This window comes from Drosophila persimilis, unplaced genomic scaffold, assembly GCF_003286085.1.
Source record: "Drosophila persimilis strain 14011-0111.01,24,50 unplaced genomic scaffold, DperRS2 tig00000977-arrow-arrow-pilon, whole genome shotgun sequence".
Lineage (NCBI taxonomy): Eukaryota > Metazoa > Arthropoda > Insecta > Diptera > Drosophilidae > Drosophila > Drosophila persimilis.
Window position 1 is genome coordinate 522,090 of NW_020825387.1, and position 123,805 is coordinate 645,894.

Below are 123,805 nucleotides of genomic sequence, written 5' to 3' on the forward strand. Positions count from 1 at the left end.
TTAAATAGTTTCAGCTTTCGTAGGAGTTAAATAATCGACTTTACCTAGATGAACCGGGACTAGCCAACAATGCTCGCTATACTTACTTGTAAAACCTATACCTATACCTAAACCTATACCTAAACAGTTACACCCACACCCACACAGACACTGACACCTACACCCACCCCCTAGACACTGACACAGACTCTCTGAACACAGTTTAAACAAAACACTAACCGACATGCATAACCATACGATTTTATGGCTAATATGTAGCGTATATAACCTATTATATCCCAAAGAAAGCTTATCCACTCTTAAATTAATATACACAAGAATAACAAAGCGAAACGATACGATACGAAACGAAAAGAAACGAAGCGAAGCGAAGCGAAAGAATCACGGATTCCACTATGGAAAGATATACGGGAGTACGCATATGACAAAGAATAAACGCCACACGAGTAAAAAAAAAACCACACCCAGAGTCCCCAAAAGATTCAAACCAAACAAACAAGAAATGTATGACACGACACGGATATACTATTGAAGATGGTATATAAATTAGATACATAGTTATAAAAGCTACACCCACACACTAGTGCAGCCATGTAACTATTTTTAGAGCCTCGGAAATAAACATACATAATATACATATAAATATTAAATAAACGACAGAGAAAACAGAGCGATTGCAAGATTTTTTTTTTTCCTTCCCTCTTTTTGGAATTTGAAATACGAAATAAAGTAAGTATTTTTAGTGGATTTTCATTATGTGTACGTACATGTATGTGTATTCAGGCCTGCACTGAATCCTAACCAGCTTTCCTGGTCTTATTTCTACTATTGGCCAACTCAGATGGAACGGGATCCCATTATTATCGGGGCAGAGTCCACTCTGCTCTACGATTGACCATTCCTGATGGATTCAATCAACTCAATTGGGATTAAACGCGATAGTTGCCTAAAATTGGTCGGTAAAAGTGCACTTAAATGCTGCCATCGACAAATGTTTTACACTTTCCGCCCTCGGCCGAGTGGCGGCCACTCGTTGTTTTGGGGGCAAGTTACTCCACAACTAATAAACTATGCATCGCTGCTTTAATTCGATTGGGGCTCAGGCAGAATGGGGCACACAGGCACACAGACACACAGGCACACAGGCACAGGCAAATATGAAGCTTAGTCAACAATCCGCCGTCAGCAGTTGGGGCACCTACAATACATACAATACATTATCGAAATTTGTATGGGGGCCAAGTACATACAGATAGAGTCGTGCTCGTACGAGTATTCACAGACAAGTGCCTGGGCATGTGGAGTGTGTTTAAATGAAATTGCTTGATTCGGCATAAACATATTTACTCTGTTGAATATTTGCTCAACAATTTGATTCGCTGTTGAATCCGCTGTTGTAGGGCCCTGCCCTTACATGTACTCGCACTCGCCCTCGCCCTCACCCTCGCACTCGCACAAAATCCCAAAATCAAAATGGAACTGTATCAAGGACGCGCTCCAAACGGAACAATCGAAGCAGGCAAACAAGTTCAGGCCTGCTCTACTCGTACCCATACCCAATACCCATTCCCAAACCCATTTCCGTTTCCCTGCCAAGGCTCCCCGCCACTTGCATTCAATAGTAGCAAGTAATCGTAGTCAGATACATAGATGTACTGGTACACTCGTGCTCGTACTTCCTCGTTATATGCCGCATTCTGACGGTGCACCCACCCGCGGCATTCATCTACAGATGTCAGCAATTTCTCGATTTGAATACTCAACAAAAACGAAAGTGGGCAAACAATTCCAGCGAGCGAGAGAGAGATGCGTGGGGTGGGGAGTGAAAAAAAGACGAGCCGTCGCAAATGGCTTCTCTAACGACCCAATTAATTTGAAACAAGAAAAAAAAGCATGTTTGAATTTGGAGAGCAGCAGCAAAGGAAGTGGCAGAAGTTGCAAGGGTGGTGGAACGCCGCAGGCCACTAAATGTTAGGTTAGAACCCACGCCCACGCCCACGCCCCCACGCCCGGCCCCGCTCACCCCACGGAACCTGGCAATTGCCGCTGCTCCAAAAGCTTTTTATGCCCCGCCACAGCTTGAAAAGTTCGCCGCCACCGCCGACAGCTTCATTACCAGCCATCATCGGAGCCATCATCATTCTGGCTCTTACTCTGACTCTGCCTCTGCCTCTGCCTCTCACGCTGCCTCTCACTCTCACTCTGCTCACTCTGTTCCCACGATTCTGATGCTGCCCCTGAAGCTTTAGCTGCCTCTGCTGATGCTACCCATGAGTAATTTGCCAAGCAAAAGTTGATTGCGGCTGGAGTCGAGTCGGATTTAAGCCCAGCTGCTGACCGATCTATCTTGAGTCGAGAGTCTGGAGTCACGTTGATCGCATGCCAAATACACAGCCGCAAAGAGTCAACAAAAGCTAGCCATGGCCAAGAACACCCATATCGCTGCAGCTGTCGCACTGCTACTGCTGGCCCTCTGCAGTTTCATTCAGGGTAAGTAAACGCAAGCTCAATGCATTTGGACAATATATTAGCACTAAATGTGATTAAACAGATTTATGGGACATCTGTTTTGAGAATCACATTTCTATTGTTTGTGGGGCGAGTCGAAACAGGTTTTCGATGACTTACCGTCCCCCCCAGAAAGCGTAAGAATCGGCTGTGGCTCAGGGGCGTAGTTTGCGCAGGGATCGGGTAACACTCTTAGGTTTGCTGAGACCCCACAGAGCTCTCGGCTCGTTAGTCATAATTACGCTTTGCCGTGATTCAAGGCTTCCGGGTGTATGTCATAGCCAAGGCAAGAGATTAGCCAACTGATAAAAAGACCAGCAACAGCGACAGGCAAAAGCGAAATAATTTAATGTGTAATTTAATTGTAATTAAATTTTTCGTAGCGGCGCCCTATCAGGAGCTGGAGCCCCGCAAAGGTCATGTGCCCGTCTACATTCGCCACGGTAATGAACCTTTGAGCGAAATCCATCCCGGTCTGGCCGAGGCCTTTAAGGAGGGTCAGTCCAAGGCACTCGTGGCCGAGGTAAGATACAACCATACCTCTTTATCATGATTTACTCAATGACGGCCTAAAACCCTCCACTCAGAGCCTGGTCACCGAGATCCCCGAAGCGGAAACTTCACGCCCAGCAAGCGGTGAAGCCCCATCCACAACACTTGCGCCTTCCAATGAGAGGAGCACCACAGAGTCGGATATAGCCAGCTTTAAGACCATCAAAGCAACGGAACCGGCAATGGAGTAATGCAATTGAATAAATACAAAATTGTTGCTAAACTTCTTTAGTTTACAAGTTAATTCCATCAAATAAAACCCCATAGACAAGGCGAAGTTCTAGGCCTAGTGCCGAAAGCAGTGCCAAGAAAGCTGAACAAATACTCTGACAAAAGTGGACGCATAATGAGAAAACATCTTTCAATCCTAGATGGATCCAGAATCGAAGTAAGTCCGTTGATATGTTTACTATATAGAGAATCTGCATCTGAGCTTCTGGCAGAGTTTGTGCCGAGGTTTTCAGCACTATTCCCTCCCAGTGTGGGTGCCGTGTTTAAATGAATTTCCGACTCGAAGTCGAGTCGAGTCCCAAGCTCGTTAAGAGCTGCACAAGTTTCACACATTCAATGGAAATTATTTCGGTCCCTTCGCCTCCGTCTCCAATTCCGTCGCCGAAATCGCCTTAGAGCTTTGTGTGTGATTTACTTGTTGGGCCCATTAGGGAGCGGACAGGGTCAGACGGGGGCCCAATGGACAGGAGCGGACAGGAGCGGACAGGAAGTGGATGCTGGATGCTGGATGCTGGATGCTAGATGCTGGGAGCTGTGGCGCAAACGTTTGTAATTAATATAATGGCAACGGCTGTGTGGCAATGACGATGGCAAAGTAAAACTCCAAAATGGCCTACACACGTTGCGGTCTCCGTCTCTGTCTCCGTGTCCCCGCAGATGTGGTAGCTGGAAGATGGGAGGATGGGGGGCAGATGGGTTGGTTTGGTGCTAGGGGCTGGTTACGAGGCGGACTGGGTGATTGGGGGCGATCACAAATTGTTGTTTCATTGTCTCTGTGTCGGCGCGGAGGCTGTCTAACGAGCAATAAAACTAAATACATACACATAAAGTTAATTATAAAAGGGCAACGGAAATGGGAGCACCCAGACTATTGAGCTGTGGATGCAAGTGATGGATTAACCAAGATGGAGCTGCCCCAGCAGTCCGGAGGAGTCCGGAGCAGTCTGGAGCAGTCCGGAGCACTCCGGAGCGGACTATCTTCAGACGAAATCAGCGCAAAAGAGACCCCAACGAGGGCTGCAATCAAGGGGGCATTAAAACCAAAATGGAAGCGAAATGGAAAAAGAAGAGCAGCAGAAAAAAACGATGGAAACTATGCGTAGTAAAAGCGAGTTTTATGGGGCATCCTCGTTTAAGGAACTGCTGCTGAATTTAAATTTTCCTTTGCGCTTGCTGCACTCCCACACAGACACACACACGCACAAGTAAGGATACGGACACACATATACGCAGACGTACACGTACACGTACACGTACACCGACATAAAGAGAAAGACGGTTAAAGGACGGACAGAAGGACAGAAGGATGCCAGGTCCGTGTGCTTGTATCATTGTGTGCGTTCGAGCGCATTCAACCTCAAAATGAATAATTGCATATGCTTCAATGATTTGCGACTTTATTCGAACGCCAGCAAGCTCCACCTACAAGCTGCTCGCTCGCTGCCAATACTTTAAAGACCACTAGAGTCGGTGGTCTCGGCTGCCTCGCCTTCGGTTAAAGGCCAAGAGTTCAATTGCAGAAAATAGACAGAAAGAGGACAGGACAGGACAGGACAGAACAGGACAGGGGACCGTTCCATCCCCATCCTGGCTAATTTGAAAATTGCTCGCTTAATTGCGATGCTGCTCAAACGAGCGCTTAAACAATAATCGAGTTAACGATTATGTGAACGATTATCGCCATTTTTACACCAATGCCAATACTAAGGATTATTGGCTGGCCATTAACAGGAGCTCCAATTCCAATCCCAATTCCAATCCCAATCCCAAACCCACTCGCAATACCCCAAACACCCACAACTCCCAATGATACTCGGGGGTCGTCCGACTGAGCTGGGTTCCACTTTATTGGGTATAATGTGCACACATTTCCAGCTGCTTGTGGTATCAACCCAGCAAACTGCCCAATATGCCGCCACCGGTGCCGCCTCCGGTGCCGCCGCCGGTGAGTCCGGGCAGGGAAATGAGATTGCCCAGCAAGGGGTTTCCATTCAAGTTGAGGAGGCAGCTGTCAAAGCATTGCAACGTATAGTACATGAGCGAATGCCACTAGCCAGGGACTGGCGGCAGAACGGATGTTACCACTTACCGCAGATCCAGCCGAATGACGTACTGACAGGCCCACTCTCGGAGGCACTAGAAATGCCCACAGCAAACTCGATTTAAGCTCGATTCACCAATGGATTGGGTTAATCTGCACTTACCCGTAGAGTTTCAGGAGATGGCTTGGGGCAAGTGCCTCCGCCACCACCACCACCACCGCCTCCGACACCACCGCCTCCGACACCACCTCCGCCACCGCCACCGCCACCTCCACTACCATGTTCCGGAGTTTGTACGGGAACAGGAACTGGTACAGGCACAGGTACAGGTACAGGAACTGGTACCTTCTGGATTGGAGCCGAAGGCTGCTCCCAGGGATTCTAATTATTCAGATATTACTGGTTCGAAGATAACGCTGCGTTCTGTTGTTCGACAGATTTCACTTACCGTGTGAGCCGATGCCAGGGCGATGAAGCCCAGGACAGCCAAGGAAAGCAGGAATTTCCTCATATCAGCTTATACAGGAACGAATAGGAACTATCCACTGATATCGATGCCATGCCTGCCAGCCCATTATATAGTAGTAGTCGACATCCCACAGTCCCATCCCACAGGTGTTTCGATGACCCACATGCGACAGATACACTCGCGACAGAGAACCATTGTTGGAGCTATCAATACAACATTGGTTTCACGACCTATATCTGAATGACTCAAGAATGACTACAGAAAAAATAAAAGGGTTTTTGCTTTAGTTAATACTCGTATACAATACATTTATTTTTGGTGAATACTCTTCGGCTGAACGATATTAATGAAGAACATTTGCTAAATCTACTTAATCTACTGGCCATAAAGCAGTCTGGTTCTGATAAATACGAAGACGAAGGCGAAGGCGGCATAGGATCTTCCACCAGATCCTTGGGCTTGATGAAGTCCTCGTTGGCGACCAATGCTCCTTATCACGGCATTGGCCGTGTCCCTGTCGTAGATATTATTTCAAATCTTGTCATAGTCCAAGGATCCTTGAAGGGGATGACAGTACCGCCAGTAATCTCAACTTCATCCTTACTGAAGTCCCCGATTATTTGAACAGAATCACGGTCGCCGAAAGCACTGTCAAGCACGACCGCCAAACGACAAATTTGATGATCTCTACGCAGCCATTGCTACAGCTAAGACAATATTCCAATCAGAAATCAAAACCCAACAAAATAAGACACAGGCAAGTTTAATTGATTTTCTATATATTTCAATTAATTTGATAATCATAAATATTTTATTTATTCGTAATGCAAACCATGTACAATTACATAAATAGGTAGGTTCATTTCAATTTCAATTTCAATTGTTCTGTGTGGTTTTTTGTGGTTTGTTTGGCAACTAGTTATACAATATATATGGCATGTATACACATGCACATTACAATAACTAATTGTACAATAATTCATCTAATAATACCATTGTGTATAAGAGTAATATGAACGATCGGTTGCTATTTGATTACGAGTAGTAGTACAATGTCAATATAAATATCAATATCTTTATCAGTATCAATATCAATATCAATGTCAATATAAATTTAAATATGAATATCAATGGTGTAATTGATCTGCAATTGATGCAGCGAAGGAGGAGAAACGCACATCCATAATCGTAACTCTTAATTCTGAACTCTGAACTCTGAATTCCGTTTACGTTTCTATTTCCGTTTCCGTTGTACAGGTAGGTGATTCTAATCATGCTATTACACTTGAACTTGAACTTGACTTCACTTTTGAGCCGTGTATACATATACACATATTGATATATGCATTATTTTAGTATATATTACTATATAGTTGTGTATATATTGTATGCGGTTGTATCGGGGTACTTGCAAGAGACAAAATACTCGCTAAGAATCAATCTTGAAAGTGCTCTTCTATCAGTGCAGATGGGCGGCCACCTTCTTGCAGTTGCATAGCCATTTGATGATCCGCGCGTTCCGCTCCACGATCGAGGGCGGTTCCGAGGGGCGATAGGTCTGTGTGGTCTGCGGCTGGGTCTCGGTGCTGTCGGGCAGTCGCATCGAGTCCACGGTGCTCACGTCCGAAAAAAACACCGTGCTGGAGTCGTCGGAGTCGGTCTCCGGATTGTGCTGCCTGCGCGGCTGGCTATAGATCTCGTGGAAGGCCTCGTCATTGAGACCGAGCCGATCGAAGAACTTCTCCAGCTCCGAGATGCTGGCATTCAGAGCCTCACGCTCCATCTCCATGCTGTGAGCGCTGGCATAGCTGGCATCTGCCGAGAAACCTTTGGGGAAGAACACATTGTCGTGATCCACGCTTCCCCGGTGCTGCTTGTAGGCAGCCAATACACCGGCACTAGGTCCTCCACCACCTCCCATCTCCACGCCGCTGCTGTTGATGGGCGATGTACGCGGCTGGGGCTGCACCGGCAGTCGGTTGCGGTTCTTGAAGCGGATGCAGCGCTGCCGCTTGAACTGTATGGGCGGTGGACTAATGTCGTCCACGGAGGGTGCCGACCCGGGACTCTGCACCAAGGAGCTCTGCGAGTGATTGATGCTCGTGTAGCCCTGCGAGCTAGTGTGCAGCTGCTGGCTGGAGGAGCTCGAGTACCGTGGCGTCTGCGTCTTCATCCTTGGTGACGGTGGCGTGGGCGTGTAGTCATCCTGGAAGGCCTCCGGCACCTCTGGCGTAGGCGTGAAGTTGAGCAAATAGTCAGAGGCCGCCGCATTGTCATAGCCGCTCAAAGCAGCCGTATCCTGCTTGCAACGACAGTCGATGCAGTCGGTATTGCGCCCGTTCAGCGACGGATAGTCCGCGCCCGGCGTCACATATCCGCAGTAGGAGTTTGCACTGTGCTGGGTCGAGGAGCCGCTATCCCGTCTCGTGGCCGCCACCAGGGTGCAGCAGTTCTTGATGGTGCCACTCGCTGTGCCCACATTGGGCTCCCGCTGCCGCTCGCGCTTGTAGCAGGGCTCGCTGCGGTGCGTGTAGTGGCCGGAACTGCCTCCTGAATCGCGATTAATGGAGGACTCGCCGGCAGACTTGATGGAGCGGTTGCCGCGGCTGCAGCAGCTCAGGATCTCGCTGTGCGGCGAGTGCCGACTGATCTGGGTGTGCAGATCCGGCAGTGACTTGTGGCTGTTGATGTTGAAGTCCCCGCCAGCGTACGGAGTCCGCTCCTCCGGCGCATGGGGCACCTCGTGCGAGTGCGAGTAGGAACGCTGGTAGTTGTACCTGAGAAGAGAGCAGATCTCAATCCCAATTCAATATATATGATGGCTGACGACTCACCTGTAGCGATCATTGTTGGCCTGTCCCGACTTGGCGGCATACTCGGCCGGCGGACTGATTGGTCTGTAGTTCTCGGTTAGCACGAGCGGCTCCTCGCCGCCGCTGTTGTAGGCGGAGGAGTCCCTTCCATAACCATGCGATGGCATGTAGAGGGGTGGGGGGATCCTCAGGGCTCCACCTGGGCCGGCTCCCCCCTCGTCCTCCCCATAGTCTGTAGGCAGCAGTTCGGAACTGCCGTCGTTCAGTTCGTGGCGCCGCAAGGTACCGCCATTCCTCTCCTTGACGGCCTCCGAGCCGAGCAACATGCGCAACTTCTGCTGCAGCAGATTGTTGTTGACAGCGGCGCCCCCAGCACGACCTTGGGCTTGGCCATGACCGTGTCCGTGCCGATGCTGGTGGTGCTGATGCGGATGATGGTTGTGCATGTACTGCTGGGCCTGCTGGAGCTGCTGCTGCTGGTGCTGCTGCTGTCGGGACAAGCTCATGTAGCGGCGATCCTCCAGATCATCGTAACCCTGGGAGTTGTAGTGACCGCTGCCGCCATGGCCGTGACCGGCATGGCCACCGTGTGCCTCCTCCGGGCGTCGACCCCGCTTAGAGCCGGCTCCATTGTTGCCACCGTTCCGATAGCCCGACTGCTGCAGCCGCTCGAAAACCGCATCCGACTTGATGTAGAACGGCTTGGACTCGGCCAACAGTTCCACCGCAGACTTGCGCTTGCTGTAGTGCCTGCCGCCGTGGTAGAAGGCGGCATGATGGCCCCAATAGCTCCGACTCGCCGCTGCCGTCTCCGGCAGAGCAGATGCTGACAGCGGACGCTGACCGGATGACATGTAGATCGGCCCGTTGCCATACGCACCGTCGCTGGGCATGCTTACACCCATGCCGCTGCCAAATATCTGCTGGCTGGTCGCGTAAAGCGTCTGGCTGGCCGTCCGCGAATACTTAGGCATGGTGGTGTACATAGCAGGCCCCGACGAGGGCGTGGACCCGTGATGGGCGCCCGGCGAGCTACTGCCATTGCAGGAGCGCTGTCGCGGACTGCTGCAGCCATGAACCACGGCGGCCATTCCCAGCAAACGGAGCAATCCGAGTGGCCTCCACTGGCAGCCTTGAGGTTTCACAAGGTGTCACTGTTGCTGTCACCTGCTGCTGTCTCTTCTTCAGCTTCTGCTTTTGCTTCTGCTGCGTCTCGGCCTCGACTGGGTTGAGACTCCGACGGGGGCTGGGGCATGCGCAGTTGTAGGCGTGATGCGTATACTGAAATTACAATACATTAATTTTCAGCTCTGCCCTAGACTTGCACTGCTCTCAGACACAACCAGACCAAGCCAAAATGAGGACTCGGCATGCACTTGGAGACAAGGGCTGGCTGTCTATCTACCTGGCGTGACTTGGTCTATTTACCTTCGGGGTATTTATAGATATCCCAGATGCCGTTTTATCCTTAGCAGACTTTTCCTTCTGCAAAGCAATTCGAAGGGTTTTAGGTGCCACCAATCTCACAAAAGTCACATTTAACCCACACTTTATCAACACTCTATTAAGCTAAGCTTCGAATTCTTCAAAGAAAACGCGAAAAACTCACCAGACAATACAAAAATTCCTTCAGTCTCGGCCGCGACGGTTGCAAGGTCTACTAAATTGTGCCTCTTTGAATAACAGATGTTGTACCACTTCCATTCGTTCCGTTTCCGCAGCTAAAGCTCAATCATGCGCCCCAGCGACAGAACAGAAGCTTATGATTGAAGCTAGTTCATGTGGTAAGCTTCTTTCTATGCGGTATTCGTAGGGTAAATGGAGACATTATGTTCCTTTGGATGTACATATCTAACAGGCAGAAGAAAGCGTTTCCGAGGAGTCCTGCGTATCAAAAGCTGAGATATAGCCGTCGCTACGAACTCTGCAATTTCAGAAGTTAAGGCCACACGATTTTACATTAAATTGTAAATTGTAAATTTTAGTGAAAAAACACTTACATACTTACTTTTACTTAAATTTGCAGAAATCCGAATTGCGATAATCGTATGGCGAGTCGCTGTAAAAGCATACCTGTTGAAAATATAATGAGACAGTTCTTTAATAGCCGTTAAAAAGCTTATTCAAAGCTACCTGGTGCTTTTGAAAGCCCAAGAGCTTTCGCCAAAACTTTTTCAACTTAAGCACGAACACGTTCGTTCTAAAGCAAGATGTGGAAGCAATCATTCCGATTCTAACGCTGCTTCCGAAATGTCTGCTGGAAAAATCCCGTACGTTAAGCACAACAACGGCACCCAGATCCAAGCAATTGGACTGGGAACCTACACGGTAAGTGGAAACGACAGCCCAGCCCACGTCAACGGATCACGTCTCGCTATCGATCAGGGCAATAATTATGCTTATCGGTCGAAAGGCGGCTCAAATGCCAGACGCGTACAGTTGTTGTTGTATATCTCACTTTAAAATTACTTTCCAATTGTCCGGCAGTCGTTGGGAGGCGATTGCGAGCGGGCTACGCTGCATGCCATAGATGTGGGCTACCGACACATAGACACCGCCTTCTTCTATGAGAACGAGAATGAGGTGGGCGCGGCCGTCAGCAAGAAGATAGCCGAGGGGGTCATCAAGCGCGAGGACATACACATCACCACAAAAGTAGGTATCCTTTGCATATGGTGGGTGCAGTGCAGTGATGCAAACTGACGCTGACGTTTTCTCTAGCTGTGGTGCCACTTCCATGAGCCGAAGAGGGTGGAGTATGCTTGCCGCAAGACTCTGCAGAACTTTGGGCTGGAGTACGTGGACCTGTACCTGATGCACTGGCCCTACTCCTACGTCTACCGCGGCGACAGCGAAATGATGCCCACAGATGCCAAGGGCGAGGTCGAACTCAAGTGAGATATCGTTATCAGATGTAGTCCAGAGGTAGGCACTTATCTGGAGTTTTCTTATTACAGCGACATTGATTATCTGGACACCTGGCGTGCCATGGAAAAGCTGGTCGAGCTGGGCCTCACCAAAAGTATCGGCGTTTCCAATTTCAATTCCGAGCAGCTGACGCGCCTGCTGGCCAATTGCAAAATCAAGCCAATCCACAATCAGGTGAGTCGATTGCGGTTGGGCGTTGGATAACACTTGCATCAACACATATGTACTCCTGGACAGATCGAATGTCACCCCGCACTGAACCAGAAGAAACTGATTGCCTTGTGCAAGCAGCACGACATTGTGGTCACCGCCTACTGTCCGCTGGGCAGGCCCGATCCGGCCAAGAAGACGCCCAACTACATCTACGACGCCAAGGTGCAGGCCATTGGGGACAAGTACAAGAAGTCAACTGCCCAGGTGGTGCTCCGCTATCTGGTACGTACTGTTGTAGCCAGCAGTGTCACAGTTGATTCTGACTCTTTGCCTTCCACAGATTGAAATTGGAGCTGTGCCGCTGCCCAAGTCCTCTAATCCGAAGCGCATTGAGGAGAACTTCAAGGTCTTCGATTTCAAATTGGATGCCGCTGACCATGCCATCCTGGACACGTACAACACTGGCGAGCGTCTCATTCCCATGGAGCATGCCATTAAGAACAAGAATTATCCCTTCAATATTGAGTTTTAAGCTTGAATATTGAATGAATATTGTTGATATTAAAATTTTTAAAGATTGATATAATAACCAATATACTTACATACATATATACACACGCTATAGTCTTATCATTTTAAAATGATCTTTTTAAACTTGCGAGAGAGAGATAGAGAGAGAGCTTTTCTCATACCACACTACTTTATTACTCTGGAAATAAACCAAAACGGAATGGAAAATTCCGTTCTATCAGACACACTGGCACATGTCCACACACATGCTTGCATTCATTTTAGAGCAGGAAATCTGATTGGTTTGGTGAATAACAAATACACCGCACCAGCATCTTGATTATGTATTCTATTTTGGCAAAACATTTCTGGTTTAATTTTCACATGCTTGGCGCCTGCAATCAGCTGATGTGCTACCATTCATCAGTCGGTGGTTCTCACAGCGCTGCCAGACTGGTGGATAAAGGTAAAAGCAGCTGTTCGAAACAACAAGCAACAACAATTCAAAACCTAAAGAAAACAACAGAAAAAGCCATTTTTAATCGGCTATAAAAAGTGGTATGGACAACAGGAAGAAACAGCCAAGGCAAGTTGCAGTGCTCGTACGCACCTCACCTCGCAGTGTTTTTTGAAGACTTTGTCTTCAAGCTATATATATTTGGCTAATTAGTCATTACTCCAATGGATTCCATTTAAATCCTTGTCGCTCATTCACTTTCAAACAATGTCGATTTGGCGCTCAAGTTTGGTGGGACTTGGTCTCTTTTTTTCACTGATTGCCATTTTCCTCGCTACAATGTCGCCTTTTTCAGCCCAACAATGTCACTACATTCTATACTCACCTACGTTTTCTTACGTTTTATTAGTTTGACCTTTTTGGCTAAAACCTTTTTTTAGACAAAATCCAATAAAAGCCAGTCAAGTAGAAAATTGATTCATTAATCGAACGAAATTATGTGTGTGGGGCTAAACGTTCTATCCAGCTAATAATGTTCGACGGAATATCAAAATTGAGGAATATGTATAAATTCGTCAGTATATTTACGGTATATTTTTAAAATGAGATGGTATATTTTGGTATATTTCTGAGGGTCGGACTGTATATTTGATCGATAAATCCGATAAATAAATCAATAGGGCCAGGCAAGAGGTAAACACGATTTTTGGACGGTTTTGGTAACTGCTGGCCTGCTTGGCAAAATAAAATGGCATTTGTACGCGATTTCGTTTGCTGACTGATGACTGCTGTACTTGGTCCTTGCCAAACACCAGACACGCGGCGGACAAAAAGAAAGTCCTGTGCAGCGGGGAACCGCTGGCTCTGACGTGCTCACATTCAACCAGGAGACGAGAAGCGTCTACTGGATGGCAAGAAGCGACAGATACTGATTGTACTGGAGAGACTGGAACACCGGGCACATAGATCAAGACGGCGGGTCAGAGCCGCAGCCTCGTTCGGGCACTCGTGCGTACATTCGCTGCTGGTGCTCTAGATCGAAAGCAGAAGTCACAGCATCAAGCGTTCGCGGGCAAATGACACAAAGGTGAGCCTCTTGGCCAACTCTGGACAGCCATAGCGTAGCCATTGACACAGCGGGGAGGGTAGGCGGAGAGTAGTGACATGAAAAAAGGCTGTATATTGTTTCTCAGTGGACAGGCAGATAGTCATTTATTTATTTATTTATTATTATTAATTAATTATTATTTATTAATTATTATGACGCTTTTAAGGTAAATCTAATGTAATCGAAAAACATCGATGTTCCAGAAAAAATACTTGTAGACAGAGCCTTCCATTCAATCCGTCCAACAGCCTCCTCCCAAAAACGCAAAATCAAAGTAGAGCAACGACTCCCGGCTGCGGCTACAACAGAAACAACTCCAAAAATCGATGCCCCACTGCCACATAATGGTCTATATGCGAATTGTGCTGACAACCTTGGTGACCGTAACGTGCCTGTTGGGGGACAACTTCGTGGAGCTTACGCAGCATCCGCTGCTGAAGGCCCTGGCGGACAATGCTACGCACGCCGCCATCGGCGCCCTCACCGGCATCGCCTTTTCGATGCAATTCTACGAGCGAACCACGCAACTATTTGGCTGGATATTGATTTTCACATGTTTCGTAGTGTCATCGTTCATTGACTTGGATCACTTTGTGGAGGCCCGTTCGCTGTACCTGGAGGTGAGTAGCCGTTCGAAGGGGATACTCTTTGATTGATTGATTGTCTATGTTCATTGCAGGATGCCACCAATCTGTCGCGTCGTCCGTTCCTGCACTGTTCCAGCATCATCCTGGTCATGTTGCTGTTCTACATATGCACCGCGTGCCTGAACTACTTCCGCACCAGCCTACTGCTGGGCGCCCTGCTCTGTGCCTTCATCACACATCACACGCGTGACGCTGTGCGTCGCGGCTACTGGTTGTGTCCCATGGGACACACGGATCGCGTGCCGCAGCTTGCCTACATCATAATCACGATCATGACGCCTCATCTGTTGGGCTGTCTGCACGCCCTCTGTCGCAGTGTCCTGGTGCTAAACTTTTTGGGGCAATACGTGAAATTAAGCGAATGCAATTACCGCGGTGGATCCGGGTCAGGGTCAGGGTCGGTCTGTTTGAACGCAAACTATCGTTATATGCAGGTGTAAGGGGATTAACGATTTACCTTGTGATACGAGAACGTACTGCAAAATCATCAAATGGTGAATGCAAATGCTTTTTAGGCTTCAAGCGCATTAGATTAGCTTTAACATTGGATCAGCTAGAAACCAATTACTTCCACACTACAGGACACAATTTTAGATACTACAATTAGTTTTATTCGAGTACCTTTTGGGAACTGTGATTCCCGTCCAATCGATATGATAGTTTTGTCCATTAACTAGCGTAGGTTTTTACTAGACTCTAAATACAGATAATATCCGAATTGTGATATGTAGTTGATAGTGAAACTAGTGTAACGAGCATAGCGCACAACAAATCAGTTTTTCAACTTCCAACTTTGACTCAATATCGTAGGCAGGCCTTACTTATAGTAAATAGTATTATGTATTAAGCCATTTTAATCTATCCTAGCCGAAAGTATAATAAATCCAAATAATTGCCTTAAACTGAAGTGCTGTCTCAACAGCCTTCGAATCACGGCCAACATGCCAGCATACAAATACAATCTACCATTAATCCTATTGATTTCTGCTCACCTCATAGTTTTTTCTTTTTTGTTTCTCGCGGGCCAAATTAGTTGCCATTTACAAATTGGCCCGTGCCCAGTGCAAAAGGTCTAATGGATGGCCTTCTCTCCCAAGGAATACCATCATAAATAGCACTGATTTAATTTTTCCTAAAACTGCTGGGAATCAACTGCGTTGATTCTTCCACATCGCGGTGGCTATTTTTAAAAAGTTTCATTTTAAATGTTCTCCATTCCAAATAAGTCACAATTCGATTGAAAAACTTCCCATTAGGCATACAAAAGAGGGGGGTTTTCGAAATATTCCTCCGCCGTTCAGTATAAAACATGGGCGATAAATAAGTGATTAAATTGACATGACATGTGTGTACGCGTGTACATTAAGACAATGACCAGAGCGGATGCACGGCACTGCCAGACCCGAATCCCACGCAACTGTAATTTCGGAATATCAGTGGCAATAGCAGTAGCAGAAACAATAGAATTCTGGCACCCACATCACAGATTTGTTTGACATGCAAATCATCTCGTTTAGGATCGTGTCGTTTGTGGACTTTTATTTATGTGCTTTGGCGTGGCGTGGCGTGGTGTGGCGTGGCGTTCATATGAACATATATGATGGAGAGAGACAAGCCGAAGAGACAACCGCAAATCTGTGAGCAGTACAAAAAGTGTCTGCGAGGCGGCAACACACGGGAAAAGCTCAGAAAAGGGGTCGCGTGTCTAGCTGTCCCTCTCTCAAACTCGAGCTCTCAATCTCCCTTTCTCGCTCTACCTCGTGCGTGGACTGTGCGTTGGTCAAAATTGCGGAACAAGAGGATAACAGTGCAAATCCGCTCGCTGTAAGTGTGCGTTACTGTAGGAGTAGACTGCAGATATAGCCATCAGCCATTGCCAGAACCGTTATAGCCCCTATGTATATTGCTTTGTTATACCGCAACGCTCCTCCAGCTGCCTTTTGACCTTGAATGCTTTTCATGCTTCGTTTGGCAGCAACAGCGATTCGTTTGAATTTCGTACATCTCTCTATGGGGCTGCTCCGGTGATATCACTACCCCGCCATTAAGGCCAGAATAAAGTGTGACATTTCCAGCTTGCTAAACATCGCTCAAGCGTTCCCAGAGCCATTAACAGCCCGTTAAATCTCAAAATCAATGTAATGGTTCCCAGGAAAATCACGAGTTCTATTGGATCTGAAATATTGCGTTTGTGAACTGGCAAAGTTTCATAATACTTATCTGGCACGATCATAGCTTGTACGGGGTATAGAAAGATATACATACCTACATATGTATACGATATATGGTTTAAAAATAAACACTGTAAATATTTACATTGGAAATCTAAAGAGCAAAACGATTTCTCATCATAATTTGCTTGCTTCATTTTTATGCGGGAAATTCACTTTCCTCTGATCAACGCGTGGCAAATTTAATACACATAGTACATACATACATATATGCTCGTATTTGCCGAAAAATGTTTATTAAATAAATAAGCTATTCGAAAATCCTGCAATGAGTTCTGCCCGATGATTTGATGAACTGATAATGGGATGTTAAACCCTCTAACCGAATCGGGTTCTGGTTTTCTCCGGTTAGATGCCATCGAAACTGCTATTGCAACTGGAGGAAGTGTCATTCCATTGAGGGAAAGTCATTCACTGATAGCCCCAATGATCGATAACGAACAATATTTTGTAGCCGAACAAAAGCCCAGAAAAATACAGCATACAAAAATAAATCACCAATGAAACACGGAGGGGTGGGCTCCTCATGATTGATGCTGGTTTGGCTCTTAACATCACACAAAGGCCTGGCATTCGCGCCGATTGAGCTGTACTTCATGGTGTTGGAGGTCCCTGCAATTTCAGCTTCAATGCAAGAGAAGAACCCCACCAGCCCCAACCCTGCGTGTGAGCAATGTCTAATTTTTAGACGCCTTACCTGCATCGCCTGAACGGTCCACGACAGCTGCCTAATTAAAATTATCAAAGATTCTCTGGGACTGTGTTGCCGATGCCAAGTTTCTTGGGGAGGCAGCCTACATGCCCACACACCACCATACCCCCACCGGGCGGAGTGTGTGTCAATCGTTAAAAATAACACATACGCAGTGTGGCACACTAACGCACTTGCAATTCTGCTGCCTCTGTTCTGTGCAACCGGGTTGAATGACTCGAGTCTGTGCGTCTGACTAAATATAAACTTTGTCGTCTGCCTGCCTACTTGCCTCCTGCCTTCCCCGTTTATAAAATGCTCTCGTGAGTGCTATCAAAATGCCGATGATTTTCAATATACATAACTAGATTTCTGCTCGCCAAATTCTGCTCCATGGAAAAAATATAAGTAAACATGTTTGCCAATACATTTTTTAGAAATCTGCAATATCTGATGGAACATGTATTTCTTTAGATTCACAAACGAACAAAAAATTCGCCTCGTCACAAGATCTAAATGCGATGCCGGCTAAGCTTGTTGACAAAGAGCGAGAACAGGCTAAGAAATCGGCGAAAATAAATCAAAAAATTAAAATTAACAAAATGGCAATGCCAGAACGAGGCGAGATTTCTTAATTCCTGTGCCGTAAGATCTCCGAGAGAGGCAGAGAGATCTCCGGCTCTCTCCAAACTGCTGTTTCGACAACATTTTGGTTTTCACTGTTCACTTTTTGGCAGCTTTTCGAGCAAACTGTTCAATATTGTTTGTGATTCCGCGGCGAGACGATCGTCGACAGATCGCGCGCGCACCGAAACCGAAAAATTCTATAGCGACAATATCCATTTATTGAGCAAAAAACAAACCATAAATAATAGAAAAAGAATTTAATTTATCTACTATTATTCATACTATAAATGCTCCAGTTATCAGACATTCTTGGGATTCAGTTGCAAAGTAAATCAGAATACGTAAAAAAGTGTAAAAGTGCCGCCAATCGAACATATACATACAATATTTAAAGTCCATTTAAGTGTTTGTAAATATAGCGATAAATAACCAACACAGAAACTAGGCCAAAAGCGGCCCCCTTTCTACCCCACCGGCACCAAGCAATCACTTGTTGAGGCATCTCCTCATTTGCTGTACGCTTTGCTTATCCTCATCTCCGGTATCATCAATATTGAATACTAAATGAGCCCAATGAGTGGACTACGTCATCAGCTGAAGGTGAGTGCTGCACCCAGGGAGAGATAGACCCTTGAACCTTGGAGACACATTCATTCATTCCGATACTTCACACCACACCACACCGAACCGATCTCCACTCAACCCAATTTGACTCGCATTTGTCTAAATATTTGCTTAATCGCTATTCCATGAAGGCAAAAAACTTTCGCTCTCCGTCTGGTAGGCATTAAATCCGCCTCCTCTGGAATACACAATCTGTTTATTTCTTTTGTTATGGGCAAATATTAATATTTGTTGCTCTCTTCCGGCCGTCGCCAGCATTTTCCAGTGTAGCAGTCAGAATTTTGCTCTGTTTTCATTAATTCGTCTGTGACCTCCTCCTGGAAGTCGACATTTCTCTGTGCTTCTAAATTGGCATTTATGTAACTCCTCTGTTCTTTCTCTTTGTTTCTAAATTGTCTAATAGTTCATCTGCGGCCTTCCTTTTCTAAATTGGCTTTTCATTCTTCTGATCCCACTCCCTCTTTTACACGAATTCCAAGAACCATAGAGTACAAAGTTTCCCCAAAACGATCATAGAATGCGACATACGAGTATTTGCCCATTTGATCAGGAGGGGCGTTCATGGTTTTCATAGCCGGAGTACATATCTTAGTCAATATTTAATCCTTCCTGTTCCACTCTGGGGTCTCCCTCCGTCGTACATGAATAGTCTTCTACGACAAGACTTCGTAATTGGCCAAATGACGGCAATGACGGCATAAATCGCAAATAAGTTTCCGTGGCGACGGAGCCCGTCAATTAACATCCTTAAATTTATACAAAAAAAATGTATATATATAGAATCAAGAGATGAAGGGACTGTGACAGTACTTACCTAATAATTCTACAGTAGCTCTGTCGTAGCTCATGGCGACCATCACAGTACCGCCCACTATGTCACTTGCCAGTTCCCAGGGGTCCCAGTGAAGCTTATAATTCTATTCGTCACCCTCCTCGAAGTAGGAGGAGCAGGAGTATGCCAGCTATGATAAGGTATAATCCAATAATAAATAACCAATCACGGATTGCAGTTTTCTTGGCAACAAAGCACGCACGCACGCTCTACTCTTACTTACATGTTTTCCTGCGATTCTTCACAAGAGCTTAAACGCTGATATACAACCCTTTTATGTAGATATGCTTCTGATATGCTGATGGTCAACTGGTGCAGCACGGACACTAGACTTTGATCTACTTCCAATGACTTCAGCGCTTCTGCATTGTCATCCTTGTCATCTCCTAAACATACTTTGACTTTTTGGAAGATGGCCTATTGCTTCTTGGTAAGCGTAAATCGTTTGCCGAGCTTTAGGGGCACTGTCTTTTCCCTTTGCCAGCCAGACTTTCGAGCTGTCTCCGACTGAGGAGGAGTATCGGCAGTATTCGTTGCACTGGCGCTGGCTGATTCCCTCACCCCCTTCTGAACTGATGGCTGGGAATGACTGGGAAGTTAATTTTATTGCCTTATTTATTTGACAGCCAAATTGGATCTGAAAAGTGTAAAAAACGATCATTTCTCGTGCAGCGCTGTTCCAAGCTTCACCGGAAACCCAAGCTGAAGCAGGTATCCCTCTCGCTCTTACTGTATGCTTTTCCCATAAGACTGTCTCCCTTTTTGCACTTAGTCAGTGAGTAAATCTGTCATAAGGCTATTAAGCGCAGCCAACTTCACATGGTGTGATGCCAATTCAGAGAGCTGCCAGATAGTTCAGGTTATATCAGATTAGTGGTACTCATGTATACTGTCAGAAAATACTAGAAGTAATTGATTAATGTAATTCATTTACGTGTACCAGCTTCAAAAGTCTAAACTAAATAATTAAAGGTTTAACAAAAACCCCAGTTAAGCAATGTCTCCTTAAGGCGAACTTGCGGACTGCCTTGCTACAACTTTCCAGCTTCTGAAATTTTTTCTAAGATACACAGTATTTATAATTGGTTTGCTTCCTTCGTGACTCTTTCTTCCTGGTTCTCTCTCTGCATCTTTTCTGAAATCCCCAGAACGAGGTGAGATTTCTTAGTTCCTGTGCCGTAAGATCTCCGAGAGAGGCAGAGAAATCTCCGGCTCTCTCCAAACTACTGTTTCGACAACATTTTGGTTTTCGCTGTTCACTTTTTGGCAGCTTTTCGAGCAAACTGTTCAATATTGTTTGTGATTCCGCGGCGAGACGATCGTCGACAGATCGTGCGCGCACCGAAACCGAAAAATTCTATAGCGACAATATCCATTTATTGAGCAAAAAACAAACCATAAATAATAGAAAAAGAATTTAATTTATCTACTATTATTCATACTATAAATGCTCCAGTTATCAGACATTCTTGGGATTCAGTTGCAAAGTAAATCAGAATACGTAAAAAAGTGTAAAAGTGCCGCCAATCGAACATATACATACAATATTTAAAGTCCATTTAAGTGTTTGTAAATATAGCGATAAATAACCAACACAGAAACTAGGCCAAAAGCGGCCCCCTTTCTACCCCACCGGCACCAAGCAATCACTTGTTGAGGCATCTCCTCATTTGCTGTACGCTTTGCTTATCCTCATCTCCGGTATCATCAATATTGAATACTAAATGAGCCCAATGAGTGGACTACGTCATCAGCTGAAGGTGAGTGCTGCACCCAGGGAGAGATAGACCCTTGAACCTTGGAGACACATTCATTCATTCCGATACTTCACACCACACCACACCGAACCGATCTCCACTCAACCCAATTTGACTCGCATTTGTCTAAATATTTGCTTAATCGCTATTCCATGAAGGCAACAAACTTTCGTTCTCCGTCTGGCAGGCACTAAAGCTGCCTCCCCTGGCACACACAATCTGTTTATTTCTTTTGTTATGGGCAAATATTAATATTTGTTGCTCTCCCCCCATCACCCAATCTTCGCGATATCTATAAATACATTTTAAAAACAATATTTGTACTACAATTCGTTAATTTGTTTATCAGGGTCATTTGTTATTTTTTGATTGAGTTGCTCATTAAATTATATTTATTATTAAATATGCACTTTAAGTGTGATCTTCAGGTATCTTAGTACCTCTCAGCCCATTCTGGGGACAAAGCTCAAGTTTCAAGCCAACAAAGTTGCACCTTTCTCTGTAATAGTCAATTGTTTTAAATGTGAGCAACCATTAAATGGGGAAAACTAAAATCTTGCCAGCGATAAACGCCGCTCAAGTCGTTCGACAGCATTACAGACCATTTCCCCCAAGGAGGCCGGGCCATAAAACGCGTCTCTGTCGCAGCCAATAACATTGTAGCGAGAACACATCATTAAAGTGCACAGACAGCCATACATCTATGAGATAAACTTGTACGTATATGTCTATATATATATACATATATATATATGAATATATCTACATGTGCCGTTGGCAAATTGGCTTTTCGTGTTCGTGTCGTGGCGGAGTCTAGAGTCCGGGATTCATTATGACATAGAAAATGGCCCATAATTGCTTCTTGATGTGCAAGTCTCTAGGCATCCAAAATGCGTTTCGGTGCTGTTTTGCGGCATTAAAAAGTCCATTGTTTATCGGATTCTATATATGTATATACGTAATCTAAACACTGGCGATTATTAACTTTTCTTTACTCTGGCGATTTGTATATTTGAAATTCATCCAACAAATTATGATGTGCGCACTAAGCGTGGAAATATTTATAAGTAGATATGTATTTTTATTCAGGGCTACCAAGTCTATCAAAATTCCATAATATATTTTGACAAACCAGACGAAAATTTATGCTTTTGGCAAGGCATAATATTCGCATAAAAAAACTGTTTATACTCGCAGAATCGTACATCTTGAATACGATCAAATTAAAGCAGGTACATTTTAGTGAAAAAGTGTCAACGAAAAATGCTATTAAACTTAAGCGAGCATTAAACATGTCAGTCTTTGTGTAAATTTATTAATTTGTTTTCATTTTATGCCACTTGGCACGTGAGCAATGCCTGGATCGGTCTTTGACCAACTGATTGGTCTCTCGGAGATAACTAACCTGGGCCAAGGACTCACAGAACTTCCGTTCGAGCCATGAGAGCATCTGCTGCATTACAATTACCATGTATGTATGTACCATATGTACATATGTTGGTCTGAATTAGATTTATTTAATTATAATAAGGGTATTCTTCTCATTGTTCAGACAATTCAATTTTAATACCGAACGATAAAAGGAAATATTTTCATACCCATAGAGAAATAGCCAAAAATACCACTTACTAATTGATATTTCTGCACCTTAAATTCTCTTGAAATAAACACAAAATAGAAAACAAAATAAAACGTGACACAAAATAAACAAATTCGGACATGATTGAATTAAGCGCTAATCGATTTTCGTCTCATTTCACTGGGGCAAAAAGAAAGGCGAATTTTCAATGTACCGTGGATGAAACTCTTTCATATTTAAATCTGATATTGAATTATATACTTAGTATTTTCGTAAATGTATATGTACATATGTATATTTTTAGCACTCTCGTTGCGCCATTTCGTAATTAATCAAAAATTGCTGAAATACTTTCAACTGACGACGTAATTGTATTTGGTTTTGCGCGAGGAAAAACAATGGAAAATCACAAAAACATTCCCCTCAATTAATTAACTTATAAATATCTAATCCCTTCAAGGAATCTTCGCTTCGAGATTGTTATTTGAGGTGACAATTGACTGCATTTTCATTTCTCTGGGGTCTTCGTTGCCCGAATGCTGGGAATACCTCGATCCCAAATCGAATTAAAATAGAATGGGTGCTAAAATAACAGCGTAATAGACAAAATGTCAAAAATAAAACGTCAGTCGGGCCAGACATTAGTCTATTAAGACATGATGTAAAAGAAAAATACAATTGTGTATCTGCCTTCATCGTCATCTGCCCCATTCCGCACCTCCCCCATCGTCCATCAACGGCGATGCTTCAGCTCAAAAATATGCAATGCTTTTTCTGCACAACCCGACTAACATTTTCTCTTGACTGTATTTTATATGTACCTTGTATGTATATTTAATCTGTATTCTTTTATGTCTATTTTTTCAGATGCTGGGAACAGCTCTGCTGGGCAAACGAGCCACCAAGGTAAATACAACAAAAACCCGAAAATTCTGCTAAATTCAGGTTTTAATCTATTTGATTTTCACCCTCGTTTTGCAGTCTGTCAAAAAGAAACCATTTACAGAGGTGGAAATAACAGGTAAGTCACAAAAATCAACAAAATGAAATATTTGTGTGCAAACAAAGAGAGTAGAGCAGTGACCTCTGTCTGATATTCAGGTGAGCTGTCGAGCAGAATTGAGGTTTAATCAGATTATAATTGATCTGTTCTGTGGATAAATACAGCAAGTGTATGAGTATTATCTGGGAGGAAGCCGTCTTCTGTTCGACCCTCAAGGGGACTACACATTTCGGGATAGGCCCACTCCGCGTATACGCAATCTTCTTAGAGTACATCGGACTGCAATGTTCTGTTCAAATTTAGACTGGCCAAAATGCTGACCGCCTTTTTCATGTTTTGTGTTTTGCTAAAAATATAATTTTAAGTGTGCAGCCAACTAATTTTAGCTGCCGCTCGGACAGGTCCACTGGCACTTTAAGATAGATGGATATTACGAGTATACTGGGGCACTGTTTGAGGTATTTTTATTACTTTTCCGCTTTCAGCAAACAACAAAACAATGACTGTAGAAATGCGGCTATAATCTAATCACGATAGCCATAATCGAGTTGAAATTTAATTAACGCGCCTCCTTCTTTTTGGGCCAGATACGAGTACGAATGGTGGTAGCCACAAATACCAATGAAGGTGGGGCAGAAGGCGAGGCAGAGCAAGAGATAGCTGACACCCACAAATCACGTGCCCAATTAGCGGGGAAATAAAAATCGACTATCATGAATATATGTAGAGAGCAGAGATGCAGATACTTGCCACACAGCCACAACTAACAACATTATGCGAAATGAACCACGCTCTCATGGCTATGGAGATTTACCTCGAAAAGTTTTTGGATCAGATAAGACGCTCTTGATTTCTGGCCAACTGTGGGATCAGCATCAGCCCATCCATCAGCCAAGTGACACATTTCTTGGCTGACAGGCAAATGTGTCTTGAGCAGAACTTATCATATTGAAATCTCTTCGGACACTTTCACATGACATGGCCCTGTCAGACTGTTAATATCCAGCAAATATTTGCGCGAAAGAGGGAGCCGGTGGCTGGAGTGACTCACTGAAGTGCTGGGTCTTATGGGTTTTATTCTATTCAAATCTGAGATATGGTATGGAAACTTAGATTAAAAGTTCTAAGGGCCTTTCTATGCGATTCTCAAAGTACGCAGCTTAGGAGAAGTGGTTTTGCGATTTGGCAATATTTGACAATGGAAATGAGTTCAGCCCCATACTTACTAGTATATACAATGTATCATGTTATCTCTATAAACTCCAGCATAGCCCCTTCATATCCGTTTGGTAGTAAATATTATCACCCGTTCAATAATAATTTTCATTTATCAATCATACTATGAAATGTTTTATTGATATTTTAGTACCCATTGGAAAATTCGAGGGAATCTTTGGGAAGCAAAAGATACAAACATATGTATAGGCAGAATAAATCAGAAGGACTCATCTACTGTCTCCTCTAAAGCCCAAGACAAGCCCATTCAACGCTATTTTTTGAGGCTAAGGCCCCACTCAAAGTGTTGTCTGCCTTTCAACAATCTGACAACACAGAAATCGCGATAAGAACACAAATAAGAACAGTAATAATAATAATAACTGAGAGCAAATAGTGTACATATTAGTGGATTACGCCATATAGAGTTGTACTTAATGAACAGTCAGACAACTGCTTGGCCCATCCCCATCCCCATCCCCATTCCAGAACCCATCCCAGACCCCATCTCAACGAGGCCCCCTGCCCAGATTTGGGTGCTGCCATCAGCTGATAACTGATAACCGAGTTATCTGAAATGAAATATAATACAATATAGTACCACAGACACAGGGGCCAGGCCAACCCACACCCAGATATAAAGAGAGGAGGGAACCCTAGCAAAAGTGGTTCATTTCAGTCATTATCTTGGAGTTTTCGTAGATAAATCGTGCGGCAAGCGGTAAGCGTTGGCGTTCGTGCAGCATTTCGGGCCCTAACAGAATATTCCCAGCCTATGTAGCGGTTAGAAGTGTCCGTTCCGCGTGTCTCACCACTCTCCAGCCTTGATTGATCGCAGCCGTCCCATCCATCAAATCTCCATTGGAAACACGATCACTGAACGCTGCCAAATTAGCGTCTATTGGAAATATGAGCAAAGATGATAAGTGTGAGTATTGGCCAAAAGCATTTCGGGACGTGTGCCGAGGGCCGTGTCCCGTGCCCGTGTCCGGTGTGCCGCATGCCGTAAATCTGAAAGCGAACTTTAGACATGTTATCGGTGGTGTGCTATCGATACCATACCCCCGATTGTGTTGATTACAGCACAGCCGAAAATTGCTAATTTGTCAAAAGAGTGACAACAAATCCACTTTGAGAGACAGAGGCCGTGCCAATTTGTCGACACACTTGTAAAACTAATTAAACGTTTGTCACCAGCCACGTATGTTTCTCTCCCTCTATTGCCCTGGCACTTATCGCTCGACAATCTATCTCTGTTCGCGTGCGTGTTTGTGCGTGTCTGTGCATGTGTGTTTGGCAAGTGGGCGGTGGGCGGTGGGCGTTGGGCGGTGGGCGTTGGGCCTGGCAATTAATTTGTTGCCACTTTCCCCGCTGATGAAAGCTGACAGACAGGAGCCGCTACAATATTCAACTTTTTTTTTATTTCTTTGTATTTTTTATTTTTTTTTGGATGCGACACGCCTGCATCTTGATTTATGGTTGCGCCACGCTGACGGTTTTTTATTCCTATGCCACAAAATTCTCAGCTTGACACTCGAGCGGCGTTATGAACGGCACCGCAATTAGCCGGAAAAAAAAGAGAATGGAGAAGCGGGAAAAACGAAAAAGTGAAAAATGAGACCGTTCAGTGGTTGTAAAGTTTCCATCTCACTTTAAATTTCACGCGTTACCAGGAAACGTGGATCATGCTGTCCCAAGCTTAAAGCTTTCGATCGATCGTGAAGGGGAACACCTTCTCCATAAAAGAGCTTTCGTTCAGCAATTTCCATTAGAAGTTAATTTTGGAATATACGTACACAAATTTAAGGAAAAATGTTTAAACAAGTGGGCTAATTTGGTCACGTAAATGGATTCAATATTAAAACGAAACGAAGCCAGTAATTCCGTTTGAAGTCTGCTTATGAGTGGGTACATGCATACATATGTGCGTGACTATGCAGTACTCCGAATATCCTGGTCCTTTGCAGTCTCGCTCCATTGCACTCCTGCTATATATTGCGTATATTGCAACCAATCCCGCTTTTTTGGCATCGTATATTCCACTCGGCACGTTTTGGACTTGAAATATTTTGATGATGGCAGCGGCGGCCCTCGGATTGATTTCTGAATATTAATGATGGTCCTTGTAGCAGCAGCTGCACTCCCATGAAGTCGAATCTCTCTGTGCACATGGGTAGCGCCGAGGCTCTTGACAGCCCCATAAAAAAATGGTTAAGTGAAAACGCATCTCTAAATGGCCATCGCATCGTAAAAATCAAATTTATGGTGCATTTTTGCACACTTAAAGCCTGAAAATCGAAGAGCAAGGCGAACGATAGAGAGAGTTAAGGATTGTGACTGTTATTAAGCATTAAAATCCGGCAGCCGAACCGATATTAGACTGCTGGCGACCGCCGTGGGTGGCGTGCCCTCTGGTCTCGGCACGTGACCTCATTATTCGGGTGTCGTAGGCGTTCGTGGTGTATGTTTGGTGTGGGAGCCCTCTACCGTACTTTATTCCAAATACGATTTACGCCTTAATCTGGTCTGGGAAAGTTTTTTTGCGTCGTAGTTCGTGTTTGACCCTGAAACAGAGCTTCATATATTGAGAACTCTATGCGGAAATGGTTGATTGTTTGGTTTTTGGCTTGCATTCTCTTGTTCTGTTATGTTCTCAAACTTTAGGCAATTCATTTTCATTAAAAAGTTGGTTTGCATTGGGGATTGGGGTTGAACGAACTAAGGATGCGCTCAATCAAGGATGCAACAAAGACATGGGCGGACAGGAGTCTGTTAACGGATTACAGCTCATTTTTTCCAAAGGGTAGGCAAACTCCAAGCACGTTTCTTTCTGAATCCACCATTGTAGAGACGCACGAGAACTCTTTTAATTAGCCGATAATTGGAATCGAATCCCGCGTAAATCCATTTGGAATCTCGAATTAATTGTGAATTACGTAAAACCCAATGAAATCGTTGCATAAACGACTTACGTATTCGTATTTTGCGCCTTGCTGTCCTCCCTCCCGCTCTTCCGCTCTCCCGCTCTCAGATGCCGCCTCCGATAGCACAACACACAAACACTTACGCCCGGGCAAAGAGCCGTGCCGTTTTTCGTCAATTTGTTTTGTTCCACATATTCGCTGAGCCAAACAAACGGTTTTTATTTCGCCTGTGTGAGGAAGGGAGATAGATGGTAATGCAAGAGAGACTTCAGCGGTCCCAGTCGTTCCAGAGAGAGCTTTGCTTACCCCTCCAACATAGAGAGAGAGAGAGAGAGAGAACGAGAAGGAGAAGGAGAAGGAGAGACGAATCGTGCCTGCTTCCCGTTGCATGCTGCACAAAATGCATTCCTGTTCTTCTTGTTTTTGTTTTTTCTGCCAAGGCTACGTGAAGGCCTTTTCCTTGTAGGATGTTGTGCAAGGGGCTTAACTATGTACAGGGTGTCTGTGGTAGTCTTTTAGAGGCAATGATTTGGGCGATGTGTGTGTGTGTGTGGAAAGGCTTAAAATTTATTTGGATGCAAATAATGTGTACGTTTACAGACAAATGATATATATATATATTTGGAATAATATCCCAAATTTACTTACTTTCTGTTTTCATCACAAAAACCACAATTAATGTGCCTTTGAACACTTATGATACTCGCATTTCATCCACAAAAAGCCCCGAAAAGTCCTTCAGAAATAGCGCGCAAAAAAAACGCCAAAAAATAGGCGAAACTTATCACGTGAATGCGCTTTACTTTCGCACTGGTGTTGCTGTGAGGAGGGGAGGAGGACCTGAGGGGAAAGAGTGCAGTGCAAGAGACTCTCGCTCTCCGTCTCCGTCTGTGTGGCTCTCTTCGTGTGAAGAAGAACGTTATGAAAACAGAAGCAGCAACAAAAACAAAACAGATTTGTTGAATGAAATTGCGACGAAGCCACAAACCGAACTGACCTGAACCGAACTGAACCGAACCCGAAGCCATACGAACACGAGGCGCCATCTAACGGCACCAGAACCGAATGGGGGGCCTATCATGGAGCCAACCACCACCCACCCGAAGCTGCTGCCAATGTTGCCCTGCCTGCCTGCCTGCCTGCCATTCATGAGGTTCCGCTGGGTGCCGTTCAGTTCAGTTTCGAAGTCGACGCGATTGCCAACAGAAGACGCGACGGAAAGTCCGAGTCCCCACTCTGTGGTCTAGTCCCCAACTAACAACCAACCTATCGCTATCTCCACTATCCGGCAATCAGTTCCGAAGTTTAGATTCCGGGCAGTGAACCTCTTGGCAGAGCGGCGTAATTTCACAAGTTATATGGTAATCGGAGAGATAATGTTAGCCAAAGTTTTGATTGGTTTCACACTGTCCTGTGTCTGAATGGGCTTAAAGTCCAAGCCCTACTCTGTGTCTGTGCCAGTGCCTGTGTCTGGGTCTGGGTCTGGTTCGAAAGGACTGCTGCAAGACCCCGGACGGAGTCTGTTATGTCACTTGTGGTAACAATAGTTGCAACTGCAAAATACTTTCCTTTTGCAATTGGCATTCTATTGGGACCTGGACAGATATGAGTCAGGTCAGAGCTATTTGCTTGGAAATTTGATAAGACAAATGAGTTTCCCCATCTGATAAACATTTCAAAGCTGTTAAAGCTGTTTAGCCAAAAGAATGTTGAGCATTCATTCTCACCACCAAACTATAGAATGCTAATATTCCACGCCATATTTATTGGCCTTACGAGAAATTGGAAGCAAGGCAATACACATATCAAGTGCGAGGAAACTCCACAAATGACATTTGATGAAAGCCGTCAAGTGTGTGACGCGGAGAGGTCAAAGAAGGAGAAACCTGACCCTGAGGCCAAACAACACATTGGCATTTGACCTCAATCAGTCATCAGACCTCAGTTGTGTAATTAATTTCAATTAATACTACTACGAGATGGGGGTTTTGATAGGATGATTTCCAAAAAGAAATCCATGCCGAATCGGGTTAATTATAATCGTTTATAGGCTGCTCTGCCAAGATCAACAATAATCATACCCATTATTTGCTATTTTTGAAGTGAAATCTTTGAGAACTTTTGAAAGTGGATAAACAAATCGCGAACATTACTCATACCCTCCATGCCCCATTGAACGGCAGGGAAAAGACACACAACAAAAAGTACACAAACATCCGCAAAAAGTAAAAGTAATAATTGCCAAAGAGCAAAACGAGAGAACATCTTAACAGCCAGATAATCGCACAAATAAACGGGCGTCCAGAGGCACGCTAAATCTATAAATACCATATAGAACTGCTATATAAAACGGAAAGAAGAACCTAGAGCTACAGAAATGGATCACAAAGAAATCGCAAGTCAAGTGCGAGGTGAGCTAAGTATGGACATCCGTTTCGATTCTTTAATACCTACTTCAATATTTGTTATTTGTTAAATGCACACCGTAAATGTTTTATTCCTAAAAATACTTTCACCCTAATTACATTTTAAGATATTTTCACACTTCAAAGTTGTTAAATATTTAAATATTTTTTTGATCGTATGTGTACTTTTATGGGTATTTAAATGCTATACGTGGGGGAGCTCGGTACTTCGCTACTTATCTGTCAGCACAAATCAATAGCACAAGTCTATAATATATAATACGGTGATGCAATCGTCCTGCAGCAGATCGCATATTCCCAGTTTTTGCCCGTTAGCTACTCCAGTTTTTTGCTAATGCAATTATCTCCGGCCGTGTGTTCGCACATTTCTATGGAAGTGCTAACAGAGCACATGATGTCGTGGACATGCCAAAAAATTATCACTGGAAATCTATACTATGTATATGCATGTGCACAATGTTTTAACAAATTGGAGCAGGCGAGCAGACGAGCAGGCGAAGGGTGGGAAACGGAATGGAAATGGAAATGGAAATGGCAACAGGGAGCAGGGCAACAAAGAGTCGTGTGTCATGCCAAATCACCGTCGCCCGTCCGTCCGCCCACACAAACACAATACAATACAAACACAAATACAAAAAAAAACACGAATGGCATTGCCAATCTAATCAACACGATAATTTTGTGTGTTTGTTATTGCGATACGCTTCCAGAAGGTGTTATAATTATGACCTGATGTTAGTAACTTTAAGAATGAAGTATCTTTTGTTACGTACGCTAACTAATTGCTTAATTAATCCTATCGATCCCCATAGCATATACAAATGTTCTTCAAAGCTCTGTACAGTCTGTACTCTCAAGTGCCTTGCTAGAGCTTAATCGTATCTAAACATCAAATCAATCGTCGATCTGCCAGGGTATCAAAGTATTCGACCACCGAAGCTGTACTCTTTTCTTCTTCATATTTGTTTGGTGTTTTTTTTTTTGTGGTGATTTGTTGGGAATTACCATAGAATATCTTATCGCTGGGACACAGCAACCAAGTCTATTATTGTTGTATATGTTCATTACATTTTCTTATGATTCGGCAGGGAGCCCCCTTCTTCATATTTCTCGCGACTGTTGTTCTCCGAGCGGAAGAACACATTAATGATGGCGGTCAGTGCCTGTGTGTCTTCTGTGCCCAACTTTACAATATACTACCCATAGTATGTATATTCCCAACATTCAGGGCTCTGTTCGGCTCTTTAACACCCTCAAGTACACACGCTACCCCATTCTGGAGGAGGGGAATGTTCGCGTGTGTGTGTGCGTGTGTGTGTGACAAATAGAGGCACTCGAACACCTACATATGTACGTCCTCTTCAAATTGACACGTTTGAAGTGTTGGAAAGCGCGCGCGAAATGTTCAAGCATGGCCCTTTGTTTCGAATAATTTAATTCTTGTGCCGACATGAAAGGGGATTAACAGGGTTTACTGTCAGGCAGGGCAGGCTATAAATAGATATGGAAATTCGCAATGCAAGATGAAAATCCAGACCATAAACCAGAGCAAATGTAGGCAAAAAGCAAAAAAGAAAACTTCCGCTTCTGCAGAGATTCAATCAAGGTCACGGCACCACAGTTTGGTAGCACTGAACCAGAAAGATTCCAAAGGTTATTTGGGCTATAATCTGAAAGGTTACATGGCAATAAATTACATATAATATCTGTATGAACCATAACCCTGAACGAATTCCAAGATGAGACCACCATCAGCGGCATTTCCGCCGAATAAACGGCTTTCCAGCCACTATAAGCCACAATTCATGGCCACTCTGGTTTATGCATACAGCCACATACCCATACCCACACCCATACCAGCCCAGCTCTTGGAAAATCGTCTGCCAATATTCGTATGTGTGGGTGGATTGGTAAAGTTTCTGCGAGAACTTTTAACTTTTAAGCGTTATTTACGACTACAGCACAACCAGTGTGCAGTGGAAGGTGCAATTTAGGGTCCCATGTCCTACATGTCGTGTGTGGGCTTGGCTTGTGGAAGTGTTGGCAAGTAAGTTTGTTTTTCCAACTCAATTACACTCCACTCCCCAAATGAGACCCGTGGGAAGCGAATGGGAAACCCCCAAAGAGCCCCCAGAGGGCAATGCAATGCAATTATCAAGTTCATTGACAACGGACAACGGACCGAAAACCCAAACAGACAACAAGGAGCTAGACAAACAAGAAGTGTTTTAAGGACAAAGTTTGATGGCTTAAATGCAGCAGCAAGCAGGGGAAAACGACTCAAATTTCAGTCTCCCAAGGACATCGGGATGCTGGTCCTGGCGCTGTCCCTTCAATTAGTTCCGTGCGACACTTACAGATTGCAAACTTTCTGCCTGAGCGCACTTTCACTTTGCCTTGAAATGAGGGACACGCAGCACAGAGCATGGAGCACGGAGCATGGAGCATGGAGCACGATGCACAGAGCAGGGAGCTCTAAGCGAGAGGAAAGGTCTTTGTCCTAAGCTAATATTGCAATTAAAAACTTTTCTTAATTCTGTGCCAGAATGTAGGATATAGGGATAGGGATAGCTTGACATTTGCTCCACGTTGCCATCACTAATTTGCGATGACATTTTGTTGGCTCAGAAATCGATAAACGCATCACATTCACAAGTGACACAATAGCAAATTCGAATTTATTTGACTACAACTTAACTAGATGTCAATCACATGTGTGCCTCAATATGGGGGCAACGGGCAACCTCAATATGTTCCACTTCTCTGACACCTGTCAGCAGTGCTACCAGACGCAGCAACGTAAAATATTGTGTCAATGTGTCAATATTTGAAGAATAAACACGTGTGCAATTACAAACTATACAAGTGCACACACACACAGGTGCAGGCACCACCACAGACACACCCACCGGCTGCGGCAGGGGTACAGGCACACATCGGACCACTCGACAAAGCCAAGGCAACGGAAGTGCTCCACATTCCGTAAGAGCGAGGAAAAGCGGCGGCAGGTAGGTGGAAGAGACATGGCCCAAAGCAATTTACATGCAATTTTCGCATATCTTCTTCCCTTCTTCTTTCCATGCCACCGGAAGCCGCCAAGGAACGGGTTGGTTGGCAGCTCAGGGTGGTACGAATTTTAAGATGTTTTCCAGTGCCTCAGCCTTAAGCTCTTTTCCTAGTCTTGCGTTTCCCTATCACAATATTCATGACCCAAATTGCATAGTATTTATCCAAATTACGAACCAAATTGCGCAGAAAGTTAAGCGCGATTGGAAAAATTATCAGTTTTAGCTGAACGTCCATATTTATTGGGATTTGCAGCCAGCCAACTGCAAGTTTGATCGATTTGGCATTGGGGCCAAAAGTGAGACGCAGATGGCAGCAGTAGCAAAGGCAGGGGCGCGGAGACAGCAACTTTTTATGGCCGCAAAGCATCGACTAAGCTCTTGTCTTGGCATGCCACAGAGAAGGCCGCGACAAGGCCTTAATTATTGTACAAGGCCCCGCCCAGAATGAGAGTTTAAGCCAGTTCATGGAACGATTATTTCCCCACACACATTTCAAATGGGAGGAGCTGCTCCCCCATTGAGCTACATATGCTTTTCCAACATTTTATGACATTTAACAGCTGCAATAACAAACCAAAAGAGGGTTTCCTCCACAAATCTCTGTTTTCTGTGTCGCATTTCCACAGCAAACACTCTTTTCTGACACATTTCCGTTTCAGGGTAACACTTTCGACGCAATTTGTTGCCCTTTATATATATATTTATATATAAATACTCACTTAAGGCTTGCTTATAGTTTTGTTCGCCCACACGACGCATACGTAATATTGTGCGCGGGAAAAACCGAACTTCCGGCGGCAAAATTTTAATGAAATATTATGAACCACTGCTCAATTGCTGTTTCCGACAAATTCTACGGAAAATTTACATATATTCTATTATTTATTCAATAGTTCTCTAATATGAAATTTCTTTTCAGATCTACGCACAGCATTCGATCTATTAGACAGAAACCGTGACGGACGCGTCACCGCCAACGAGCTTCAGTTTATGCTCAAGAACCTGGGCATAAATGTGCGTGATGAAATCATACACGATCTCATCCGTGAGGCGAGCCATTCAGGTAAGTGCCACTCAACAGCAACAGCAACAGCAAAGAGCAACAGCAACAAAGTGCTTGCTTGCCACTTCAGGCCCTTTTTCTCTGTGACAAAAAGCCCACCTGTGGACACTGAGTGCAACAGTTAGTCCCTTCCTATGAGAGCTGGTAGAGCTGGTCTGCCGGGCTCTTTAATAATTCAAGCTGCGCTGAAAGGCAGTGCGAAGGCGGACTGGAAACCGTAATTAAGACCAGCCGAGCATGTCAAGTGGTTTTGCTGTCATTTAATCAAGTTTAGACTTGGCCGAGCGTCCCTCTGCAGGTGAAATGTGGTTGCTTTTGTTCTCGTGGAACTCTCCAGGTCTGACATTTCCCTTGGGCATCAGGAATATCAAATAAAAGCAAAGTTTAATCTAAGAATAACAGGAAGAAATAACTTTATTGCATGCGGCCCCAATAAGTATGCTAGGAAATATTCGAGTACCCTCTCCTTTTGGCGTACTGTCGTATATTGAGCTTGGGGTAATTTATGTCACAGTTTTAAGATATATTCGGTGTAGGCTATAGCCAAATTCGAGTAATTTGGTTACTGATTCCTTTGATTTGTGTCCGCAAAATTATATCAGAGGGTATCTTTTAGTGGGATAAACTGAACTAAACCGTCTTGTATTATTTGTATATTTCTAGACCGTATAAGTCGCAAGACTTGGTCCATCCGATTTGTTGCAGTGCCACGCCGGTCCGGAAGTTTTCTTATTTTATTTACTTGTTAGAAAAATGCTATTTTCCATGGACATGAATATGAGTAGCACTCTGTGGGAGTGTGGCAGTGTGGCAGTGTGGGTGCTGCTATCTTGTTGCATTCTTGGCCGGCCTGTGGAAAGTGTACCCTATTTACTCTACATGTCAGCTCTTCGTTTTGTTCGTAGCATATGTTTTGCATATTTTTCAATCAAATTAGGGCAACCTGTCAGAAAATTAAATTTGCATTAAAATGCTTGTTTGTTGTCTAGACGAATATGTATTCATGTCAGTTATGGACGCATCCTTATGTACATCAAAATGTATCCTTCCCATATACATATACATATACATATACCAGTATTGGCGAGTGCATGATGAGGGCGTGGCCTTCAGGCTCGTTTGTGTCAAGTGTGTCGGCAGCAAATTGAATTCCATTCAAGCGCCTTTTGGTCCAGGTAACTTCAATATTTGCCCGATGCATTAGGAGCCTTATCGATGGAGACTTTCCAGCAAATTCTGTTAATTTAAAGGAGGTCACGTACACTGATAAGGCGGTGGAGCAGTGGAGCTATGGAGCAGATGTCACGGACATTTATCATATAAAAGCAGGCAACTGTTGCTGACAGCCACTGCCCACACCGAGGCATATATAGCAGCCAGGAAGATAGAGAGAGAGAGAGATAAATCGTGGGGAGAGACCTGTTTTGATGACTGCCACCGGCAGACAAATGTTGCGGCACTAACGCCCCGAGTTTCGTATAGGCACATGTGCCTTGTCTATAGATATCCTGCAAGCTTACAGCAATCCAGAACGCGAACACAGGCATCGACACGTGCGCGACAGACAGTACGGAAAAACGGTTGGAAATCTGTACTGTTGCCTATAATGAAACAACAGAGCTGTGGTGTTAACTGTGTCAAAAGCAGACTTGGCAACACTTTCGCTTGCCATTTCTGATCTGCTTATCAACACTGGTAGCCCTGCTCAACACTGGTTTTTTCTCCTAATGTGCAATAATAATAGAGAATTAGATTTCTAGAAAACTCTGTCAATAGAATGCTATTAGAGAGGCTTATTCTGTTGAGCGAGGATAGCACATTAGAATTCTCTAACAAGTTTCTGTATCGGAAAATGTAAATTTTTTAAAATCGTATTTTAAAACGGCCTTTGAACCGCATCTCATAAGTAACCAAAGAACATAACCGGCTACCAATAACCCGAGAAGTGGCGAAAAAACTGCTCAAGAATGTCCTGAGTTTGGCCCCAAGACAAAGACACACTTGCCTTTGTCTCCCCATGAAGTTTTTTGTTTGTCTTTTTGATTTCGATTAAGGCCAAAAGCTGTTGAATGCGCACTTTACGGCTTCATTAACATTCCTTAGGTTTCTGTGACACCCTACCTATCTCCCTATCTTCCTATCTCCCTACCTCCCGCCCTCAAAGGGCGATAGGCCATGGCCGGCTTGACTGTGATTTGGAAGTTCTGACGCTGCCAAATGGACACCTGGCTGCGGTCCTTATTTATGCGTGTCTTTATGGGGCTGGGTCCGGCCAGGAGCATTCAACAGTTTTCCTTTTTCTGCTTTCTACCCCTGACTGGGGTCGATTGTGGGGTCAGGTCAGGTCAGGTTGGGCAACACCATTGATAATTTATGTGCGCCGTGACTAAGCCTGGACACTGGTCGGCGTTTAAAAGTAATTGTCGATGCTTTCAGGCTACAATGAAATTAATTTCAGGCTCTATTCGAGAGATAGAGGGCCAGCTGATTTTCTCGTGTTGTTGGCACAGATGCGGCAGCGATTTGGTGGTGGACATAAAGCCATAAACGACAGCCGCGAGCCATTAAATTTCCGATTTGCCAGTGGTTAAGTGTCAAAGGCAGGCCCATGGGGAGAGGCCATGTCATGTTAAATTAGTTTGCCCCTGGCCATTGGACAGCAGTGTGTGGAGTGGAGACCGCAGTTCGAAAGCAGAACAGAACGTTTTTCCCATTAGCAACAACTGCCGGGCAACCACCATCAGCCACCCACCACCCACCACCTACCACCTACCACCCGCCACCCTTTCAAGGCCGATTTCATATGGAAATGAAGCTCTAATCGAATCACAATGAAGAGGCCACCGGGAAATCTGCACAAATGGCAGCCCCCAATTGGAGGGCAGCACTTGGAAAGGGCCCAAATTAAATACAGCTTAAAATACCAAGGAAAAGCCGAGAAATTCCCCCAACGTTTGGCCGAATATTGCAGACCAAGTGAAATGGAAATGGGAAATGGCTGCCTCAGTAAAAAAGAAATCCCCCAAAATGGGCAACCGACAGAAAGTGAGTTTTTCCAAACGAAATGCTCGTAAAGAAGGGCTGGGGCCAGAGGGAAAAGAGAGGAGCAGCTTTGGGGCTGCAGCTAAGTTCAAAGTTCAGTTTGAGCCTTGAACTGCATTCCTGGCAGACAGCAGACAGCAGACAGCAGATAGCAGCCAGCAGCAAATCAGAAGGAATTCCTTTCAAAACAAAACATTGCGCATACGCTACGTTGGTCAGGGACAAGTGGACAGAAACATTGGAGAATGCTTTGGGCCAGATTTAATTAATGGCTAAACTGCAAGGTAATTTATTTGCCATCACAGACAGCCATTGGCTTGTCTGGAAATGGGTGTGTGTGTGCCTGTGTGTGTTAGCCAACTTTTATTGCATGTTTTACTACCAGCTCAAATGTGTCCAAATTACACGTACCCGGAGGGTGGAAGGGCCTTCCAATCCACAAAGCAACAGTCAAACAGGAGCCACACACAGACATGCCAACCACCTTCCTAGCCCCCACCCCGCTCCTCTGTGCCGTGCCGTTCTGACTTCCGTTTCCGCTGGCATGAGGTCAGCCGTGGCAAACAGGAATGGGACCAGCAACAGCAAAGCAAAGCCACAGTCACAGCAACAGAAGCATCAGCCAGCCAGCAGCAGGTACATTTTGCCAATAATTGATTACATTTTGGCATGAAGTTGGTGCCACACAACAACACCTGCTCCTACGTGGCACTCCCCTGTGGCATTGATTTGTGCCCCGACGAGATGCACTGCCACAACCGCAGCTGCAAGTTGTCGTTGCCTGGCAGACTCTAAATGGGATGAGATGGGTTGAGAGGTAATGAACAGCAAATGGATCTGTGATTGGCAAAAGGGTAATTGAAAATGAGAGCCAGGACTTAGCTAAGCATACCTACTAATTCTACGAGCCGGAGATGATTTGGCCTGAGATGGCAGTCCTGTAGACAATTAGAGTGTTAGTCGAGTAATGGTGTCGATAAGATACACACTTATCGATCATCTCGAACATATCTAGCTCCTTTTGCAGTTTCCAGCCATCGATCAATGACAAGCTTCTAGAAATATTCGTTTCTCTGCTTAACGACTCAACCAAGCGACGACATCTGAATGCAGAGAAGAGACATGGACACACATGGAAGGATGGGACATTGCTTATGCAGGATACATTTTGGTGGCATTGCCAAGATGTGCCACAGAAATAGTGCCGCTGTTGGAGACGTCCTCGCCCTCACTGGCAATGCCGTAGAATGTCCTTATTGCAGATGGAACGAAAAACGACGACAATGGCGGCAGCATCAGCATCCACACAACAGCGCCATTTTCATTATCCTTGGACTTGTCCTTTTTTGTCCTTTTTTGCAGGCAGTACAGAAAGACACGCAGCCATGAGACACAGAGGCAGACACAGAGGCAGAGATAATGTGCATGGGGCGAACAAACATTTAGTTTTGTATTTAAAAAAAAAAAAAGATACGAGGAAAAGGAAAATATCTCAAGGATAAAGGATAGGCATCTCTGAAAGAAGATGAATCTTCCGCCACGAGCACGAACACGGACACACAGACACACAGATGCAGACTTGATCAAGAATGCGGAACATACCGGCTGGCATACCCGTTTTCCCCTGGCAAATGACAACCAAAGCCTAGGGCTCAGAGGTTGAGGGGTTGTATGCCGGCCGCTAAGCACAAATGAAAATATTTTTCATGCAACCAACACAAAAATGTCACACAGATGTCAGAGGAAACAACAGCAGAAAGACCAGCAGCAGAGCAGCAGACTGAGCACCAGGAAAATGGCAAACAATGAGCTCTGCGAACTAGGACGATGACGGGGATGATGGGGATGATGATGGGGAGCGGGAGCATGGGCTTGAGCCAAGTCATGTACGAGTATGACCATTCATGGCTGTGCGGGTATGTGTATGCCGACATATGAACAAATACTCCAAGCAATCATCATGGCCTGATGGAATAATATTTGTTCCGAGTCCGGAGTTGAGTGGGGACCTCGTTATGTACGTTTCCACGCGCCGAAGGCACTGGCTGTGATGGCACTGCATTGTCTAATTGATGCGAGTGTCCGGGCATCGGGTTTTATGACCTTTAATGCTTTTTTGATGCCAAACCAACAACCAAATGCCACTCAACGGCTCAAAGCCAGCAGTCCGTTTCGTAATTACCCACATTCCAACATTTTCCAGTTTTGGCCTTCATCTGCTCTCCCTCTCTCTTGGTTTTTTCTTCTTTTGTTGGCAAGGCAACGGAGGCAGAGATTGGGTTTTCCTAACAAGCCAAGAAGAACCATGGAGTACAACTGAAAAGTCCCCAAAGAACGGGTGAAAATATAACCAACTGCAGTGTGCTTGAAAAGCATAGAATGGAGGATGGAAATACATGTAATTGGATATCCTTCTGGATGCAGGATACTCTTTGAAGCACTTCAAAGCTGCCTCAAGGATAGCTCATTAAACTAATCTCCACTCTCTGCTGCGATTCGTATTTCAGATATAATTAAATCACTTTTGCCTAATTCTGAGGTTTTATTTCATTTTTGTTCACGACAAACATATTAGCAATTCAAATTTCGGATACGCTGGCCCAAGGGCACAAATTGCAATTAGAAATGGGAATTTTCTCTAGCCCCGAATGTGAATGATATACGGAACCTCACAGCACCCAGCCATCCGCTATCCGCCATCCGCTATCCGCCATAGTTGCCACACTTGCCACTTTCCATTCTTGCCACAGACCAACCGCTCGGCGATTGCCGCAGAGAGATTATCGCAGATTTCAACTTCGTTTTCATTCCCATTTACACCAACTGCTTCTAGTCCCTTTTCGACATTTCTTTTCTGTATTTTTTTCTGCTCTGTTTTTTTTTTTGTTTCTGCGCCGAAGGTCAAGGTCGAAGACGTGGCTTCAAAGGTTTTCCGGACGCCATATCTTTTGCTCTTAATTGTAAAAGTTTCGAAAGAAGTCCCCAAAAAAGTTGTCTTCCCTTTTTCCTTGGCTGTGAATTAAGCTTGGGATTTGGCTTTAGCTTGTTAGTGCTTCTACAAATCTGTCCGGGAAATGCTTTTCACAATGCCAGCACCTGGACACACTGCACTTTCTGAGCGGGGGACTGTACTTTCCGGCGACTGTACTGCCCCGACAGTCCCATGTTGTCCGGGCAACAATGGAAGGACATCTCTTGGAGCGTGTAAACATTTTCAGCTGGCAGGCAAACAAATGAACAAACAAAGAAATGCACTCAATCTTTTCTTTTTTCTCGGAAAAGCTTAGAATTCTCCCTTTCTCCTTGCTGTCCAATGGCTGTCTCCATCTCCATCTCACGCACAAGCACACGCATACTCACGCATACTCCCGTTTATTGGTTCACTTACAGGAAACGGCTTAATCAACGAGGCCGAGTTCCTGCAATGGGTGGGCAGGATCCAGGCGCTGCGCGATGAGCAGCAGCAGCACGATGATAACCCCAGTAACAGCAAACCCCTGGACGAGGCCGATGATGTCACCGAGGACTTGATAGCCGCATTTAGGTGAGTGTATGCGTACGCATACCGCCCCCCATGCTCCTTTCTGTCCATCCTTGTCGGAAATCCGCTCTACAAAAAATATGTAAATCTCCTTTTAGAGTATTCGATCGGGATGGGAACGGATTCATAACGCGCGACGAGCTCCAGACCGCCATGGAAATGATTGGCGAGCCCTTGAACGAGCAGCAGCTGGAGCAGTTGCTAGCCATTGCCGATTTGGATCAGGATGGTCGCATCAATTACGAGGGTAAGTCAGTGCAGCCGATAAAGGACATTGCTGACGCTGTCACCCAGTCCGAAGGACACACACATCTAAAAGCCACAAAACAGCTCCATTTACTGCTCTGCCTCTGGCTCCTGTTGCTGCTGCAGCTGTGGCTATGGCTGTGGCTTTGACTCTGTCTGTGGATATGGCAGTGGCAGAGGCAGTGGCTTCCTCTGGGCCCTAATCAAGTCTTGCCATAAAATACATACATATAACCTTGAGCCAATATTTATCCAGCCCCCAACCCCAAACCCACCGACAGCCGAAAATTATTCGCTCATAAATCAGCTAGACAAATGACAAAGTTTATTAACCCCCACAGAAGCTCTTTAATGTGAGTGCATGTTTACTGAATAAGTTTTTATGCCCCTTTCTTGTTGTTGGAACTTTTTGTTTAGTGACGCCACTAAGCCACTACCGTAATCCAATCAGACATTACGAATTTTACGAATTTAATTTCGCTTTAAATAACTCTTATAGATATTTTCGAGTACATTTCTTTGGATATTGCCTATGCCTTGTAGTTTTAGTTAAAGACATCAGCGTTATGTTCGCCCTTTGATCCAGTGTCAGATGGCCATTAGGAAACCTTAGGAAACCACCTTACGTTAGGCCCTCTCCCTCCCCCATCTCCACCCATCTCCACCCATCTCCACCATCTGCAGCAAGAGCGAAAAAGGGCAGTACAGCATTCCCTTGGGTGGCATTAAATTGGTTTAATAAACTTAAACTAATACTGCCACATGCACAGACAGGCACAAACAACTAGCTCGGGCTCGAGTGTCCTCAAAGAGTGCGCGTGTGTGCATTGTTTTTATTTTATGAGCATGTAAGTGTGTGTGTTGTCTGTGCCTCCATCGGTTTGGGATTCCCTTGTATTGTGTTGTATCATAAGGTTCATATGCCATCGCTTTGCTAGTTGATACTTTGGCCTTGTAACGCATTGACATGCATGTCGCCACACCCAGTCCAGTAAACGGTAACGTCCAGTAAACCCACAACCGCACTAGCACCCGCACCCGCCAGCCATTTGTCTTTACCCTATTTACTTTACACCGGCCTCATCTGCCTGTGATAAGCACTCAAAGAATTTGTACATGGTACTGTTACTGCTACTGATGTCCGTAGACTATTATTGGTCTGGATCAATTGCCAAGTCAATCAGCATAGAAACCTCAGTAGATATCATTCCTCTCTATATACCCTCTATTGAGGGTATTCCATATTCGGAGTACCGACCATGGATAGTAGCTCCCTTACTCACATTTTGTTTGGCATTGTTTTCTGTTCGTTCTGCTGAGACTGCAATGTGCTGGAGGATTGGCCAGAGCAACACGTATACGTACACCCCTGGTGGACCCTACTTGGTGTCAAGCTCGTAAAAGTGTGGCTTGTCGAAGGTGGGAGGAGGCGTAATCACCAGCTGGAGGCGACGTTTTGTGCAGTTTCGATGTGTCCTCTATTAAAGGATTTAGGTAGAATGGGTGATTGGGAGAAGTTGTCAAGGGAAATGATTTCCAGTGATAAATATTTGTGGGAGGAATCTTTTGAGAGCTCCTGAGCTCGCTAGAGATCATTGCTAGACCCCAGTTTTCATCCAACTTTTTAATAAAAGAATGAGATTATGTGGTTGTGCTTGACATACATTTTTCCACTCATTCATTTTTCTGGAAAACTTGACCATTGTTTGCACAGCTTCAGAGCAATTAGAATTAATGGACTTCTAACGCCTATTTTGTTCTTCATTTAATTACAGAATTTACGAGACTTCTGCTGTAAACATTTTCAGCCCGGAAAGGATGGTCAGCAAACAACTACAAAAATTAGAAATGGAAAACAACGGGAAAGGTTAACCATTTAACATACACAAGTGTTAAGCTATTATGGATATACTCAGTCAACCGGAAAATTATTATGAAAAAGAAATTTGCAGAGTGAAAAATGGCAAGCAAAAATTACTTAATATTTTATACAAAACTAAAGGAAGAATTATATTTATACAAACAGCGTGGGAGAAAGTGCAAGGCAGGCCATACACACACACACTCACACCTACACTTAAACACATTTTACATTTTACACACGCACACACACACATATTACAAAAATTAGCTTTGAAAGTTTTTTCGATTGTAAAGAGTAATATATTCGTTTAAGTACATGAAGCCAGAACCACCCAAAATTAAGTGGAAAACTTAGGATTATAAGTTGTTTTTTTTTTTTTGTAAGTATGTGGAAAAATTTTTTATAGATTATACACACACACTCACACAGCATACACACAAAACAACCAAAACAAAAAACAAACAAAAAAGAACATATATATTCATATTCGGATAAGTCTGAGAGCGTGAGTGATATTGTGTTTAGGGTGATGGATGCAACAAGGGGCATACATAATAAAATATATATGTAAAACAAGAAATTATGAAGAAAATCCCTAGGTGGATTCATATATTTGTATCTTATTAAATGTAGTTATGCTGCTTTCAACGTATGCGTGTTTCAAAATCCCCCAAAACAGTTGTTTTCAAAAAGTTGTTAGAATAAGAAAATAAATGTTAACAATTTATATAAGAAAAAGTCCAAACGGAAACCTATTTCAGTTGGAAATAGTACTTGGAAATGAAACGAATGGAAACGAATAAAGAAAACTCCAAACAATTTAACAATGAATGTTAAAGAAAAAACTAAAGAAGAATATATGTATGAACTATACTCGTATAATATTGTATTGTATTAATGAAACAGCCCAATTTGCGGATCCAAATCAATTGATCCAGTTCAAAATCTAGTCAAATTAATTTGGAATAATTTCTTTAGGTTTCTGTTTTTTGATTCCTAGCCAAAATTCAAAGTCCATTACATATTGCCGTCCCGGCTTAGCCATAGTTCAAAAAAAAACTACAAGTAATACCTTTTTTTTTACAAAGATTTCCACTAATCCATAGGACATGAAGGTTTCAAATTAGTTTTTTATTCATTTGCATTTTTCATTTCCTTTTCCTTTTTGATAAAAAAACATTTAGGAGAAGACAAAGAAATGGAGAGGAAAACTCAAAAAATGTGCTCTTTTGAAACATCAGTAAAGTGAAAATTAAAAATATATATGTATTTATATTTAGATCATTGTACATATGAATCGTACGAGAGAGGCGGGATAAGTGCACAGACAGCAAATAAGTTTATAAATCAGGTCAAAGGTACAAATAGTCAAATGGGAATCACAAGGAAAGCTAACCACAAATTATTGTAGGGTATTTACAAAAACTGGACAACTTCAAGAGCAGGAAAATGAAAACCAAATAAACCGAACACAAAATCAAACAATACAATTTTCAAGTTATTCAAAACTGTTCTATATGAAAGATCTTTATGCATATACAATGTATGTATGTTTGTATACCATACCATACCCGATCCATGTCTTTAATTCAAGTAGTTTTTTATGACCTCTAAATGTGCTTGAATACCTAATGCAGAATACCTTATGTAACCCAACAATTTACGACTACTACTTAAATAAACATTTGCTGTTTACGTTTAATGTCAAACTATCTAATATTATATGTATACTACTATATACTATACTATATACTGGACAACGCAGAACACATGAATTAAGACACTATCTATATGCATATGAGTACTTAAAGCGGTAGGAGTTTCGTTAAATTATGATTTCTTAATTTATAACTACGAATGCAAGATGACGAGCGATCAAGATACGATATAATAAACTCCGGTACACCAACGCTCAAAAAATGTTTTATTTCTCTAAATAGATGGATCCGGGTAGGCCCTGTCAAATTCAGAAATTCATTCATTCATATTCTCTTCTTCGCAGAACTGACAACAGCTATCAATATATTTTACAGAAAAAATTCGCAAATAAACTTTACGATACACAATAAGTTACAGAGAAAAAATGGTGAGTTACGAGGGGAAATGCTCGTTTGTTTTTGTGGATTGTGATGTCAGAGAGTCGATATATGATCGATTTCTATGTAAATTAAATGCATATGCAAACAGCAAAATTCAGCTCGTTGAAAGTTACGGTTTTTTAAATTTTAACTTGAATGGTCCTCAAATGCATTAGTAGATTATTCACATCAGAGTGCTTTTGGCTTTCTCTTAAAGCCTAGTAATCAGATCGAGCAAAAGTGTACGCGGCAAAATCAGGGCTGATACTCGTATTCGTATAAAACCGATAAGAAACAAAATGACAATACAAATTTTTGTTGTTGAACTTTTTTGTTTAAACCTTGTTTTAGTCAAAATACAATAAATGGAATAACTTAAAAGTAATTAATCTTTTATAAAAATTTATTCGTCAATGGGATTAGACTTTGTGGGCGGGGTTGAGGGTCTTAGTTAGCAAGAAATATTCAATGGAATATCAAAATTGAGCATTATGAAACGATTACTCTCTTACGTTTTTTTTTTTTTTTGTTTGACCTTTATTCGCAAAAACGTTTTTTTAGGCAACATTCAATAACATAAAGTATTTAAAATAAATCAGTAAAGTAGAAAATAGGTTTATTAATAAGAAATAATTATTTGGGAAGGGCTTAGAGATCTATCTAGCAAGTAATATTCCGCGGAATATCAAAATCGAGGAATATGGTGTCCAATCTTTGACGGAGAACGATTAACCCATTGTAATAATTTTAGCGCAGTTCAGGTGAAAGTTAGCATTGTTATTTTTAAGTTCAGATGAGAGATGGCACGAATCTAGAAGAAGAATTTACAATCGTTCATATTTTCAGCCATCAACCTCAATTAGTTGAACTATTTCAATAGAGGGGGCGGAAGTGGGCTAAGTTCGTTTTTTCATCATAACGAAATGCTATATTGTTGTTGAAGAGCAAAAACAGCAATCGTCGTAGCAAAAAAAAACAAGTCAAGCTTTTACAAACCAGTCAAGTACAAAATGTATTCATAAATCGTATAAAATTATGTGGGCATGGCTAAATCTTCCATATAGCTGATATTCGACGGAAGATCAAAATTGAGGGAATCGTCGTATTTGTTAAATCGGTAATGGCCCGGCTGACAACATTTAAATCCTTGTCGCTCACATTCCAAAAAGGTTAGATTTGGCGCGCACCACTCTTAACCTGTCGATAGTATCGATAGCCGAACTTGAATCGGGTAAGGACCTCTTTTACCCGATTGACAAAAATGAGTCTCATTCCATGCACACATACCCTGGGGGGAATGGATGTTATCGAGTTGTGAACATGTTTGTCATCCCAAGCAGAAACAATTTATTTTCAATATATTTTAATATTATTCAATACTATTTAATATTATTTTCAATATTTCAACGATATTTTAAAGCTTATTATTCTTGCAGAGACCAAGAATAGGTATCAGGATCGAGATCATATACTCATCACTCATCATATACATGAATATGTCTAAAAAATGTCAATTTGAGAAAAGGTCTTTATTAGTTACGTTTTATCTTCATATCAATATTTATACTTTCATATAAAATTAACAAAACCGGGTATACAAAGGCATATACTACGGCTTACACGCAATATAGCGACACTTTTTTTGTTGGACTTTTTCGTTTAAACCTTTTTTTACAATAAAAACAATAAAAGAAAGGATTAAAAACCATTAAATCTTGTAGAAAATGTATTTATCAATGGGATAAAACTATGTGGGCTTTGCTGAGAGATTTAGTTAGTCAGCATTATTCCATGGAATATCAAAATTGAGCAATATGAACGAATTTCCTTTTTCGTTTGTTTTGATTGACCTATTTCGCTACTTGTTTTTTGTTTGACTTATTTCGCTAAAACCTCTTTTTACGCAAAATGCAATAAAAGCAAGTGTTTAAAATAAACCAGTCAAGTTGAGAATAGTTTAATTAATCGGATATAATTATGTGGGCATTGCTAAATGTTCTATCTAGCCAGTAATATTCAGCGGAATATCAAAATCGACAATATGGTTTCCAATCCTTGACGGAGAACGATTAACCTATTATAAGCCAAGGGGGTATTTCAATTTTCCACTGAAAATAATGAAAATTTAATCATTTTAGTGCATTTCAGCTGAAAAATATCGTGGTTTTTTTAAGTTCATCGTAGAGATGGCATGAATCCTCAAGAAGAATTTACAATCAGTAATATTTTCCGCCATTTATCTCAAGTAGTTGAACTATTTAAATAGAGGGGGATTTAGTGGGCTAAGACGCTTCCACGGTTATTCTGTGCTTCCCACTATCGCCCACTATCGAAACATTGAACCATCGATAGTTTAGTAGCGCAATAGTGCCCTACAATCGATAGTTCTCCACCTCAACACTGTTCACGAGGCCCATAAAATCAATTTTTTTTACGAACACCGAACGAAAAATTTGTGTCGAAGCTCAATTAAATGCAAGTGAATACTGCATTTAACGTCCGTTGTCTGCGTTAAAGTCTCCCTGTCCAGTGTGCATCATATTTAAACGGGTTACGATTACGTTACCCAACGATTTCTTAACGTGTGTTAAAATAAAGCCGCAAAGTGGATACCGAAACTGTGAAAATCGAGGATTTGATGGACTCTGATCCTGAAATTGAGTTCATTGAAAAGGATAGTGGCATGTCGTCGTTAGGCGGCAGCAAAGATGAGACGCCAGAACGTCGCACAGTGGCCACTGTAAGTAAAAACGTGGTTCCCATTGCCTTCACACTCCCCTCCGTCTTATCGTGCTCACGTAATGGCCGCACCGACCGACCTGCTTACCAGCAGCTATCACAGCTGGTACTCGTAGAACGTTTGCCCCAGATAGCTATACATGGATACTAATTACAAGAATACTGGTACACACTTTCTAATGACTTTCATCTCCTTGCAGGCATCCGCTGAGCAGCCAGCACGCGATGAGGAGAACTACGATGATGTAAGTTGGCGCATGGCGCACGGCGAGATGTTTGTAAACATGCAGCTCGACTATGGAAGAATACAAATTGGAGCGTGCTATAACCTCAAACTTTCTATTTATCCCTCATCCTCAAGGAACCCGACGAGACGCTAAGCGAGCGCTTTATTGGACTGACGGAGATGCTCCCCGGGCCGGTGCGCACTGCGGCGTGCACCGTCGCCGACACAAGCGTGAAGACCTGCAAGGGCCTCTTCTCGTTTTCGCGCAACGCTGCTTGGATCTTTTTCACTACATCTATCATTATGTTCGCGCCGATCGTCTTTGAGACTGAACGCGCCACTATGGAGGAGCTGCACAAGTCGCAGCAGAAGCAGGTGCTCCTAGGGCCGAGCAGTGCAATGGCTTCCACTCCATCTGGGCCTACGCCCCATCTGCCATTGGTTCGTTAAGCCATTAACATTAGCTCTATAACCAGCTAGAGTCCGTGTTTGGGACACGTTATCTTAAGTTTGTCCAATATCAATTAATCCCAGTTGAAGGCAAAACGGAGGTCACGCCCCTCCATACCACACCACACCACAACCACAGACAAAACAGACACACAGCAAGCGCCTTAAGCATTTACGCTGCATCCGCCATATCCCCGACACTGCAGAGTGGGATGGAATGGCGCCCAAATTTGTCCACAATAAAAACTCATCTCCGGCATTCTCTTCAAACAGTTGCGAAACTTCTGATAGGTTTTAGTTGTGTAGTTGGTGTAGGAAAAAAGGAACAACTACAATTTAAACAAATTAATAAAACTATGTTTATTAAGAGTTAAACGACAGACTCCCACTTTTCTCCCCGTTCAGGGACTACCGAGGTATTCGCGCGGTATGGGATGATTGGTGAAATAGCGCCGAAACTCTCCGGCGTACTTGTTCCTCAACGTCCGTTCGCCAAACTCGTTGAATCGCTGCGCCAGGAAGACGTACACATCCAGCACTTTGGAATGGGCTTGCAGTTTCTTAAAGGATTTAGCAGCTCGCTCCAGGAGGTCCAGCGACTTCATCAGTTGGCCCTTGCGAGCCTCCACATTGTTGGGCGTGATGGCCAGGAGGCAGCGAACAAACACAAAATCCGTCCTGGCCCGCTCGAAGATCCCGCCGTTGGTGTGAATGTCCTGCATAGCACGCTTGATAGCCTGATAGGCCTTCTGGGGCAAGCCCAGGAGCAGGAGCTGCTGGGCCAGCAGCATGTCGACCAAGGCCAGCTCGTAGTCCATCTGTGCTTCGGCCATTTCCTCGGCCACACTCATCAGAAGCATGGTTGTTTCGCTAGAGAAGCGACCCTCGGCCAGACCGCAGTATCCCAGCATCACCTTGATGCGCATACGCAGAAGGAAGGGCAGTTGGGTCTGCGTGGCCAGATTATCCAGCAGGCGACGCGCGTTGAAGAACTCCCTTTTGGCAACATAGATGGAAGCCCTCTGCATCAGGGCATCCGATATATCCAGAAGATACAGCTGGTCGCAGGCCTTCAGGGCATCGTGCCAGCGACACTGATAGATGCCCGCCTGGATGATCACATGGCACTGGCTTATCATCCAGCCCTCGGCGCTGGGCAAGCGCGGAAAACGGCACCTGCCGCGATCCAGCAGCACCCGCGACATCTGGGGCTGACCCTGCAGCTGCAGCCACAGCGCATAGCTGGCCAAGGCACTGCCCAATCCGGCCGAGCCGTTGCTAAAGCGATCCCGAGCAGTGAGTAGCAGTTGGGAGTAGAGGGCCGACACCTCGTGCCGGCCATAGGCTGCCCAGACGGCGCTCCTCAGCGCTAGGGCCTCGGAGGCGTGGTCCACGAAATTGTTGCGGTTGGTGAGATTATCGCTGTGATGGAGCAGGTCGAACAGGCGCAGCGGTTTGTAGCCGGCGACTGTACCCAGCTTGACGGCAAAATGCAGCGCCAGTGTGTAGTTCTGCAGCAGCGAGCCGTCCACTTCATTGGCTTCGGACACACTGCGCCGGACTGTGGACAGCGGCAGCTCGTCGCGCAGTAGACAATACCAGGTGTTTGCGAGATTGAGGCTTCTTTTGTCCCCGTGTTCTTGTGCCAGCATGATGCTCTCCCTGAGGGCTGACAGCGCCTCATCGCGATGCCCGAAAGTGGCATGCAGCACGGCCAGATTAATGCAGAAATACTGATATCCCTTCTCCTGGCTCATCAGACGTACGGGGCTGCGGTCCAAGGCGCGATGTAAGGCAGACAGCGAGTTGTAGAAGTCCCTCACCCGCAACTGGTTCATGTAGCCGAGAAAGTAGGGGGTCGTCGTCAGCGGAAGATCCTGTATCATCTCTTGCACCTTTCGCTGAAGCTCCACGGGCGACAAGGAGTGCCTTTCATTGCTCTCCAGCAGCTCGGACTGTTTGTTAATGAAGTATTTGGCCTGCTTGGGTGCCCACTTGCTTAAGAGATTGCGCCCGTCCGCACAGCGCCCCACTGCATCATCGTTTTTCTTCTCTTCCTCGGTGGACTTGTCCTTGGCGAGTGGGGGAGGCGTCTCCTCCCTGTGCAGCACTCCGCCGGCAACTGCCTTACGTGGCCCTGGGCCCGATGCCATGGCACACACTCCACGCTCATAGAACGAACAAATGCTGCGATACATGTCCATCATGTCGGAAAAGCTGAGCCGTTCCAGGACCACACCTACGCGACGCACATAGACGCCCACCATGCTAAACTGGCTGATGCCATAGTTCTCGTTCAGTATCTCGTCTATGTTCTGGATCTCTGCAAAGTCGAACAAGGCCTCTATGCTGCCCGCGCAGAACTCGGACATGGCCTTTTCAAACGCTTCCAGCATCAATTTGTCCAATTTGTAGCGGCCTGTGGTGAGCAGGGCGTGCAGCTCGTCGTAGCTCTTGTCTGCCTCCTGGATTAGTTTGAAGATGAGCATGTAAAACATGCGCCGCTTCTGGGGACGCATTGAGATACCTGTGTCCAAGCATTCCTTCTTGTTCTGCAAAATTAAGACACAAACATAAGTCAAGAATTGTAACTTTGTGGCGGGAACAAACCAACAAATAAGCAAACCTACAATTACATACTGCTTGAGTAGAACTAGGACCACTATCTTGTGAGCAGTGGGAGATTCTATGCGCGCCGGCACAAGCTTCGAAGTGGGATCCAAGGTGTCCAGTTCATCATTTAGCTCCGTTGCCATTTTGCTTGGAGGTCTTCGATGATTTGTTTACCGGCAAAATAAACACAAAATAACTACGTATGCATGTGTGTATGTATGTCAATAGAGGTGGGTGCATGTCGATTTGTATCGAATTATATACGATACTATCGTGTTGACTGGCGCGGCCATATATGCACACATAGAGTATGAGCTGAGCTGTATTTGAAACTCAAGTTGCTGCCTCTTCTTGATATAACTGCCGCCCCCTTGAAGCAAAGTTACAGCCCGACTCGTGGTGCTTGGAACGTGCTGGCCACATGCACTTCGAACGCTCTTTCGAAGAAACCAAATCATCAATACTGATATTGCCCTACCCGAACTTCCCACTTGATCAAAGTCCAAGGGAAACTTACGAAAATTACACACAGGGTAAACATACTCTTCCCCAATATGTATTTCTGCTTTGAACGAATGAAAGCACAAAGTTCATTAGTCATTAGTCAACTACCCTTTAAATGCTAACCAAATTAATCAAATGGAATAGGTAATACAGCGACGAGAACTGCAACGGCAATGTTTTATGAGGCCATTTACAGGACAAATGGGAAGATGGAGCGGCGCTGCCGGGGATAATCTTTGAACTCCTTTTTGTAGTTGCGATGCTTGGCCAAGGCCCAGACCGTCATCTGGAACGCGCCAGCAAAAGCAAACAGATAGGCGGCCAGGCACGAGGTCATCACCGAGTAGGAGACCCAGGCCCCAATCTCGTAGGTGTAGTTCGGGCAAGACACAAAGCTGCAAACAAGGCAATTAGCTTAAAACACAAACTGTGGGGAAGAGTATAAATACTCACTTGAACAACTTGGTCAACGGATTGGCGTCGGCAACTGGAATCCTGCGCACCTTAGTGCCAGGTGGACGCAAATTGCGCAATGCAATGTGTACGGAGAAATTGCCTAATTCGCACAGCTGCAAGGGAAAGATAATTATTAATCTCCTTTGGGAGACACCATCGCCACCACTACGGCTACGACTACGGCTACTCACAGCAAAGGCTCCAAGGGCGGCCCAGACGGTGCACATGCAGGGCGATGTGTACAAAGGATGGTTGACGTGGTACGACACATACGCGGTGAATCCCCAGTAGTAGGTGCAATTTTTGAATAGATTGCGCAACGGCATTGTGGCGTGCGAGAAGCGGTGCACAAAGATCGTCTCCAGCAAACGCTTCACATAGTGGACAGTGTAGCAACCGGCGGCGATACTGCAGAAGATTGTACAAAAGGGAAACGAACGAAAACGGGTTAATAATTATGCATTCGGGTAAAAGCTAGCCAATGCTTGCTTGCGTTTTAGTCACTCATCGCTTTGCATAAGCGGCCCTAGTCGCTGTTGGGTCAATCAGGTCGTATTCAAAAAAATACAAATCGAAAGATGTGCGGCGAAAGTCGCGCCGACACACTCAAAGACACACACACACGGGCCGGTCTACTTACTGGGTGGTGAGGGAGATCGGTGTGCTGGCTGCCTTGCCGTAGATTAGTTCCGGGCGGAAATAGAAAATCAGATACACAATCAGGGGCCCGGCATACTCAGCCAAGAACACCGTCTTCCATCCAATCTGGGGTCCCAGGTCCTTCACAAAGATCTTGTCCCCATTGCGTAGCGACAGCGACTCCACGGTGTCCGTATCCTTCAGGCTCTTGCCACGCGCATCCAGGCGCAGTGACTGGCGGTTGGCGTCCGGAGCCTGCTTCAGGCTTTTCTGAATCAGGGCGCGCAAGTCTCCAATTGGAGTGGCGACCGAGGGCACCTTTACCTTGCCATAGGGCTTGCTGGTCTTGGCACTGAGTATTTCGAGCTCCATTTTTTTTTGCGGCCGTTTGCGAAGTGACTAGAAAATTTGTGTGACCGCGGACTTATCGGTAAGATATACGGTCCGCCCCTCGGAAATATTCCAAAACATACCGTCTCATTTAAAAAATATATCGTAAGTATACTGACGAATTTATAAATATTCCTCAATTTTGATATTCCGTCGAATTTTATCAGCTAGATAGAGCATTTAGTCATGCCCACATAATTTTATACGATTCGTGAATAATTTTTCTACTTAACTGGCATATTCTAAATACTTGCTTTTATTGCATTTTGCGTAAAATAAGGTTTTAGCGAAAATGTCTAGAAAATTTTAGGTTGTTAAAGGCCAGTCACAGTGAAACGTACGATACACCACACAAAATATTTAAAAATATTCAACGCAGTAGTCGTTATTTTTTTATTCAATAGAACATCAATAGATTTACAATAGCCCTTTTCCCCCCAATTTTCTAGTCAAGCAATTTTCATTGACTGCTAACCTGAAGAAAAATTAGCAGACATTCGAAATTGTCCAAAAAGTGTAAAAGTCTCTAGAGAGCATTATTGGTAAGTAAACCCCCATACGTGACGTGTATAATGTTTGTTAGTTTTCCTGGAATTCGCGTATTAATTCACAACCAATTCCATACAGTATGGGTTTTCATAAAGTTGCATTAGTTTTTTTTTGTGAAGATCGTATATCAGCTCTGTCATTAAGTGTTGTTGAAAGGCTTATATCTTACGGAAAGTGTTATCATCACAGGCCTTGAACTAACTGTCAAGGATTAGTACAAAGTTTTCATATATTTTATTTAGTCGTTATCCAGGTCTTGTCTTAAAGTTGTCTGAAAATATTTTAATTTTTTTATTTTGGTGAGTTAAAAATAAAAAAAAATACGTCCCATAAAATTCGATTTTTACGTGGCGTTGAATTTAGTGTCAACGAAACGGTTTGATAATAGAACAAATTTCTGAATCGGTCAGTACGGTCAGGTTTTCCGCTCGTCTCACAGCTTCAAAAATAGTTTACAAAAGTAAATTTTTATTTTAATCAGAGCGGGCTCTGAATTTTTGTCAAGCTAAATTTGTTTGATATATGTATATTTAGTTATTTTCAGTCAGTCAGTACGGTCCTGTTGTCTCGAAGTGTTTGAAAATATTTTAGCAAGTTTATTCTGTGGTGAGTTGAATTTGTACAAAATATTTTTGTTATGAATTGTTAAAAAAGTTTAGCAGCAGTGGCAATTCAAATCATTGTACGACCATTGTGGGTCGTATATTTCATCGTTAAAGACTGCCACCTTGCAAATTTAATACATTTCATGGTATTCTCTAACATTTTCCAGTATTTTTTAAGACGCGTTATAGTTTCACACTCGTGTGCAATGCACCAATGTAGAAATCGTGTAGAAATGCCATTTAGAGCCGTGTCCAAGGCCCAGGCCATACCAATTAGTGATCATCATAAAATTCTTGACCGTTAGCCATAAAAATCCAAATATTTTGAAATATTACGGAAAAAAGGCATATCAAAAAGTGTATGACGTAGGTTTTTCACACTGGCGCTTCCACGGGGCAAACGGGCAAAAATGTTTGACAATTACACATTTCCCCTTCAGGTGTCGCTTTTGATAATTACATAAAACTGTAGGTTACATCACTAACCATACATTATACAGTATACTGTATGGTTAGTGGTTACATGTATCCAATGTGTAGTTAGCGTATAGTTATCATATACCAAAGAAATTTCGGTATATTTCTGGGGTATATTTTATCGATAAGCAGAACACACAAATTTAGCGAGAAGAAGAGTTCCAGACTGGCCATTTACGGTATTTTTAATACTTTAGGAATTTTTTTTTAAGATAAAAAATGAACTGACGGTATATTTACGGTATGTCGGTATAAAATGGTATATTTTGTCAATTTCATCAATTTTTTTTTTCAACGGTATATAGAAATCCAATAAAAGAATAAAAATTCGTCAGTATATTTACGGTATATTTTTAAAGTGAAACGGTATATTTCTGTGGGTCGCATGGTATATTTTAACGATAAATCCGCGGTCACACTGCACAGTTCGTTTGTGCCCATTGCAAAATTAGCAGAAAATATTTTTGTGTGTAAAAAGATTAGAAGATTAGTTTAAGAAAATCTAGAGTTTGCTGACAAACGTAAGTTCTAAATGATATTTAAGCAGATATATATAGGGGTAGGAAACGAGCTGCAACTTTGCAATCCGTGACAATGCAAGGCCTTGTAACAGTCTTTGCAGTCATTTTTTGCTTGTTTCTTATTCAATCTCTTATGCACTTGCATATTTTAAACTTGGAATTTTGCAGCAACGCATTAGTTTTGGTAAGGAGTTTCCTTGAAAACAGCCAATTTAGCCAATTTCTTGTGAAATGGGGTTGTGACGCCAATTGAAAATTCGAGAAGCCTCAACTTCATATGCATGCATGTATGTATATGCATGACACATGCATCCCCCTTTGTGTGCATGCGTATGAGTGCACTGGTGCTTTATTGAATAAATAAAATATTTAGCCTCAACTAAGTTGCGAACTAGGTAGACCACTACCTAGTAATTGTATATTATTGTATCAGTCGTGTATGTCTGTATTACGGCTATTGGCTTCAGGCTATACTGGTTCGTGCTTGCGAAACTCTATACGTGTCCATCTCTAATAAAAGCCACGACTAACCAAGCAGAACAAAGGTTTCCAATTGTTTCCTTTGTGTCTTTGTTTTGTCGAATTGAACAAGTAACAACCTTTCACCCCGGAAACAAAGCAAGCCAAGAGATATCCTATACAAATATCTTACTTTTTTCGTCTGTCTAAAATCCAAAAATAGTTTCTTCTGTCATTTCCACTACACTCGGCTGTTACTAATCCATGCATTATTGCATTTTCCTTTGCAGAATAATACAAAATGCAGATCTTTGTGAAAACCTTGACTGGAAAAACCATCACCCTGGAGGTGGAGCCATCCGACACCATTGAGAACGTGAAGGCCAAGATCCAGGACAAGGAGGGAATCCCCCCAGACCAGCAGCGTCTCATCTTCGCCGGCAAGCAACTGGAGGATGGCCGCACTCTTTCGGACTACAACATCCAGAAGGAGTCGACTCTCCATTTGGTGCTGCGTCTCCGCGGTGGTATGCAAATCTTTGTGAAAACCTTGACCGGAAAAACCATCACCCTGGAGGTGGAGCCATCCGACACCATTGAGAACGTGAAGGCCAAGATCCAGGACAAGGAGGGAATCCCTCCAGACCAGCAGCGTCTCATCTTCGCCGGCAAGCAGCTGGAGGATGGCCGCACCCTTTCGGACTACAACATCCAGAAGGAGTCGACTCTCCATTTGGTGCTGCGTCTCCGCGGTGGTATGCAAATCTTTGTGAAAACCTTGACCGGAAAAACCATCACCCTGGAGGTGGAGCCATCCGACACCATTGAGAACGTGAAGGCCAAGATCCAGGACAAGGAAGGAATCCCCCCTGACCAGCAGCGTCTCATCTTCGCCGGCAAGCAGCTGGAGGATGGCCGCACTCTTTCGGACTACAACATCCAGAAGGAGTCGACTCTCCATTTAGTGCTGCGTCTCCGCGGTGGTATGCAAATCTTTGTGAAAACCTTGACTGGGAAAACCATCACCCTGGAGGTGGAGCCATCCGACACCATTGAGAACGTGAAGGCCAAGATCCAGGACAAGGAGGGAATCCCTCCAGACCAGCAGCGTCTCATCTTCGCCGGCAAGCAGCTGGAGGATGGCCGCACTCTTTCGGACTACAACATCCAGAAGGAGTCGACTCTCCATTTGGTGCTGCGTCTCCGCGGTGGTATGCAAATTTTTGTGAAAACCTTGACCGGAAAAACCATCACCCTGGAGGTGGAGCCATCCGACACCATTGAGAACGTGAAGGCCAAGATCCAGGACAAGGAGGGAATCCCCCCTGACCAGCAGCGTCTCATCTTCGCCGGCAAGCAGCTGGAGGATGGCCGCACTCTTTCGGACTACAACATCCAGAAGGAGTCGACTCTGCATTTGGTGCTGCGTCTCCGCGGTGGTATGCAAATTTTTGTGAAAACCTTGACCGGAAAAACCATCACCCTGGAGGTGGAGCCATCCGACACCATTGAGAACGTGAAGGCCAAGATCCAGGACAAGGAGGGAATCCCCCCAGACCAGCAGCGTCTCATCTTCGCCGGCAAGCAGCTGGAGGATGGCCGCACTCTTTCGGACTACAACATCCAGAAGGAGTCGACTCTGCATTTGGTGCTTCGTCTCCGCGGTGGTATGCAAATCTTTGTGAAAACCTTGACCGGAAAAACCATCACCCTGGAGGTGGAGCCATCCGACACCATTGAGAACGTGAAGGCCAAGATCCAGGACAAGGAGGGAATCCCCCCAGACCAGCAGCGTCTCATCTTCGCCGGCAAGCAGCTGGAGGATGGCCGCACTCTTTCGGACTACAACATCCAGAAGGAGTCGACTCTGCATTTGGTGCTTCGTCTCCGCGGTGGTATGCAAATCTTTGTGAAAACCTTGACCGGAAAAACCATCACCCTGGAGGTGGAGCCATCCGACACCATTGAGAACGTGAAGGCCAAGATCCAGGACAAGGAGGGAATCCCCCCTGACCAGCAGCGTCTCATCTTCGCCGGCAAGCAGCTGGAGGATGGCCGCACTCTTTCGGACTACAACATCCAGAAGGAGTCGACTCTGCATTTGGTGCTTCGTCTCCGCGGTGGTATGCAAATCTTTGTGAAAACCTTGACCGGAAAAACCATCACCCTGGAGGTGGAGCCATCCGACACCATTGAGAACGTGAAGGCCAAGATCCAGGACAAGGAGGGAATCCCCCCAGACCAGCAGCGTCTCATCTTCGCCGGCAAGCAGCTGGAGGATGGCCGCACTCTTTCGGACTACAACATCCAGAAGGAGTCGACTCTGCATTTGGTGCTTCGTCTCCGCGGTGGTATGCAAATCTTTGTGAAAACCTTGACCGGAAAAACCATCACCCTGGAGGTGGAGCCATCCGACACCATTGAGAACGTGAAGGCCAAGATCCAGGACAAGGAGGGAATCCCCCCTGACCAGCAGCGTCTCATTTTCGCCGGCAAGCAGCTGGAGGATGGCCGCACTCTTTCGGACTACAACATCCAGAAGGAGTCGACTCTGCATTTGGTGCTGCGTCTCCGCGGTGGTATGCAAATTTTCGTGAAGACTCTGACTGGAAAAACTATTACCCTGGAGGTCGAACCTTCTGACACCATTGAGAACGTGAAAGCCAAGATCCAGGACAAGGAGGGAATCCCCCCAGACCAGCAGCGTCTCATCTTCGCTGGCAAGCAGCTGGAAGATGGCCGCACTCTTTCGGACTACAACATCCAGAAGGAGTCGACTCTCCATTTGGTGCTGCGTCTCCGTGGCGGAGTCTGCGCCTAATCTTACTACATTTCCACATACCCCCACACACACAGAACTAGTTACATCAAGGCCAAACATTCCAAAATTTTTTGCACTAAACGACTGTCAAATTTATTTTAAATTCAGGCCTCAGTACCAAGACCGATATTTGTTGACAACACTTTTTCCGCTAAAATTCGAGACATAAATTACCCATTGAAATTCAAAATACACAGGTTAATAAATTCAATTGTTCAATAATTTATGCTGTTTTATTTTATTCAAATTATTGAAAGAATATTTAATAAATGTATATGTTTAGTATATTTTGTATGAAGGAACGCAGTGTGGATTTTCTAGTGACAAATGGCGGTATTTTGATCAGAAACGCGTTAGGGAATTTAGCAATATTTAAAACAAAATAAACATTTTTAATAAAATTGAGCAAATATGACGAAATTATTGCAACGTCTGGAGGTGACTCTTCGTAGTTTTTACGTGTTCAACTCCAGCTTTGGCGAGAAAGAAGGCGAGGTGAGTTATAATGAGCTGAGTCGCAAGCAACGCCCACGAATGAGTAACATCCGCAGGAACACAAGAAAGTCTTGTACTATCATCCGAACGACATCGAACTGAACACGAAAATAAAAGATGTGGGCCTCAGCGAAGCTATCATCAGATTTACTGGGTATTTTCCACTATAGAAGTAGCTCCGTTAGCCGTATAACCGCTGTCTTTTTCAGCACCTTCACCACCGAGGACGACTGCAAGGCGCTGCATACGCAAAAGACCACGCAGCTTTTCCACCAGCCAGAGCTGGGCTTCTGGTTGGTCCTGGTGCTGAACGTGCCCAAGGAAATACGGCTCAAGGAGGGCGTGGAGGTGGCCGATTACCGGGGCGGCGAGATTTCCGACCGCATATATAGGGCCGTCCTCCGCCAATGCTACCAAATGTATCGTTTCCAGCATGGAGCACTGGCATCGCTTGGAGCTGGGTTGGAGAATGCCGATCAGCGCCGCGAACTGCTCTCCGAAAAACTGCTGCAGTTTTTCGATACATATTTGATCAGCCTGAAGGATCTGGCTCACTGTGATATCATTGACATGCTCCATTCCATCCAGTACCTGCCCCTGGACAGGGCGCTATTCCTGCGAGCGCACAACTTTGGCATGCTGTGCGCCACCTTTCCGGTGATCAAGGAGAGCATTATGCTCTACAACGAGCAGATCGTCTGCGGTGGCAAGATGGGCGCGAGCGATCTCTACAGTCTTCATGCGTACATTGTCCAAAATGTCCTGCCAATGGACTCGAACGACTCATCTGCCAACACTCCTGTGATAAAGCGCAGCATCAGCGAGTGCCAAGCCAAAGGCTTCGTGCGCTGCCATCCCAGCGATGCCAGTGAAGGCCAGGACGAAGTACTACCGCTTACGGTCTACCTATCAGTTGAAAATCAAGTTACGCCACATTATTTGCTCATCTACCGCGCTCTTCAAATAACCCTTTGTCTTTTTCTCGATGGTATGTCAAAATCACATGCCATCTTCACTTTTTTCTGTATTTTGAATTCCCCTTTCTCGCTGCAGCGAAACAACCGGCTCCAAAGCAGGAACTGTACGACGAACTCCATGCCTACATTGCGCCCCAGCTGACGTGCCTGGCTCGTGATATTGCCAGCGAAGTGTCAAAGGAAGCCCTGGCCCATCCTGGACAGGACAGCAGCAGTGGTGGCGGCCCAGCGTCCAACGATACCACACCCAAATATCTGTTCATCAACGAACAGAGTCTGCAGCACCACACGAATATCCACAGGAATGGTATTCCACGTAATGTTATGAGCGTGATTGCGGATCTCGCCAATCCCGGCGAGCGTTCGAATGTGGCGGCTGCCGCGGCCACCGAAGAGCTACAGGTGAAGACCACCAATGACTATTGGATTGTGAAGCGGTGCTGCAACTGGCGGCAGTACTATGTGATTCTCTGCAACAGCAAGGCGACCCTTTTGGACGTGACCCAAGAGGCGAAGCGTATATTTGAACAGGAGCTCACAGATGATGTATTCTTTGACAAATAAATAGCAGTATGAGGTAAACGAAGGGCGTTCGCCAATTGTAGTGCCGCTGCCCCGATCCTGGCCGGCGCTCCTCGTATCTCCGGCAGAACCTGCACGTGGAATGGGCATTGGTCGGTAGTTTTCAAGCCAGCACCGTGGAGCTGCTAATGTTGTTGCCCTCGGCGGCGTCGTTGTAGGACGTGGAAGACGACGAGCTCGTGGTGGCTCCATTCTGCGTGTGCGTCTTGCTTAGCTTTACGACGTAGATGCGCCGATTGGACATGCATATACTGTAGTAGTGCTGGTCGTAGTCGATGGTGATCCTCTCGCAGCTACTGTTGGGCATAAAGTCCTCATCGATGCTGTAAACATGCAAGATCAAGGGGAAAATCAAGATTATGTGGAGATTTTGATGCTCCTACCTGTCCGTCAGATTCAGAAGCCCCATTATCACATTCGCACTACGGTCGTCGTTCTTCAGGTCACCCCCCGAATCCAGAAGGTTGCCATCGTCCTTCAGGATCAGGTATCCCATCTGATTGGGAGCAATTAGCTTTTCTTTATCCATTTCAAAATATATTTTACTCCCACACCCCAAATAAACGAAACAAAGCTATTTCAGTGTTGTTAAATATTGTTTAACCCCTTAAGGGCCAATGAGTATTTAAATACCCACGAATATTATGAAACTTGACGAATTTTAGCGCCGAGCTGGTGAAAGATGTGCCAATAATTATTCTTCTTAAGTAAAAAGGAAAAGTGAATCTACAAGTAAAATTTTCAAATATCATAATCATAATCGGGGTTTACCTAAAACATGTTCCCTGTGAATATATAGGTTTGTTGGTGGTCTGATATATGGAAATCGTGCAATTGTTTTATGTAGTTACGGGTGTCCTTTATGCAATAGAAAAGAATTAACAGCGGTATATTGGCGGCAACCTTAGTCAACTTAAAATTGTTAATTAAATACCAAATGGGTTTTTTGTGTGCACTGAAAATGCAATGCATATTGCAATTTTTATCCTTATCAACTACCATGGTCACCAATATAAACATTTTAAAATTTGATCAAAATCGTACGATCCGCTTAGGAGCGCGTCGTAATGGGTTAACTTGTATCTGTTTTTTGTTTTCTTCGCTTATGGGCTATCGATATCGCAGTGTACTATCGATTTAACATTTTTACCGTGCGGTTCGCGTGAAATTCAGGCGCTGCGAAAAACTACAAAAAACCATTTAAAATCAGTAATTGTATTAATGAAACAACTGTGAAACATTACATTAGATATCAAAGTGTAAGTTTTCATTAATTTTATAATGGTAGCACATGAATTTATAGCTATAAGTTGCAATTTCAACTTTTTTAGTGAGCAAAGTGAAAATTTTTCGGGTCAACGCCACACCCTCTCATAGAGACAGTCTAAATCCAATTAAACATGGGGAAAATTTGAGCGAAAAGTGCTAAAAATTATTAAATAGATCAATGGGACAATACCGGGAGCTCAATTATCCTGAAATCGTTCATATTTTGTACAAACTCCGTATTCCAATTGAAGTTGAAAAAAAGTATCTATGCATGTAGTAGCTTCATTTTTGTTTGTGTGTGTGCATGCGTTCAGGAGTTTTGTGTTTGTGTGCGTGTGTGTACGTCATCGGCTGGTGGTGCGGCAACTTCAGCCGGGAGAAAGCGTGAGAGAGAGAGCCTGTCATGGGATTGTTTTTGTGTATGTGAGAGCGTCCGAGTACGAAGAGTAATGTTTTGCCATACATTTGCCAAAAACCTGTTTTAATGACAATGTCCTTGACTTTGCTTGAAGGCTAATTCGTGTAGGATATTTCAGCCCCTTTGCGAGTGTGTGTTTGGCTATAGTACAACACAGCCTATGCGTTCTTTTGACTTCTATATTTCATGCTTGGCAATCATTGCTCATAATTCCAAACTGCGAGGGTTACGTCATCCACAGCTATTTTCTGATAGACACTTCAATTAATGTACACACACAGGCATGGGTTTGTAGGCATACATATGTGTGTTTTTTCTTGCTCTCTTTTCAAGGGGGTTCGTTCTCTCGCACTTGCTGTTTTTTGTTGTTATTTGTATTTTGTACCGCGATAAACAGTTAAATTGCCTTCAATGATATTTGTGTGTGTGTGAAGTGTTTGGTCATACTTTTGTATGGCTGCTTTTAGGAGAGAGACAAAAAATGCCCGAGCCTAGCCTAGGGTATTTTTTTTTGTATTTCTCTTCTGTTGTTTCCTGCCCTGCTCTCCGGCGTCGACCCACCCTCTTGATGTGTGACTGTTTTGTCCACGGGGAAATGATGTCACTGGTTTTAATTAATTAAGGCAGATTGTTGCTGTTTTGACCTCTTCTCGTCCATTCATATTCTGGAAATGTTAAGTAATCCAGCAGTAATCAATTCCTTGAAATATCTTATATATGTATGCTTATCACAATTTAACAAAAGGGGAATTTGTGTACAGTAAGAGGGTCGTTGCATGAGGAAACATTTTAAAGCTAAATTTAAATTTGGTTTGATGTTGTGCATTGTCTGTGTGTCTATATGTTCTCTATTATTTACTTTACTGGAAATTACATTTTCTATACCCTATTTATCTCTTTACAATGTATCCTAACCTTACATACCCTATTATATAGTATCAATGAAATATGTTGCCATATTTTGATACCTCGTAGTTTCTTTCGTGACTTAGTTCCTTAGCTCCTCCTCCTCTTCCTCGTCCTTCTGCGCGTCCTACTGTGTCTGAGGGAAGTGATTTAAAAAGCTATCAAAATCCTCAAGGAAACAAAATCCTTCAGCCTTTCCAAAAAAAATAAACAAAAAAAATATCCAAAAATAGAAACGAAAACCAAACAAAAGCCGAGAGTGTACAAGAAAACATTTCTCTTCTCCCCTCTTCCGTTGCAGGAAAAGAGAGAGAGAGAGAGAGAAATATTTAGAGCTGATAAAAATAGCTCGAGCCTGCCTCCGTAATAAGGAGGCTATGTCCCTAACGTCACTGTAAACGACAGAAAATACAAGGAATAAAAATGAACAGATTGGAAGAGAATCAGCTCCAGCGTTTGCTGACGAATCTGGAAAACGTTCCCCGTGTACAGTTGCCTTTCAAGTTCGTGTCGCTCTTCAAAAAAGGAAAGACCTGCAGCTTGGAAGACTTTGCCGTGTACTTTCTGGCTGCCGTGCGCCAACATACAGAGCAGCATTTCCGCGGCAGCGAGACCGAGACGACTCCCAAGTGTCTAACACCTGTACGACAGCCCAAGCCACTGCTGCCGTCTGAGGACTTGTTCAACGTATCTCCCCACAACCAGAGTGCAGCCGGTGCCACATCCTCGATGTCTACTCCGGTCCGGCCGCAGTCGCAAGGCCGAAGGTCCGCTGGAGGTGCTCCAGGCAGCCGTCAGTTCTGCAGCACTCCCCAAAGCGCAAATCGCAGCGGAGGAGGAGGCGCATCTGGTGACCGTGGTCACAGCTTTTGTCTAGGCGACTTTCTGGTTACTACACCGACCCAAGGTCACCAGCGATCCACCAAGAAGAAGACTACTCCCCAGCAGCAGCAACAACAGCAGTCAGCCCAGGGAGTGGCCCAGGCCAAACCCAGACGTCGGGTTCTCCCGATGACCATCAGCAAGAACGTGTCGGCCAGCTCTTCGTTTGGTGACACCAGCTCCTTTAGCAACGACAACAATCTGTGGCGCCTCTCGCAGAGCAGCGAACTGTTCGATCGCAGCCAGGGCGCTGCCCTGGATATGGAGGCGCGCAAATCCCTACTCCTCCACAAGCAGGAGATCAAAAGTGAGGCCCCCGTCAGTGTGGTCCCAGAGAGGGGACAAGAAGATGAGGTCTCCAGTATGCAGGAGCCCGTCCCCGTCAAACTGGAAGATGTGAAAAGTCCCGGCCAGCTGCAGGTTCTCTCGGCCATCTATGGCCAGCTAATGGATCTCAATATGGTGCCGAATGTGCTGGGGGAGCTGAGCTTTGTGATGCAGCTGCTCAACGTCCACGACTCGGATGTGACTCCGAGTCAAGCGGTGAAGGAGCTGGATCTGGGGACTCCCCTGCAGCGTCTGGGTCTCTACAAGAATTGCATTTACTTTGCCCTCCAACTGTTGGAGCATCAGCAGTATCTTCTTCTCCAGCTGGACAGGAAATCGCTCGGCATTCTCCTGCAACACGAGCGCCTGGGCCTGCTGCCTCAGCCCCTGGTGCAGCAGTTGGAGGAGTCGTGCCACCGTAAGCAGGAACTGGCCAAAAAGGAGACCTCCAGCGCCTCCTCCTCCCTGACTTTGGCCTCGCCTGGGAGCCAGCAGAACGTCTACTACCACGAGGAGAAGGACTCGCGCGATAACTTTCCAAACCAGAATGAGTTCGGGGCCTTCAAGTCGCAGCGGGATCTCTTCTACAAGGCCTTCAAGCTGTGGGAGGCCACCCACCTCAATCGGGGGTTCTGCTTCAATCGAGAACTCAAGCCGCATGTGCGGGCCATCTTTACGATTTCGGAGCATGCCGTGAACATGGCCCACTTTGCCAAGCTGTTTGTCAGCCAGCTCCTCATCTCTGGCAGCGAGACAACCGAATCTCCGGAAGAGCTGGGTCTCAAGCTGGACCAGCTGCGACTGAACCGCCTGGCCCAGCGATTGGTGACCTCCAGCTCCAGCGTCGAGGATCAGTTCCCCCGCTCGCAGGCTTTCTTCCGCGACTTTATCAGCGACTGCGCCTCTATAGCCTTTCTAGTGCAGCTGAAGCTCGCCCTATATGTCCAATTGGTGCGTCAAAATGATTCCACATTCGAGCTGAAGCAGCTGGCCGAGGATGTGGTGGAGGAGGAACGCCCCTCGCAGCAGGGCGGGCCCTTCATTGTGCGTGCCCAGACCATGGCCAATATGCTGATTCTGGCAAAGTTCCTCGGATATGTGACGGCCCTACCCTACAATCGTTGTTCCGGCCAGCCACAATCGCAGGTCTGCCAGCAGCAGCTTCAGCTGCGCAGCCACTTCCAGCCGGACTTTAATCTTCGCGAGCTCCTCGAACGATCGATGGTGAATGGCAAGCTGCTGATCACCCTGCCCTGGCTGGTGCAGTATCTGGTGATGCTGGACCTCATCGCGCTCCAGTTGCCCAACACTCTGGCCACTCTGGAGCTCCTCTATGCCCTGTACGCCGCCATGCCTGCAGAAAAACTGCAGCCCGGTGCCGTGTTCGTTGCCAGGAGCTGCCTGGGCTGGCTATTGGAGGCACAGCCGCATCTGGTCAGCGGATACTACAGCTACAGGGCCCTGGAAACGGGTGGAAATGCAGCCGTGGTGGAGAGCTGCCTGAGCTCGTTTCGTTCATTGGAGACATCCCATGTGCCGCAGATGGAGGAGCTTCTGCCGGTGGCCTGCCCCTATCTCCATGAATTCCGAGTGAGCATCACGCCCTCCCGGCAATCCCAAAGCACTGGACGAAGCGGCCGATTCCGGTACATCACCACGCGGCTGGAGCAGCTTAATCAGAGTGGTGCCACAACCTCTGCAACGGGCCAATCGGTGGTGGCTTCCGTGGAGCTCAGTCCGGCGGAGCAGCAGCAGCGGAAACTTGGCGATGCCTTCCTCCACTCGCAGAACGCCTCGACCAGACGCCTCATAGAGTTTGTGACTGAGCGCAGCTTCAAATGCGTGGTGAAGGATGCCCAGCAGCAGATTCTGCTGCCGTCCAAGGCGGCGGCCGATGGCCGTGTCAACGAGATCAATTCCACGCAGTATCAGGATGTGTTTGGCGACATCCAGCAGATCTACCAAGAGGCCAAATCGCAGGCCTGCCAGCGATGGGCGGACCAAGTGCCACGGATGCTAACGGAGCGCATTGAGCAGTCCCTGGGGGCCCTGCTACCCGACAGCACCAACGAGGTGCTGCGAGCCACGTACACCCAACTGATCCGGGGACAGGCGCAGACTCAGCTGCAGCATTGGCTGCAGGCGAACGTGATGCAGTCCAGCTTCTACCAAGGGGATCTTCAGGAGCTGGCCGCCAAGGTGTGCCGCGCCAACAAAAACAAACTGGAGACCACTGGCGGCGGCAGCTCCAGCGAGATGCATTTGACCCTGGACGTGGGCTTCAGTCTCTCCGACATGCTCTTCCAGCTGCAGCAGTGGCTTCATTGCGTCAGCCTGCGTCCGGAGAGCGTGGGTAGTGCGCCAGAGCTGTGGGCGCTGCTCCAGCAGATCCAACACGCCGTTCTGCTGACCCAGCTGCCCACCGTCTTCTATCATTTGATTGGCTCCGGCCTGGTGCGACTTGTCCAGCTGCTGATCATCCGCCAGCCGCAGCTCCTGACACCACAGATCCTCACTGCCAGCTGCACAGTATGGCGGACACCTCAGCTCTCGGCCAGTGAGCCAGCTTTACCGGGAATCTTTGATGGTTTGCTCAGTGTGAGCTTTATCCAGGAGCTGGGAAACCATCTGGAGTGCTTCCGCCTGCTGGAGAAGCTCCTCCTCACCATGCTGGAAGCAGGCGTATTGAATGCTGATCAGTTTAACGAGCTCTTCATGCCGCTCTTTAAGGAGAACTGGTCACCGCCCGTCTGGAGTGCCCTTTCCCAAATGCTGCAGCAACTGTCGCAGGGGAATCGTTTTGGCGGAGGTGATAGCAATGATAGCAAGGAAGACATCAATAGCCCCGAGGACGACGCTAAATCGCATCTGTTCATGGAGATGCTGGCCGACTTGTCACGTGATTTGGATAGTTTCTAAAACCCCTAACAAAAATACAGCCCTATGTCATGTAACGTACTCTTTGGCTCCCTAAATAAAAGGGACACTAGCAAATAACTCGGAGGGGAAAAGCGGGATTGTCTTTATTGGGTTGGACATGTTGTCGATAAGATAACAATTGGCTGTGAACGAGTGCGTCACTGTCACCTCTTTTAGTTTTAGTTTATTCTTGAACGGCAAGCGGAGCGGGGCCGCATTCTGAAACGATTCGATCATCGACCTGAGCAGTTGGCAACGCGATAAGCGATAAGCGGCGATTGCAACTCTATTCTGTGCCATTTGTATTTGTATTTGCGAGTAAAGCGAATGTAATCATACATATATTCATTATTTTGCATAGCTAACGATTATACAATCGCTGCAGTCGTAGATGTACCGGTTCGATCATATTTAAATTGTTCGTTTAGAGTCATGAGCGCGATAAGCGGCGATTGCAACTATATTCTGTGACGATAAGCCAGGGTTGGGATGCAGACAAGAGTTAAATATTTACAATATATCTTCTTTTTATTTTTGTATGTGTGTGCAAGTTAGAATACAAATTTAACTATTCTTGGCCTGTTTAAACTGGAGCAGAGACAATATATTGTTCATATGGTTCATATCCAGCGAGGTTTTCGGAATCGTCGAAATCCGCGCCCTCTCGTTCGCACGAAGTCGAGAAAGCTCACAGATCTAAAAATAGAATGAGCTTGCATGTGTGTGTGTGTACTTGTGCAAGACTTGGGCCGGAGACACTGCTGGATACCGTTTTCATGGCGTGCGACAGAACACCCACAAAACTCTACAAGGAAGTCTCCTTCCTCCATTTTCCGGTCGTTTTCCCATAACTTTTTTGACTAACAAAATCGAAATTCAAACCCAAATCAGCCATTCTCGGTATCGGTAGTCTAAAAAGTCTATTAATATGATGCATTATTTTGATGAAAAAATGAAAATGAAAACATAATAATTACATATGTATGTATGTATTCCACACTTATTTTACAGTTGTGCACGGTCAAACATTTGATGAAGAAGCAGCAGCAGGTACCAGCAGCAGTATTAATTTAAACCCAGTTGGCAGCGCCTAGAGCCTGGATCTTACGGTAAATTGGAACAACAATAGCGAATGTAAACAAAACGAAAGGAAATGGAAATTGATTGATAGAAAATTTGTGTGTTTGTATTTTGCAGCTCTTTACGAAGCCACGAGACGAACGAATATTTTCAAGAATAGAAGACAAGCAAACGAAATAACGATATGGAGAATTTTACACCGAAGGAGGTGAAAATCCTCGAGACCGTCGAGGACATCCAGGAGCGTCGTGAGCAGGTTCTCTCGCGCTACAACGAGTTCAAGATCGAGACCCGTCAGAAGCGCGAGAAGCTCGAGGATTCGCGGCGCTTTCAGTACTTTAAGCGCGATGCCGACGAGCTGGAGTCCTGGATCCATGAGAAGCTGCAAGCGGCCAGCGAGGAGAGCTATCGCGATCCCACCAATCTGCAGGCCAAGATCCAGAAGCATCAGGCGTTCGAGGCCGAGGTCTCGGCGCATAGCAATGCCATCGTGTCGCTGGACAACACCGGCCAGGAGATGATCAATCAGCAGCACTTTGCCTCCGAGACTATTCAGCGGCGACTGGATGAGCTCCATCAGCTGTGGGAGCTGCTGCTCAGCCGCCTGGCTGAGAAGGGTCTGAAGCTGCAGCAGGCGCTGGTTCTAGTGCAGTTCCTGCGCCAGTGCGAGGAGGTCATGTTCTGGATCAAAGACAAGGAGACCTTTGTTACGGCCGATGAGTTCGGCCAGGATCTGGAGCACGTGGAGGTCTTGCAGCGTAAGTTCGACGAATTCCAGAAGGACATGGCCTCGCAGGAGTACCGTGTAACCGAAGTGAACCAGCTGGCCGACAAACTCATCCAGGATGGCCACCCCGAGCGCGACACCATCACCAAGCGCAAGGAGGAGCTCAACGAGGCCTGGCAGCGGCTCAAGCAGCTGGCCATCGTGCGCCAGGAGAAGCTCTTCGGTGCCCACGAGATCCAGCGCTTCAACCGAGATGCCGATGAGACTGTCGCCTGGATCGCTGAGAAGGATGTGGTCCTCTCCTCCGACGACTATGGCCGCGACTTGGCCAGCGTTCAGGCCCTGCAGCGCAAGCACGAGGGCGTAGAGCGCGATCTGGCTGCCCTCGAGGACAAGGTGTCAACACTGGGCGCTGAGGCCCAGCGTCTGTGCTCCATCCATGCGGATCACAGCGATCAGATCCGCGACAAGCAATCGGAGATCGCCAACTACTGGCAGAGTCTGACTGCCAAGGCCCGCGAACGCAAGCAGAAGCTAGACGAGTCCTACTATCTGCATCGCTTCCTCGCCGATTTCCGCGACCTGGTGTCGTGGATCAACGGCATGAAGGCCATTATCTCGGCCGATGAACTGGCCAAGGATGTGGCTGGGGCCGAGGCCCTGCTGGAGCGTCACCAAGAGCACAAGGGCGAAATCGATGCCCGCGAGGACAGCTTCAAGCTAACCACCGAGTCCGGCCAAAAGCTGCTGGAGCGCGAGCACTACGCCGCCGCCGAGATCCAAGAGAAGCTGGGCGCACTGGAGAACGACAAGAGCTCGCTGCTGTCCCTGTGGGAGGATCGCCGCATCCTGTACGAGCAGTGCATGGATCTGCAGCTCTTCTACCGCGACACCGAGCAGGCAGACACCTGGATGGCCAAGCAGGAGGCATTCCTGGCCAATGAGGATCTGGGCGACTCGCTCGACTCGGTGGAGGCTCTGATCAAGAAGCATGAGGACTTTGAAAAGAGTCTGGCCGCCCAAGAGGAAAAGATCAAGGCCCTGGACATTTTCGCCACCAAGCTGATCGATGGCCAGCACTATGCTGCCGACGATGTGGCCCAGCGTCGCCAGATGCTGTTGGCCCGCCGTGCCGCCCTCCAGGAAAAGTCGGCAAAGAGGCGCCAGCTGCTGGAGGACTCGAACAGATACCAGCAATTCGAGCGGGACTGCGACGAGACCAAGGGCTGGATCAGCGAGAAGCTGAAGTTTGCCACAGACGACAGCTACCTGGACCCCACCAATCTGAACGGAAAGATGCAGAAGCATCAGAATTTCGAGCACGAGCTGAACGCCAACAAGTCGCGCATCGAGGACATCACCAATGTGGGCACGGAACTGATCGAGAAGCAGCACTATGCCGCCGATCAGATCAACACGCGCATGCAGGAGATTGTGGTGCTCTGGGAGACGCTCGTTCAGGCCTCCGACAAGAAGGGATGCAAGTTGAACGAGGCCTGCCAGCAGCAGCAGTTCAATCGAACCATCGAGGACATTGAGCTCTGGCTGAGCGAGATCGAGGGCCAGCTGCTGTCGGAGGATCACGGCAAGGACCTAACCTCTGTGCAGAATCTCCAGAAGAAGCACGCCCTCCTCGAGGCCGATGTCATGGCTCATCAGGATCGCATAGAAAGCATCAAGGTGGCTGCCAATAAGTTTATCGAATCCGGGCACTTTGATGCAGACAATATCCGCAACAAGGAGGGCAACCTGTCGGCCCGCTATGCTGCCCTCGCCGCGCCCATGAGCGAGCGCAAGCAGCATTTGTCGGACTCGCTGCACGTGCAGCAGCTGTTCCGTGACCTGGAGGACGAGGCGGCCTGGATAAGGGAGAAGGAGCCCATCGCCGCCTCAACCAATCGGGGACGCGATCTGATTGGAGTGCAGAACCTGATCAAGAAGCATCAGGCCGTGCTCGCGGAGATTAACAACCACGAGGCCAGGCTGCTGAATGTTATCAGTTCGGGCGATAATATGCTGAAAGACCAGCCGTTCGCAAGCGACGACATCCGGCAGCGATTGGAGGCCCTGCAGGAGCAGTGGAACAACCTCAAGGAGAGGTCCAATCAGCGCAAGCAGGATCTCGATGACTCGCTGCAGGCCCATCAATACTTTGCGGATGCCAACGAGGCCGAGTCGTGGATGCGCGAGAAGGAGCCGATCGCCACCGGCAGCGATTACGGCAAGGATGAGGACTCTTCGGAGGCGCTGCTGAAGAAACACGAGGCGCTTGTCTCCGATCTGGAGGCCTTCGGCAACACCATCCAGGCCCTGCAGGAGCAGGCCAAGAACTGTCGCCAGCAGGAGACACCCGTGGTGGATATCACTGGCAAAGAGTGCGTCGTGGCCCTCTACGACTACACGGAGAAGTCACCCCGCGAGGTGTCCATGAAGAAGGGCGATGTCCTCACTCTCCTGAACTCAAACAACAAGGACTGGTGGAAGGTGGAGGTCAACGATCGACAGGGCTTCGTCCCAGCTGCCTACATCAAGAAGATCGAGGCCGGGCTCAGTGCCTCGCAGCAGAACCTTGTGGACAATCATTCGATTGCCAAGCGCCAGAACCAGATCAACTCGCAGTACGACAATCTGCTGGCCCTGGCTCGCGAGCGCCAGAACAAGCTGAACGAGACGGTGAAGGCGTACGTGCTGGTGCGCGAGGCTGCCGATCTGGCGCAGTGGATCCGCGACAAGGAGAACCATGCCCAGATCGCAGATGTGGTCGGTGAGGATCTGGAGGAGGTGGAGGTGCTACAGAAGAAGTTCGACGACTTCAATGACGACCTGAAGGCCAACGAAGTGCGTCTGGCCAACATGAACGAAATCGCCGTCCAATTGACGTCGCTAGGACAGACGGAGGCCGCCCTCAAGATCCAGACCCAGATGCAGGATCTAAACGAGAAGTGGAACAACCTGCAGACGCTCACCACCGAAAAGGCCAGCCAGCTGGGCTCCGCCCACGAGGTGCAGCGCTTCCATCGCGACATTGACGAGACCAAGGACTGGATCGCCGAGAAGGCCAATGCCCTGAACAATGACGATCTGGGCAAGGATCTGCGTAGCGTGCAGACACTCCAGCGCAAGCACGAGGGCGTTGAGCGTGATCTCGCCGCACTGCGCGACAAGATCCGTCAGCTGGACGAGACGGCCAACCGTTTGATGCAATCTCATCCGGACACCGCCGAACAGACGTATGCCAAGCAGAAGGAGATCAACGAGATGTGGGACCAGATCATCACCAAGTCCACCGCCCGCAAGGAGAAGCTGCTCGACTCGTACGACCTGCAGCGCTTCCTCAGCGACTATCGCGATCTGCTCGCCTGGATCAACTCGATGATGAGCCTGGTCACCTCCGATGAGCTGGCCAATGATGTCACCGGCGCTGAGGCGCTCATTGAACGTCATCAGGTAAGAGATGGAATCCAGTGGACCCCAGAGACCTTTGCAGTGTAGATGTAGCAGAGTATCTTTAAGGATTATCTGCAAGGTATCTGCAAGGGTATTCAGAGCTTCGGTCATGCCGAAGGTGTTGTTTTCTTCCAGTTGAAACTGTGGCCAGATCTATTGATGGAGCATTTTATTAACTCTTGTATCCCTCTCTATTGATTCTTTCGTTTTGGTTTTTCGGTTCGTTTCCACGTCATAAACCAATCGCAAACTCGATTTATCGACGACCTACAAAACAATCAATCAATCAATCAACAATCAAACTACAACAATGGTTCATGGTTCCATGGTTCATGACAAACAACATCCAAACAAACAAACAAACTCCCATCATGGTTATGTTTCTGCATTACAAACATCACAACCCAAACAAAATCCGAATCGGTATCCTGTATCCTGGATCCTGGATCCTGGATCTAGGCACAACGTGCTGAGATTGAGTTCACTCTGGGCAGCTCCGTCCCTGCAGTTACAGGCACAGCCACAGCCACTGGGGCTTCGACCGCAAGCATCGCATCACCCGCATCTGGCGACGAGGTAGATCCTTCGGCTAACCCATTATCATCAGCAGTGATTCCGTTGTATCTTTGTGTGTTTTTTCTCTCTCTCTGTGTTCTGTTCATCTGTGTGCCATGCCATCCATTTCATTTTGTTGCTCTTCGAATCATCCGAATATTCCGAATATTTGTTGGATGGATTTCTTATTTCCAGATAAATTTATTGTTCTTGGAAAGTTTTATGAAACCCACCCAAAAAAGAACAGCATGCAACCAAAGACATTTAAATAATAAGATGCCGAACACCAGAACTTCATCCTGTATATACATACATATGTATATGTATATGATTTATACAATATATTTTATGGGACAGCCAACGCAGAACGCAGACCACGATCTCTCTCTTGGGAAACTATTTGATTCGAGTTTTGGGAATATTGTATCCGTTTCCATTTTTCCTGTACTGTTTTTTATTCCATTCGCTACATCTGTCACTCTCTCTCTGAGCGACTCTCTCTTTCACTTCTCACAGCAATAGCAGCGGTGTGGCTATTCCGCTCTATTTCGCTACAGGGCGCACACTGCACTATTAAGAGTGAGATGGGGAGAGAGAGAGAGAGATAGAAAGAATGAGTAAGCGAGTGGAGAGCGTAGCATAGCCACTGAAATTTCATTTCTTCCTTTTGGATATAAAAATGATCCAATTTGGCAAACTGGTTTTGATGCAGAATCGAGGTCGGAAACGCTTTCTTCTGGCTGTTACACACACATCCACATATATCCCAAAACTCTTTGAATACCGGGTATACAAATTCTGAGCCGGACGCTCTTTGGTTCCTGAGATACTTTTTGAATGCACGAGTATGTGTGCACTAGAGCTTAAGAACTAAAAAACCTCGATAAATCATTACTCGAGGAGTCGATCGTTTTGAAACTAGGACTTCATAGATGAATTTTCGATTATATTATTATTTTATTGTCTTTTGGTGAAACTTTTTATGAATAATCGAGTGTACAAATATCGAAATTCAAGCATATTCCTTGGCTTTTGCTTAACCATACACACACACATAGTCATACACAGATACACAGACTGACAGACACTATTATTTGTTGGTTGAATAACCCCAAGAATTGTATTGTTATATCATCTAATACTGGGATAATCCATCCACATCAGCATCCATACTCTGATATCACTCTCACTCCGACACACACACACTCAGTTCACAGGCAAAAAGGAAGAGCCGCAAAGAAAAGTGTAATCTGGATACGCCTAAAATATCGGCTATAGCTTCTCAAAATTCTCTACATCGTGTAAAAAGAAACCTCAACCTTATACATTGTACATTTCTGTTCAGCAAATTCGATCTTTCCTGGGGCAGTCATTAAATCGTATCCGCACACATCGATCATCTTCCAATACTGTCAGACACACAGACTCTACTCTGATTTTATCTGATCATCATCTAAATCGAATTCTTTCCTTAACCCTATTTCGTTCCACGTTTGTTTGTTGGTTTTTGACTAATTTGAAGCTTGAAGCTGCAGCAAATAAATAAACCCAGCCCAGGCAGCCAGCCACAGTTGCATATTGTTGTTCTAACCCCCACCAGGCGTTGATATCTTTTTGGGAATTATAGAATTTAGGAACTAATCGTTTGCTATTCGGAATACCCTTAGGAACACCGAACGGAGATCGATGCTCGCGCTGGAACCTTTGGGGCCTTCGAGCAGTTTGGCAACGAGTTGCTGCAGGCCAACCATTACGCCTCGCCGGAGATCAAGGAGCAGATCGAGGATCTGGCCAAGGCCAGGGAGGATCTGGAGAAGGCCTGGACCGAGCGCCGTCTGCAGCTGGAGCAGAACTTGGATCTGCAGCTGTACATGCGAGACTGCGAGCTGGCCGAGTCCTGGATGTCGGCCCGCGAGGCCTTCCTCAATGCGGACGATGATGCCAATGCCGGCGGCAATGTGGAGGCGCTGATCAAGAAGCACGAGGACTTTGACAAGGCAATCAACGGGCACGAGCAGAAGATAGCCGCCCTACAGACGGTGGCCGATCAGTTGATCGCCCAGAACCACTACGCCTCCACTGCGGTGGACGAGAAGCGCAAGCAGGTGCTGGAGCGCTGGCGCCACCTCAAGGAAGGTCTCATCGAGAAGCGCTCCCGCCTGGGCGATGAGCAGACGCTGCAGCAGTTCTCGCGCGATGCCGACGAGATCGAGAACTGGATTGCCGAGAAGCTGCAGCTGGCCACCGAGGAGAGCTACAAGGATCCGGCCAACATCCAGTCGAAACATCAGAAGCATCAGGCCTTCGAGGCAGAGCTGGCGGCCAATGCTGATCGCATACAGAGCGTGCTGGCGATGGGCGGCAATCTGATTGACAAGAAACAGTGCAGCGGCTCGGAGGATGCGGTGCAGAAGCGGCTGACACAGATCGCCGATCAGTGGGAATACCTGACGCACAAGACGACTGAGAAGTCGCTGAAGCTGAAGGAGGCCAACAAGCAGCGCACTTATATCGCTGCTGTCAAGGATTTGGACTTCTGGTTGGGCGAAGTCGAGAGTCTGTTGACCACTGAGGATTCTGGTAAGGATTTGGCCTCTGTCCAAAACCTCATGAAGAAGCATCAGTTGGTCGAGGCGGATATCGTGGCGCACGAAGACCGCATCAAGGACATGAACAACCAGGCCGATTCCTTGGTCGAGAGCGGTCAGTTTGACACTGCTGGCATCCAGGAGAAGCGTCAGAGCATCAATGAGCGATACGAGCGCATTTGCAACTTGGCCGCCCACCGTCAGGCCCGCCTCAACGAGGCTCTCACCCTGCACCAATTCTTCCGCGACATTGCCGACGAGGAGAGCTGGATTAAGGAGAAGAAGCTGCTCGTCGGCTCCGATGACTACGGTCGCGATTTGACCGGTGTCCAGAACCTCAAGAAGAAGCACAAGCGTCTCGAGGCCGAGCTGGCGAGCCACGAGCCAGCTATCCAGGCTGTCCAGGAGGCCGGCGAGAAGTTGATGGACGTCTCCAATTTGGGAGTTCCCGAAATCGAGCAGCGTCTAAAGGCCCTCAATCAGGCCTGGGCCGAGCTCAAGAATCTGGCTGCCACGCGTGGCCAGAAGCTTGATGAGTCGCTGACCTATCAGCAGTTCTTGGCCCAGGTCGAGGAGGAGGAGGCCTGGATCACCGAGAAGCAGCAGCTGCTCTCCGTGGAGGACTACGGTGACTCTATGGCCGCTGTCCAGGGTCTGCTGAAGAAGCACGATGCCTTTGAGACGGACTTCACGGCGCACAAGGACCGCTGCTCGCTGATCTGCGACCAGGGCAGCGAGCTGGTGGAGGCCAAGAACCACCACGGTGACTCCATTGCCCAGCGCTGCCAGCAGCTGCGCAACAAGCTGGAGAACCTCAATGCCCTGGCTGCCCGTCGCAAGGGAGCCCTGCTGGACAACTCCGCCTATCTGCAGTTCATGTGGAAGGCCGATGTGGTTGAGAGCTGGATTGATGACAAGGAGAACTATGTGCGATCCGATGAGTTTGGACGTGATCTGTCCACGGTGCAAACGCTGTTGACCAAACAAGAGACATTTGACGCAGGTAAGTGGGATCTTTAGGTGCTCTCTATTGAGAATTTTGACTTATTTTTGTGTTCGGTTCTTTCGTTTAGGTCTCAATGCCTTCGAACAGGAGGGCATCCACAACATCACGGCACTGAAGGACCAACTCATCAATGCTAGTCACGCCCAATCGCCGGCCATACTGAAGCGTCACGGGGATGTGATCGCCCGCTGGCAGAGTCTGCGCGACGCCTCCGATACGCGCAAGCAGCGGCTGTTGGCCATGCAGGAGCAGTTCCGCCAAATCGAGGAACTCTACTTGACATTTGCCAAGAAAGCTTCGGCCTTCAATTCTTGGTTCGAAAATGCCGAAGAGGATCTCACAGATCCTGTTCGCTGCAATTCGATCGAAGAAATACGCGCGTTGCGCGACGCCCACGCACAATTCCAAGCGTCTCTGTCCTCGGCCGAAGCTGACTTTAAGGCATTGGCAGCACTCGACCAGAAGATCAAGAGCTTTAATGTTGGACCGAATCCATACACTTGGTTCACCATGGAAGCTCTTGAGGAGACCTGGCGTAATCTGCAAAAGATCATAGAGGAACGCGATGGGGAACTTGCCAAGGAGGCCAAGCGCCAGGAGGAGAACGACAAGCTGCGAAAGGAGTTTGCCAAGCATGCCAATCTCTTCCACCAATGGCTGACAGAAACAAGGTGAGTGTGTAATAGTATAATAGAGAAGCCACGACATGCCATATCCCGGCTGTGCGCGATTGTGTGTTGGTTTTTCCATAATCCATGGTATCCCTGCCCTGCCCCTCAATCCACAATCCCTCCCTCCCCACACACACACACGGAATCCATTTCAACGAAAACAAACTCTTGGTGGTCTCAATCTCAATCCATTCGAACCATGAAAAGCGTAACTGAAACGTTCAATTCTATTTTTCTAGATATTATATGCTGGGTTATAACCGTCAAGGGTAATTAAGAAGGCGTCCTCAGTCTTGTTTCTGCGTTTGAAACTATTTTCTTTTGTGAATTTTGATTTGATTATTTGTAATCCTTCGTGTGTGGTTTGTTCGTTCGTTCGTTCGAGAGGCCGGCTGGTCTGTCCAGCAGAAAGGCCTCCCCTAACAGCTGCGCCTCCACTAACCAAGCGCCAAACGCCTCCTCTTTTGGGAAATAACTTTTGCTATTGCGCTTCGTGCCCGAACTCTTTGTAAATATCCTCTATCTAAGATCGAGCAGCGATAGCGACTACAACAACAACAACAGCAGCAGCAGCAGCAGTTTTCAAATTTAACAGCTTAGATTTTTAGTACTATTCGGCCACTCTGTATCATAGTGCATATCAGTATAAATAGATGGTCGCTAACAGGCCGATCTGCTGCCGAGCTGCAGTTGCAGCATTGCGACTATTCATTTCTTTACGGTCACACTTGAAACTTATTCTCAAAACTCTTTTCGAAATTACTTGAAAACTAATTCTTGAGCATGTGACAAAATATAATAAATGCTATGCATAATAAATAATGTTTTAGCGTACAGAAATACATATGTAGAAATTTCAATTATTACGTTCGTTGACTACAACTTTAGTAGATTTTTTTGTTTGTTTCAAAATACAAACTTGGAAATTCCTTTGGCGCTTTTCTTATTTTTAACTCGCTTTATAGCCATTAGACAATTATTGTCCTTATTAGTTGCTGAATTCCATGAACCAAAAAAACAAAAAACAAAAAGAAAACCATTTATATGATTCTAAAACTACACTAACCTCTCTACTCTGCTCGAGTGTTCCGATACTCGTGAAACCCGATGAAATTCCCATAAAAAGAACAAAATTCCGACACCTGTAAATACGAACATGAAGGGACGACAAGTTAGTTGTGAGAGCCCCCACAAACAAAAAACAAGAATTTATTCGCTGCCCGTAACAGACCTCTAACAAGATTTGCTTTTCTTATGCATTATATCATTGTAACGTTCTAATTTCTTTTGAGAACTAAACTCAATCTAAACCCTGACCTTTCGTCGTGCTGTACTAACGAATTCTATTTTATTTTTGCAAACCTCTCAACCCACTCCAATCCAATCCAATTCCATGCACAGAACATCGATGATGGAAGGCTCCGGTTCCCTGGAACAGCAACTGGATGCGCTTCGCGTCAAGGCCACAGAGGTGCGAGCCCGTCGCGTCGATCTGAAGAAGATCGAGGAGCTGGGCGCTCTGCTCGAGGAACATCTGATCTTGGACAATCGCTACACGGAACATTCGACTGTCGGTCTGGCCCAGCAATGGGATCAATTGGATCAGCTGTCGATGCGAATGCAGCATAACTTGGAGCAACAGATCCAGGCACGCAATCACTCTGGTGTCTCCGAGGACTCACTCAAGGAGTTCTCGATGATGTTCAAGCACTTCGACAAGGACAAGAGCGGAAAGCTAAACCACCAGGAGTTCAAGTCATGCCTGCGCGCCCTCGGCTACGATTTGCCTATGGTTGAGGAGGGACAACCCGACCCAGAGTTCGAGGCCATTCTCGATGTGGTCGATCCCAACCGCGACGGCTACGTTTCCCTGCAGGAGTACATTGCGTTTATGATTTCCAAGGAAACCGAGAATGTGCAATCCTATGAAGAAATCGAGAATGCCTTCCGCGCTATCACTGCCGCTGACCGCCCCTACGTCACCAAGGAGGAGCTCTACTGCGTAAGTTTTGTCAGCTGTCCTGTCTTTTGGTCGATTACATTACTCATCTGACTTTGTGCATTTCCAGAACCTCACCAAGGACATGGCGGACTATTGTGTGCAACGGATGAAGCCCTTCTCGGAACCGCGCTCCGGCCAGCCCATCAAGGATGCTCTGGACTATATCGATTTCACGCGAACGCTATTCCAGAACTAGAGGGCTTTCGGTCTTGTTCAGTGGCGCCTGAGAATATGTCTTACAATCTAAAACAAAACAAAACAAAATTATATATTTACACAATTTTTTGTCAATATTTTTAGTCTCTAAGTCGAAACAATTTAAAGCTTATTTTAGAAATTATGCCACAATGAACCTAAAATCAACAGTAATAGCACCCTGCAATACATACATACATATTTATCAAAATGACTATAAACCTGTTTGAAGTTTTTGCATTTTTATTTTTACCAGCCACCTCCCGTACCTCCCGTAAAGTATCTTAAAGTTGGACATTTCTGTTTGAGGATTTACCACCGCCTGAAATAATAGTTACATTCTGTACACTCTGTATTCAAACTAATCTCTGAGCCACGCCTACGATCTAGAAAATAAATACGAGTATTTACAACGTAATTGCATATGAAGCGCCATTAAACGCTTAGCTTCCAGTAAAGTAAAGTAAACAAGCATTATACACTTTCTATAGTCGTTTCGTCGAATGTCTGTAATCGAAATATCAAAAAGTTTAAGATACTATTGCTATACTATCCGAATTAAATACATAATGATCCAGCCTTTTCCTGTTTTCTGTTTGTCCAGTTTCTACGTGTATTCGAAACGAAAGAGTTTTGAGATATCTTGAGCAAATAAAATATTTTATAAAAAATACAAAAAGAGAAAAAAGCTTAACAAACAATAAATATTGCCTCTGTATTGAACACATATTTACAATCCGTGAATTGCAAATAAATACATATATTGCTGCATGTCTAAAAATGTTAAATATAACGAGGTTTACTTCTGAATGCCGTTGCTGGGGACTGGGAGGGATTCGGTTTCAATCCAGGAGTCGAACAGAAATCTCATCTCTTTATTTATTTTCGATTTATTCTTTAGAAAACATTAATATTTACAATTATAACAAAAACTTTTTTATGCTATCCGCGTATGCGACATTCGTTAGCTTCCCGTCGAGGGCATCCTTGGGCAGCCACTCGTACTTGGGACCCGGCGTCTTCTTGTCACCCACATTGCCAGTGCGGAGGGAGGCGCGATAGAAGAACACCTTGGCCCCGACGCTCTCGGCCCGCTGATTGCTGGGGTACTTGTACTTGTGGAAGCCCACGGGTGCGTTTCCGTAGAAGAGCACCTGCAGATCGTCTCCGCACTGTTCGCGTAGCACACGCTCCGCCGTCTGGCGCATGGACTCACCGTCTTGGCGCTTTCCCTGCGGCAGGATCATGTGCTGCTCCTGGCCGAGCTTTTGTTGCACCAGCAAATAGAGCGTGTCCTCCAGACACCGGTCCGTTGAGCTGGTCTTTTTAGCCGCATCATCGGGAGTCGTGCGGGAGCCCAATTGGAATTTCTTCAGCTCCTCGACGTATGCATCTTTCAGGTCTTGGGCGGTCTGCTTGGTCATGCTGTCGTCCAGATCCACCTGCACTTTTCCCTGCTTGATGAGCTTGGCCTGGGCCAATTCCCGTTCGTTCTTGAGCTCATGGTCGGACTTCAGGCTGTTCTCGTACTCGACACGCCACAGCAAGTCTTGGAACTGCTGCTCCACAGGGCTTAGTGACTTGGAGACCACGGGCAGTCGTTCCACGAGAACGCCGGCGTAAAGATCCCATTTCTCCTGGGCGGCTGCTGTGGACTGGGCGCGAGTCGCTTGCCTGGCCCCAACCTGCACAAAGCGTCGTAGCATTGTTCAGTTTTTAATTTAAAAGTTTATGGCAAAAAATCCAAAAAAAACGAGCCCCGATTACATGAGCAGCAGAACATATGTTCGCGAGTTGCATTTGCCACCTATCGCTATCGGTATCGGAAAGCGCGTCGCTAGCGTTTTACCGTATCCGTATTTGCCTTTTTCTGACAAATAAAACGAAATAAGGTGAAAAATGTCCGGCCTGGAATCCTATATCAACCACACCGTGTCCATAATTACTGCGGATGGACGGAACTTCATCGGGACACTGAAGGGCTTCGACCAGACCATCAACATCATCATCGACGAGTGTCATGAGCGGGTTTTCTCAACGTCGTCCGGCATCGAGCAGATTGTGCTGGGACTACATATCATTCGCGGCGACAACATTGCAGTAATTGGATTGATTGACGAGAGCATCGACTCCCGCCTGGACTTCGCCAACATCCGTGGGGAGCCTCTGGGGCCCGTTGTGCACTAATGAATAGCGAATAAAACAAGACTCTTTATATTTACTAAAATGCATGTAATTTATTTCAATATGACTTTATATTTCATTCAGATTCTACGCTAAAGCTTATCTGCCTACAGGAGAGCGTGTCCAGATCTACCACGGCGACGCTCTTCGTCTTGCCGAAGCTGGGCACGCAGACTAAGCATGTGCGTTTCCCCTCGGAGGTAACATGAAGTGCCGTTTCGAAGGCTTCGCAGTTTCCTGCAAAGTAGACGTGGGGACACTCCCGCATGATGAATGGATCGTTTTCGATGTACGGATAGCAGGCCAGAGTGTCTGGGGCTGTGGGGGCCACATGGCCCCATGTTAGGGTGCAGCGTAGGGCCTCTAGAGAAGACTCCATCGAAGTACTGCGGAGGAGATCTGCCACATTCTGACCTGCAGTGCCCACAATGAGAGCATCATCCAGGCGACAATTGTACGGATTGGTCACGGCCTGGAACGATGTGAGTTGTGCCGCTTGGGGAAACATGCATTTGTGGAACGGCTGTTGCGGCAGCATAAAGTTGGCCGGATCGTAAGCGCCCGGCATCACATCGATGGGCAGGCATTGCGCCCACGAGGCGAACCAACTGTCCAGCTGGGTGACCGCCTGGACAGTGTCGTTGGCGTTCGCTTGTGAGCGTGCTACCTGCAGGGTCGGAACATGCGCCACTGCACTGCCGCGCACCGAGTTTCCGGCTATGATCAATCGGACCAAGGATTTGGCATCTTTCCCATTGCCCAGACTGCCGCTAAGCCAGTACTGAAACAGGTTCAGTGCTTCTACATAGGTGTGGGCCTGCAGCTGATCCAAGCCAGATACAAGCACCAGCAGACGGTTCCGTATGGTAGACAAAGGCTTCTGTGGCCCACTTTCATAGTACATCACATCGTCGACGTTGAAAAAGCCTTCGTTATCTGTTCCGCCCAGGACGGCGCACACGATGCCGGTGGCCATGAGCTGGGTCTGCAGCATCTTACCCTGTAAACGCACCCGCTGCAATTCATCCTCTAGGATCACCTTGTCTTCAGGCTCCGAGTAATTCTGTCGCGGGGGCTGGGGTGCCAATTGATTCTCCTCGGATATGTCCCTTAGGATGCTGGGCTTGTGGGCCTGGTGCTTGTAGATGGTGCCAATCAGGATGCAGTGCACATCCTGTTCGCCACGCAGCTCGCACAGCTTCTTAATTGGCTCCGTTTTTCCCCACTTCTTCTGGGCAAGCGGCGTCAGGAGGCGCGTCATCTCGGCCAAGCGGTGAGCGTACAGGTGACAGAACTGCTTCTGGTAATTGTACTCCTTCAGCAGATATTGGCTGCTTAAGTTCTCGTAGGAGCTCTCAAACCGAAGAGTCATTATTTACGCTTTTATGGATGTTCTTTTATACTTTTAAAGTGTGCGTCCGTCCACCTATCTATCGATAACAACGATCACTAGTCACCGTGTTGCTCTCGTTATCGCATAGATTGATTGATTCCAAAAATTGCGCCAAACCTGCGCAACAGAATTCCCGTCGACAAACAGCTGTTTTTTTTACGATGATACCGGTTGATTAAAGATAAAATTTGAAATTTCAAGTTGATTTCAACTATTTTAAAAAATGTATTTTTCTTGGCTACAAAATTAACGTTAAGCGTAAAAAATTGTAGTTGAGGGAAGAGGAGTAAATATACGTATAAGCATTAAAACAAATACTATCAAAAATTTGGTTAATTCTAAATTAAGTTCAAATCAAAAGTTGATTTTATATACCCGTCCTCCTCAGATTCGTGCTCAGTCTCTCGTGATGGCCTATGAGCTTTAGCAGCGCGCGCCTTGGCCCTGGTGTGTTTTAAAATGTCTATCACTTTCAGTTTGCTTGATTCCGTTGACGGAAGGCTAAATATTTCGCTGTATTTACTGTATTCGGCCCCATTGACAACGGACAAAAGGCTGCTGGCTGCACTTGAAGGTACGCGGCTAGACCGGTCGGAACCCTGTTGGCGTAAAAACTGATTTTTGGGAAATACATTCGCGTCGTTGTGGCTACTCATGGAGTACATGGGCGCGTTCAGCACAGTGCATACAGTGCGGATTGCATACGATAGTGCGGACTATAATCGGCTTAGTAATTTTCATGCACCAGATGGAGTAAAAAAATAGTAAAAAAATAGCTTTTATTACTTTTGGATTATATCGATAAAACGATGAACTTATTCCGTCCGTTCACGTCAGTGAATAGTTCGTTTTTTTCGTTCATGAACCACCCAACACTAAAGAAGAGAGCAACTGAAATTCAGCGAAAAAGTGGATTTGGAAAAAAAGAGTTTTGGATGTGTTAATGCAATGCATTTAGTGAATAAAGGCACAAACGAGATGGGGAACAATGTGATAGCGTGAATGGAGTGCCTCATGCCTCCTGCTCAGTTGCCAGTGCTGATTTGGCGAATGTTTAACAGAGCGTATTGATTTTTACGGCTGCGGGGACTGCTACGCATTTTGTTGTTTATTGTTTTCCACAGCAGGTCACAACAAAAACTGCGTCGCAGGACGGTGAAGCATGAAAGTGGGGTTTTAGCTGGATTAAAGAACGAGAAGCCAGCCAGCGAAGCGACATGGGTGGTTCCGTGAGCCAAGTGTTCCGTTCTGGGTCGGCACTGCTTTCACATCGCGATGGCCACAAAGTGTCGAAGGCAACGGAGGAGAAGATCCAGACGCTGTTCGAAATACTGCGTGCCAATCCCAAAATCTCGCTGCAAACACTCGAAAGCCTTCTGATTCAGATACCGAAGAACGAGAATATCCTGGTCATATACGATGATTGCGGATACAACATCCTGCAGCGCAGCGTCGGCCTAAATCACATTGATCTCACCAAGTGGCTCTTGCACCGCCACCGGCCCGATGTGAACCGTTCCCCCTGCTCCCTGCCGCTGCACATAGCTACCCTCCGAGGCTACGAAGAATGCGTGGAACTTCTCCTGCGCCACGGTGCGCGTATCGACGTGGATACCCGGATGTGCTTCCCCGGCGCCCATACGCACAACTGCGAGGAAAGCGGCAAGTGGCACAACAATGTAGACGACGTCAGCGAGCGATTGAACAACAAGCTTCAAAATGCTCTGTGCTATGCGATCGATGGCGACCAGTACAATGTTCTGAGCCTGCTCACACAGAAGATGGAAGAGCCTTGGATACCGTTTCGAGCTAAAAAGCCGCTCTTGCACTTGGCCTGCGAGCGCGGTGCATGGAATTGTGTCCAGCAGCTGGTCCTGACGCGATCGGAAGAGATAAATCTTATCATGGATGAGTACTATCCGATACACCATGCCGTGCTGCATGATGGCCGCTTTCTCGAGCTACTTATACAGCAGGGAGCCGTGACCACAGTACGTACCTGTACCCAGCAGATGACCTTGCTCCATGTCGGTGAGTTCAAGATGGAATTAATCTCTCAACGTGATAGCAGAATGTTATGAAAACAACATTCCCCATGCAGTTATATTTGCTGCACGTAAACCGGCCGAGGACACGCTGGCCACTCTTCGCATCCTACTGGAACGCGGCTGCAAGGAGCTGATCAATGCCCCCGACTCGCTGGGGAACACGCCACTGCATGCACTCATCGTGCGCTATGCTTTGGAGGAAGCTCGTTACGGCTACGACAAATGGAGCAAGTGGGACGTTTTGTATTTGGTGCGGTTCCTGCTGCAGAACGGAGCTAAGCAGTCCATCAATCAGGCGGGCAACAGTGCCATGGCCTGTGTATTTCGCCACCTGCGCGACTGGGAGGTCTGCTACGAGCTACTCAATATGCTCATCAAGGAGGATGGTAAGGGGAGAAAACTCCTGTGCATTGAATCGTTATTGGGATGTGGTATACTGGATATACTCTTGCAGGTGATCCCAACATTGTGGGCAGGGATGGGTCTGTGCCCATAATGGTACTGTTAGTGCCGCTAATCAACAAGGACCATCTTCATCATTTTACGCATTCAATGAAGGTGAGTCCAAGCAAACATATATCCTGGCAGAACGTATAGTAACCTGTAGTTTTAGGTCTGCTATCTGAACTGCATACGCATTTTGCTGCAGCATGGCGCGAATCCGAACTGTTCGTATCGCGCCAATCTTAAGCCGCTGCACGTTCTCGTGTTCACGGTTAGCGAGAACTTTACCCTCAATTGTGATGCACAGAAGCGCACAAACTTTGATTTTATCAAGAACATTCTGCTGCTGCTGCTGCAGCATGGCCTGGACTGCAACAAGACATATCAGCACATTCTGCAGGCTGTCATGGATATGGTGCAGAATGTGCGCACTTGCCACGACATGGAGTGCATATACGAGCTGACGCTGACGCTCATTCAGTACGGGGCCGATCCGAATATTGTGCTGAGCAGCAAGACTACGCCGGGCATAGCGATCTTCTCGAGCGAAATTGCCAGCTACGGCGAGGCTCTGGGCGGCGGTGGGGCCGCCGCTGCTTTGGGGGGCGATAACACGTTCCGCAACTCTTTCCGCACAAACTCTCGATATCTGCTTTTTTACTATATTATACTGATAACGAAGAAGGAATTTATACTCAACGATCCGCATTTGACGTTTACGCGTATCATCCATCTCTTTTACCTGACCATGGAGCACGAGCCGCTCTACAATTGCCTCAAGTCGCTGCACAACTTCTACGTTGCCCAAGTTCCCAGCAAGAAGACCGAACAACTGATTGCCCTGATATCCTCGCTCTACCGCAAGCCGCGCAGCCTCAAGCAACTGGCTCGCTGGGCTATATACGAGGCGCTGAACCGCAAACTGGCCCCAAATGTCAATCGCTTGAACCTGCCCAGCCCGCTCAAGGACTATGTGCTGCAGTTCGAGAGATAACAAGTGGGCGTCGTCGATGTTAACCCTTAACGACCAATGAAACCCAACCACAAAAAACTAAAATCAATCATTACTGCAATTGTTATGTTGCCCCTAAGCTGTATACTGATTAATATGCATATTTACCGCATACTAATACACCTACGACGAGGTATCGTATGTGGGTAACCAATAATTACAAATTATACATACATACTCGTGTGTATTTGATATATGAAAACGCTTAAACGTATGTACCTAGAGAACTACAACAACACAACTAAAATATTGGCAAAATCAAATGTGTGCAATTTCTTTGATACGAATCTATTATTGGAAAGGAAAAGAAAGCTCATCTACTCGTATGTTTTGTATTTATATTGTATACGTATTCAGATTGTATAGCTATTGTATAATGTATTGCGCTTTATTGTAAACTGTAAGCACGTCCCGAATTCGGTGCCCAGCTGCCGACAGGTGACGTCTATTCCTATCTGCACCGATCCTATCCCCTGATACTATCTCATGCCGTAACCGTATATCGGAATCGGAGATCAGCATTAACTTGAGGCTTTTGAACTGATGAATATTGGGTGTTTTAGAATATTGTATTGTATTTGCAATTGACGAGATGTTATATAATAAATATTGTCATTATTGTTGCTAAAAAGTTGTTAATCTCTGTATCTGCAATGTAATTTCAATCGAATGAATAACGATCAATCAATAAATAAAGAAATTTTTCGCCATCGTAATTTGGATACAAACCGAACAAAAGATTTATGACAAGAACGTTTTTAGTTGAGTCACTGAGATTATCGGATAATGCCACCGCCTGGCGTCGGTGTCATCCCTTCATTTGCACAGGCCAGACAAAGTAACGGGACCGAGCAAAGAAAACAGCCAACCTCAAACCGTTCTCTGCGCTTCCCAAAAGTTAAGGGTAATACGAGTTACACGGTGCTTCAACTCTTTGGATTAAGAGTGTCAACTGAAATGAAATTTCTTAATGGCGTCCTTGTGCGCCACACATGAGCACTCACGGAATGCAGCCTACAGGCTCCTGGCGGCAGGAACAGACAGGCTGAGTACCCCAGAGGCGGTGAAATTTACTGATCGCGATGGGCTGGAGTGTGACGGTTGGCTTCTTCACTCAAGGCCGACATCCGACCGGAACGTGGAGCCGGTTGGCCAGACTGGAAGTTGAACGTCCCTTTCAGCCCACAGAAAGGGTCGAGTACCGGGTATAAAAAACAAACACAATAAGTTGCCTTAGCAACAACTATAAATACGGAATACGGAAAGTTGTCAGGCATTGAGAGTGGAAAACCCTTCCATGAAAGGAATCCCTTTGCATGATATCGCATTGAATTTTGGATTCGATTGAAACAAGAGTCACTCACCATGTACAGCCGCAAGCTGAGCCGCATGCATCGGCCGCCCTCGGACACCAGGAAATACGATAATGAGCCGTACTTGAAGAATCCCCTGCTCAAGTTCCACATCTCTGAGGTCCACGAGCGTCGACACTATCAGTTCCTTAAGCAAAAGGCGGCTGACGTGAAGGTGAGAATTGCCCGCCAGTCTTGGCATCCCGAACCGGACATCCGGCCGCTGCCGCAGTCCCATTACGTGGACAACCTGCGGCGCGAGGTGCGCAAGATAATCGTACCGCCAATGCTGCGCAAGACAGAGGCCAAGATATTGAGCTTCGCCTCGGAACGGTTGCGGCGCAGATACCCAGAGATGGTGGACTCGTACATGAAGGATGTGCATGAGGAGTTCAACCGCCTGATGAAGATCTACAGCATGAAAAACATACTGCGCCACCCTGAGTTCTCCGACGAAGACCCATCCAACTTTGAGTTGCCCCACGCAGACATCCATTTCAAGCGTCCCGGTCGCACGGGCAACTACAGCGTTTACCTGGAGAACCGCCGAAAGATTGGCCTGAAGCTGCTCATCCTGCAGCTGCCCATGCGCGCCGTACTGAACATATCGGTGTCGGATCTGCCAAACGTCGTCTGCATCTTCAAGTACGTAAGCGCCACGGGCGCCCAGCAGCAGCAGATGGGGCTGTGCGGACGCGAAGCACTCTCCTACAAGTTCTACCGCAAGTACATCCAAAACCAGCTGGACAAGGTGAACACCTTTCTTCGGTGGACTTGGTATCCCAAGCTGGTTATTGTGTTGCGGAAGATGCTGCGCAAGCGGGTGATGCCTCCGGCCTTGTGGAAGCGTGCTTGGAGCGGGTTGGAGGGACTGATGAACCGGGAGCTAAACAACATGAAGATGCGAACATTTATTGAAATGTTTCGCATCTGTAGCGATCCACGTACGATGCCCATGTTCCGTATGTCCTTGGAGTGGACCGAGACCTCCGGCGACCTGGACACGCGGCCCAACCTCTTTAGCATTCTACGCACCTTTGCTGAGATCGCCACGGAGATCTCGATGGTCGGCTATCGCATGGAGCCGCTGCAACCTCAGGTGGAAACCCTCACCACAATGGCCGCGTACGCCAAGGTCAGTGACTACCTCAAGATCGAGATGAACGACAACTCCCTGAAGGATGTTATTGACAACGTTCAAAAGATCATTATTGCCACCTACGACGAGGTCACACAGTTCATAGAGAACTTTAGAAGCAAGTACCATGCCCTGTTCTCGTGGGAGGAGCGTGAGGCTCTGAACATCTTTCTGGCCGAGCCGCATGAGTTCGAGGAGTACTTTGCTCGGATCGACATCTACTACGAGTTTATCAATATGCTCCGCAGCGAGCCAGCGACCGAGTACTTTGTGATGGCCATCATCCACAACGAGCCTGCGATCCAGGGCCTCCGCAATTTGGCAGAGAATTTGATTGCCGAAATCACCGTCATCATTATACGAGAGCACATCAAGGCTGAGGAGGAGATTTGCGAGGAGTTCGAGAAGATTAAATACCGCGCTCTAGAGATACCAAAGTCCACGGAGGAGCTACTTGAGAGCGCCGACTATATGATCCATGTAAAGACGGTGAAGCTTGCCGAGCTGACGGATCGCATCCATTACTGCCTCCAGGTGGGCACCAACATTGTCGAGCTGAGGGAAATGTCCAAGTATCATTTCGATCTGACTATCAAGACCATCACCTGGATCAAGGTCATCAACGAGATATGCGAGTACAACGCCTCCCAGCAGGAACAGTTCAAGTTCCTCTTCGAGGAGCATCTGCAGGAGGTGGTGAAAAAGCTTAATACTGATATTGAGGAAATGCTGCCCAAGTTGGCCATCATCGACGATATGAGCAGGCCGGAGAAGTTTCGCGACAGCTATATAATCCTGCAGAACTTTATTGATCAGCTGAAAACCTTTGACGACTACGTCGCCTGGATTAACAAGGAGGAGAAGCTATTCAAGGTGGCCCAAACCGAATATCCCACGCTGGAGGTGATCAAGTCCTTTGTCTATCCATTTGCAGAGCTAATGAAGTGAGTACTGTCACACATAGACACACATATATAGCACCAAAGACCATCAAATTACCAAGACTCTCTGTTGCAAACAAAGCCCATCCCATCCCAGTTGTCATTGGAGAATTTTGATGGTTTATGTTCCCTTTTGATATCCACAGATGTTGCATTGACTGGCAGCGCTATTTGAACGTGTGGCGGGATGGACCCTTTGAGTATTTGGAGCCCAAGTTTGTTGAATCGACAACCGACAATTATTTGAAGGAGTTCCAGAAGAACCAGAAATACTACCGCGTCAAGATCAAACAGGATCTCATTGACAATCCCGTTTGCAAATTTAAGGTGGGTCAAAAATTGCAACATATGTGTGCAAAAGATCGCTAAATCGTATAATTGCAGGGTCAAACTGAAGATCCCGATCCGGCTAAGCATCCAGTGCCGTTGCGGCTGTGCACTTCGATGATTCAGTCCATCAAAGACTTCACCACTGGTGTCTTTGTGGTCAACATCATGTGCAATCCGGCTCTAAGGAAGCGCCACTGGAAGGAGATGTCTGAAATTGCCGGCTTTGATGTCACACCGGATGCGGGCACTACCCTGAGAAAGATTCTCGACTCTGGACTGGATAGCATTCTGGATCAGTTTGAGATCATCAGCATCAGTGCAAACAAGGAGCTGCAGCTGTGGAACGCCCTTCAGGCAATGATCAAGGAATGGGAGAACAAGGTCTTCCCCACGGGCCCATACAAAGAGACGGGTGTGACGATCCTTAATAGCCTGGACGACATCCAGGCGCTGCTCGACGACCACATTCTCAAGACGCTGACAATGCGCGGCTCGGCGTTCATGAAGCCCTGCGAGGAGGAGGTGCGCGCCTGGTACGAGAAGATAATGCGGGTCAACGAGACGCTTGACCAGTGGGGCAAAGTGCAGGCCAACTACCTGTACCTGCTGCCCATTTTCTCCTCCAAGGACATCGTGGCTCAGATGCCGGAGGAGGGTCGCCTGTTCACCATTGTGGAGCAGACCTACACCCGCAACATGGGCCTGGTGCTGCGCCAGCCGCTGGTGATGGAGACGGCACCAGCATCTGGGCTGCTGGAATCCTTGCAGAAGGCCAACGAACTGCTCGAGGATATATCGACGGGTGTGAGCAATTACCTTGAGAAGAAGCGCCTCTTCTTCCCGCGATTCTTCTTTCTGGCCAACGACGAGATGTTGGAGATCCTTTCGGAGACGAAGGATCCGCTGCGCGTGCTGCCGCATCTGAGCAAATGTTTCGAGGGCATTAACAGCCTGGAGTTCGACTCGAGCAAGAATGTCCTGGCAATGATCAGCAGCGACAAGGAGCACATTGAGTTCATAGAGCCTGTCTCCACGATGGCTGCCGGCGGTAGCGTGGAAAAGTGGCTCATCGGAGTGGAGGACGAGATGCTGAAGGCGGTTCGCAACCAGAACGAGCTCTCCTTCGGCCACTATCCCAAGGTGAAGCGGCATGAGTGGGTGCTGGAGTGGCCCCAAATGGTGGTGCTGGCCATCTCGCAGGTATACTGGGCCGCCAAAATGCACGGCTGCCTGCGTCGCACTTTCGGCACCAATCAGGCCGTTATGGCCAACTTCTTTCAGGAGCTGTCCAAGGAGTTGAACGACATTGTGGCCCTCGTGCGTTCGCCCGTGATCAGCAACCTCAACAGGATCACCATCAAGTCCCTGATAGTCATCGATGTGCACGCCAAGGACGTCACCGAGGAGCTCATTCGGCTGAAAATCAACAGTGAATACGATTTCCAGTGGCTAGCCCAGATGCGCTACTACTGGGAGGATGAAAAGACTCTGGTGAGGATCATAAACGCCACCGTACCTTTCGCCAACGAGTATTTGGGTAACTCGGATCGGCTGGTGATCACCCCGCTCACGGACCGCTGCTACCGCACCCTGGTTGGCGCCTACCAGCTCCATCTGAACGGAGCCCCAGAGGGTCCTGCGGGCACCGGCAAGACTGAGACCACCAAGGACCTGGCCAAAGCCCTGGCCGTCCAGTGCAAGGTCTTCAACTGCTCCGACGGACTGGACTACAAGGCCATGGGCAAGTTCTTCAAGGGCCTGGCCTCGTGTGGCGCCTGGGCCTGCTTTGACGAGTTCAACCGCATTGAGCTAGAGGTGTTGTCGGTGGTGGCCCAGCAGATTCTTCTCATTATCCAGGCGGTGCGGGCCAATGTGAGCAAGTTCATGTTTGAGGGCACAGAGCTGATGCTTAATCCCGCCGTCTACGTCTGCATCACCATGAATCCCGGCTACGCGGGTCGCTCGGAGTTGCCCGACAACCTAAAGGTCCTGTTCCGATCCGTAGCCATGATGGTACCGGACTACGCCATGATCGGTGAGATATCCCTCTACTCGTACGGATTTGTGGACGCCCGCAAGCTGGCCGTCAAGATCGTGACCACCTACCGGCTTTGCTCGGAGCAGCTGTCCAGCCAGAACCACTACGACTACGGCATGCGGGCGGTGAAGACAGTTCTCTCTGCTTGCGGCAACATCAAGAAGCAGTATCCGGACGAGCTGGAGGACATCCTGCTGCTGCGCAGCCTGATCGACGTGAATCTGCCGAAGTTCCTGTCATTCGATGTGCCGCTCTTCGAGGGTATAATCTCGGACATCTTCCCGGGCATCAGTCTGCCGCACATCGACTACAGTCTCTTCGAGACCGAGTTCAAGCGTGTCTGCCTGGAGGAGGTGCTGGAACCAGCCCCATCATTCCTCACCAAGGTCATCCAAACGTACGAGATGATCATTGTCCGGCACGGCTTCATGTTGGTGGGCGAACCGCTGGCAGGCAAGTCCAAGACGCTGCAGGTCCTGTCCAAGGTCATGTCTGCGCTGAAGATTAAGGCTCCGCAAAAGAGCAGCTACTTCCAGCACGTGCTGATGGGCATCATGAACCCTAAGTCAATCACCATGAACCAGCTATACGGCTCCTTTGATCCCATATCCTACGAGTGGACCGACGGCCTGGTGGCCAAGATTTTCCGCGAGTTTGCCATGACACCCACGCCAGACCGCAAATGGGTGATCTTCGATGGTCCCGTGGATGCTGTGTGGATTGAGAACATGAACACGGTGCTGGACGACAACAAGAAGCTGTGCTTGACCAGCGGCGAGGTGATCACTATGTCGCACGAAATGTCCATGATCTTTGAGGTGATGGATCTGGCCCAGGCATCGCCTGCCACCGTCTCCCGCTGTGGCATGATCTACATGGAGCCCTCGACGCTGGGCTGGCGTGCCTTCGCTAACAGCTGGCTGAAGAAAGCAGATCCGCGGTGGGCCGACGAGGAGGGCGTCGAGTATGTGTCGGCCATGCTGCAGTGGCTCCTGCCACAGTGCCAGACATTTGTCCGTCGTAATTGCAGCCAGTTCGTCCGGTCGGGGGAGTTCAACTGCATGCTGACGACCTTTGACCTGATCGACATGCTGCTGGACGAGGCCATCGAAGAGAACCCGGAAGATTACCAGAAGTACATCGTGGGCTACTTCCAGGCCGCCATTTTGTTCGCCCTGGCCTGGGGCGTTGGCGGAATTCTGGACACGGCCTCGCGAGACAAATTTGATGCGTTTTTGAGAAAGGTAAGGAGTTGAATAACACCGTTCCACAGTGGTTTTCTACTTTGCACAAGACTAAATTTTAGGCTGTAAGATTAGGCTGATTGGTAAGATCTCATGATCATCTTTAGATCTTACTACGTATCCACCTCTGTTTTAAAAATTCATAAACCGCATGTAGGCGCCTTTCTGCACTTTAATAATTACCACTCGGTATCTACAAGGCTTTGTGTTGTGAAAAGTACAAAGCCAATGTAGTGCAGTATACATATGTATCTTGAAAGATGTACAGATTCACTCCTTTACATTCCTTGGCAGATCTATGACGGTGAGGAGGCAAACCCACCAGAGTTTCTGGGAAAAATGGAGGTGACTCCGCCCGTGGAGGGTCTGCTCGTGGAGTACGTATACGTGTTCAAGCAGCGCGGGACGTGGCGCTACTGGCCGGAGCTGGCCAAGCGCATGGATGTGGAGGAGACGAAGACGGGCGTTATTGTACCGACTGTGGACACGGGCCGCTATGTGCACCTCCTCAAGATGCACGTGAAGCACAAGAAGCGGATGCTGCTAGTGGGCCCCACGGGCACCGGCAAGAGCGTCTATGTGCAAAACTATCTGATGAACAAGCTGAACCAGGAGGAGTACGAGTCGGGTTTCATCACCTTCACGGTGATGATCACGGCCAACCAGTGTCAGGAACTACTCATCTCGAAGCTGCAGAAGTGGAAGCGTGGCATCTACGGACCGCCCAAGGGTATGCAGAGCGTCCTCTTCGTCGACGACATGAACATGCCCGTGAAGGAGGTGTACGGGGCACAGCCGCCGTTGGAGCTGCTGCGCCAGTACTTTGACTACGGGCACGTGTACGATCTGAAGGACGCCTCCAAGCTGTACATCCACGATGTCCTGATCATGGCCGCCTGCGGCTTGCCGGGTGGCAGTCGCCAGGACGTCTATGCCCGCTTCCTCAACCACTTCAATGTGTTCTCTATCAACACCTTCAGCGACGACAGCATGTTCCGCATCTTCCTAAATGTGGCGCTCAGCGGCTTCCGGCGCTCCGGCCACGGCCAGGACGTATTCTTGGTCACCAATCAGATCGTCAGTGCCACCCAGAGCATATATAAGAGCGTCCAGTCCGAGGTACGGGCTACTCCGGCCAAGAGCCACTACGTCTTTAATCTGCGAGACATCTCGCGCGTCGTCACCGGCTGCACCCTGGTGCGCAAGGAATCCGTCAATGACAAGAAGGTGCTTGTGCGCGTGTGGTACCACGAGGCAATGCGAGTTTTCTTCGACCGTCTTGTGGACGACACAGACCGCAAGTGGATGTTCGACAAGCTGAACGACTGCCTGAAGGCCAACTTCAAGGACAAGGTTGAGAATATCTTCGACAAGTACTGCGTCCAGGTGGGAGACGAACAGGTGTTTAGCATGGAGACCGCCAACAACGTGTTCTTTGGCGTCTACTTCGACGAAGACAGTGTGCCGGACGAGCGGCGCTACGAGGAGGTGCCCAGCGTGGAGGTGTTCCTAAAGGTGGCTCTGGACAGCCTCGATGACTACAACTCGACACGCCGCTCCAAAATGGACATCACCCTGTTTACCTTCGCCCTGCAGCACTTGAATCGCATCTGCCGCATCATCTCCATCCAGGGAGCGAGCGCATTACTAATTGGTTTGGGGGGATCGGGCCGCCAGTCGCTTACGAAGCTGGCCACCAACATGGTACAGACTTCGTTCTTCCAGCCTGAAATCACCAAGAATTACGGGGCCAATGACTGGCATGACGACATCAAGGTGATCCTCAAGGAAGCGGGGGGAATGAATAAGCACACAACCTTCCTGATAACTGAGAACCAGATCAAGATGGAGCTCTTCCTGCAGGACATCGATTGTCTGCTGAATCAGGGCGAGGTGCCCAACATCTTTCCCATCGACGAGAAGCAGGAGGTTCTGGAGATGGTACGTCTGGCCGCCCAGGGCGGCAACCGCAACATTGACGTGTCGCCACTGCAGGTCTTCTCGTTTTTCGTGAACCGCTGCAAGCAGAAGCTGCACATCGTCCTCAGCTTCTCGCCCATCGGGGATGCCCTGCGTACGCGTGTCCGCCTGTATCCATCACTGGTCAACTGCTGCACCATCGACTGGTATGACAGCTGGCCGGAGGAGGCGCTCCAGATGATCGCCAGAATGTCTCTGGTGGACGTGAACGTGCCCTCCGAGGAGATTAAAATGGCCATTGTCGACACCTGCCAGTACTTCCACACGACAGCAGCCCGGGCCACGCGCGCCTTCTGCCAGTTAAGCGGGCGCCACATCTACCAGACAAACGCCTCCTTCATCGAGCTCATCCGCTCCTTCCAGACTCTCATCGACCTGAAGCAGAGCGAGACGATGTTCGCCAAGATGCGATACATCGGGGGCCTGGACACGCTTGCCAATGCAGCTGCCGCCATCTCCATTATGCAACGCGATCTGAACGCCCTGCAGCCGAAGCTGGTGGCCCTGGCGGAGGCCTCCCGCAAGATGATGCTCGAGATCAACAAGGAGACCCTGGCGGCAAGTGCAGCCGCCGAGCAGGTGAAACGGGACGAGGAGGTGGCCTCCGTGCAGGCCGTAGCGGCGCAGGTGCTGAAGAACGAGTGCGAAAAGGATCTGGCCAAGGCCATTCCCGTCCTGGAGGATGCCCTGGCCGCCCTCAACACACTGAAGCCCGCGGATATCACGCTCGTAAAGTCAATGAAGAACCCACCGTCGGTCATCAAGTTGGTTATGGCGGCGGTGTGCGTGATCAAGGCTATACCGGCGGATCGTGTACCCGATCCCTCGTCGGGCAAGATGGTGCAGGACTACTGGGGGCCCAGCAAGCGGCTGCTGGGCGAGATGAACTTCCTGCCCGCTCTCAAGGAGTTCGATAAAGACAACATTCCGGTGGAGATCATGAAGCGCATCCGCAAAGAGTTCATCCCGAACAAGGACTTTGATCCCAAGGTGGTGGCCAAGGCCTCCAGTGCGGCCAAGGGTCTCTGCCAGTGGATCATCGCCATGGATATGTACGACGACGTGGCCAAAGTGGTGGCTCCCAAAAAGGCCAAGTTGGCCGGCGCAGAGAAGGAGTACGCGGACACAATGAGCTTTCTGGCCGAGAAGCGTGCTCTGGCCGCCGCCCTCGAGGAGAAGGTGGCCCTGCTCAACATAGAGCTGGACAAGGCCAACGAGGAGATGAAGAAGACCGAGGAGCATGCCGAGAACTGTCGCAACAAGCTGCTGCGTGCCGAGGCCCTCATTGGAGGCCTGGGTGGTGAAAAGTCGCGCTGGAACAAAGCGGCCGACGACCTGCAGGAGCTATACGACCATCTGCCCGGCGATGTGCTCCTCTCGTGCGGCATCATTGCCTACCTATCGGCAGTGAATCTGCAGTCGAGGACAGAGTGCGTGAACGACTGGTTCCAGAAGGTGACGAAGCTAAAAATTCCCTGCTCCAAAAAGTACTCCATCACGGAGGTGCTCGGGCTGGAGGTGACAATCCAGAACTGGCAGCTAGATGGCCTGCCCAACGACGAGTTCTCCAGCGAAAATGCCATCATAGTGTCCAGCTCCAGTCGCTACAGCCTCTTCATCGATCCCCAGGGGCAGGCCAACAACTGGCTGAAGAACATGGAGCGCAAGAACCGCCTGAACTGCGTCAAGTTCAATCAGGGCAACTACATGCGTATCATCGCAGAGGCCATGGAGTACGGCACTCCTGTGATCATCGAGAACGTGCAAGAGGAACTAGAGGTGCCTCTGGACCCCATTCTGATGCACCAGACCTTCATCCAGGGCGGCGTCAAGCACATCAGCCTTGGTGAGGCGGTGGTGCCACTGTCACCCAACTTTCGGCTCTATATGACCTGCAATCTGCGTAATCCGCACTTCCTGCCGGAGACCTTCAACAAAGTGACGGTGATTAACTTTGCGCTCACCCAGAACGCACTGATGGACCAGCTGCTGAGCATTGTGGTGGCCAAGGAGCGGCCGGATCTGCAGGAGCTGCGCATCACCCTCACCACAGAGGCGGCGGCCAACAAGGGGGCACTGCGGGATGCCGAGAACCTGATCCTGAAGACGCTATCTGCCAGCGAGGGGGACATTCTAGAGAACGAAGCGGCCATCCAGATTCTGGGCGAGTCCAAGGGCCTATCCAAAGACATCCAGGAGAAGCAGGAGGCGGCTAAAGAGACGTCCGCGAAGATTGAGGCCTTCCGGCTGAACTACAAGCCGGTGGCAGTGCATTCCTCTATTCTGTACTACTCCATCACTGATCTGCCCAACATCGATCCCATGTACCAGTTCTCTCTGAATTGGTATATCAACCTGTACATGTACTCCATCGACACCGCCAACAAGTCCAAAGATCTGCCACGACGCATCAAGTTCCTGGTGGATGGGTTCACCAAGAACTTGTACAACAACGTTTGCCGGTCCATCTTCGAAAAGGACAAGCTCCTGTTCTCATTCATCCTCACCGCTCGCGTCTTGTTGGGCACGGGCCAAGTGGAGATGCGTCATCTAGCACACCTGGTCACCAATGCGAAAGAATCCAGCCACATGCCGCCCAATCCCGATCACAGCTGGATCACAGAGACCGTCTGGCTGAATGTGCTGCGGCTGGAGGAGCTTAAGGAGCTGCGTGGGATTGTGGACGCGTTTCGGAAGAACCTGTCCGCCTGGCAGGCCATCTACGACCACGCCTCGCCGGAGCTGCAACCTTTGCCTGCACCCTGGAACGACAAGACCACTGCCTTTGAGAAGATCATCGTGCTGAAGGCCCTGCGACCGGACTCTGTCTTCCTAGCAGTTCGCAACTTCATCGCCCTCACCATCGGGGATCAGTTCGTGTCGCCGCCAGAGTTTGACATTTCCAAGTCTTATGCCGATTCGACGGCCCTGACTCCACTCGTGTTCATCCTCTCGCCGGGTGCTGATCCACTGGGCTCCCTGCTGGCATTCGCCGAGAAAATGGGCCAGGAGGAGACCTTTCAGAGCATCTCGCTGGGCCAGGGCCAGGGCCCGATTGCCACAGCCCTTATCAAGAGCGCCCAGGAGATGGGCTACTGGGTGTGCCTGCAGAACTGCCACCTGGCCGCTTCTTGGATGCCCGCCCTGGAGTACATGTGGGAGAACATGGACACCTTCAACACCGTTCGTAAGTGAGGGAAAGTCTTTTCCCAATCCTCTTATAACTTTTTTTTTTCCATAGCCAACTTCCGCCTCTGGCTGACTGCCTACCCCACGCCTCAGTTTCCTGTGACTATTCTGCAAAACGGCGTAAAGATGACAAATGAACCACCGACTGGGCTGAGGGAGAACCTGATGCGCTCCTACAACTCGGAGCCAATCAACGAGTACGAGTTTTATGCGGGCTGTGCCAAGCAGGATCGCGCCTTCACTCGGTTGCTGTACGGCATCTGCTTCTTCCATGCGGTGGTGCAGGAGAGACGCAAATACGGACCGCTCGGCTGGAACATCGCCTACGGATTCAACGAGTCTGATCTCCAGATCTCTGTGCTGCAGTTGAGCGTAAGTTTGTATCGATTACACCGTGCGACAGTGGTTTTGTATTTTGCACGAGACAAACCCTAAACAATTGATGGGTTGAAGTGATTTTTGTATGACCCTTCAAAGGATTTATCAGACACTGTCGCACAGTGCTATCATTCATCATGGTTCGCGATACATTTATGGTTAAAATCTTCCACATTCCAGATGCTTCTCAACCAATATGAGCACGTCCCGTACGATGCCATCTCGTATCTGACCAGCGAATGCAATTATGGCGGCCGTGTGACGGACAACTGGGATCGACGCGCGATCGTCACGATTCTGGCGGACTTTTGTAATCCCCAGGTGGTGGCCGACAACCGGTACAGGTTCGCCACAGACGACCGCTACATACTGCCCCGCAAGATGGAGCACCGCGAGATGCTGCGCTACCTGGAGGACAACATACCATCTCTGGCGCCGCCCGAGGTGTACGGTCTTCACGCAAACTCGGGTATAACGCGAGACCTGCAGACCACAAAGACACTGCTGGACTCGATGATCCTGCTGTTGGGCAGCGAGGCGGCGGGCACTGCAGGCGCCGGAGTCAGTGCGGAGCAGATAATTCTGAACACCATAAAGCAGATTGGGGAAGATATGCCGGCGGACATGGACATTGAGGCGGCAGCCGAGAAATATCCCGTGGACTACAATGAGTCTATGAACACGGTGGTGGTGCAGGAAATGGAGCGCTTCCTTAAGCTGCAGAAGGAGATACGGGCTTCCTGCAGGGACCTGGCCATGGGAATCAAGGGCATAATTGTCATGACCCCCGATCTGGAGAATGTCATGACGGCCATGAAATTCAATCGCATACCGCTCAAGTGGATGTCCAAGTCGTATCCCAGCCTCAAGCCGCTGGGATCCTATGTCCAGGATCTGTACAAGCGCCTCAACTGGCTGTTCCACTGGTACATGCACGGCAAGCCACCCACCTTCTGGCTATCCGGTTTCTTTTTCACGCAGGCCTTCCTCACGGGTGCCATGCAGAACTTTGCCCGCAAGTACAAGATACCCATCGACACGCTGACCTTCGACTATGATGTGCTCAAGGTGGAGACGAAGGCGACGCCCCCAGACGATGGCGTCTACTGCAACGGTCTGTTTGTGGAGGGGGCGCGCTGGGATTGGGAGCATAACATGCTGGTGGAACAATACCCTAAGATACTCATCTATATTATGCCCGTCATCTTTTTCCGGCCCGTGCTCATTTTGGACCTAGTTGAGGGAACACGCTATAAGTGTCCCCTGTACAAGACGGGCGAGCGCAAGGGCACGCTCTCCACGACGGGACACTCGACTAACTATGTGGTGCCGCTTCTGCTCAATACCCAGGCGAAACCATCGCACTGGGTGAAGCGGAGCGTGGCCCTCATCTGCCAGACAAACGACTGAGAGAATGGTATTCTCAATACATGTGTGTGTTTATTAAACATTGTTCAAAATTAATAAAATAGGTATATGCTTGCTTATTCTTTACAAGTACAAATTCACAGCATTAAAAACGCTTTTAAAAACAAAGGAGACTACGGCCACGGCCCGCACCACATCTCGAATATATCTATCTGCAAATGCGAGCCCCGAACTTTAAAAGTGCAGCCCCGCACTCGCTCTACTCGAGATGATAAATATTGTAACTATGCTTTGGATGGTGGTGGTGTGGAGTGTGGATGTCTGCTATGGGCCTATTGCGTGTTGCAGCCCATGGGGTCTGTGCGAGGATATCCTTCCCCACTGGTGTCCGAGCTGTTGCTGTCACGACGCCGATACATGGAACTGGTGTCGCTGGCGGAGCTGGTGGCGCTGCTAAAACTCTGTTCGTGCTGTGGCACCGATCCTGGTGGGGCATCTGCAGCACCCTCATTGCGACGACTATGGCGACGAACACGCCAGCGAGCTCTGGTGGAGGGATCCCCCATGACTTGACGAAAAAATATTTCGCTGGCGAAATCGTCACCAACGGTCTCCAAAATGCTGCGACGAAAGTTATTATAGAGCGTATCCCGCAGACCCTCCGGTTTTGGCACGTGCTGCAAACAAAATAATATACTTTACTGAATTCTACCAATTCCGGCTGTGAGCTGAACACTTACTTTTCCGGGAACATCGGGGGTCCAGATTTTGACATTATGCTCTAACCCAGACGTGGCCAGCACTGGCATCCAGGGATGCGGTTCCAGGCAGTTAATCACCCCCGCAATATCACCCTTCATGTAGTTGATGATGGACTCTGTGTTCCTGTCCCAAAAGAAGATGTGGCCGCAGTCGCTGCCACTGATCACGTACTCGGATCGTGGTCCAAAGAAGTTAACGCCCTTGATGGTGCGATGGTTTCTGTATGCCAGGCGGCGGTGAACAGGAGAACAGAGCAAAATAATCTAGGGGGTGAGCTCTCTGAGAGATGAACTGTCACTTACACGTGCCCTTCGTAACAGTGAAGAGTATCGCCTTCCTTGTAGTTGCGGCTGTCATAGAGAAATATTCCGGCATCGCTGTAGGAAGCTAGGATTTCGCTTCCGCTGTGATTGTAAACGGCGCAAGTGATGTGCGTCATCTTTGTCTGGGAACGAGAAGAGGACACAAATGAAAAGGCTCACGTTTTGGCGGTAGAACTACTAACCTCCCGAACGCCTCGGGGGGTCATCTCGTGAATGGGACTTGGTAGCTTGCGTTTGTCGTAGACACGAAGATTGTCATCAGTGCCGCTGACACAAAACTCCGGCGCAAACGGATGATGGGAAATGCTAAAAAGACGTACGCGGCTCCGTTGCCCCCGTCTGTTGTGATCATTGTGGGTGCAGTGCAGCATGGTGTTTGCAGATTTACTGGTGCGGAGATCAAAGTGCTTAACAGTCCCATCCTCGCCGGCGCTCATCACCTCGTGCTTGGTGTGCGGAACCACCACGATCTTATGCACTGCATCGGTGTGCGCGTAGAGTCTTGTGGGCTTAGTGTCGCCCCCGGATGGAGGGATGACGGCGCGTCGCACCTGGCCATCGCGACTGGTGGACACAATGTCTAAGCATCCGGCACTGTCAATGAACTTTGTCTGGAAAATGTTCGCGTGGTGGCCCGATTTGAAGATATGCAATGGCTTGTTGTTGGCCCAGTCCCAGACTATGATTCGTGTATCGTCGGAGCCAGAGCAGAGCAGATCCCCGGCCCGATTGAAGTTAAGGCAGTTCACACAGCCCTTGTGTTTGATCATCGTATTCCAGAGCGACATCTGCTCCACGACATGCCTGGACCCGTAGAAGCCCCGCCCGAAGCTATCGACAGAGGTGTGGCCGCCGCGCCACCCAATTCGATTGATGATGTTGTGCTCGCGCTGCATCAACTCATGGGCCGAGTTCCAGGTGTATGGCGGTTTATCCTTGTACATGATTTCGTTTACGGCGAAGTCAATGTTCTCCCAGTCAGCCGCATTTGGCTCCGGTTCAATCCAATCACTATGATCAGCCTAGTGCCCCATGAAAAAGAGAGTTCAGCGAATAGAACAGAACAAAAGAACTTTTTATCGAACTTACCATTCCTCCATCACTGGAGGTGTTGCTTGTGGAACTGTCGTAATGATTCCAAAAGTCATCCTCCATGCGACTGTTAGTGTCGCCATCACTCGATGTCGGTTCGTCGTTGGGGTTGGGGACTACCGCCTCTGCGGTTTCCTCGGTTTCTTCATCTACACTGGGAAGCACTGGAGCGACAGCCGCCTCACTATCGCTGCTGCTCTCTAATGTGGCCACAAGTTCCACGGTTATGCGGCGATATGAACGTGTGGATGGTATGTTCCGCTGGTTGAATGTGGGCGAAGTGTCTGCATTGGAAGTTCCGGGATTCACTTCAACGTCTGACGGATCATCATCGCTGTCGATGGTGTCACTGGTATTGGGCACAATATCAGAGGCAAGCACGGCACTGGCTGCCGCTGGAGACAGCGCACCCTGCACGAGTGAAATCTTTTCGTCCTCCTCCTCTGGCGGACTCATCGATTCGTCGTTGCCCTCTGCTTCCTCCCCCTGTAGCAATATCTGTTTGCTGCTCATGCCTCCCTCTTTGTTGCTATCGTCGTCGTCATCGACGTCGTTGTTATAATGCGTTTTGCTGGTGTTGGTGCTGCTGTAGGTTCCTATTTCAGTCTCGCTTATGACTGCAGTTTTCTCTTCGCTGCGTTTTGCCCAAGCCCAAACAAAAATCAATCAATAGCTACGCACTTGTTGGAAGGTAACCTCATCTACTCACCAAATTGGTGCTGTGGAGGCCTCCATGTCCATGGTCGCATCTCCTGCAGCGGAGCGGCTGCTGGAGCTCTCATCTTCGTCTCCTGAATCATGGCGCTTCTGGCGCTTGCGCGCGGATGCCGATTTGGCAATGGTATCCTCATCCGGATCCATCCTTGCAGCGTCAAAATTTTTCAATTGTTCTCTCGCTCTGACAAGTAACCTTTTTCAACTTAACGATTTTGGGTTTTCTTTATTTTTGTTTATGTCCGATAAGTATATACTTCATGATGATTGAAAGAACTTAACCCACTTATCCCCCCTATATCTAAGTAGGGGAACAACTTGAGTTAAAATAATACCGTATGTACATTGTTCTTGTAGATACATACTTTGCCCTTGCTTAAACAAAAATTATCGCAATATATTTTACCTGTGCTAAAATGCAGGTTTAATTATTTTCTTAGCCAGTTCTACAATGGGTTTATTGTTCTCTGTCCATAATCGGAAATCATATTCCTCGATTTTGATATTAAGTTGAAGCTAGCTAGGACCCTCAGCCCTGAACACATAGTTTTATCCCATTGATTAATCAATTCTTTACAAGGTTGGCCAACTCTAAGTACCACTTTTTATTGTATTTTGTCTAAAATAAGGTTTAAACAAGAAAGGTCAACAAAAATTTCCAGTTTGTACATGATAACTACACGCTATCTACTTAGTAGGTACATATGAACTACATAATTATGCAGTATAACATTTAATGCAATCAGACGTGGTTGGTAAAGAAATTTTTTTATAAGCAAATTTGTTTTTCCAACATTCCATAATTTTTTCCCCAAATTTAATAGGTTTTAGAGATAAGGAACCAATCATCTATTGCATACGATCAATTTCATTTTTTTACACGGCCTATTCTACACGGTCTTTTCTGGAAACAATCTACCGTTTAAAAACAGAATAAGTTGAAGACGTACATTCAAGGTACATTAGGCGAGAAGGGTGTGTTTTACCTTGCATACGTTGCGTTTTTGGGGCCGTTTTGCCTGTTGTCCACACCCTCTTTTTCCTCCCACTATGTAGCAAATGTGTAGTAACCGTGTAGAGTTGCCAACATGTAATAAATTGAGCAAAATGTAAGCACGTTGCCACCAAAATACAAGTGCCACGCAAAATCGCTGCAAAAATATACATTTTTTTGATTCAAAAGGTGAGATATAACATTTGAATATGGCTTCTACTTAAACTACGGAGTTTTGCAGCTATGGGAAAGAAACTGCAGCGGAGTGACGTTTGCCGAGTGCCGGAAAATATAAATTTCACGGCCGAAGAGGAGAATGTACTTCAGCAATGGCGTGACGAGAAGATCTTTGAAAAGTGCAGCCAGCTGTCAAAGGGAAAACCCAAGTAAGTATTTCCGACTATTGCATCAGCCGCACTTTTTCAATATACTTACTAAATATGCACATTTATGATGTAGGTACACATTTTACGATGGTCCGCCTTTTGCTACCGGCTTGCCCCACTACGGCCATATCCTAGCCGGCACAATAAAGGATATTGTAACACGCTACGCCTATCAGCAGGGATACCATGTAGATCGGCGCTTCGGCTGGGATTGCCATGGCCTTCCTGTGGAGTTCGAGATCGACAAGCTGCTGAACATCCGCGGGCCTGAGGACGTGGCCAAAATGGGCATCACTGCCTACAACGCCGAGTGCCGGAAGATTGTCATGAGATATGCGGATGAGTGGGAGAACGTTGTCACTCGTGTGGGTCGGTGGATAGACTTCAAGAACGATTACAAGACTTTGTATCCTTGGTACATGGAGTCCATTTGGTGGATCTTCAAGCAGCTCTTCGACAAAGGCCTGGTATATCAGGGAGTTAAGGTCATGCCCTATTCGACCGCCTGCACAACGTCACTCTCTAACTTCGAGGCAAACCAGAACTACAAGGAGGTGGTGGATCCTTGTGTGGTGATCGCCTTAGAGGCATTGGCACTGCCAAACACCTTCTTCCTCGTGTGGACCACAACGCCCTGGACTCTGCCGTCGAACTTTGCCTGTTGTGTACATCCCACCATGACCTATGTGAAGGTATGTTAACAGCGCAACTGATGTAAATTATGTAAATTACTGATTCAAATTATATTTCCTTGCCTATTCAGGTACGTGACGTGAAGAGCGATCGGCTGTTTATACTCGCGGAGTCACGGCTGTCCTATGTCTTCAAAACGGAGGCGGAGTATGAAGTGAAGGAGAAGTTTGCTGGCAAAACTCTCAAGGATCTGCACTACAAGCCGCTGTTTCCGTACTTTACCAAACGCGGCGCCGAAGTGAAGGCCTACCGCGTCCTGGTCGATGAGTACGTTACGGAAGATTCGGGTACAGGAATTGTCCACAATGCTCCATACTTTGGCGAGGACGATTACCGCGTCTGCTTGGCGGCCGGAATCATCACAAAGTCTAGCGAGGTGATTTGCCCCGTTGACGATGCGGGTCGATTCACAAAAGAGGCCAGCGACTTTGAGGGCCAATATGTGAAGGATGCGGACAAGCACATCATGGCCAATTTGAAGGCGAGCGGCAATCTGGTATCCAGTGGTCAGGTGAAGCATAGCTACCCCTTCTGTTGGCGATCAGATACTCCGCTGATCTACAAGGCAGTGCCCTCGTGGTTTGTGCGCGTCGAGCACATGTCCAAGAATTTGCTGGACTGCAGTTCCCAGACTTATTGGGTGCCCGACTTTGTAAAAGAGAAACGATTTGGAAACTGGCTGAAGGATGCCAGGGATTGGGCTGTGAGTACAATATTCTTTCTACATTTCTAATTTCTTAATCGAGCTGCATCAATCCCTTCGTTTAAGATCTCCCGTAATCGCTACTGGGGTACTCCAATTCCTATCTGGCGGTCGCCCAATGGGGAAGAAACCGTGGTTATCGGCAGCATCAAACAATTGGCGGAACTTTCCGGAGTTCTCGTAGAGGATCTTCACCGTGAGACCATTGACAATATTGAGATACCATCGGCTGTTCCCGGAAATCCTCCACTGCGACGCATTGCCCCCGTTTTCGACTGTTGGTTCGAGTCCGGGTCGATGCCGTTTGCTCAGCAGCATTTCCCGTTCGAGAACGAAAAGGACTTCATGAACAATTTCCCTGCTGACTTCATAGCGGAGGGTATTGATCAGACTCGCGGCTGGTTCTATACGCTCCTTGTGATCTCGACGGCGCTGTTCAATAAGGCACCGTTCAAGAACCTCATCGCAAGCGGTTTGGTACTAGCTGCCGACGGTCAGAAGATGTCCAAGCGCAAGAAGAACTATCCCGATCCCATGGAGGTCGTCCACAAATATGGAGCCGATGCTCTGCGGCTGTACCTTATTAATTCTCCAGTGGTGCGAGCCGAGAGTCTGCGCTTCAAGGAGGAGGGTGTGCGCGACGTTATCAAGGATGTGTTCCTTCCTTGGTACAATGCCTACCGTTTCCTACTGCAAAACATCGTGCGTTACGAGAAGGAGGATTTGGCGGGCAAGGGCCAGTACAGCTATCAGCGGGACCGCCATTTGAAAAATATGGATCAGGCTTCAGTTATCGATGTGTGGATACTGTCATTCAAGGAATCTCTTCTTGAGTTCTTTGCGACCGAAATGAAGATGTATCGTCTGTACACAGTCGTGCCCAGACTTACGAAGTTCATTGATCAACTAACCAACTGGTGAGATCTGTTATTTCTTTTTGACTGGACTGGCGCATAATCCAATAATGATTCTTCATTTTAAGGTATGTGCGTCTCAATCGTCGTCGCATCAAAGGAGAGCTTGGATCAGAGCAGTGTATCCAGTCGCTGGACACGCTCTATGATGTTCTCTACACGATGGTCAAAATGATGGCCCCTTTCACGCCCTACCTTACGGAGTATATATTCCAGCGGCTGGTCTTGTTCCAGCCACCTGGCTCCTTGGAGCATGGCGATTCAGTCCACTATCAAATGATGCCCGTTAGTCAACAAAAATTCATTCGGAACGACATCGAGCGCTCTGTGGCCCTAATGCAGTCCGTCGTGGAGTTAGGTCGCGTTATGCGTGATCGACGCACTCTACCAGTTAAGTATCCCGTTTCGGAGATTATCGTCATACACAAAGACGAGCAAACCTTGGCGGCTATCAAGAGTCTGCAAGACTTTATTCTTAGCGAACTCAACGTTCGAAAACTGACACTGAGCTCTGATAAGGAGAAGTATGGAGTGACTTTGAGAGCCGAGCCCGATCACAAGGTAAGATATTGACTACCTTTTACATAATGAATCATTCTCTGAGTGCGCATCTCTTTTTAGACGCTCGGCCAGCGACTAAAAGGCAACTTCAAGGCTGTTATGGCTGCTATTAAGTCGCTTAAGGACGATGAGATTCAGAAGCAGGTTGCGCAGGGGTACTTCAACATTTTGGATCAGCGCATAGAGCTGGAGGAAGTTCGGATCATTTACTGCACATCCGAGCAGGTGGGAGGAAACTTTGAAGCCCATAGCGACAATGAGGTTTTGGTCCTCTTAGACATGACGCCCAACGAAGAGCTACTGGAAGAAGGCTTAGCCCGCGAAGTCATCAACCGAGTACAAAAGCTGAAGAAGAAGGCTCAACTGATACCGACCGATCCTGTACTTATCTATCATGAGCTTACTCCCAACACCAATGGCAAAAAGGAAACTTTAGAGGCCGAAGGTCAGCTAAAGAAGGTTTTGGCAAGCTATGCATCCATGATCAAGACGGCCGTCAAGTCGGAATTCGCTCCGTATTCAGCTAATCAGGCAGCTAAAAAACGTCTTATCGCTAGTGAGCTGGTGGATCTGAAAGGCGTTCCTTTGAAGCTCACTATTTGCTCTACCGAAGAGTTGGAGCTGCCTAGTCTACCTTGGCTGAACGTTACCTTGGTCGAGGAATTGAAGCCACGCTTCGGCAAAAGCAATAGAGCGTCCCTGTTGCTCCAGCACAACGTTACTAAAGAACTCATTACCTTGCCTACGTTACGAAACGAGCTGGAGCTATTATTTGGCCTGTACGGCGTCAATTATAATATCTATGTCATCGATCAGCAGAAGAAGCTCAGCGAGCTAAAGTCCATCGACATTGGCCTCAGTGGCAAGCTTTTGGTTTTAGCACGCAGCGCGGAAGCGATCCTGACGACATCAGGGTATGAAGTGGCCGCAGCGCCTTACTCGAAATTTGTTAACCAGCCAGCAGGCAGTACCACATTCACCGAGAATCCTACAGGACATGCTCTAGCTTAAATTCGTTGCTATTTGCTTATTTCACCCTGTTGTAAACGAAAATTAAATAAACCATTTGGTGTGATAAGGTCGAGACACACGTGCCCCGGTAATCAAATAGACGGTACAAATTACTTTTATATCCGATATTAAAGACAACTGGAAAAAAAATCCCTGATCCTTGATAAGGATTCAATCTATGGTGTTTTCCCTGATAACACGATCGAGCAAGAAGTGGCAGAGTTATAGCGATGAAATTGAAAAGAACATTAGAAAGTCAATATCCTTGCCGCACTGACTAAAAAAAAGGAGCCTCCCGATCATGACAAAGCGTGGTACATCAAGATCGAATAAGAAACTGCAGAGTTGTCCAGTAAGTAAGTCAAATGTATTGGCATCAGAAAATAGGATATAAATTTGCTCACGATTTTCGCAAAAATCATCAGTTACCGATGTGTGATACTGTCATTCAAGAAATATCTTCTAGAGTTCTTTGCCACCGAACGACAGTCTGGATCCCCACGATCTTGAGAAAGTAGGTCCTTTTGAGGTCTGGTCCCATTTCCCCGAGATATAGTCACCCGAACTTTTGGTTGGGAAACTAATTAAATTACTGTTTTTGTCTTGTTTCTCTACGATTTATCTCGGCTATACAGTGTCTCATTGGGGCGTGGCATGTCTCTTCGTGACCGAGCGAGTCCTGCCAATCAAATGCAATTGGAAAAAAGAACAACGGTTTATTCACGATTTTCGCAACAAAACGGCCTCATTTTCGTAGTCGAGATTTTGATGCCGAAAGACAGGCTGGATCGATTTGAATTTGCATATCATTAAAATACTGGTTTCTTCTGCACGCTATATCTCTGCCATACGGCAGCCGATCGGGGTGCGGTATGTCTTTTCGTCACCAGGCGAGTCCTGCCAATTGACTGCAATCGGAAAAAAGAACATCCATTTTTTCACGATTTTCGCAAAAAATCATGATGGTTACATCATTAAATTTGCCAAAAATCGGCCTCCTTTTCAAAGTCGAGATTCTGATGCCGAACGACTGGCTGGATCCTCCCGATCCTGGGAGAGTTGGTCTTTCACCGATCTGGCCCTATTTGCCGGAGATATAGCCCTCCTAGGAGTTGGTTTTGCATATCGAAAGAACAAAAGTTTCTTCTGCACGCTATATCTCTGCGCCTCATTTTCAAAGTCGAGATTCTGATGCCGAACGACAGGCTGGATCCTCCCGATCCTGGGAGAGTAGGTCTTTCACCGATCTGGCCCTATTTGTCTGAGATATAGCCCTCCTAGGAGTTGGTTTTGCATATCCCTAGAATACAGGTTTCTTCTGCACGCTATATCTCTGCCATACGGCAGCCGATCGGGGTGCGGTATGTCTTTTCGTCACCAGGCGAGTCCTGCCAATTGACTGCAATCGGAAAAAAGAACATCCATTTTTTCACGATTTTCGCAAAAAATCATGATGGTTACATCATTAAATTTGCCAAAAATCGGCCTCCTTTTCAAAGTCGAGATTCTGATGCCGAACGACAGGCTGGATCCTCCCGATCCTGGGAGAGTAGGTCTCTCACCGATCTGGCCCTATTTGTCTGAGATATAGCCCTCCTAGGAGTTGGTTTTGCATATCCCTAGAATACAGGTTTCTTCTGCACGCTATATCTCTGTAATATGGCAGCCGATCGGGGTGCGGCATGTCTTTTCACGATCGGGCGAGTCCTGCCAATCGACTGCAATCGGAAAAAAGGACATCCATTTTTTCACGATTTTCGCAAAAAATCATGATGGTTACATCATTAAATTTGCCAAAAATCGGCCTCCTTTTCAAAGTCGAGATTCTGATGCCGAACGACAGGCTGGATCCTCCCGATCCTGGGAGAGTAGGTCTCTCACCGATCTGGCCCTATTTGTCTGAGATATAGCCCTCCTAGGAGTTGGTTTTGCATATCCCTAGAATACAGGTTTCTTCTGCACGCTATATCTCTGCAATACGGCAGCCGATCGGGGTGCGGTATGTCTTTTCGTGACCAGGCGAGTCCTGCCAATCGAATGCAATCGGAAAAAAGGACATCCATTTTTTCACGATTTTCGCAAAAAATCATGATGGTTACATCATTAAATTTGCCAAAAATCGGCCTCCTTTTCAAGGTCGAGATTTTGATGCGGTTCGAAAGTCTGGATCCTCCCGATCCTGGGAAAGTTGGTCTCTCACCGATCTGGCCCTATTTGTCTGAGATATAGCCCTCCTAGGAGTTGGTTTTGCATATCCCTAGAATACAGGTTTCTTCTGCACGCTATATCTCTGCAATACGGCAGCCGATCGGGGTGCGGTATGTCTTTTCACGATCGGGCGAGTCCTGCCAATCGACTGCAATCGGAAAAAAGGACATCCATTTTTTCACGATTTTCGCAAAAAATCATGATGGTTACATCATTAAATTTGCCAAAAATCGGCCTCCTTTTCAAAGTCGAGATTTTGATGCGGTTCGAAAGTCTGGATCCTCCCGATCCTGGGAGAGTAGGTCTCTCACCGATCTGGCCCTACTTGTCTGAGATATAGCCCTCCTAGGAGTTGGTTTTGCATATCCCTAGAATACAGGTTTCTTCTGCACGCTATATCTCTGCAATACGGCAGCCGATCGGGGTGCGGTATGTCTTTTCACGATCGGGCGAGTCCTGCCAATCGACTGCAATCGGAAAAAAGGACATCCATTTTTTCACGATTTTCGCAAAAAATCATGATGGTTACATCATTAAATTTGCCAAAAATCGGCCTCCTTTTCAAAGTCGAGATTTTGATGCGGTTCGAAAGTCTGGATCCTCCCGATCCTGGGAGAGTAGGTCTCTCACCGATCTGGCCCTACTTGTCTGAGATATAGCCCTCCTAGGAGTTGGTTTTGCATATCCCTAGAATACAGGTTTCTTCTGCACGCTATATCTCTGCAATACGGCAGCCGATCGGGGTGCGGTATGTCTTTTCACGATCGGGCGAGTCCTGCCAATCGACTGCAATCGGAAAAAAGGACATCCATTTTTTCACGATTTTCGCAAAAAATCATGATGGTTACATCATTAAATTTGCCAAAAATCGGCCTCCTTTTCAAAGTCGAGATTTTGATGCGGTTCGAAAGTCTGGATCCTCCCGATCCTGGGAGAGTAGGTCTCTCACCGATCTGGCCCTACTTGTCTGAGATATAGCCCTCCTAGGAGTTGGTTTTGCATATCCCTAGAATACAGGTTTCTTCTGCACGCTATATCTCTGCAATACGGCAGCCGATCGGGGTGCGGTATGTCTTTTCGTGACCAGGCGAGTCCTGCCAATCGAATGCAATCGGAAAAAATAACATCCATTTTTTCACGATTTTCGCAAAAAATCATGATGGTTACATCATTAAATTTGCCAAAAATCGGCCTCCTTTTCAAAGTCGAGATTTTGATGCGGTTCGAAAGTCTGGATCCTCCCGATCTTGGGAGAGTAGGTCTCTCACCGATCTGGCCCTACTTGTCTGAGATATAGCCCTCCTAGGAGTTGGTTTTGCATATCCCTAGAATACAGGTTTCTTCTGCACGCTATATCTCTGCAATACGGCAGCCGATCGGGGTGCGGTATGTCTTTTCACGATCGGGCGAGTCCTGCCAATTGACTGCAATCGGAAAAAAGGACATCCATTTTTTCACGATTTTCGCAAAAAATCATGATGGTTACATCATTAAATTTGCCAAAAATCGGCCTCCTTTTCAAAGTCGAGATTCTGATGCCGAACGACAGGCTGGATCCTCCCGATCCTGGGAGAGTAGGTCTCTCACCGATCTGGCCCTATTTGTCTGAGATATACCCCTCCTAGGAGTTGGTTTTGCATATCCCTAGAATACAGGTTTCTTCTGCACGCTATATCTCTGCAATACGGCAGCCGATCGGGGTGCGGTATGTCTTTTCACGATCGGGCGAGTCCTGCCAATTGACTGCAATCGGAAAAAAGGACATCCATTTTTTCACGATTTTCGCAAAAAATCATGATGGTTACATCATTAAATTTGCCAAAAATCGGCCTCCTTTTCAAAGTCGAGATTCTGATGCCGAACGACAGGCTGGATCCTCCCGATCCTGGGAGAGTAGGTCTCTCACCGATCTGGCCCTATTTGTCTGAGATATAGCCCTCCTAGGAGTTGGTTTTGCATATCCCTAGAATACAGGTTTCTTCTGCACGCTATATCTCTGCAATACGGCAGCCGATCGGGGTGCGGTATGTCTTTTCGTGACCAGGCGAGTCCTGCCAATCGAATGCAATCGGAAAAAAGAACATCCATTTTTTCACGATTTTCGCAAAAAATCATGATGGTAACATCATTAAATTTGCCAAAAATCGGCCTCCTTTTCAAAGTCGAGATTTTGATGCGGTTCGAAAGTCTGGATCCTCCCGATCTTGGGAGAGTAGGTCTCTCACCGATCTGGCCCTACTTGTCTGAGATATAGCCCTCCTAGGAGTTGGTTTTGCATATCCCTAGAATACAGGTTTCTTCTGCACGCTATATCTCTGCAATACGGCAGCCGATCGGGGTGCGGTATGTCTTTTCGTGACCAGGCGAGTCCTGCCAATCGAATGCAATCGGAAAAAAGAACATCCATTTTTTCACGATTTTCGCAAAAAATCATGATGGTTACATCATTAAATTTGCCAAAAATCGGCCTCCTTTTCAAAGTCGAGATTTTGATGCGGTTCGAAAGTCTGGATCCTCCCGATCCTGGGAGAGTAGGTCTCTCACCGATCTGGCCCTACTTGTCTGAGATATAGCCCTCCTAGGAGTTGGTTTTGCATATCCCTAGAATACAGGTTTCTTCTGCACGCTATATCTCTGCAATACGGCAGCCGATCGGGGTGCGGTATGTCTTTTCACGATCGGGCGAGTCCTGCCGATCCTGGGAGAGTAGGTCTCTCACCGATCTGGCCCTATTTGTCTGAGATATAGCCCTCCTAGGAGTTGGTTTTGCATATCCCTAGAATACAGGTTTCTTCTGCACGCTATATCTCTGCAATACGGCAGCCGATCGGGGTGCGGTATGTCTTTTCACGATCGGGCGAGTCCTGCCAATCGACTGCAATCGGAAAAAAGGACATCCATTTTTTCACGATTTTCGCAAAAAATCATGATGGTTACATCATTAAATTTGCCAAAAATCGGCCTCCTTTTCAAAGTCGAGATTTTGATGCGGTTCGAAAGTCTGGATCCTCCCGATCCTGGGAGAGTAGGTCTCTCACCGATCTGGCCCTACTTGTCTGAGATATAGCCCTCCTAGGAGTTGGTTTTGCATATCCCTAGAATACAGGTTTCTTCTGCACGCTATATCTCTGCAATACGGCAGCCGATCGGGGTGCGGTATGTCTTTTCGTGACCAGGCGAGTCCTGCCAATCGAATGCAATCGGAAAAAAGGACATCCATTTTTTCACGATTTTCGCAAAAAATCATGATGGTTACATCATTAAATTTGCCAAAAATCGGCCTCCTTTTCAAGGTCGAGATTTTGATGCGGTTCGAAAGTCTGGATCCTCCCGATCTTGGGAGAGTAGGTCTCTCACCGATCTGGCCCTATTTGTCTGAGATATAGCCCTCCTAGGAGTTGGTTTTGCATATCCCTAGAATACAGGTTTCTTCTGCACGCTATATCTCTGCAATACGGCAGCCGATCGGGGTGCGGTATGTCTTTTCACGATCGGGCGAGTCCTGCCAATTGACTGCAATCGGAAAAAAGGACATCCATTTTTTCACGATTTTCGCAAAAAATCATGATGGTTACATCATTAAATTTGCCAAAAATCGGCCTCCTTTTCAAAGTCGAGATTCTGATGCCGAACGACAGGCTGGATCCTCCCGATCCTGGGAGAGTAGGTCTCTCACCGATCTGGCCCTATTTGTCTGAGATATAGCCCTCCTAGGAGTTGGTTTTGCATATCCCTAGAATACAGGTTTCTTCTGCACGCTATATCTCTGCAATACGGCAGCCGATCGGGGTGCGGTATGTCTTTTCGTGACCAGGCGAGTCCTGCCAATCGAATGCAATCGGAAAAAAGGACATCCATTTTTTCACGATTTTCGCAAAAAATCATGATGGTTACATCATTAAATTTGCCAAAAATCGGCCTCCTTTTCAAAGTCGAGATTTTGATGCGGTTCGAAAGTCTGGATCCTCCCGATCTTGGGAGAGTAGGTCTCTCACCGATCTGGCCCTACTTGTCTGAGATATAGCCCTCCTAGGAGTTGGTTTTGCATATCCCTAGAATACAGGTTTCTTCTGCACGCTATATCTCTGCAATACGGCAGCCGATCGGGGTGCGGTATGTCTTTTCGTGACCAGGCGAGTCCTGCCAATCGAATGCAATCGGAAAAAAGGACATCCATTTTTTCACGATTTTCGCAAAAAATCATGATGGTTACATCATTAAATTTGCCAAAAATCGGCCTCCTTTTCAAAGTCGAGATTTTGATGCGGTTCGAAAGTCTGGATCCTCCCGATCCTGGGAGAGTAGGTCTCTCACCGATCTGGCCCTACTTGTCTGAGATATAGCCCTCCTAGGAGTTGGTTTTGCATATCCCTAGAATACAGGTTTCTTCTGCACGCTATATCTCTGTAATATGGCAGCCGATCGGGGTGCGGCATGTCTTTTCACGATCGGGCGAGTCCTGCCAATCGACTGCAATCGGAAAAAAGGACATCCATTTTTTCACGATTTTCGCAAAAAATCATGATGGTTACATCATTAAATTTGCCAAAAATCGGCCTCCTTTTCAAAGTCGAGATTCTGATGCCGAACGACAGGCTGGATCCTCCCGATCCTGGGAGAGTAGGTCTCTCACCGATCTGGCCCTATTTGTCTGAGATATAGCCCTCCTAGGAGTTGGTTTTGCATATCCCTAGAATACAGGTTTCTTCTGCACGCTATATCTCTGCAATACGGCAGCCGATCGGGGTGCGGTATGTCTTTTCGTGACCAGGCGAGTCCTGCCAATCGAATGCAATCGGAAAAAAGGACATCCATTTTTTCACGATTTTCGCAAAAAATCATGATGGTTACATCATTAAATTTGCCAAAAATCGGCCTCCTTTTCAAGGTCGAGATTTTGATGCGGTTCGAAAGTCTGGATCCTCCCGATCCTGGGAAAGTTGGTCTCTCACCGATCTGGCCCTATTTGTCTGAGATATAGCCCTCCTAGGAGTTGGTTTTGCATATCCCTAGAATACAGGTTTCTTCTGCACGCTATATCTCTGCAATACGGCAGCCGATCGGGGTGCGGTATGTCTTTTCACGATCGGGCGAGTCCTGCCAATCGACTGCAATCGGAAAAAAGGACATCCATTTTTTCACGATTTTCGCAAAAAATCATGATGGTTACATCATTAAATTTGCCAAAAATCGGCCTCCTTTTCAAAGTCGAGATTTTGATGCGGTTCGAAAGTCTGGATCCTCCCGATCCTGGGAGAGTAGGTCTCTCACCGATCTGGCCCTACTTGTCTGAGATATAGCCCTCCTAGGAGTTGGTTTTGCATATCCCTAGAATACAGGTTTCTTCTGCACGCTATATCTCTGCAATACGGCAGCCGATCGGGGTGCGGTATGTCTTTTCACGATCGGGCGAGTCCTGCCAATCGACTGCAATCGGAAAAAAGGACATCCATTTTTTCACGATTTTCGCAAAAAATCATGATGGTTACATCATTAAATTTGCCAAAAATCGGCCTCCTTTTCAAAGTCGAGATTTTGATGCGGTTCGAAAGTCTGGATCCTCCCGATCCTGGGAGAGTAGGTCTCTCACCGATCTGGCCCTACTTGTCTGAGATATAGCCCTCCTAGGAGTTGGTTTTGCATATCCCTAGAATACAGGTTTCTTCTGCACGCTATATCTCTGCAATACGGCAGCCGATCGGGGTGCGGTATGTCTTTTCACGATCGGGCGAGTCCTGCCAATCGACTGCAATCGGAAAAAAGGACATCCATTTTTTCACGATTTTCGCAAAAAATCATGATGGTTACATCATTAAATTTGCCAAAAATCGGCCTCCTTTTCAAAGTCGAGATTTTGATGCGGTTCGAAAGTCTGGATCCTCCCGATCCTGGGAGAGTAGGTCTCTCACCGATCTGGCCCTACTTGTCTGAGATATAGCCCTCCTAGGAGTTGGTTTTGCATATCCCTAGAATACAGGTTTCTTCTGCACGCTATATCTCTGCAATACGGCAGCCGATCGGGGTGCGGTATGTCTTTTCGTGACCAGGCGAGTCCTGCCAATCGAATGCAATCGGAAAAAAGAACATCCATTTTTTCACGATTTTCGCAAAAAATCATGATGGTTACATCATTAAATTTGCCAAAAATCGGCCTCCTTTTCAAAGTCGAGATTTTGATGCGGTTCGAAAGTCTGGATCCTCCCGATCTTGGGAGAGTAGGTCTCTCACCGATCTGGCCCTACTTGTCTGAGATATAGCCCTCCTAGGAGTTGGTTTTGCATATCCCTAGAATACAGGTTTCTTCTGCACGCTATATCTCTGCAATACGGCAGCCGATCGGGGTGCGGTATGTCTTTTCACGATCGGGCGAGTCCTGCCAATTGACTGCAATCGGAAAAAAGGACATCCATTTTTTCACGATTTTCGCAAAAAATCATGATGGTTACATCATTAAATTTGCCAAAAATCGGCCTCCTTTTCAAAGTCGAGATTCTGATGCCGAACGACAGGCTGGATCCTCCCGATCCTGGGAGAGTAGGTCTCTCACCGATCTGGCCCTATTTGTCTGAGATATAGCCCTCCTAGGAGTTGGTTTTGCATATCCCTAGAATACAGGTTTCTTCTGCACGCTATATCTCTGCAATACGGCAGCCGATCGGGGTGCGGTATGTCTTTTCACGATCGGGCGAGTCCTGCCAATCGACTGCAATCGGAAAAAAGGACATCCATTTTTTCACGATTTTCGCAAAAAATCATGATGGTTACATCATTAAATTTGCCAAAAATCGGCCTCCTTTTCAAAGTCGAGATTCTGATGCCGAACGACAGGCTGGATCCTCCCGATCCTGGGAGAGTAGGTCTCTCACCGATCTGGCCCTATTTGTCTGAGATATAGCCCTCCTAGGAGTTGGTTTTGCATATCCCTAGAATACAGGTTTCTTCTGCACGCTATATCTCTGCAATACGGCAGCCGATCGGGGTGCGGTATGTCTTTTCGTGACCAGGCGAGTCCTGCCAATCGAATGCAATCGGAAAAAAGGACATCCATTTTTTCACGATTTTCGCAAAAAATCATGATGGTACATCATTAAATTTGCCAAAAATCGGCCTCCTTTTCAAAGTCGAGATTTTGATGCGGTTCGAAAGTCTGGATCCTCCCGATCTTGGGAGAGTAGGTCTCTCACCGATCTGGCCCTACTTGTCTGAGATATAGCCCTCCTAGGAGTTGGTTTTGCATATCCCTAGAATACAGGTTTCTTCTGCACGCTATATCTCTGCAATACGGCAGCCGATCGGGGTGCGGTATGTCTTTTCGTGACCAGGCGAGTCCTGCCAATCGAATGCAATCGGAAAAAAGGACATCCATTTTTTCACGATTTTCGCAAAAAATCATGATGGTTACATCATTAAATTTGCCAAAAATCGGCCTCCTTTTCAAAGTCGAGATTTTGATGCGGTTCGAAAGTCTGGATCCTCCCGATCCTGGGAGAGTAGGTCTCTCACCGATCTGGCCCTACTTGTCTGAGATATAGCCCTCCTAGGAGTTGGTTTTGCATATCCCTAGAATACAGGTTTCTTCTGCACGCTATATCTCTGCAATACGGCAGCCGATCGGGGTGCGGTATGTCTTTTCACGATCGGGCGAGTCCTGCCGATCCTGGGAGAGTAGGTCTCTCACCGATCTGGCCCTATTTGTCTGAGATATAGCCCTCCTAGGAGTTGGTTTTGCATATCCCTAGAATACAGGTTTCTTCTGCACGCTATATCTCTGCAATACGGCAGCCGATCGGGGTGCGGTATGTCTTTTCACGATCGGGCGAGTCCTGCCAATCGACTGCAATCGGAAAAAAGGACATCCATTTTTTCACGATTTTCGCAAAAAATCATGATGGTTACATCATTAAATTTGCCAAAAATCGGCCTCCTTTTCAAAGTCGAGATTTTGATGCGGTTCGAAAGTCTGGATCCTCCCGATCCTGGGAGAGTAGGTCTCTCACCGATCTGGCCCTACTTGTCTGAGATATAGCCCTCCTAGGAGTTGGTTTTGCATATCCCTAGAATACAGGTTTCTTCTGCACGCTATATCTCTGCAATACGGCAGCCGATCGGGGTGCGGTATGTCTTTTCGTGACCAGGCGAGTCCTGCCAATCGAATGCAATCGGAAAAAAGGACATCCATTTTTTCACGATTTTCGCAAAAAATCATGATGGTTACATCATTAAATTTGCCAAAAATCGGCCTCCTTTTCAAGGTCGAGATTTTGATGCGGTTCGAAAGTCTGGATCCTCCCGATCTTGGGAGAGTAGGTCTCTCACCGATCTGGCCCTATTTGTCTGAGATATAGCCCTCCTAGGAGTTGGTTTTGCATATCCCTAGAATACAGGTTTCTTCTGCACGCTATATCTCTGCAATACGGCAGCCGATCGGGGTGCGGTATGTCTTTTCACGATCGGGCGAGTCCTGCCAATCGACTGCAATCGGAAAAAAGGACATCCATTTTTTCACGATTTTCGCAAAAAATCATGATGGTTACATCATTAAATTTGCCAAAAATCGGCCTCCTTTTCAAAGTCGAGATTCTGATGCCGAACGACAGGCTGGATCCTCCCGATCCTGGGAGAGTAGGTCTCTCACCGATCTGGCCCTATTTGTCTGAGATATAGCCCTCCTAGGAGTTGGTTTTGCATATCCCTAGAATACAGGTTTCTTCTGCACGCTATATCTCTGCAATACGGCAGCCGATCGGGGTGCGGTATGTCTTTTCGTGACCAGGCGAGTCCTGCCAATCGAATGCAATCGGAAAAAAGGACATCCATTTTTTCACGATTTTCGCAAAAAATCATGATGGTTACATCATTAAATTTGCCAAAAATCGGCCTCCTTTTCAAAGTCGAGATTTTGATGCGGTTCGAAAGTCTGGATCCTCCCGATCTTGGGAGAGTAGGTCTCTCACCGATCTGGCCCTACTTGTCTGAGATATAGCCCTCCTAGGAGTTGGTTTTGCATATCCCTAGAATACAGGTTTCTTCTGCACGCTATATCTCTGCAATACGGCAGCCGATCGGGGTGCGGTATGTCTTTTCGTGACCAGGCGAGTCCTGCCAATCGAATGCAATCGGAAAAAAGGACATCCATTTTTTCACGATTTTCGCAAAAAATCATGATGGTTACATCATTAAATTTGCCAAAAATCGGCCTCCTTTTCAAGGTCGAGATTTTGATGCGGTTCGAAAGTCTGGATCCTCCCGATCTTGGGAGAGTAGGTCTCTCACCGATCTGGCCCTATTTGTCTGAGATATAGCCCTCCTAGGAGTTGGTTTTGCATATCCCTAGAATACAGGTTTCTTCTGCACGCTATATCTCTGCAATACGGCAGCCGATCGGGGTGCGGTATGTCTTTTCGTGACCAGGCGAGTCCTGCCAATCGAATGCAATCGGAAAAAAGGACATCCATTTTTTCACGATTTTCGCAAAAAATCATGATGGTTACATCATTAAATTTGCCAAAAATCGGCCTCCTTTTCAAAGGTCGAGATTTTGATGCGGTTCGAAAGTCTGGATCCTCCCGATCCTTGGGAGAGTAGGTCTCTCACCGATCTGGCCCTATTTGTCTGAGATATAGCCCTCCTAGGAGTTGGTTTTGCATATCCCTAGAATACAGGTTTCTTCTGCACGCTATATCTCTGCAATACGGCAGCCGATCGGGGTGCGGTATGTCTTTTCACGATCGGGCGAGTCCTGCCGATCCTGGGAGAGTAGGTCTCTCACCGATCTGGCCCTATTTGTCTGAGATATAGCCCTCCTAGGAGTTGGTTTTGCATATCCCTAGAATACAGGTTTCTTCTGCACGCTATATCTCTGCAATACGGCAGCCGATCGGGGTGCGGTATGTCTTTTCGTGACCAGGCGAGTCCTGCCAATCGAATGCAATCGGAAAAAAGGACATCCATTTTTTCACGATTTTCGCAAAAAATCATGATGGTTACATCATTAAATTTGCCAAAAATCGGCCTCCTTTTCAAGGTCGAGATTTTGATGCGGTTCGAAAGTCTGGATCCTCCCGATCTTGGGAGAGTAGGTCTCTCACCGATCTGGCCCTATTTGTCTGAGATATAGCCCTCCTAGGAGTTGGTTTTGCATATCCCTAGAATACAGGTTTCTTCTGCACGCTATATCTCTGCAATACGGCAGCCGATCGGGGTGCGGTATGTCTTTTCACGATCGGGCGAGTCCTGCCAATTGACTGCAATCGGAAAAAAGGACATCCATTTTTTCACGATTTTCGCAAAAAATCATGATGGTTACATCATTAAATTTGCCAAAAATCGGCCTCCTTTTCAAAGTCGAGATTCTGATGCCGAACGACAGGCTGGATCCTCCCGATCCTGGGAGAGTAGGTCTCTCACCGATCTGGCCCTACTTGTCTGAGATATAGCCCTCCTAGGAGTTGGTTTTGCATATCCCTAGAATACAGGTTTCTTCTGCACGCTATATCTCTGCAATACGGCAGCCGATCGGGGTGCGGTATGTCTTTTCGTGACCAGGCGAGTCCTGCCAATCGAATGCAATCGGAAAAAAGGACATCCATTTTTTCACGATTTTCGCAAAAAATCATGATGGTTACATCATTAAATTTGCCAAAAATCGGCCTCCTTTTCAAGGTCGAGATTTTGATGCGGTTCGAAAGTCTGGATCCTCCCGATCTTGGGAGAGTAGGTCTCTCACCGATCTGGCCCTATTTGTCTGAGATATAGCCCTCCTAGGAGTTGGTTTTGCATATCCCTAGAATACAGGTTTCTTCTGCACGCTATATCTCTGCAATACGGCAGCCGATCGGGGTGCGGTATGTCTTTTCACGATCGGGCGAGTCCTGCCAATTGACTGCAATCGGAAAAAAGGACATCCATTTTTTCACGATTTTCGCAAAAATCATGATGGTTACATCATTAAATTTGCCAAAAATCGGCCTCCTTTTCAAAGTCGAGATTCTGATGCCGAACGACAGGCTGGATCCTCCCGATCCTGGGAGAGTAGGTCTCTCACCGATCTGGCCCTACTTGTCTGAGATATAGCCCTCCTAGGAGTTGGTTTTGCATATCCCTAGAATACAGGTTTCTTCTGCACGCTATATCTCTGCAATACGGCAGCCGATCGGGGTGCGGTATGTCTTTTCACGATCCAGGGCGAGTCCTGCCAATCGACTGCAATCGGAAAAAAGGACATCCATTTTTTCACGATTTTCGCAAAAAATCATGATGGTTACATCATTAAATTTGCCAAAAATCGGCCTCCTTTTCAAAGTCGAGATTCTGATGCCGAACGACAGGCTGGATCCTCCCGATCCTGGGAGAGTAGGTCTCTCACCGATCTGGCCCTACTTGTCTGAGATATAGCCCTCCTAGGAGTTGGTTTTGCATATCCCTAGAATACAGGTTTCTTCTGCACGCTATATCTCTGCAATACGGCAGCCGATCGGGGTGCGGTATGTCTTTTCGTGACCAGGCGAGTCCTGCCAATCGAATGCAATCGGAAAAAAGGACATCCATTTTTTCACGATTTTCGCAAAAAATCATGATGGTTACATCATTAAATTTGCCAAAAATCGGCCTCCTTTTCAAGGTCGAGATTTTGATGCGGTTCGAAAGTCTGGATCCTCCCGATCTTGGGAGAGTAGGTCTCTCACCGATCTGGCCCTATTTGTCTGAGATATAGCCCTCCTAGGAGTTGGTTTTGCATATCCCTAGAATACAGGTTTCTTCTGCACGCTATATCTCTGCAATACGGCAGCCGATCGGGGTGCGGTATGTCTTTTCACGATCGGGCGAGTCCTGCCAATTGACTGCAATCGGAAAAAAGGACATCCATTTTTTCACGATTTTCGCAAAAAATCATGATGGTTACATCATTAAATTTGCCAAAATCGGCCTCCTTTTCAAAGTCGAGATTCTGATGCCGATCGACAGTCTGGATCCTCCCGATCCTGGGAGAGTAGGTCTCTCACCGATCTGGCCCTACTTGTCTGAGATATAGCCCTCCTAGGAGTTGGTTTTGCATATCCCTAGAATACAGGTTTCTTCTGCACGCTATATCTCTGCAATACGGCAGCCGATCGGGGTGCGGTATGTCTTTTCGTGACCAGGCGAGTCCTGCCAATCGAATGCAATCGGAAAAAAGGACATCCATTTTTTCACGATTTTCGCAAAAAATCATGATGGTTACATCATTAAATTTGCCAAAAATCGGCCTCCTTTTCAAAGTCGAGATTCTGATGCCGAACGACAGGCTGGATCCTCCCGATCCTGGGAGAGTAGGTCTCTCACCGATCTGGCCCTACTTGTCTGAGATATAGCCCTCCTAGGAGTTGGTTTTGCATATCCCTAGAATACAGGTTTCTTCTGCACGCTATATCTCTGCAATACGGCAGCCGATCGGGGTGCGGTATGTCTTTTCACGATCGGGCGAGTCCTGCCGATCCTGGGAGAGTAGGTCTCTCACCGATCTGGCCCTATTTGTCTGAGATATAGCCCTCCTAGGAGTTGGTTTTGCATATCCCTAGAATACAGGTTTCTTCTGCACGCTATATCTCTGCAATACGGCAGCCGATCGGGGTGCGGTATGTCTTTTCACGATCGGGCGAGTCCTGCCAATTGACTGCAATCGGAAAAAAGGACATCCATTTT

At 47.0% G+C, this 123,805-nt stretch overlaps 20 protein-coding genes and 1 long non-coding RNA gene across 31 annotated transcripts; 13 read left to right on the forward strand and 8 right to left on the reverse strand.

Annotated features, from left to right (window-relative positions):
• The first annotated feature begins 2,340 nt into the window (after positions 1 to 2,340).
• LOC6600991 lies at positions 2,341 to 3,384 on the forward strand. The gene is made up of 3 exons (XM_002026141.2): positions 2,341 to 2,490; positions 2,892 to 3,031; positions 3,096 to 3,384. Exons 1-3 carry the CDS (start codon positions 2,421 to 2,423, stop codon positions 3,249 to 3,251), a joined length of 366 nt encoding a protein of 121 aa, XP_002026177.1. The 5' UTR covers positions 2,341 to 2,420; the 3' UTR covers positions 3,252 to 3,384.
• A 3,775-nt stretch (positions 3,385 to 7,159) lies between these two features.
• Positions 7,160 to 10,378, reverse strand: LOC6600992 (filaggrin). Its single transcript, XM_002026142.2, has 4 exons — positions 10,225 to 10,378; positions 10,044 to 10,100; positions 8,637 to 9,896; positions 7,160 to 8,579 (listed from the first exon to the last, which is right to left on the reverse strand). The coding sequence occupies exons 3-4, from the start codon at positions 9,704 to 9,706 to the stop codon at positions 7,262 to 7,264; spliced, it is 2,388 nt and encodes a 795-aa protein (XP_002026178.2). The 5' UTR covers positions 9,707 to 9,896; positions 10,044 to 10,100; positions 10,225 to 10,378; the 3' UTR covers positions 7,160 to 7,261.
• Positions 10,379 to 10,839: 461 nt separating this feature from the next.
• On the forward strand, positions 10,840 to 12,313 carry LOC6600993 (aldose reductase). Its single transcript, XM_002026143.2, has 6 exons — positions 10,840 to 10,943; positions 11,103 to 11,270; positions 11,337 to 11,509; positions 11,573 to 11,717; positions 11,781 to 11,978; positions 12,037 to 12,313. The coding sequence occupies exons 1-6, from the start codon at positions 10,866 to 10,868 to the stop codon at positions 12,226 to 12,228; spliced, it is 954 nt and encodes a 317-aa protein (XP_002026179.1). The 5' UTR covers positions 10,840 to 10,865; the 3' UTR covers positions 12,229 to 12,313.
• A 1,063-nt stretch (positions 12,314 to 13,376) lies between these two features.
• Positions 13,377 to 15,395, forward strand: LOC6600994 (transmembrane protein 267). 3 transcript variants are annotated; one of them, XM_026993938.1, is made up of 3 exons: positions 13,377 to 13,750; positions 13,938 to 14,391; positions 14,451 to 15,395. In XM_026993938.1, exons 2-3 carry the CDS (start codon positions 14,098 to 14,100, stop codon positions 14,856 to 14,858), a joined length of 702 nt encoding a protein of 233 aa, XP_026849739.1. In that variant the 5' UTR covers positions 13,377 to 13,750; positions 13,938 to 14,097; the 3' UTR covers positions 14,859 to 15,395. The 3 variants fall into 3 exon arrangements, with proteins under 3 accessions (XP_026849739.1, XP_026849738.1, XP_002026180.2); XM_026993937.1 differs by having other exon boundaries at positions 13,975 to 14,391; XM_002026144.2 differs by having other exon boundaries at positions 13,994 to 14,391.
• Positions 15,396 to 16,102: 707 nt separating this feature from the next.
• On the forward strand, positions 16,103 to 45,060 carry LOC6600995 (calcium-binding protein E63-1). 5 transcript variants are annotated; one of them, XM_026993924.1, is made up of 7 exons: positions 16,103 to 16,242; positions 23,627 to 23,665; positions 23,741 to 23,780; positions 34,315 to 34,458; positions 40,891 to 41,044; positions 41,140 to 41,288; positions 43,063 to 45,060. In XM_026993924.1, the coding sequence occupies exons 2-7, from the start codon at positions 23,627 to 23,629 to the stop codon at positions 43,083 to 43,085; spliced, it is 549 nt and encodes a 182-aa protein (XP_026849725.1). In that variant the 5' UTR covers positions 16,103 to 16,242; the 3' UTR covers positions 43,086 to 45,060. The 5 variants fall into 5 exon arrangements, with proteins under 5 accessions (XP_026849725.1, XP_026849724.1, XP_026849728.1 ...); XM_026993923.1 differs by lacking the exon at positions 16,103 to 16,242 and adding an exon at positions 20,769 to 21,183; XM_026993925.1 differs by lacking the exons at positions 16,103 to 16,242; positions 23,627 to 23,665; positions 23,741 to 23,780 and adding exons at positions 29,097 to 29,262; positions 30,005 to 30,321.
• LOC113566792 lies at positions 18,768 to 20,293 on the reverse strand. Of its 2 annotated transcripts, XR_003409224.1 has the most exons (4): positions 20,154 to 20,293; positions 19,647 to 20,060; positions 19,406 to 19,553; positions 18,768 to 19,337 (listed from the first exon to the last, which is right to left on the reverse strand). It is a non-coding gene; the product is annotated as an uncharacterized LOC113566792 (long non-coding RNA). The 2 variants fall into 2 exon arrangements; XR_003409223.1 differs by having other exon boundaries at positions 19,647 to 20,293.
• Positions 45,061 to 47,675: 2,615 nt separating the features above from the next.
• Positions 47,676 to 48,916, forward strand: LOC6600996 (mitochondrial import receptor subunit TOM22 homolog). Its single transcript, XM_002026146.2, has 3 exons — positions 47,676 to 47,969; positions 48,169 to 48,213; positions 48,330 to 48,916. The coding sequence occupies exons 1-3, from the start codon at positions 47,868 to 47,870 to the stop codon at positions 48,642 to 48,644; spliced, it is 462 nt and encodes a 153-aa protein (XP_002026182.2). The 5' UTR covers positions 47,676 to 47,867; the 3' UTR covers positions 48,645 to 48,916.
• Positions 48,917 to 48,979: 63 nt separating this feature from the next.
• Positions 48,980 to 51,432, reverse strand: LOC6601108 (anaphase-promoting complex subunit 5). Its single transcript, XM_002026147.2, has 2 exons — positions 51,275 to 51,432; positions 48,980 to 51,196 (listed from the first exon to the last, which is right to left on the reverse strand). The coding sequence occupies exons 1-2, from the start codon at positions 51,398 to 51,400 to the stop codon at positions 49,046 to 49,048; spliced, it is 2,277 nt and encodes a 758-aa protein (XP_002026183.1). The 5' UTR covers positions 51,401 to 51,432; the 3' UTR covers positions 48,980 to 49,045.
• Positions 51,433 to 51,797: 365 nt separating this feature from the next.
• Positions 51,798 to 53,243, reverse strand: LOC6601109 (very-long-chain enoyl-CoA reductase). The gene is made up of 4 exons (XM_002026148.2): positions 52,858 to 53,243; positions 52,409 to 52,625; positions 52,215 to 52,330; positions 51,798 to 52,156 (listed from the first exon to the last, which is right to left on the reverse strand). Exons 1-4 carry the CDS (start codon positions 53,226 to 53,228, stop codon positions 51,952 to 51,954), a joined length of 909 nt encoding a protein of 302 aa, XP_002026184.1. The 5' UTR covers positions 53,229 to 53,243; the 3' UTR covers positions 51,798 to 51,951.
• Positions 53,244 to 56,147: 2,904 nt separating this feature from the next.
• On the forward strand, positions 56,148 to 58,868 carry LOC6601110 (polyubiquitin-C). Its single transcript, XM_002026149.2, has one exon. It carries the CDS (start codon positions 56,159 to 56,161, stop codon positions 58,676 to 58,678), a length of 2,520 nt encoding a protein of 839 aa, XP_002026185.2. The 5' UTR covers positions 56,148 to 56,158; the 3' UTR covers positions 58,679 to 58,868.
• A 221-nt stretch (positions 58,869 to 59,089) lies between these two features.
• Positions 59,090 to 60,732, forward strand: LOC6601111 (vacuolar fusion protein CCZ1 homolog). Its single transcript, XM_002026150.2, has 4 exons — positions 59,090 to 59,173; positions 59,230 to 59,327; positions 59,383 to 60,161; positions 60,227 to 60,732. The coding sequence occupies exons 1-4, from the start codon at positions 59,090 to 59,092 to the stop codon at positions 60,712 to 60,714; spliced, it is 1,449 nt and encodes a 482-aa protein (XP_002026186.1). The 3' UTR covers positions 60,715 to 60,732.
• LOC6601112 (ragulator complex protein LAMTOR4 homolog) lies at positions 60,650 to 61,276 on the reverse strand. Its single transcript, XM_002026151.2, is given in 2 exon segments — positions 60,650 to 61,055; positions 61,116 to 61,276. Coding segments are annotated over 2 exon segments (516 nt in total). The 5' UTR covers positions 61,262 to 61,276; the 3' UTR covers positions 60,650 to 60,685.
• A 650-nt stretch (positions 61,277 to 61,926) lies between these two features.
• On the forward strand, positions 61,927 to 79,945 carry LOC6601117 (spectrin alpha chain). Of its 4 annotated transcripts, XM_026993894.1 has the most exons (9): positions 61,927 to 61,991; positions 68,465 to 68,562; positions 68,651 to 72,707; positions 73,167 to 73,283; positions 74,930 to 76,853; positions 76,924 to 77,527; positions 77,767 to 77,796; positions 78,929 to 79,529; positions 79,597 to 79,945. In XM_026993894.1, the coding sequence occupies exons 3-9, from the start codon at positions 68,718 to 68,720 to the stop codon at positions 79,723 to 79,725; spliced, it is 7,395 nt and encodes a 2,464-aa protein (XP_026849695.1). In that variant the 5' UTR covers positions 61,927 to 61,991; positions 68,465 to 68,562; positions 68,651 to 68,717; the 3' UTR covers positions 79,726 to 79,945. The 4 variants fall into 4 exon arrangements, with proteins under 4 accessions (XP_026849695.1, XP_026849697.1, XP_026849698.1 ...); XM_026993896.1 differs by lacking the exon at positions 77,767 to 77,796; XM_026993897.1 differs by lacking the exon at positions 73,167 to 73,283.
• Positions 63,617 to 67,531, forward strand: LOC6601113 (protein disks lost). The gene has a single exon (XM_026993898.1). It carries the CDS (start codon positions 63,749 to 63,751, stop codon positions 67,451 to 67,453), a length of 3,705 nt encoding a protein of 1,234 aa, XP_026849699.1. The 5' UTR covers positions 63,617 to 63,748; the 3' UTR covers positions 67,454 to 67,531.
• Positions 79,946 to 80,527: 582 nt separating the features above from the next.
• On the reverse strand, positions 80,528 to 81,472 carry LOC6601118 (39S ribosomal protein L46, mitochondrial). Its single transcript, XM_002026157.2, has one exon. The coding sequence runs from the start codon at positions 81,428 to 81,430 to the stop codon at positions 80,645 to 80,647; it is 786 nt and encodes a 261-aa protein (XP_002026193.1). The 5' UTR covers positions 81,431 to 81,472; the 3' UTR covers positions 80,528 to 80,644.
• A 90-nt stretch (positions 81,473 to 81,562) lies between these two features.
• LOC6601119 (U6 snRNA-associated Sm-like protein LSm8) lies at positions 81,563 to 81,951 on the forward strand. The gene has a single exon (XM_002026158.2). It carries the CDS (start codon positions 81,624 to 81,626, stop codon positions 81,909 to 81,911), a length of 288 nt encoding a protein of 95 aa, XP_002026194.1. The 5' UTR covers positions 81,563 to 81,623; the 3' UTR covers positions 81,912 to 81,951.
• LOC6601120 (DNA polymerase delta small subunit) lies at positions 81,936 to 83,376 on the reverse strand. Its single transcript, XM_002026159.2, has one exon. The coding sequence runs from the start codon at positions 83,278 to 83,280 to the stop codon at positions 81,985 to 81,987; it is 1,296 nt and encodes a 431-aa protein (XP_002026195.1). The 5' UTR covers positions 83,281 to 83,376; the 3' UTR covers positions 81,936 to 81,984.
• Positions 83,377 to 84,199: 823 nt separating this feature from the next.
• LOC6601121 (ankyrin-1) lies at positions 84,200 to 87,521 on the forward strand. The gene is made up of 4 exons (XM_026993930.1): positions 84,200 to 85,332; positions 85,403 to 85,735; positions 85,804 to 85,907; positions 85,963 to 87,521. Exons 1-4 carry the CDS (start codon positions 84,519 to 84,521, stop codon positions 86,785 to 86,787), a joined length of 2,076 nt encoding a protein of 691 aa, XP_026849731.1. The 5' UTR covers positions 84,200 to 84,518; the 3' UTR covers positions 86,788 to 87,521.
• A 588-nt stretch (positions 87,522 to 88,109) lies between these two features.
• LOC6604039 (dynein heavy chain 12, axonemal) lies at positions 88,110 to 100,817 on the forward strand. The gene is made up of 6 exons (XM_026993958.1): positions 88,110 to 90,239; positions 90,383 to 90,563; positions 90,621 to 93,848; positions 94,143 to 99,015; positions 99,070 to 99,389; positions 99,576 to 100,817. Exons 1-6 carry the CDS (start codon positions 88,171 to 88,173, stop codon positions 100,803 to 100,805), a joined length of 11,901 nt encoding a protein of 3,966 aa, XP_026849759.1. The 5' UTR covers positions 88,110 to 88,170; the 3' UTR covers positions 100,806 to 100,817.
• A 278-nt stretch (positions 100,818 to 101,095) lies between these two features.
• Positions 101,096 to 103,860, reverse strand: LOC6601122 (DDB1- and CUL4-associated factor 8). Its single transcript, XM_026993886.1, has 6 exons — positions 103,650 to 103,860; positions 102,938 to 103,574; positions 102,031 to 102,870; positions 101,828 to 101,970; positions 101,504 to 101,744; positions 101,096 to 101,440 (listed from the first exon to the last, which is right to left on the reverse strand). Exons 1-6 carry the CDS (start codon positions 103,799 to 103,801, stop codon positions 101,096 to 101,098), a joined length of 2,358 nt encoding a protein of 785 aa, XP_026849687.1. The 5' UTR covers positions 103,802 to 103,860.
• Positions 103,861 to 104,876: 1,016 nt separating this feature from the next.
• Positions 104,877 to 109,017, forward strand: LOC6601123 (isoleucine--tRNA ligase, cytoplasmic). Its single transcript, XM_026993903.1, has 6 exons — positions 104,877 to 105,034; positions 105,108 to 105,726; positions 105,798 to 106,430; positions 106,497 to 107,347; positions 107,413 to 107,905; positions 107,966 to 109,017. Exons 1-6 carry the CDS (start codon positions 104,892 to 104,894, stop codon positions 108,914 to 108,916), a joined length of 3,690 nt encoding a protein of 1,229 aa, XP_026849704.1. The 5' UTR covers positions 104,877 to 104,891; the 3' UTR covers positions 108,917 to 109,017.
• The last annotated feature ends 14,788 nt before the right edge of the window (positions 109,018 to 123,805 follow it).

Coding starts and splice junctions, on each gene's coding strand:
- LOC6600991 (XM_002026141.2), top strand. CDS start 2,421: ATGGCCAAGAACACCCATATCGCTGCAGCTGTCGCACTGCTACTGCTG. Junction 2,491..2,891: donor CCTCTGCAGTTTCATTCAGG/GTAAGTAAACGC, acceptor AATTTTTCGTAG/CGGCGCCCTATCAGGAGCTG. Junction 3,032..3,095: donor CCAAGGCACTCGTGGCCGAG/GTAAGATACAAC, acceptor CCCTCCACTCAG/AGCCTGGTCACCGAGATCCC.
- LOC6600992 (XM_002026142.2), bottom strand. CDS start 9,706: ATGGCCGCCGTGGTTCATGGCTGCAGCAGTCCGCGACAGCGCTCCTGC. Junction 8,580..8,636: donor GCCAACAATGATCGCTACAG/GTGAGTCGTCAG, acceptor CTCTCTTCTCAG/GTACAACTACCAGCGTTCCT.
- LOC6600993 (XM_002026143.2), top strand. CDS start 10,866: ATGTCTGCTGGAAAAATCCCGTACGTTAAGCACAACAACGGCACCCAG. Junction 10,944..11,102: donor TTGGACTGGGAACCTACACG/GTAAGTGGAAAC, acceptor ATTGTCCGGCAG/TCGTTGGGAGGCGATTGCGA. Junction 11,979..12,036: donor AGGTGGTGCTCCGCTATCTG/GTACGTACTGTT, acceptor TGCCTTCCACAG/ATTGAAATTGGAGCTGTGCC.
- LOC6600994 (XM_026993938.1), top strand. CDS start 14,098: ATGCCCCACTGCCACATAATGGTCTATATGCGAATTGTGCTGACAACC. Junction 14,392..14,450: donor CCCGTTCGCTGTACCTGGAG/GTGAGTAGCCGT, acceptor TGTTCATTGCAG/GATGCCACCAATCTGTCGCG.
- LOC6600995 (XM_026993923.1), top strand. CDS start 21,148: ATGAGCCCAATGAGTGGACTACGTCATCAGCTGAAG. Junction 21,184..23,626: donor GACTACGTCATCAGCTGAAG/GTGAGTGCTGCA, acceptor CTATTTTTTCAG/ATGCTGGGAACAGCTCTGCT. Junction 23,666..23,740: donor TGGGCAAACGAGCCACCAAG/GTAAATACAACA, acceptor CTCGTTTTGCAG/TCTGTCAAAAAGAAACCATT.
- LOC6600996 (XM_002026146.2), top strand. CDS start 47,868: ATGGACTCTGATCCTGAAATTGAGTTCATTGAAAAGGATAGTGGCATG. Junction 47,970..48,168: donor AACGTCGCACAGTGGCCACT/GTAAGTAAAAAC, acceptor ATCTCCTTGCAG/GCATCCGCTGAGCAGCCAGC. Junction 48,214..48,329: donor ATGAGGAGAACTACGATGAT/GTAAGTTGGCGC, acceptor CTCATCCTCAAG/GAACCCGACGAGACGCTAAG.
- LOC6601108 (XM_002026147.2), bottom strand. CDS start 51,400: ATGGCAACGGAGCTAAATGATGAACTGGACACCTTGGATCCCACTTCG. Junction 51,197..51,274: donor TACTCAAGCAGTATGTAATT/GTAGGTTTGCTT, acceptor TTAATTTTGCAG/AACAAGAAGGAATGCTTGGA.
- LOC6601109 (XM_002026148.2), bottom strand. CDS start 53,228: ATGGAGCTCGAAATACTCAGTGCCAAGACCAGCAAGCCCTATGGCAAG. Junction 52,626..52,857: donor CCGATCTCCCTCACCACCCA/GTAAGTAGACCG, acceptor AATCTTCTGCAG/TATCGCCGCCGGTTGCTACA. Junction 52,157..52,214: donor CCGTTGACCAAGTTGTTCAA/GTGAGTATTTAT, acceptor CCTTGTTTGCAG/CTTTGTGTCTTGCCCGAACT.
- LOC6601110 (XM_002026149.2), top strand. CDS start 56,159: ATGCAGATCTTTGTGAAAACCTTGACTGGAAAAACCATCACCCTGGAG.
- LOC6601111 (XM_002026150.2), top strand. CDS start 59,090: ATGACGAAATTATTGCAACGTCTGGAGGTGACTCTTCGTAGTTTTTAC. Junction 59,174..59,229: donor TTGGCGAGAAAGAAGGCGAG/GTGAGTTATAAT, acceptor TAACATCCGCAG/GAACACAAGAAAGTCTTGTA. Junction 60,162..60,226: donor CCTTTGTCTTTTTCTCGATG/GTATGTCAAAAT, acceptor TTCTCGCTGCAG/CGAAACAACCGGCTCCAAAG.
- LOC6601113 (XM_026993898.1), top strand. CDS start 63,749: ATGAACAGATTGGAAGAGAATCAGCTCCAGCGTTTGCTGACGAATCTG.
- LOC6601117 (XM_026993894.1), top strand. CDS start 68,718: ATGGAGAATTTTACACCGAAGGAGGTGAAAATCCTCGAGACCGTCGAG. Junction 77,528..77,766: donor CAATGGCTGACAGAAACAAG/GTGAGTGTGTAA, acceptor CTATTTTTCTAG/ATATTATATGCTGGGTTATA. Junction 77,797..78,928: donor CTGGGTTATAACCGTCAAGG/GTAATTAAGAAG, acceptor TTCCATGCACAG/AACATCGATGATGGAAGGCT.
- LOC6601118 (XM_002026157.2), bottom strand. CDS start 81,430: ATGCTACGACGCTTTGTGCAGGTTGGGGCCAGGCAAGCGACTCGCGCC.
- LOC6601119 (XM_002026158.2), top strand. CDS start 81,624: ATGTCCGGCCTGGAATCCTATATCAACCACACCGTGTCCATAATTACT.
- LOC6601120 (XM_002026159.2), bottom strand. CDS start 83,280: ATGACTCTTCGGTTTGAGAGCTCCTACGAGAACTTAAGCAGCCAATAT.
- LOC6601121 (XM_026993930.1), top strand. CDS start 84,519: ATGGGTGGTTCCGTGAGCCAAGTGTTCCGTTCTGGGTCGGCACTGCTT. Junction 85,333..85,402: donor GATGACCTTGCTCCATGTCG/GTGAGTTCAAGA, acceptor TTCCCCATGCAG/TTATATTTGCTGCACGTAAA. Junction 85,908..85,962: donor ATTTTACGCATTCAATGAAG/GTGAGTCCAAGC, acceptor CTGTAGTTTTAG/GTCTGCTATCTGAACTGCAT.
- LOC6604039 (XM_026993958.1), top strand. CDS start 88,171: ATGTACAGCCGCAAGCTGAGCCGCATGCATCGGCCGCCCTCGGACACC. Junction 90,240..90,382: donor CCATTTGCAGAGCTAATGAA/GTGAGTACTGTC, acceptor TGATATCCACAG/ATGTTGCATTGACTGGCAGC. Junction 93,849..94,142: donor TTGATGCGTTTTTGAGAAAG/GTAAGGAGTTGA, acceptor ATTCCTTGGCAG/ATCTATGACGGTGAGGAGGC.
- LOC6601122 (XM_026993886.1), bottom strand. CDS start 103,801: ATGGATCCGGATGAGGATACCATTGCCAAATCGGCATCCGCGCGCAAG. Junction 103,575..103,649: donor GCCTCCACAGCACCAATTTG/GTGAGTAGATGA, acceptor GGCAAAACGCAG/CGAAGAGAAAACTGCAGTCA. Junction 102,871..102,937: donor CCTCCAGTGATGGAGGAATG/GTAAGTTCGATA, acceptor ATGGGGCACTAG/GCTGATCATAGTGATTGGAT.
- LOC6601123 (XM_026993903.1), top strand. CDS start 104,892: ATGGGAAAGAAACTGCAGCGGAGTGACGTTTGCCGAGTGCCGGAAAAT. Junction 105,035..105,107: donor CTGTCAAAGGGAAAACCCAA/GTAAGTATTTCC, acceptor TTTATGATGTAG/GTACACATTTTACGATGGTC. Junction 105,727..105,797: donor CCACCATGACCTATGTGAAG/GTATGTTAACAG, acceptor TTGCCTATTCAG/GTACGTGACGTGAAGAGCGA.